At 33.0% G+C, this 144179-nt stretch overlaps 2 protein-coding genes and 2 long non-coding RNA genes across 4 annotated transcripts; 2 read left to right on the forward strand and 2 right to left on the reverse strand.

Moving 5' to 3' along the window:
* The first annotated feature begins 23805 nt into the window (after positions 1 to 23805).
* LOC140440605 (uncharacterized) lies at positions 23806 to 42507 on the forward strand. Its single transcript, XR_011950882.1, has 4 exons — positions 23806 to 23865; positions 27653 to 27756; positions 35470 to 35819; positions 42383 to 42507. It is a non-coding gene; the product is annotated as an uncharacterized lncRNA (long non-coding RNA).
* An 18612-nt stretch (positions 42508 to 61119) lies between these two features.
* LOC140440604 (uncharacterized) lies at positions 61120 to 67832 on the reverse strand. Its single transcript, XR_011950881.1, has 3 exons — positions 67731 to 67832; positions 61241 to 61436; positions 61120 to 61162 (listed from the first exon to the last, which is right to left on the reverse strand). It is a non-coding gene; the product is annotated as an uncharacterized lncRNA (long non-coding RNA).
* Positions 67833 to 67979: 147 nt separating this feature from the next.
* On the forward strand, positions 67980 to 104601 carry LOC140441275 (very long chain fatty acid elongase AAEL008004-like). Its single transcript, XM_072531891.1, has 5 exons — positions 67980 to 68122; positions 75178 to 75362; positions 87769 to 87888; positions 93908 to 94150; positions 104193 to 104601. Exons 1-5 carry the CDS (start codon positions 68065 to 68067, stop codon positions 104358 to 104360), a joined length of 774 nt encoding a protein of 257 aa, XP_072387992.1. The 5' UTR covers positions 67980 to 68064; the 3' UTR covers positions 104361 to 104601.
* Positions 104602 to 113467: 8866 nt separating this feature from the next.
* LOC140442163 (uncharacterized) lies at positions 113468 to 113878 on the reverse strand. Its single transcript, XM_072533242.1, has one exon. It carries the CDS (start codon positions 113876 to 113878, stop codon positions 113468 to 113470), a length of 411 nt encoding a protein of 136 aa, XP_072389343.1.
* Positions 113879 to 144179: the final 30301 nt, after the last annotated feature.

A 144179-nucleotide genomic window follows, 5' to 3' on the forward strand; every position in this document is an offset into this window, starting at 1 on the left:
ATCCCTGTTCGCTGTCTATATCAAAGCAGAGAACAACGGATCACAGTTCGGCTATTCTATGGTCAAACTGTCATGTCAAATGGGGCAATGGATGCGATATCAGAGAATAAAATATAACCTTAATTAAAAATATAATCGATATGGTGTTCTGTTTGTTTATAGACAAAATCTAGGAATTATTTCCATTCAAAATAACTTTCATCAATATAAATTGGTAAGTTTTTCTACTTTATTATATTAGAAAGACATTTATTTATAGAATCAATTTTGTATCTAACCCCAAATTATGATTTTTAGGGTACAAAATAATTTCCATATGTATCAGACAATAAATATGATGTCAAAATTGATTCAAAATAATGAAATCTACCATCTATTTAACAAATCAAGTCTATTGAATAAAATGGATATATCAATAAGCTGTTAGTGTTAAGTTTATAACCTAAATATATCACTACTTTTTGAAAAATTGTACATTTTTCTTGATTTATTTTTAGTCCAACTTTGTCTAATCTGTTTATTATAATTTTTAGGTGTTTCTCATGATCTTCAGCCGTTTTAGAAACAATTAATATATCACCAATGTAGTGAATTACAAAATGTTCATATTGATCCAAAATATCATGAAGACATCTACATAGAACACTGCAAGATGATTGAAGTCCAAATGGTACTAGTTTGAATTGATATACTACTCCATCTATCTGAAATCCTGTATACTGTCTACTTTTTCTTTCTAGAGGTATTAACCAAAAACTATGCTGTAAATCGATTTTAGTGAAAAATGACATTCCTGTAATTCTTCCTAATATTCCATCTATACTCATTGGTGCTTCAAATTGCTTTTCAGTAATCTTGTTAATATTCCTTGCATCCAAACATAACCTGATTTCACCTGATCTTTTTCGTACTACTACTATGGGGTTGATAAAACGTGTGTTTGCCTTCTCAATGATCCCATCTTCTAACATATTATTAATTGTTTTGTTTACTTCTTCTCTGTATTTATATGGTATTGGGTATGATTTTGTTTTAAAATCTTTTTCTTCTTTAACTTTTATACTATGGATATAATTTTGTGCAATTCTATTTTCTTTATTGACAAGTCCCTTGTGTTGCTGCAATATGGAAATGACTATTGATTTATATTCTTCAGGGCAATTTAAAACTTTCATCATATCTTCTTCTTTACAAATAACATTATACGCACTCCGCCTCGTAGGCATCCATCTGCTTAAAATTTCCATTCCTTAAATATTCACTACAATAATTATTCTTTACATTCTTTTGGGACATTTCCCTATCATCAAAATACATTTCTTCTTCATAAACATCATTATTTTCTTTTAATAATATCCTATCAACTCTTATTCCTTCTTCCACCTCATCTTTCTGCATAAATTTAATTATTTGCCCTTCCAAAGTTACCATTTTTTCTTCAAAATCTATCTTTACTTTCTTCTTTTCCAATTCATCATTTCCCATTAATATATCAACACATAAATCCTTGACAATAAATCCTTGCATATTAATTTCTTTATTAAGAATATTAATTTTAAAATTGGCTAGTTTATCAATTTCACCCAACTTCTTGTTATTTGCACCAACAATTTTAATTTTTGGAATCTTTATTATATCTGATAATTTTAATGTATTAAAAATAAAATTCTCCGAGACTAAAGTTCTTTCTGAACCAGTATCTATCATAATCTTAATCATTTTATTTTTGGCCAAAGCATTTATATAAATTAAATTAATAGATTCAATAATTTTCTCTTCATCTAAAGAAATAAATTCAGAAGGTTTTTCATAATAGCAATGGCCTAACTTGTAATTCAGAAAGTTTACTGCACAAAATTTTGATTATTAGAATTGTCAGATTGTATCTGACTACTTGAATCTGATGTCCTATGTCCTTCCCTACTATGACTTCTACTCACATTTTCCTGCCTTGTAGTACTTCGTTCCCTGTCTTCGCAGCTTCTATTCCTTCGAACACAATTTACCTGTCTGTTATAGTTAGGTCGCTCTGTATTTCTTCTATTGTTAAAATCTTGTCTATTATTATTAGTACTGTTATTAAAATGTTGTTTATTATAATTACTGTTATTATTATTAACATTTTGTAAATTATTACCATATCTATAATTATTATATGATTGTCTATATTGTTGATTATCATTTTTATTATATTGAAAGTTATTATTGTTTTTTCTGTTGTTATTATTACTTGTCATATTGCCTCTTTGTATTCTTTGAATAAAATTTATAAAACTATCTTTTGTTTGAATATTTTGTACAGTTACGGTTTGCACAACATCAGCATCAAAATGTCTAGATACATTTAAGACTGTTTCATCCTCTCTAAGTGGTGGTTCTAAATATTTTGCAACTGTTATCAGTTTTAATGCATAATCTACCATATTTGATATTAAATTGTGGTTATACTTTCCAAAATATAGAATTTCTCTAAACTTGGCTTGCTCTAGTTCACCCCAATAATAATTTAAAAATTTATTTTCAAATGTTTGAAAGTTATCTAAATCATTTTCAATACTAGCAAACCAAGTTGCTGCATTTTCATTTAATGTCATTCTAATATAATCTTTAATATCATTAATATTATTCACAAATCTTAATTTATGTTTTAAACTATTTATGTATATTCTAGGATGCAAATTTTTTATATTACCAGAGAATTTAATCCCAGTCTCATTTGTTAAATTTAAGTAAGGTCTCCCTATGTCTCTCATTTGTGAAATATCATCTATTCTCTGTTCCACATTTCTTATTTGATTACTATTTATTTGGATATTTTGTTGTATATCGTCTAATTTTTCTTCTGTGTTTCTCCTGTCTTCGTTAATTTTTACTTCTAAGTTACATTTCTGTAACTCTATTTTCTGTTCTATATCTATTTTATTATCTTGAATAATCCTCTTTACTTCTGTCCTCTCATTTTCTATCCTTTTCTTGTAGTCCTTCCGTATAATTTTTATTCCATTTGCTACTTTTTTCTCTGCAGCTTCAAGTTTTTTATCCATTTGTTTTTCCATTTGTTTTACAATTTTATTATTATTATCTTCTATTTTCTTTTCTAATTTTCTATAATTCTCTTCCAATTTCTGTTCCATTTTTTTCATGTCTTCTTTGACTTCTTTTGAATTCTCTTCCAATTTTTTTATGTCTTCTTTGATTTCTTTTGAATTCTCTTCTATTGTCTTGTTCATCTGCATCATTAATGACATCAAAGCTGCCATATTGACATTTTCCTCTCTTTCTGGATTCATTTCTGCAGTATCTTGTGGAACTTGAACTAAACTCTCCTCTTGTATAGGTTGTGTTTCTACTTCCACATCTTCTTCATTCTTTTTGCTTCTTGTACCTTTCTTTCCTTGAGACATTTTGAGACTTTATTTGTTCAAATATAATTAAAAATAAAATCTATAATTTTTTCTTTCTACTGATAATTAATTTAATTATATGAGAGCACTTATCTTCCCAAACTAATTCTTTTAAATAGAGATCCAACGCGTTGGGTGCCAAATTGTTATTATGTATTTTTTTGTTTGAATGATGAGCAATGAGTATTTTTAATAATATATAGGGTTTTTATCGCGGTTCTCAAAGAATTAGTTTGTAAGTACTTTTTTAAATTATCTTTATTATAACTATTATGAAACACACATATATATCTTACCTAGCCAATGTAAATTTAAAATAAACTATCTTTAAATTGATGTTCTTATAAAACTAATTAAATTCTATAGACAATGTTAAATTTAAACAAACTATCTTCAAAATTGAAATTGTTATAACACTAACTAAATTATATTAACAAAATTTTGTACCTTTCTTTCACTGAATGCCTAAATGAACTGTTTTCCACTATATAGATTCTAATCACCACTGAATGTCTTCGTACTTCGGTTATCCTTGTTTTTGTGAAATTACTTTTTCCAATTATCAGCTTCTACCAATTTAAGATATAGTTTTCTTCACCAGCATTTCTACACCACCAAGCAAACCAGCAAACACCATTTATATTTATTCTTCTTTTCAATATACCAATATCCAATTATTATAAGTTGATTTATACTAATCTCCAATCATAATATAATTTTAATTCCTTCCAATGTCCATCCAATATTCTTCTAATATACTTTTATAATCTTCAATAATTATTTGTGTATAATTATAAATGTGCATTAAATATATGCATAATTTTTAATCTTCATTTAACTCACTATATTAAACAATTGGACTATCTCCAACTAACTTTCATATTTCTTATTAAACTGCTTGACTGACTTACTAAAACTGTGAACAATTGACTTCACTAACTAATCTACTAACTTTCATAATAAACTGCTTGACTTCTGACTAAAAACTTCCATCTTGAATCCAAATCACGGGTATTTATATCTTTTTGGATATTGTAGAACCATCTGGTAAGAGATCATGTTCCAATTTCGTTCTATTTCTTCGATATGGATGTTCTCGAAAAATTATCTGTTCCATCCACCGACATAATCATTATTCCAGAATGTTCGACCGTAAACAATGGTCACACTCTGCACTCTGGAGAATTCGTTAATGTTCCATTGATAATTTTGTTGACATTTAGGCTTTTCAGATCAGAATAAACATTCAAATTAGTAACTAACACTCTAATTTAATAAAATACACATTTCAAACAATATATTATTATAACCCCACTTTATATTCGTAAATGTTCTTAAACGTCACTTCAGAGTATAAATATCTGTCTATCACTCACTGTATAGTTGGTTGCCTAGTCACATGGCTCACTTACATATATCTACCACATTATAATTACCAAAATACAACTTTTTACACTTCTTATATGCTAATTTATTAAAAATGCCCTCACATAAATATATTTTTATTAAATTCTCTAGTATATAACTTATTTAAAATAATCAAATACTTTTTTATATCTAATATTATGTAGTATATAACTTATAAATTATTTTCTATAAACCCCAATCGTCACAATATATATATATATATATATATATATATATATATATATATATATATATATATATATATATATATATATAAGAATTACTGGATATTAGTGACTGTCAATATTTAGTAACCGTTTTATAAACTTTCATTCTCAACATCCATCCAAGATGAAAACAAATTTGGTTTTGGCCCTGAAAACTAGGGTTATCAACTTGTCACACATCGAGTTCAGAGACAAGGGACTAAAAAAGCTGAGATCTATATTACAAGAGAACTCCTATCCTATAGGGCTGTTAAATAAACTCATTTTCGGTTCTCCTTTTCCTTCGAATTTTTCTGACAACCAAAATTTTCATAACAATGAGGTCCGACAATTGACATTGACACAGAACACATCAGTGATACCATCTAAAATAACTTATGGTCGTCTACCCTACATTCCAGGCACCATTTTGACACCGAAGCTAATGAACATCTTCAAAAATGTTAGTGATTTAAAAATTACAACCAAAAATGTGAAAACGGTATCGAAGTTATACACAAAAACAAAAGATCCTTTCACAATACAGTCATCGAATGTTGTTTATTCTATACCGTGTAATAATTGTAACAAAATATATATAAATGAATCATCTCGTAATTTTCACAGTAGGGTGATCTCACATCGTAGCGATAAAAAAACCAAAAAAATAAATGCATGTGCATTGACAGAACATGCATTAACGTGGAAACATGAATTTAATTTCGAGGATTCCTGTATTTTGGCAAAGGAAAAGAACCATTCAAAACGTGTTTTCTTGGAAATATGTTCCATAAAATCGAGTACATCTTGCATCAATAAAAAGTCAGACATAGATAAACTGAGCAACATTTATTGTTACTTACTGGAAAAACATCTAAAATAAAATTAATATCTACCTGCACCCGTACCCACACAAATTACAGTTATATGCATAACATGTTGCATACCATTAAGACAGGTTTAAAAATTAAAATCACCTAAGATGGGCCTCTAGTATTTCTTAAAAAGAAATATAATATTAAGTACACCTAATTACTTTTAAATCATAGGATTTTTTCTTTTTGTTCTCTACAAAGTTAAAACACACCAGTAAAAGATGACAACAAAATTTTTACCATTTTTACCTAAATTTTTAAGAATTTTAAAATGTATTTTGTCCACTATTTTATATTTTACGTGTGTGTTATTAATGTTAAGTGTCTATGCTTTTATAAATAATCTCAACGACTAGTAAGTTGCACTGAAGATTTGTGATATTTTATAAATATTTACACTTTTTCTTATTACAGTGTCTTGAAAAAGGAATAAAACCATTCCGAAAGCTAGACAAAAAGTCATAAGAGTGTTTCATTAACATCCCGGCCAATTTTCTGACTGCAACCCTAATAAACTGTGTTGTTTGTATATATATATATATATATATATATATATAAAAGCAAATATACAAATCCCTTAATGATATACTAAAATTTGATAACAACTGCAATAATACTATTGAAGCTCTGTATCTGTTTTAATAAGTATTTAGTAAACATTATGTAGTAACGATAAAAAAACTCAACGTGGACACAAAGGGGATTTAAGTGATAATAAGCCGATCGTACACAGGAACATTAAGACGGATTCGTTGCTCATTCGCCAATAACAGCAAATAAAGTACTTACATGAACTTTTGACAATTAGCTTTTCTCCCACTTACCTGAAACAAAATTAAAATTATATTATTAAATAAATACCAAAGAGAGAGATAATATAAAATCATAAATCAAATATATTATTTGTTGGACAAGTTATTGTATGTATTGAAGATTTGCTTTTCAATGTGATATCAAATTCTGATTTTGATCGAATTATTTTTAGCTTACATAGAGTATATAAAAATTTATATGAGAACAAAGAAATATACATTTAAATAAATTTAATATTCTTTTAGAACAAAACAGTATATATACTTTAGATAACCTCAATAGAAATAATGGCATATTAGCGACAGTTGTCAATCTATCAAATAGACATTTAAATGCAACCATCGAGTTAGAATCTATGGAGAGGGCATCACGTGACTAAAAACGACCTCACTTCGGTCATATTGTTAAGATTGTTTTGACACTTTGACAGATCGTATATGTTTGTTTACGTTTGTTGATTTTTGAATATTTTTAGTTTTATAATACTTTTATAGAAACTGTAATAATATATTGTGATAGTGCATAATAATGGTTTCTTGTTCTCAATGCAGCTATGTTAATAAAAAATCTTCAGGAATAACGTTCTACAGGTTAGTATATACAAATATGTAAACAAAGTAATGGCCCGTACTTCAGAGAATAAATTAATAGTATTTGACTGTATTAATTTATCTTTGTGTATAATATATCGTGTTTTTATTATTTAGCGCGGGATAAATAAATCATAGTTTATTAAAAATGTATTGCACTTTTTTAGATTATGATTAAATCTTTTGAATAACTAGTTATATTTGTATAGTAGTTTTAATATTATTGAGTCCGACCATGATCCCACCGCCATATTGGTATCATCGTTAGTCACGCCTACCTACGCCGTTCTTAATACACATGTTAATATGCTCATAGCTTCTCCTAACTCGATGAATGCAACGGAGAGTGTAATATTATCAAAGGTTCTAAACTTTGCTGTGACTCATCCGTCTATTGCAAAATTATACATAATTAGCTCAGTGGAGAAAATATCTCAACATTTACCAACCCACGAAAAAGAAGAATATAGAGTATTATGTGAAATTAAATTGAAAATGTCTATTAAAATTAGACCAAACATAAGCAAAAAGAAACTAAAGGATATAAGAGCTTTAAAAAATGAGAATTCCATAATTATCTCAACAAGAGACAAGGGGAATGCAATTGTGATAATGGATAAAATTCAATATAAAAACAATATAAAAGATCAAGTAACAAACGGATCTTATAAAAAATTAATAAAGGATCCAAAAGACCCCTCATTTTTATGGAGTACTGAAAGTTCATAAAACGAATATACCACTTAGACAAATTTGTAGTACCATAGATTCTCCTTGTAGTGACGTTTCAAAATTTTTATTAAATATTATACAACCATTTGCAACTTAAAATAACACATTTATAAAAAATACACAGCATTTTTTAAATAAATAATTATTAAATAAGGAAATTAATTCAAATATTATTTTAGTAAGTTTAGACAGTAATAGTTTATTTGCAAATAAATATAATCAACACAAAATTAGAGAATGATGATGGATTGGCAACTAGAACAAGACCAGATATACCAGATATCATGCAGTTATTGACATTACGTACTGATAATAATCTATTTTTAACTAGATAATGAATTCTATAAACAAAATTATGGTCTAGCATTGGGCATTAGTTTGTCTCCAATGTTACCCGATATATTTATGGAATATTTTGAAACAAATATTATTTCTAAACAAAATTGAAAACCCACAGTATGGTGGAGATATGTCAGTGAGGTACTCTCAATATGGCCTCATGGATCAGCGTTATTGGATACATTCTTAAATAATTTAAAAGGTAAAGATGAGACAATTACATTTCATGGAAAAGGAGTATAATAACACACCGCTTTTCCTGGATATTTAAGTCTCTAGGAACGATATTAGATACGAGACTCAGGTGTAAAGAAAACAAACACACACCAACAGATATCTTAATTACAAATCAAACCACAACATCAATATTAAAAAGGGAATCCTACCATAGAGCCAAAACTACCCGTTCTTACGAAAATTCGTCCTTAGAGGAGATTTGGTAACCTCTATTATATTAAAAAATGATTATCGTTTATCGCTTATCAATAAGGAATTTTTAACAATCGGCCAAATAGAACAAAACAATTTAGAACGAGCTGCTACAGCATACACAAAGAATAATACGAGGAAAATAATACCATACATAAACGGATTACCAGACAAAACTTAAAAATATTATAAATAAATTCAACATTTCAACAATATTCCAAACAACAAATACATCGAGATCTATTTTATCTAAAACTAAGCCTAACAATGAACAAAAAAGAACAAAGAATTGTATTTACAAAATACCTTGTGAATGCGATCAGTTTCATTTGGGTGAATTATCAAGACCATTAAATGTTAGAACTAGTGAACATCTTACATTAAAAATAGAGGATTAAGTAGATCTCAAATGTGTAAACAAGCATGAAAAAATGAACATAGGGTTCAATGAAATGATTCCAAATCTAATAAATAACATAAAAAACTCATTGTCTCCAAGTAAGAGATGTAGTGCTTTCAAATCCTTCCCCTTTTTTAAATTTAATGTCTATTTCGTCCCCCCCTTTTTAAGTGTCGTCTGTGTGTTTTCTGTGTGTCTTAAAGTGTCCTTAATTTTAATTTTTTAACTTTAAATATTGGACTTTACAACCATTTGCTATATATTATAACAGAACTTTATCAACGAAATTTGATAATTACAAGTTGATAGAATTGCACACTCACACAATTAGTACATCTAATCTCATTCATTGTCTCACAACTGTCACCTTCAAAAATAAAATCTCAATAAATAACACACATTTCATAAATATATCTCTAGAATAAATATAAATAGCTTTTAAATAATTCAATGGTATAGAACATTACTTTAATCAAACAAATAATTACATTACACCTATCTCTACTTCATTGGATAAAATCTGTATCCTCAAGAACTTCCCCGTTTACTGTCAAACAATTACAATAGCAAACTTAAGTTCTCCAATTAATAATACAGGATAGTTTGAACTATGTTCTTTCAACCATCAATTAATAGAGTACCGGCATCATTTATTTAACTTTGTATCGAGACCTGAAGATGCTTTGCATATTGTAGAAAGCGAAACCGGTCGTCTGGATAGTTAAATTAAATTGATTGTAAGTCTAATTTATTATTTCTTTTACCTTTTGATTCCAGTATAGTCCTAAAAAAAAGAAGGTAAAAAGGGAAGAATCAAACAAGTGGCTCTAATTATGCTAAATAAGACCAATTGTGTCGCAAATTCCTCGGCAGAATTCAACAGGATCTGGTTACCAATACTAAAAGAGGAAGTTAATAAAAAGAAAATTAGCATTCGTAAGTCAGTACATATTGAGGATACATCATAATTTATGATTTCTAAATAACAAACATATAAAATTAGAATTTGGTGTTTATTGAGAGTAAACTAAAAATGTAAGACCAAACTTACCATGTCAGGATAGTATTATGAAGTTTTTTTCCTGGTTTTTTCCTGATAATTTACTATGGAATAACTAACAGGAAAATTTTACTGTCATCATGGCATGTAGTTGCCTTTTTAAAGACGAGTTATATGCTTGATATTTTCTGACGGACATTATCATGTTAAAGTTTTCAAGTAACGTCGAGAAACGGTGGGGATTAATCACTTTCCACCTCCATCGTGAACTGGATATTAGGACGTATACCATTCAGATGGGTTTGAAAAGACACCAAAGCATCTCTACCATGGGGCTAAATGAGTAATTTATCGTCGATACATTTGATATGTCGACATATTGTAGCCAACATAATGGAAGATGAAATAAGTGTTGAACATATATTATTTAATTAGAGATAAGTTCTCTTGCTGGATACTGTATTAATTTTGAGAATTTTAGAATTTCATATCTATTTCATTTATAGGAACGTTTATAAAGAGTAAAACGATATCGAAACTTACTAGAATATATTACGGTGAGATGGAGTATTATTTAAGAGGTATGATGAAATAAAAAGAATTTTTGACGAAGTATGAAGCGAGAGGTTGTAGGATTTTGGCAAAGTACTTGACCAATGGTTGTGCAGGGCAGTTGTATGCACTGAAAATGGTACGTAGAGAAATATTAGGTTTGTGAATTTTGGGTTGGCCATATATTCCAGCTGTTCTGGAATACTTTTCTCGAGGAATTAGAGATTGTTTTATGTCAACAGGAAGTAGTTTTATTTATAATGGCTTTGGTTGTTTTTAAATGGTTTATTAATATAAGAAGAAGTATTTAGGATAACAGTGGCATTGCCTTTATCGGCGGGAAAAATGACTAGATTTGGATTTGACTGAAGTTCTTTCAGGGCTTTTTTCTTGGATTGACTAATGTTTAGATAAGGGGGCTTTGAATTTTTAAGAACTCCATCCATGTCTTGTCTAGTTATTTTAGTATCTTCGGAAGGTAAACTGAAGATGGCTTTTTTAGTTTGACAGAGACGGTCTCAATTGAAATGTGATTTGATAACTGAATAATTGAAACGTTTTGCTGAAGCTTGAGTATCAATGGTCGAAATAGCAGTATTAGAAAAGTTATAAACTGTAGTGGGTTTCAACGTTGTAGCTTTCGGAATTTTTTTGGAAGTCCGATGCGCTAATTTGCGCTTTTAAGTTTAAGTATTAGATTCGAAAGTGTTTAGGGCTGTCTGTGTGTTGATATGGTCGGAGCTGCTAATAGTATAGGATTTACATTGAAAGAATGAATAGCTGACCAGATATTAAAAATACTGTATATACGAGTACTATGTTAAAATACTAAATGAATCATTTTACGGAGGAGCGCAAAACAAGTCTTTCTAAGAATTTGGTAGATAAAAGAAGAAGTATGGTGTTTGAGTTTTAGAAATTTGGGAATGACTTTATGGTCTCGACAGGCTATATTGGTAATATTATCACATCAGTCTAGACTAGAATAAGAAATAGAACAAGAAAGGATCACACAGAAGGAAGATAATTGACAAATTTCTGGTGTCCAGGAAACGAACCAGGCCGTCCAACTTAATTAAATCATCACAGGAGAAAATAAGAAGCAACATAAAAATAGCAACAAAATCTCTTGGAGATTAAAAAAGAAGAAATAGCGCGCACCTCAGTTGTCTGATGAAAAAAAATTTAAAAAAAAAGAAAACTTACTTAAATGTCACAATTGCAGAAAGAGATGTGGAGATTCAAGAGCGACCAAAGGTATGTGCATGTATTTTCAACGGAACTCTTAAAATACCTGAAATAATTTTACAAAATAAGAGAAAGCTAAGTGAAAGTGTATGAAGGTAGGTATGAAGAATCAGTATTAGGATCACTATTTCAGAAATACGAGAAAAAAAAACAGCAATTATCGAGAACTAAACCTGTTTTCTGTGGGGTTGCTAGACCTTCATCAAGCGCCTCCCCAGATGACGGATAGGGGAACGCCTCTCGACATGGGTAGTAACAAGGAAATGAAATTCTTGGGGTGAACCAAAACTAGCACGCAGTGTCTAGTGGGCGGCTGCAAATAGCGTCTGTGTTTAGAGGATTGACTAAAATATAAACCAGAGATGGCACAGGAAAACACTGGTGAATATTTCCCAAGCAAACTACAATGAAAGCACAAACAGAAACGGCCCATATTCCACTGCCGATCTTAGTTGCTTAAGGCGTGCGAAGAATGCCGGGAGGAATAGTCTAAATATTTTAAATATAAACTTTAAGATTGCAGCGTGGAACGTTAGAAGTCTGTCCGAAACTAGAAAACTCGCAAATGCATGCCACCAGATAAATTTAGATCCTTTAGGATTACAGATACTAGGGTTAAGCAAAGTTAGATGGCCAGGTTCCGATAAAGTTAAAACCATGAACAACACTTTGTATTACTTTTATTTGGTAATAATGATCCGGTTCATCGTAATGGAATTCGATTAATTTTAGATGACAAATACAACAATGCTGTCACAAACTTTGTGCCATTTTCTGACCGATGTCTACTTATTTAACTACCCGAAAAGCCAGTAAATATTATTATTCTATTATCATTTAGACTTATGCTTCTACGAGCGATAAGCACATGGACAAGCTAAAAGTCTGAGGTAAAAAAACCTTGATGACCAAAAACGAGAACTAACTTTTACCTTAGGTGACTTTAAAGTTAGTTGGGTAGAGGAAAGGTTTCTGGATTAATTTGAAACTTTGTAGTCGGAGTAATGAACGACATGGGAAAGGAAATGACCGAATTTTGCCAATAACACAACATGGTAGAAACAAATACATGGTTTAAATTACATCATCGTAGGAGAGGGCACTTTAAGAAGAAAAAAAAACTGTTAAATGCCGTATTAAAACTTCTCATAAATAAAGTACTTACAAATAAGTTATCAAAAATACCTAACAAGGATTCAGAAGCGGAATATCTTGTAACAACGCATTCTTTATAATTAGCTAATGGTTGAGAAATTTATAAACATAACAATATAAATATAACATATAAATATAACATAACATATAAATATAACATATCCTTCGCCGAATTAGAAAACAAAATCGACAGCTTATGACTATCAGACATAATATATGTACTATATAAAACACAACTACCATTGGATATCACAAACACTTTTTGCACCAAGTAAATATAAAGTATGATCTGGTGTACTTCTAACCTGACTCTATTACGTTTTGCATTACATTTTAGTTTTTGATTGTATTGTAGCGAATTTCGGTAACCACATGATTTTAATTTATTTTATCTTAATTAATCTTAACAAACTTGAAAGCGACAACATTTTTGAATGGAGAATCAAAAGACCTTTCAAACGATATATCACAAGCCTATACTTCCTATTCTAAAAATTGGGGGTTGTACCTGTTATTCTAAGGGGGTTGAAGGTAGGGATTGCATTTTCACGTTAAAGAATATCAAGTTATAATTTAAATTTGACGAGTTTCGGGATTTTTTATAAATATGTTTTTTTTGGCTTTTACACACTGTAGATAGATACGGTGATAAAACAAAATTGAAATGGAGACATCAAATGGTAAAGATCAGACGATAAAGATTATTTGTTTTAGTAGTAAATATAATGAAAATAAAGTTACTTTCGCTTTCAAAACGAAAAATATGTCTCATATGGGGTTAACGGATGTCTCAGAGGGACATAGCTACAGTGGTAAGCGTAACACAAGGCGTCACAGAGTGTCAAAAATAAATGCTAGGTATCAGGAGTTAGGAACGCTTAGGAATAGACCCCGATAAAGTCGCCAAAAAGTAACAATGTAGCACAAATAACACTTTTTGAAAGGTCCAGGTGTAAGTGCTTTAGTTAAAACGATAAGAATAAGACTATACAGCAGTATAGTCCTTAATATATATATATATATATATATATATATATATATATATATATATATATATATATATATATATATATATACAGTATATATATATATATATATATATATACAGTATATATATATATATATATATATATATATATATACAGTATATATATATATATATATATATATATATATATATATATATATATATATATATATATATATATATATATATGTTCGGATAAGTTTCCGCAGTCAGATGAATGAAAATTACTGAGTTCTCGGGAAGAACCGCGTTGAGAATGTAAAACTCGACGTTTTGGCACCCATTTTGGAGCCATTATCAAGAGGGATACGGTTCGGTTCGAACCGTATCCCTCTTGATAATGGCTCCAAAATGGGTGCCAAAACGTCGAGTTTTACATTCTCAACGCGGTTCTTCCCGAGAACTCAGTAATTTTCATATATATATATATATATATATATATATATATATATATATATATATATATATATATATATATATATATATATATATATATATATATATATATATATATTGTGACAATTGGGGTTTATAGAAAATAATTTATAAGTTATATACTACATAATATTAGATATAAAAAAGTATTTGATTATTTTAAATAAGTTATATACTAGAGAAATTTATAAAAATATATTTATGTGAGGGCATTTTAAGAAATTAGCATATAATAATTGTAAAAAGTTGTATTTTAGTAGTTATGATTTTGTAGATATTTTTAAGTGAGCCATGTGACTAGGCAACCAACTATACAAACTCTGTCTCCAAGTTGACATTTTAGGAAATAATTGGGAATATAAAGTGGGGTTATAATAATATATTGTTTGAATTGTGTATTTTATTAAATTAGAGTGTTAGTTACTAATTTGAATGTTTATTCTGATCTGAAAAGCCTAAATGTCAACAAAATTATCAATGGAACATTAACGAATTCTCCAGAGTGCAGAGTGTGACCATTGTTTACGGTCGAACATTCTGGAATAATGATTATGTCGGTGGATAGAACAGATATTTTTTTCGAGAACATCGATATCGAAGAAATAGAACAAATTGGAACATGATCTCTTACCAGATGGTTCTAGAATATCCAAAAAGATATAAATACCCGTGATTTGGATTCAAGATGGCAGTTTTTAGTAAGTCAGTCAAGCAGTTTAATAAGAAATATGAAAGTTAGTTGGAGATAGTCCAATTGTTTAATATAGTGAGTTAAATGAAGATTAAAAATTATGCATATATTTAATGCACATTTATAATTATACACAAATAATTATTGAAGATTATAAAAGTATATTAGAAGAATATTGGATGGACATTGGAAGGAATTAAAATTATATTATGATTGGAGATTAGTATAAATCAACTTATAATAATTGGATATTGGTATATTGAAAAGAAGAATAAATATAAATGGTGTTTGCTGGTGGTGTATAAATGCTGGTGAAGAAAACTATATCTTAAATTGGTAGAAGCTGATAATTGGAAAAAGTAATTTCACAAAAACAAGGATAACCGAAGTACGAAGACATTCAGTGGTGATTAGAATATATATAGTGGAAAACAGTTCATTTAGGCATTCAGTGAAAGAAAGGTACAAAATTTTGTTAATATAATTTAGTTAGTGTTATAACAATTTCAATTTTGAAGATAGTTTGTTTAAATTTAACATTGTCTATAGAATTTAATTAGTTTTATAAGAACATCAATTTAAAGATAGTTTATTTTAAATTTACATTGGCTAGGTTAGATATATATGTGTGTTTCATAATAGTTATAATAAAGATAATTTAAAAAAGTACTAACAAGCTAATTCTTTGAGAACCGCGATAAAAACCCTATACATTATATTATTAAAAATACTCATTGCTCATCATTCAAACAAAAAACACATCATAACAATATATATATATATATATATATATATATATATATATATATATATATATATATATATATATATATATATATATATATATACAGTTACGGATTACCGAGCGTCTTCAATACCAAAAATGGAACATTGAAAATTGGCAAAATGTGCTATTTTCAGACAAAACCAGGATTTGTGTAAAAAATCATAATGACCGATGAATTCTTGTACTTGACGAGGATAAATTTCTTTAATTTCCATTCAACCAATTTTAATAGATCGAAGGTATGTTAATTTGGTTTTAGCATCTCTAGTTAGACTCTGAAATGGTGCAGTGGGAAAAAATTCATCCAAAAAATTTTCATGCATGATCATACACCTACACATACCAGCAGAGTCACTAAAGACTTCCTTGAAACAAAAGATATCTCTATTCTGTAGTAACCTGTTTGATCACCCGACCTTATTTCTATATAGCATTTGTGGGATATGTGAAAAAATAATTGGACCTTGCCAGGATAATCCACAAAACACCATATAGCTAGTATAAGTTGCTCTTGAAGAAAGGAAACAGGCTACCACAATAAAATGTTGACAATTTGGTTAGGAACATGCCCACGCAAATTGGAGCTTGCATAAGGCATAGTGTTAGTAACACTGACTACTAAAAAATTAATAAATAAAAAAAATTTTAACATTATTGCTTGTACATTGAAATTTTGTATGCTATTGACTTTAAAACAAATAATTTTAATTTTATTATTTAAGAATTTATGGGTTTCTTTATTTTTTTTGTATTGGTATTTAAATTGCTTTTGTTGGGGTAAAATCGCTTGTTTGGAGAAAACTCGCGTGCGTAAAGTTCTTGCGTAAATTAAATATTTATATTTAATTTTTCACAAAATCTCCTTGTTACAAAATTGCTTTGTGATCCATTGTCTAACAGAGCCTTACACTCATGTACATAGCCTTGGCTGTCCTTAATATTAACCAAGGCTGTTGACAGAGGCACTTGTGATGTCATAATTTTCTCGCTAAAACAAATATGACTACTTTCTACTTGTGTATTGATTTTCACATGTACTTTGTAATGTTCTATTGTCATTGTTAATAGTTCTGCAATTATGGCTAGATTGTTTTTGATTATTATTTTCCCTTGTATTATCGCTAGATGCCCTAGTATCCCTAGAACTATCGACATGCAGAAGACTGTTATGTCGATCTCTGCAAGCTTTACAACCTGAATGTCTACCACTCATAATGTCATGTCCGGGTTTTAAGCAATTCCTACATAGATTTAATTTACGACTCTCAGGTAACCGCATAGATGGGGATAAGTTTAAAATTTTTCACATCGAACAATAGTCTTTATTCCTTTACAAAAATAACAAGATAGCGCACCTGGTTCTGCTTGATAAGTACTTACAAATGCATTTCTTTTAATGTTATTGAATTTGTTATTAAAACCTTTAAATTGAACTTTTTCTTTTGTATTATCATGAACTACGTTTGAAACTTCAAGCTTCTCTAATAATTCACATCTTTGTAAATGATCTCAAACTTACATGACTTTTTTTTGTATAACAGGATATTCAAATAATTCGTTTATATGACTATGGATTAATAAACTCGTTTGATCGCACCTATCTTTTAACAAATCCCAGGCTATTATATAATTATTCTCGGAACCTGAAATTGATTCTATAAGCCCTAATGCTTCATCACTCAAACATGATCGAAAATAATAAAATTTTTGAATATTAGACAATATACTGTTATCGTCAATTAAGGCTTTAAATAAATCTCTGAACTTTAACCATTGCTCAAAACTGCCACTGAATTTGAGCATCGCATAAATTATAACCTGAAGAGCCTGCACTATTGCTACTATAAAACTTATCAAGTTTTGACTTCATACTACTTATTACTGCAAACTATAGTTTTTAAAGCATTCCCTCTCGTTCTCGTGCTCTTGCAATCCAGATTCCACCGTCTCATTTAATTCTACTGCTTCTTGCTTTATATTAAATTCTGCGTATAAACCTTCGACTTTGTCTAACCTTACTTCTAATTCTTTTGCGGTTCTATCGTCTAAATGCACAGAAATGCTTTTGAAAAACTTATTCTGCCTAGACAATTGACCTTTTAATAGTCCCCTTCCCCTTATTAATCTGTTGATTTCGGCACTTTTTTTAGTACTAGTTCAACCCAAATAAAAGTCAATTCGAAATATAGGAAATATATTAAACGGTATAGGTAACGGTAAATTAAATGAGAAAATATAAGGAAAAACTCAGCTTTTTCGAGATTAATTTACACGTGTCTCTAATCGCTTGCACCGGTTTTTCTCACTATTCGTCTCGTTGGACCAGAAATGTTGGGGTAAATTCGCTTATTTGGATAAAACTTGCTTGCGTAACATTGATACACTTGTTTCTACTTAATTTTTACTGAAACAAACTTACAAACAACTGATTACAAAAACTGTAATTCTACTCTCAAATAAAGTCTATAGTCATCTTTTTCTTCTTCTTTCTGTGGTGTGTCCAAGGGTGTGGACAACTACACCCACTCTAACCGCAACTGCACTCATGTTTAATCCTCCAGCAGCTTTAAAATAAATATTCTTTGACTAGTTTGGTTTTTTTAAATTTACCCAAAGTAATCAGATGATTCTTACAAAAAGATTCAGATAATTTTTACAAAAAATCAATTGCTTAAGTCATCTGATAATATTGATGAAAGGCGATTAATTGGCAAATCATTTCTTACAAGGATGTAAAGAAAAAAGGGTTAAAGCTATGATCTTAGCTTGCAAATATTTCCCTAAAATCATTCTACTTTTTTTTCAAAAAAAAAAGAAAGAATAATGTTGAAGTAATTTATAAAAAATCATCTGGTACATTGATTTATTACAAAAAATGGATAAATATCTTTAGACGAACACGCAACAAGGCGTGTATATATAATAAATAGCATTACATGTAACATTTTTATTCACACTTAAAACGTTCCTATCCTGACAGCCGAACCCAAATTTCTCGATTCTCGAAGATAATCTTTCAGCCAACGCCTACTTCGCAATTCACTTTTGCTACAGTTCAAATACGTATCGTAAAGAAAGTTTCTCTGTATTATACAATTTAAGATAAAGAAGCATTTAGTAAAGGTTAAATAATTATGGTATTAATTTATTAAAAATAACATAATTTTCCAATTGTTTTTTATTATAAACGGGATTTGTATGAGATTTACTGAATATTAAAAATAATTTCACAAATTCAACATATGAGTTAATCAACAATTTCTGTGCGGTGTTTGTATACTACTATCTGGTCACAAATTACCAATTATCAGTTATTTTCTGACCTAACTTAATAAACAGCAAATAATTAAATCTAAGGGCTTACCCTATGGCTTACTTTTATTGTATCTATCAACTAATATACTACAACTAACATGCAATAACTTCACAGCACTATACTCTGCTTTCTAGACTAAACTGTTACACATTAACACTAACTCAAATGGTTTTGTCCTTATGAGTCTTCTGTTTAGTTCAGTGTTGTCAAGAAGCTGGATTGCCTCGACATTTCCATGACTATGCAGCCATAGCTCGTAACTTGCTGCTGTTCTCTTGATTATTTCGATCACAGTTTCCATACTCAGGTCCTCGTGGAGTTTGCTGTTACGGATACACTAAGGAGCATCAACAATGTTTCTCAGTACTTTGTTTTGAAATCTCTGGATAATATGTAGATTACTAGCTTTTTTACAGCTCCAGAGTTGGCACCCATATACCCATACTGACCTCAGTACTTGCTTGTAGATGAATAATTTATTATGAATTGATAATGTTAATTTTTTTCCAATCAGCCAATATAATTTCTTATATCTAATATCAAGATCCCCCCTTTTCTTTTTGACATGGACTTTCCAGCGCAGCTTCGCGTCTAGGGTGATGCCCAAGCATCAGCTGATGTTGCATAATTTGGATATCATTTATTCTAACTTTGAAATTTTTTATTTTTTTATTTGTAAAGTTAATCTGTGCAGATTTAGTCTCATTTAATTTTATTCGCCATTTTCTGGTCCAGTTATGTATTTTATTTACTGATATTTGCAGCTTATCAGTCGCTTCTTCACTAGTGTCTCCTATCGCTAGTATGGCTGTATCATCCGCGAAGGTGGCAATAGTGTTTTGTTCCAGCTCTGGAATGTCACACGTATACAATATATACAGGACCGGACCTAAGACATGTTCTTCCGGTGCACTTCTTCTTGTTTTACTCTGAAATATCTATTCGCAATGTATGATTTTAAGATTTCTTAGTATTTTTTAGGCATGAACGTTCTTAGTTTATAGTTTTCACCCTCATGCCAGACTTTATACAACGCCTGTGTTACGTCCAAGAAGATTGTAGAGCTGACTATCTTTTCTTCTAATGTTTTTTTTATTATCTTCGTTATTCTGTGAACTTGATCTATAGTGGAATATTGATTTCTGAAACCAAATTGATGATTTTGTATAAGATTTTTTCTGTCTATTATTGGTTTTAATCTTTTCAATCGAAGTTTTTCAAATAGCTTTAACATCACCGGAAGGAGTGATATTGGTCGATAAGATGTGACTTCATTAGCAGATTTACCTGGTTTAGCGATCATAATGACTTCGGCTACTTGATGTCAACGTTATTCTTTCTTCAGTTTAAAGTGGTTCTTCCCATCTCAGTTCTTCACCATCATTGTCGTTGGGTTTAAACGTGCTTTCTAAATGATCTGCAAATCGTTCTGCTTTCTGTTCGTTACTTCTAGCAAAGCTGCAGTTTTACAACTAGATAGGAGGAGAATGAATAATTGGTCTCTTCATTCTTTTTGTTACCTTCCATAACGAATAACCTGTGTTCTGGTCAGCTGTTAAATTACTAAAAAAATAATTAATTGTTGATTATTTTATATTCTGTATCTCCATTTTTAGTTTTTGTGTAGCATTATTTAGACTAGTTTTGTCTCGTGGAGCTCTGTATTCTTACCATTTTTTTCTTAACTTCCTTTTTTCTACTATGAGTTCTCTAATTTCTTTTAGATAGTTGTTCCCTTTTGTTCTAGAAGTTCTTTTGTTCCCAAGCTACCTGTTGAATATTTTTTATAAAAACTTCTAATTCGTCATCAAGTTGCTTCGTGTTTCTCAATGGCACAGCAAGATTAATTTTGTGTTCAAGGTTTATTTTGAAACTCTCCCAGTGTTTTTATTAGTCGATATTGGATTGAACTCTTTTTTAATTACTGTATCACTCATAGTTAAAATTATCGGTGAGTGATCAGAGTTCATGTCCCAGGCGTCATTGATATCCAGATAGTTAGCTGAGATATTTTTGTAAATAAAGAAATCTATCAGGTCTGTAATTTTGTTTCTATCGGTAGACCAGTATGTTGGTCTACCATTACAGATTACTTCACCCTTTTGTTCCTTGACAGCTGACAATAGTTCTTTTCCTTTAGTTGTAATTAGCCTAGAGCCACAGTGGGTATTCTTTGCATTAAAGTCGTCACCGATGATGTATCTTTTTCCTAGTGTTCATAAACTCTTTATATTGTTCTCTTTTAATGGAGTGTCTAGGAGGACAATATATTGAACTTATATTTACGGTATGTGTTTTCATCTTCACACAGACCGTTGTAGCTTGTATGTGCTCAGTTGCATATTTTAATTCCTTAAAATGCAAAATGTTATCTTTAATTATGATAACGTTTTCTCCTTTAGCTCTCACTCATTATCTGAGTGTATAGTAGAATATACTCCATACACCCTAAATTTTACATATGACTGTTTAGTGAAGTATGTTTCAGAAACGAGATACAGATCAATTTTCTCAAAATCTAGTACTGCTTGCAACACGATCTGATGTTGTAACAATCCATTTGCGTTCCAGACTATTATTCGGAGGTCCTTAGCCATTTCTGATTTTCGGAATAGCTCTTTTAGCGCTATGCTGTAGTCTGGTAACTCTGATATCGATTTGAGTTATTTTGTCATCAATCTTGGTGAGCTTTTTCAATATCATTTTTAATGTAATATCAGTTTCTTTTTCTTGTTGCGATGATGCATGTCTCCTTGCATTCTTTGTTACATCGCTATAACTTCTATTTTCACTGACCTCTGCCGTTTTTAGTTTTTTGCTTTCAATAACTCTATGGGGTGCTATTATAACATTGTCCTCTCGTTTCTTGTTGTTTGTAATTTTTTAGCTACATAACATCTGCGGTAGCTTGCAGGATGGTTTTCTCCATAATGAACACATTTTGGTTTATCTTTCAGTGGTTTTTGGCAATCTTTAGTAAAGTGATTACCAATATATTTTACATATCTTGGCTCCTTTTTACAGTATTTCCACGTGTGTCCGTAATCCTGGCATCATTTACATTGTGGGACTAATCTGGAACTTCTTAATGGCTCGATTTCAACTCTCGTACTATGTCTGTTATGCCGTAAATTCTATTTATATCTTCATCCTGTCTAAATGTTAGGATGAACATATCTAGTTGTTTTTTGGTTTTCCATTTGAATTTCTTGTCAGCTTTAATGGCTTTTTATTTTCGTTTTTGTAGGTCTTTTACTATTTCCTCTGGTGGCCATGTGTGATGTAATTTCTTAATAACAACTCTAATTGGCCTCTCTTGCTTATTTTCATAATTGTGGTATGAAAGGTTACTCGTATTTAATTTGTCTATTAACGCTCTGTAATGATCGCTATTGGCTGTATTAATTTTTATAACTTCACTGTTTATGATTTTCATAATGAAGGTAATACCAGCCTCAGTCAGGAGCTTGTTCAGGTCAACAGCAGTTTGAAAACCTTCTACTACTACCGGAGGTGGTGGTTTTGGTTTTTTGATTGGTTTTTCAGTTTGTGTTTCTGCACTTGATTTTTGCGAGGAGCGAGGAGATAATGAGGTATCAATTTTACGTTTTTTTTGTTAGTTTTTCTGTTTTCGGTTCTTATCCAGCCCGTTTCATACGCTAAGTCTTCTTCATCGGTGCAGTATTCAAGTTTATCTGCTTTTAATTTTTTTGTGATTGTGACTGACACAATTCATTATAAAGCGACTTTTCATTTTGTGAACGTTGTAAATTTTTTTACTTCGACTGGAAGTGATTGGACGTATACAATAAATGACAGAGTTTACTTAGTAACGCCGCTAATAACCTGTTGGTGGATGCGACAATGTTTCTTTTTAATAAAAAAAAAAAATAAAAATAAATGACAGATGCCCATAGATAATAATTAATAAAAGGCAGAAACAAAATTTGTCTGACGTGTTGCAATGCGACCCGATGCGACGCGACGATGTATACAGAGTGTGCATATTTATATGGCGCATTGTGGCGCGATGGTATATTGTTAAATATTTGTCTGAGGCGATGCAACGCGACGCAATACGATCCGATGCAACGCAGTGCAGTGCACAGACAGAGTGTGCATATTTATCAAACGCGATAATATATTGTTAGAGAAAATGATCGCAGTTGTTTTCCATAGTTAGTTTACTGACAGTAACACAAGGAAACGTGTTGTAACGTGACAAGTTCAGATGAGTTTAACCCTCCGGTGTCCTCGCAGCGGAGCTTTTATTATTTTAATAATTTTTACCAATACTGTTTCGTATACGCCACTGTCTATTTAAATATATGCACGTGACTATATTTACATTATTACCTGCTGATGTCGCATTTCCTAAAGTATTGTATCAGTTTGATATTGACCATTGAAGTGGGAGTTGTTCAATAGCGGTATTCCGTACCGCAGCATAGCTTGCCATGTAAGTAAAATTTGTTCATACAGTTTTTTAGCACTTAAATTATTTTTTTTTTAATTTGCAAATTTACCATCTGCTATTAGAAGCTATTAGTAAATGTGAGTATTGCAAAATACATGAGAGGAGAAATTATCCACTGGTAACGCTCCTAATATTAACCCTAACGAATTAAATTAATGTAGGATTATAATTTAGTAGATCTAGTAGTAGTAGAGTAGATAGTGAAGAGTGGGAAAGGATGACTTAAGTTTATACAGGAGACCGTCATGCCAAGCATGGTCGAAAGCTTGTTCTATATCCAGGAAGGCAGCAGTGCAATTTTTTTTCTTTTCGAGGCATACATTAATGTTTTTAACAATCCTATAACATTGTTTTAGAGGTGAATGGGCTTCGCAGAAATCAAACTGGTGTGTTGGTATCACTGAATTAATTTCGGTGTCTTCTGAGATTCTTTGGAGCAGAATTCTTTCTAAGATTTTTGACCTTATTGGAATTAAGCTGTTTGGTCTATATGTAGTAGTAATATTTGGTAATTTATTTGGTTTACTAATCATAATTATTTGTGCGAACTTCCAATTAATCGGGTAGAAGGCTAATTTTATGATACTATTATATATTATTGTTAGTAGGACAATTGATTTTCTCGGTAATTTTTCTAATATTAGTATGGTGATCATGTCGAAGCCTGGTGCTTTGTAGTTATTTCATCTAAAAATTTGTTCTTTCACATTATAAGGAGTAAAAAATTTGATTGGTAGCATCATTGGGCATGGAGTGTCTAAGAAGTTTTTAACTTGTTCTTCGTTATCATTATTGTTATTAAGTTCAGGTGCACCAAAAACGTGTGAGAGATATGCAGCATAGATCTTGTTCAATTTTTCCACAGCTTCCATCGGCTTTCCTTAAAAGTGTTATGTGCTGTATAGGCCTCTTGAATGATTTTGTTGCTTTCGAGATGCTGTGAACTCCTGTTAATACTCTTTTAACAGGCTGTTGATGGACAGTTCAAATGTATTATTCCTCGCGTCTTGTAGAGCAGTTTTAAGTTGCCGTGTTAATCTATTGTATGAATTTTTATCTATAGGATTGCGACTTCTTTGCCATATACGCCTAGCTCTTGTTTTTTGTACAAGACGTTTTATATATACGGGTATGTTGGTGTCACTTGGTTCTTTGTCATTCTAAGGGGGTGTAGCTATTTCAGCGGCTGCATGTACCCATAGTTTGGATGAGAAAAAGCAAAGCATTATCAATATCGTCTAATTGATTTAGTCTTATATTTAAATTTAAATTTTCATTTATGTAAGACTCGAATACATTCCAATTGGTCTTTGATGTTGTCAACTTAGGGATATTCGGACGTTTTATAGTTTGCATAGATAGTGTGATAATTATGGAAGTATGGTCGGTGGACAGATCCGAGGATGCTTGTATGTCAAAATAATTTAAGGCCATGCTATGAAGGATAACGAAGTCGAGTAGATCGGAGATTTTGTTTGTATCTGATGGCCAGTAGATGAGTTGCCCTGTAGATAAGTAAGAGCTGTTTGTGTTAGCTGTGACTTGTCTGAGATTTTTTCCCTTTGTCGTATATAGTTTCAACCCCCAGTCTGTATGCTTGGCATTCCAGTCATCTCCAATTAAGAATTTGTTTGATAGATGTTTGAAGAAGTCGTCATATTCTACTGTGGTGATATTATACCTTGGAGGGCTGTACATGGCCGCAGTGTCAAAAGACCATGGTTGAGAACTGATACAGATTATGGCAGCTTGCATTTTTTCCGTCTGATACATTGTTTCCATATAGCGTGGTATGGTGTAACGTACAATAATAGCAGCGCCACTGTGTGCTGTTTCATCAGGATGGTTGGTGTTGTAAATAGTGAGGGATGAGGGATCTTGAACATCGTTCTGTCAGTAAAATGGGTTTTCGATATGAGTAGAACATTAATTTTGTTACGTTCAAGAAAGTTAGTAACTTCTGTGTTATGGTTACCTAGGTCGTTGGCATTCCATTGTGCAATTCGTAGTGACTTAAGTTCCATTACTGAATTTATTTACGACTGTGAAAAGCATGTTTAAGATCACGCTATTTTGATTTATTAGTTGTGAAAACATAGCTTTCAATTCGTTAAGGAAAATCGTTATCATCTCTCCAATGTTACTGTTTATATTACTTACATATGTTCCACTTATTATTTGAGCGTAAGTTTCATGATTTTGGTTGTATGAGTTCGTATTATTATGGACATTATTTACATTTGTTTCACATGTTGCTTGTGTGTAAGTCGCGTGATTTTGATTGCTTAAGTTCGGATTATTCTGTACTGTATTTCTGTTATATTGCAGTTGATTTTTCGCTGGAGTGTACGATGATACTCCTCTTGCTCTTTTTCTACTGCTTATTAACTCTTTATATACCATGCATCCTTTGTAATTTGCGTTGTGTGCTCTATTGCAAAGAGCGCATATGGCAGGTGTGTCCCTAGGTTTTTTACAATCGGCTGAAATATGATTGCCTCCACATTTGACACAGTCATAACGTCTATTACAGATGTCTTAGAGTGTCCAGAAAATTGGCATCTGGTACACTGGACAATATTATTCGTTTTATATGGTGGCTCAATAACTATTTTCACGTTGTTTATAAATTGAATTTCATATATTTTTTTATTATTTTGATTAGGTTCTATATCAACGTAGAACATCATTAGAGGGTCCTTGCTTACTCTGTGTTTTATATTTACAATATTGCGTACTCAATGTTTTTCTATTTTACTCTTTATTATTAATGGGCACTGTATGATGTAGATTACGAATTACAAGTCTGTATGCTCTACCCTCTTTCATTTGGTACGTATGATGCACAATTTTTTTGCTGTTTAAATCTCTTACCAGTTTTCGGTATGTTTCAAAGTCCCGAGAATTCATTTTTATTGTGTTGTTTTTTAATGCTGTACAATATAGTATGTCTCTGGTTTTGTTACTTCCGATAGGTTATTAACCTATCGGAATTTATTTTATTGTATTCGGTAACACCATATATAAAATTTGGTGGAAGTTTAGAGGTTGCTGGAGTTTCGTTGGTATTTTCTGTACTGTTATTGTTTTCGTTTTCGTTTTCATTTTGTATAATCTGAAGTTTATTGCTGGTTACTACCGTGTCTTCATTTTCTGTTGGTGCTGGAGGATTAATTTTACGTTTTTTGTTACTATGTTGTATAGTTTGCCATTCGTGGATGTCCGATGACTCAATGTCGCTGATTTTCACTGAAGATCCTTTACTTTGTAATGTATGTCTCATCTCAGCAGAATCAGAAGCTTTATTTTGAGGTTTTTATTTTAGGATTGTATTGACAGTTTGGTGAGAATTGCGATAGTACTTGGATAGGAACATATTATATTATTGTTGGTGGATTATTTAAAATGTGTGCTGAATTTGGTTGTAAATTTTGTGAAAAAAGGACATTTGGGCATTCTAGTTAAATTTGCTGATGTTGATATTGAATATTTATAGGTTGACCATTGACAGTAGCAGTATAAGGACCGATAGGGCACTCACCGATAAATCTGGTGGAGCACTCATTTAATTGTTAAAACTGTATATTTTAATTTTTAAATAGTTTATAAATAGTATATCCACTTGATACGCGATAGTGACAATAAGAACGAGGCCGAAGCCCGTTTTTAATCACCACTTTAAACTTTCACCTAATTCGTATCCATGTTTACAGGTCGAGAGTCAAATGAATATTACTTAAATTAATTGATGTACTTTTTGTCATTTTAGGGGTACAAAAAGGCCAGTTAAGTATTTGACAGAGATCGAGTTGCAAGAGATTGCGGAAAATCTGTCTGATTTTGACGAAGCTATTGCTGATTTTAGTGATTCAGGTATAAAACAAATTTTTTTTAAAATTTACCAATTTTATATGGGCAAGGATGAAGAAACAATTTGGAAAAGTACCCCAATAGCTTATGACAATAAAACCAGAGCAAAAAATATTATGAAGGAAGTTTCAGGACCAAAAGGTAATGCAAAAAACGTATTGAATCTATTAGATTCATTTCTTAAGGAAAGGATGTAAACGTTTAAGGACGAAAGGATGAAAGATTGATGATACGGGCCAGAGTTGCATTTGATTACAAAAGATTCCTCTTTCTCCTTCGTGCTCTTCGTTTCAATGATGTGAGGACACGAAAAGATCGTGAACAAAATGATAAATTAGCTGCAATTAGAAGTATATACACAGATTTTCTAAATAATTGTATGAGTAGTTACTGTTTGGGGAAATACGTCACTATAGACGAAATGCTTCATCCTTTTAGAGGACGATGTGATGTGGCTTTTTACAATACATGCCACAAAAACTAGCCAAATATGGCATAAAACACTATGCCTTTGCCTTAGCAAGTCTTACTATACTTAGAATTACGAGATATATTGTGGAATACAAAGAGACGAACCCTACAAATGTTCAAATAAACCATTCGATATAGTACAGCGTTTAGTTTTTCCCATAAAAAACTCCAAAACAAATACAACTGTGGATAATTATTATAATAGTTATCCTTTAGATGATTAACTTATGCAAAATAGCCTAAAAGTTATTGGCACCTTGAAGAAAAACAAAAAAGAACTTCCTCCCCAATTTCTTTCGAATAAACTACGAGCTATTGGTTCTTCAATATTTGGGTTCCAAGATAATATTTATGTCCCTAGTTTCATATGTTCCTAAAAGAAATAAAGCTGTATTATTGCTCTCTACCATGATCGATGGTAGAGAGAGAGAATACCATGGAGAATACCATGGACCCAACGAGTTATAAACGCAGAAGTGTTAAGAAGGCTACAAAAGGATTGCGAGGTCATAAAGGACATTAAAACAAGAAAACTGGAATATTTAGACCACATTACCAGAGATTCGAAATATGAGATATTAAGGCTCATAATGCAAGGTAAAGTCAAGGGTAAAAGATCCATAGGAAGACGAAGAATTTCCTGGCTGAGAAACCTAAGAGAGTGGTATAGTTGCAGCTCAGTAGATCTTTTTAGAGCAGCCGCCAATAAGGTACGGATAGCTGTGATGATAGCCAACCTCCGATAGAAGGAACTACAAGAAGAAAGATGATCGATACAGATGAAATGGACGAAGATACTGGAAAACCAGTAATGATTTTAGAATACAATCAAACAAAAAGTGGCGTCGATACAGTTGACCAAAAATGTGATTCCTACACAACACAAAGGATTACCAGAGGATGGCCATTAGCAATATTTTTTGGCATACTAGATTTACCTGGAATAAATTCCAAAGATATTTATAATTGCACTAAGCCAAATATGTCGCCACTAAGAAGAAGAAAATGCTTACTTGAATTAGGTTTCTTCCTAATGAGGGATCATTTAAAAGACCGAGCGAAGATACTAACAATTATAAAAGATGTAAGAGAATTTCTGCTGCCTTTTCAAACTACTAAAGAACCCACCAGCACGATAAACCAAAGCAGAAGTGCACGGCGCCATATATGCAGTTCGTATAAAAACAATACAACAACTGTTTCCTGTGACTCATGCCAATTTGTTTGCAAAAATCATAGTAACGAATATATAATAGTGTAATATGTGTATCCTTTAATGGAGGAAGACTAATTTAAGTATTTTGTATTTAGATTTTTTTTTTGGGACCTTGTGTGAGAATATTTTTTTTGTAAACGTTTTCTTTGTTGTTAAATTTTTGTAAGACTGACTATTAGTTTTTATATTTTGCGCCTGAGTCGTTACTTATGGTAAAGTCATACAATAAATTGCTAAAATTAACACTTTTTTTTGCGTGGTTTACGAATTTTTCTAACAAAGTTTTGATAATTTCTAACGTTTGATACCATTTTTTCTATGTGCGACATAAAGTACCGCAGTGTGTCCACTCATGTAACTTTAATAGACGTGGCTGCCGGAGGGTTAAAGAAGAATTGGATCAATTAGCTACAGCTATTACATGTGCACAAAACTGCAAAATTTAGAAAAATATAGCTACATGAAGTCAACTTTAAGAATGAGCGTGATGGCGAATTTCGTACCCTTATGAATATTTTGAAAAAACGACAGAATAAAAAACATTAATACGAGATTTCGACAATCAATTGGTACCAAAAACAGGCTAGCTATAGTTCGTCCCAAACCCTTCTTTCAGTACATCATAGTTGATCGAATTCTCTCTAACGCATTAAGCTAGAAGTGACAGAAAAAAAACGTGAGTCTGTGACTATTATACATAGAACTATGTATAGTTTACGGGTATTTGCATATTAAATCGAATTCTATTTACAGATGTATAATTGGTTGGAGTTTAGAATACGCTAAATAGATATCCAATCAATGATGCGCATAAATATAATTTGACGCAGATGTTCTCGATCGTGACAGTACTTTCACGATGTCAACTGATAAAATGATAATTGTCATTACAGATTAGTATTTTCAGACATTTTACAGTAAAAATTTAATTTTTTATTTATTGTCGTAAAAATATTTTAAATATGCCGAGATATACCGAGAAGGAACAGAGACTAATATTAAAATTATAAAATTATTTTCAATTAGAAAGAGAGGCTGGGACAACTTTATTCCCAGTTTCTGCCGTTCGTGAAGTAAGTTTTAAATTATTCGAAAAAATATTAATAGTAGTTTAAATACCTATACATTTTAGCCGAGGCGTTACGAGTTTCGTTACCAACAGTAAGACGATTGGCAAATGAAGGCATTCAAACAGATGCTAGCTGTTCTGTGGCAATGAGTACTTCAGTATGTGATAATCTAGGACTTTCATTAACCAATAAATATGAACATGTTATTAGAACTCACCTACTGAAATAACACTAGCGTCTTTACATGTTTTCTTGTTCATTTTAGGCACATGTTACCCTTCATACCCTTCAAGAAAAACAGAGGGATATAGATGGAATTACTGAGTAGGGTTTTAAAAGATATGAAATTCAGATGGTTAAACTGCAATATATCAAATCGAAAATATCTAATGAAACAAGCATATGTGGCATATAAAAGGTTACAGTTTTTAAAAGAATACAAAAAAAAATCAACATGATTTACACCCGTTACAAACAGTTTTCTTGGATGAGACCTGGATATATAGCAAGGGAGGATTACACAAGAGTTGGCAAGATGGCAGCATTAATGCTGTTAGAAACAGGGCCGGAGAAGATCTACGATATATTGCACTCCATGCGGATTGTAAAAATGGATTCATTCATAATTACAGTCCAATTTTCAAAAAAGGAAAAAAAACTGGAGATTATCATGATTTGATGAATGCAGAAAATTTTAAAAAATGGTTTGAATATTAACTTTTGCCAAATTTAGAAGAACCGAAGTCGTTAATAATTATGGACAATGCACCTTACCACTCCAGTATAGTGGAAAAAATACCAAATTCAAGTTGGACTAAACACTCTTTAGTAAAATGGTTAAAAGGGAGATATATACGTGTTTTACCAACCATGATGAAACTAGAATTATTGGAGATGGTAAAAAAACATTTACCAGATAAAGTTTTTTCACGTATTTATTAAGAGATATTTAATAATTGAATAGCGTAACAATTAAATTTTGTATAAATAGTTTATTGCTTTTAGATATTGGATAATCACTTTTTCACCGCACTTTAAGAATAGTTATTGCTTATACTTTTTCTTTTTTCGATAATAGCCTTACAGGCTGATGCGAGTTTGTAAATAAAAAAAAGATATTTAATATATGAGATTATATTTGTTTTATTCTACAGATTATATGTACTGGGACTTCAACATGGTCATAGAGTATTGAGATTGCCTCCATATTATTGCCATTTTAACCCAATTGAGAATGTTTGGTCAGATTCTAAAAGATAGTATGCAAAAATAAGTTCTGCGGGTACTGTAAATGAAAGTACTGTATTAAGTATTTGGAAAGAAGCATTAGAACAGATAATTCAAGCGTACTAAAATTCGTAGATAATAAGATAATAATTGGATAATAATTGTGGTTAAATTTAAGGTTACACCAGAAAAATGGAAGGAACATGTAAGACAAGCATAAGATATCATAAATGAATACTGGGAGACAGCCAAAAAAATGATGCCAGCCACATATCTCATATAATTATTGATTTTAACGAATCAGATACTGAATCAGATTGTGAATTCAGGAATGATATTGAGGAAATATCTTAAACTATTACCGTTATGGATATTTATATGTATTAAAATGGTTCTTTTTAGAACCACGACATTTTCTTGAAATGTGAGATATAATTGATGCAGGCCACGTATTCCCTGTAATTATTGATTTTATTGAATCAGTTTCTGACTTGGATTGTGGATTGTTTGAGATATAATATTCATTTTTGTTATTCTTAAAAAAAAGGGAGAAAGGAAGAAAACGGAAAAATTGGAGAAAACGGTTGAGTGAAGGAATACAGTGAAAACTGTGGAAATCCTTGTATATATATATATATATATATATATAAAGGGAAAATTACATTCGGTATCTTGTTTTTTACCTAAACTCCATTAACACTATTTCATCTGAATACCGGAACTGATAGATTAATTCAAAAATCAACTGCTTCACTATTTAAACTATTTCCACTATTTAATGATAAATCTTCACCAAATTAAACTATTGACTGCCACAGAAACTTATCGGAAAATTACTAATCCGAATATGACTGATTTCAATCGATGCTATTTTATCACAGGAATGTTTGACTCGATGCCTTGCAGTTGCCAGTAAATTTTTTTTATCACGCATTCAACTCTTAAAAGATTTTAGGAGGAAGCGTTATTTTAAATAAACAAACATTCCAATTCCGTAATGTTTGCAATAAATAATAATGAATCGATAAATAAATCTTAGCTAAGTTATCTTAGCTGTTAAAGTTTTTATTCCATTTTTCAAAAATAAATAACCTTTTCACATTTAACCGATTACGATCCTGCAACTGTCAGACTTAACTAAAATGTCATGCAATAATTCTTGACATTCTTAAAACCCATCGAGTTAGAATCTATGGAGAGGGCATCACGTGACTAAAAACAACCTCACTTCGGCCATATTGCTAAGATTGTTTTGACACTTTTGACAGATCATATATGTTTGTTTACGTTTGTTGTTTTTCGAATATTTTTAATTTTTATTATACTTTTGTAGAAACTGTAATAATATATTGTGATAGTGCATAATAATAGTTTCTTGTTCTCATCGTAGTTCCAGTAGCAGAAGCAATGTTAATAGAAAATCTTCAAGAATAACGTTCTACAGGTTAGTATACAAATATGTAAACAAAGTAATGGCCCGTACTTCAGAGAATAAATTAATAGTATTTGACTGTATTAATTTATCTTTATGTTAGGGATACCCAATAAGTTGGTTAAACTTATACGAATGACTCTGGAGGGTTCCAAAGCTATGGTGAGAATAGATGGAGATATGATGCAGGCCTTTGATATTGAAAATGGTGTTAGACAAGGGGATGCCTTATCAACAACACTTACAACACTTTTTAATCTAACTTTAGAAGCTATTGTTAGAAAACTGGATATAACGGCTGTATTAATACAAGATCCATGCAAATATGCGCATATGCGGATGATGTTGCCATAATAAGCCGCAACAAAAGTATATAAGGCGAAAAAGTTATAGAACTGAAACGGGAAGCTGCTACGTTTGGTCTATATATAAATGAAAGCAAAACAAAATATATGGAGTGCACAAAATCGAATGAACATGAGAATCTGAAGATAGACAACCATACCTACAAATATGTCTTCACTTTTCCCTACCTAGGCTCAATAATAAATGACAACAACAGCATCAGTCAAGAAATACAAGCACGGATTCTTAGCGGTAATAAGTGCTTTTATGCATACAAAGACTTAATGAAAAGTAAGTTACTGAATCGTGAGTCTAAGCTGAGAATCTACAAAACAGTAACTAGACCAGTGGTCACATATGGATGTGAAACGAGGACTCTTTCAACCACTGATGAAAATCAACTGAGAATATTTGAGCGCAAAATACTAAGGAATATATTTGGACCAACCCAATGCAGCGATGGTTCGTGGAGAATTAAAATGAATCACGAGCTGGATGAACTAATGCAGAGCGTAGATATTGTCAGATTTGTAAAGTCACAAAGACCAAACTGGCTTGGTCACCTAGAAAGAATGCCAGATAATCGAGCTGTAAAAGTAGTCCAGAGATAAAAGCCCCAAGGAAACAGAACAAGAGGAAGGCCCCGTAAAAGATGGATAGACGACGTAGAGAGGGATCTTAAAACCAGGAACATCAGGCAGTGGCGAAGGAAAGTATCCGACAAGGCAGAATGGAAGAATATTTTTAAGCAGGCCAAGACGCACAAAGGGTTGTAGCGCCATTAGAAGAAGAAGAAGAATAATTTATCTTTATGTATAATATATCGTGTTTTTAGTGTTTACCGCGGGATAAATAAATCATAGTTTATTAAAACTGTATTGCACTTTTTTAGATTATGATTAAATCTTCTGAATAACTAGTCATATTTTTATAGTAGTTTTAATATTATTGAGTCCGGCCATGATTCCACCGCCATATTCGTATCATCGTTAGCCACGCCTCCCTACGCTGTTTTTAATACACACGTTAATATGGTCATAGCTTCTCCATAGATTCTAACTCGATGTTAAAACCCTATATGACGTCAAAATTAATGACGCACTGAAAGAAGGGTTTGGGACAGACTGTATTTGTTTAAGGTAAGCAAATAAATATACTACGTCACTCGAGTATATTTATCTATCGAGTATTATTTAATTTATTAAAGTATATATATTAGATAAATTATAATTTATTATATTAATTGGTGAATGACAAACAGATGGACGTTGACAGATATGAAGAGAAATGTGTAGCAGATATTGACATTGCGGTACCTTGGCCAGGATGAGACATGGGACTTATGAAAGGAAAGGATATAAAAGAAGATACATAACGTAATGAAGAGGTAGTTGTGTATTTTCTAGAGTTTCCAGGTATTGTTCGAATTTCGGCCTCCGATACAAGTTGGCAAAGAGCGATATGTATTTTGGCTTGTTCTTACGGAAGCTTCTACCTCATCCAAATTAGTTAGTTACGTTATTGTCATATCGTTTTATACGTATTGCTGCATTTTGCTTTATGATTTGAAAAATTTCATATGCAGGGTTCTGACGTTTTCGACTTGTAGCGGAATGTAACAAGCCGAGATCTGTTCGGCCCTTTCATCTGAGTTAATTTTACAATGTTATCTAATAACTCTGTTGAATGTTATTCAAAATCTGGTTCTACTACTACATCTTTATCATTGGTTTTTGTTTCTAAATTGTTACAAGTTTTCCTTATTTCCAAAAGCGGTATCAAAAAAGACAATTATTTTTCGAATCCCCACTATGCAACTTTTTTTGTTGCTTGACCGCTTTTTGTCTTTCTTCTATTTTAACTGCAATAAATGCGTTTCTTATCTTTGTCCACATAATCTTGATTGCTTCCACTGTAACAAAAAATATGTGTTAACAACAATATTGTATTTACAGGTTTTTGGCAACCGGAAATTCGTTTCATTATTTGGGATTTACCTACAATATAAAATTTAGTAGAGTACGAAGTATTATGCAGGTGCCATAAGAGAAATTCACGGTCTATTGTAATGCCACCTCCATTGTCAATATTGCGTTCCTGGGACGACTTTATTGTAAACAGTTCATTCGATTACATGAAATGAACTAATTTGGAAATATTCGTCAGAAAAACTCATAGCATGTGATTTGTTTTTAAAAAGACAACCACATGCCATGATGACAGTCAAATTCTTCTGTTAATAATTCCACATTAAATCACGAGGAAAAGAAACAGGAAAAAAACCTTGTAATACTATCCTGACATGGTAAGTATTTGATCTTACATTTAGTTTACTCTTAATAAACACCAAACTCTTATTTTATATGTATATTATTTAAAAACATAATGATGTATCCTCGATATATTACTGACTTATTAATAGTGGTATTTTCTTTTTATTACCTTGACACTATTGGTCTCATTTAGCATAATTAGGGTGGGTGTATAGAAGAATTCTGAAAATATCGTGGACAGAACACGTCACAAACAAGAGAGGAAGGATAAAGAAATAGAAATTTTAAATATAATTAAAACAAGAAAATTTGCAATATCTGGGACATATTACACTTGGAGAGAAATACACCTTGCTCGAACTGATTATGCAGGGAAAGATCCAAGGAAAGAGAAGCATGGGGAGGCGTAGAATTTCATGTCCGAATAGCTATGATGATTGCCGACCTCCGCCGCGGAGATGGCACTTGAAGAAGAAGAAGCATAATTACAGACGCTTCTTTTATTTTTCCCTTTTTATCATCTGTTTATTTGAGGACTATACTTGAATTGTTCCATTTAACCCTATGCTTAGTTTTCCATGCATGTTTTCATATTTGAGATCTATCAAATTCTGTATTTTTAAGATTGATGTTCATATTTAAAGGTCTTGATGTTTCGCCTAAATAAAAATAATCGAATTTATAAGGTTTTTTATAAATACAGTTCTTTGTTCTTTCTTGTTCATTCTTAGGTTTAGTTTTAGATAAAATAGATCTCGATGTGTTTGTTGTTTGAATTTTTTTGACATGTAGAATGTATTTCCTATTTTTTAATTTTTTTTTATAAAAATATCATACATCCTTTTTAATAAAAGGATATTAATTATATTATATATATTATTATACAAATTAAATTATTAGAAAAAATTTTTCACCAAGTGAAAGAGTCCTGATTAACAATATGTCCAAGATATTTTACCTTATTGTTGCTGAAATCACATTTGGTATCGTTACCGTGAAGTTTAAATTTTAGACGTTTAAAAACTTCATCCAAAACCTTGAGATGGCATTCAACACTAGGAGACATCAGTATGAGATCATCCAAATAAGCAAGCATAGAGATATGGGGCAAGCCTGATTTGAAACGTTCAATGAACCGTTGAAATGAGCCTGGTGCTGTCCTATAGCATTATACCTTTTTATACCCAAAGGAGTAATAAAAGATGTTTTATCTTTGTCTTCCTTCTTCACTGATATCTGGTGACATCCAATATTAAATCTAATGTAGTAATAAAAATAGCCCTGGCAGTAGAATTAATTAAATCATCAATTCTAGTTAATGGGTATTAAATAGGTACAGTTATATTGTTCAAATGCCTATAGTCAACACAAAGTCTTATATTTCCACTAAGTTTTGGAACTAACAGTACCATGAATGCATAAAGGAACTTACATTCTTCAATGTTTCCATCTTCTAGAAGGTCATCTAGTAAAGATCACATAATTCCCTTATGAGCAGGTGTAAGACGATAAGGAGGTTGGACAATTGGATTTCCACGTGTTAACTGGATAAAATATTACCTGCAATTATATTTATAGCACCAGAAATGGTATTAACCCATGCCTTTCAATAATAATAACTTCAATCAAAGGTCTAAACATAAGGGTACTGCAGAAATATTTATGTAAAGCAAATCTAGAAGGACATTATGACCTCATATAACCAGGTGCTCCGCGTCCATAGCAGGTAACTCTAAATCCATTTGAATCTTAAGAAGAGCTGGAGTTTGTGCTGGATCTTTGTTCAGTTGCGGAGAATTTACGACAATTATCTTAAATATGTTCAAAATGATTACAAAACTGACATGTTAGTCTTAATGTGGTAGACTTGCTGTCATCATTTACAAAGGATTTATGCCCAACCAATGTAATAACTTTATTTTTAAGCTTTTTTTAGATTGCTTTTGCTTTTTCTACAAGATCAGCAAAATATTGAGTTTGATCTCTCTGAAATCTATTTGGCAAACCTTTAATTGCATTTTCATGTGAAATGATAATACACTCTTTAAAAATCATTATGGATGCTTCGATATCTTCATTTTTATTGCCAGGAAATCTGAAAGAACAATTTAAAAAGTTTCCACTTTAATAGGGTTTTGGGCTTGATTTTGGGCAACTTGTGTCATGCTAGCACTTAAACTTTAATATTGCTCATTGGTCGTCATTATATACATGGAATAGCAGCTTCTTCTTGTTGGATGGCTATAGATGATTCACAATAGTCAAATCAGTTTGTTGATTCTGACCTAAGTTCTGAAATTTTTGTTAAACTAAAAGCATTTCTGAGTTTATACTTGCTCATTAGGCAATATTCAAAGCACGGGATACTCCAGACTGATACTGATGCAGCACAATTAAACAAAAATGTTGGAAAATTAGCACAGCAAGGCAGTATAAAAGAATACTCAATTGGTCAATGTTACTTTTATGCACTAAATACTCAAAACAACAGTCTCACAAGTTGGAAAGATTTTTTTTTCTTTGCACAAAAGGTACCAAATCCTATGTTAAGAAGGTCCTATGTTGAGCAGTCAGTTGTAAGATGACAGAAAATAAACTTTATTGGGATATAAACTGTTATTTATTGTGATAGTTTAATTACCAAAATGAGTATTAACTCTTACATACATATTTTCAAAATAACAATTCATTCACATAACCATGTTATTCTCGTCTTCTTTTTAATTATGTTACCTTAAGTGTCGAACTGACACTTGGTAGTTTAAAGGTGTGTTCACATAAACTCTTCGTGCTACAAACCTTAATTTCCTAATTTATAATTATATTATAAAAAAAAATATCTTTTCAAAAACGATTTCAGACTAGAAATAGAAACGTCAAAAACAAATAATGTAACATGCAATTTTATTACAATCAATTATGCTTTAATTCCATGTAAATACAATATTTTAAACAAAAGTAGTCTCCTCTCATACTAATATTGTTAACAGTTCAACCGACTATAAATCTATTCAACAACTTTAATTCCACTCCAAAAACAACGCACATTTACCAAATTGATGTTTCGACATCGAACATACTTTCCAAACGTAATAACCAAAATTCCAGATTAACAATACAAAAATTGTGCTTTGTATTCAATTTGTGAAATATTTTTAGATATTAATTGTATAACAAGTAATATTGTATACCACATTTGAAGTATGTTTTACCATTGAATTTTACTCTTTAAAGTAGAATAATAGACAACTTATTTGATTTAAATTTGTATACTCAGGAGGCCTTTTAATGACGTACACCTGTTTCAATTACAGCTATAGGCCTACCTATTAAAGTTGGAAATACACAAATCGATTACGCATATATTTTGTCTAATACATAAGAAACTTCTAGCATGTATTAAAGTAATACTACTTTAATAAATAATTAAAAGTTATTTAAAGTTCGTTTGCTGGTTCTTCGCACATATATAAACACAGGTTTTACACACAGAACCTATAGTTACCTTCTTCTTCTTCTTCCTTTATTAGATAATATCTCAGGGGATAATTTGCCCAGCTGATTCAGGGGGATATTCTCAACTTGATCTAGACAATCGAATATCCCCATCTAAATTGATATATATATATATATATATATATATATATATATATATATATATATATATATTTAGGAATTCTACAGTATTCACTGCCTTCCCTCGCTCAACCGTTTCCATCTCTCTCTGTTGTTCCATTCTCCATCGTTCAGTCCTCTCTTACTCATGGCGTCGTCTACTTCGTTCCTCCAGGATTTTCGGGGTCGTCCTCTTTTCCTCCTTCCTATGGGGCTCAATTCGGTTATTCTCTTTATCCATCTGCTGTTGCTAGTTCTTCTTACATGTCCATACCACTTTAGTCTTTTTTGTTCTATATATTATGTTAGTATGTCTGTTTCTATTGATGTTCTTTGCTTTATTTCGTCATTACTTCTCCTATCCATTCTTGTTACTCTGCAGCATCTTCGCAGGCATTCCATCTCTGTTGCTATTATCTTACTGCTGTTTTTCTTGTTTATGATCCAATTTTCAGCCCCATATGTCATAATACTTCGCACTAATGTTTTATAAATCTGCGTTTTTGTCTTCATATTTAGGTGTCTATCCCACCATACTGAGTTAAGTTGTCGGATTGCTGTTCTTGTTTGTCCTAACCTTTGTGTAATTTCTTCCTCTGTTGTTGCCTTTTTCGTGATTATAAGCCCCAGGTATTTGAATTTATCCTTTCCTTTGATTGTTACGTTGTCATCAATCTGTAGATCTTCTATGTCTTCTTCACTTGTAGATAGGTACTCTGTTCTCGCGAGGTTAATATCTAGGCCAGCCTTGGTATATTCTTCTTGTAGTTTCTTCATCATGTAGCTGAGGTCGTCTTGTTCTTGTGCAATCACTACTTGATCGTCTGCAAAACTTAGCGTATATAGGTATTCGTTCCGTACCGGTACTCCCATGCCTTCGCATTTTCTTTTGCATGTAGTCAAGGCTTTCTCTAAGTATATTTTGAATAGAGTTGGAGATATGAAACAACCCTGCAGGAGCCCTTTTGTTGTGGTGAAGTTTCCTATGATTCTTGTTTCCATTTTAATGGACACTTTGTTTTCTTTATACAGAGCTTTTGTAGCTTCTATGAGTTCCGTCTGTATTTCTAATTTGTACATTGCCTCCCATAGTTCTGACCTTGGTACAGAGTCATACGCCTTTCTCAGGTCCACAAATGCCAAGTGTATATCTCTATTTTTTGCTTTTTTCTTTTCCAACAGTTGTTCCAGTGTGTACATGTGGTCTATGCATGATCTTCCTGCAGTGAAGCCTGCCTGATCCTCCCCGATTTTGCCTTTTATCGCTTGCTCTATCTTTTCTCGCAGTATCTTTCCATACAATCTTCCTATTGATGATATTACGCTTATTCCTCTGTAGTTTTCGCATCGTTTTCTATCTCCTTTCTTAAATATAGATGTCATATATGCCGCCGTCCATTCCTTTGGGAGCTGTTCTCCATTTATGGCTTTCTGAAATATCCATTGTATCATCCCGTGTAATTTTTTTTATCCGTATTTTATAAGCTCAGGTGAGATGCCTCCAAGTCCCGGTGCTTTCTTATTTTTTATTGCTTTTATGGCAGTTCTCATTTCCCTATCTGTTATTTCTATTTCTTGTTGTGGGAATCTGCTTCGTCTTCGCCTGTTTTTTTTTCCAATGAATTGTGGTCTTTGTTCTGTTAATAGTTCCTTGTAGTAGTCCTTCCATTCTATCTAAATTAAAATTATTTTATATTTAATGAACACTGTGTTGAAACTTTTTCTTCTTGAGCCAAACAGTTAGTATAGGAAAAACAATAAAACACAGGATAAAACTTTTCTCGCTTGGGAGTAGCAACCAAGCTGAACATATACCAGAAATGATACCAGCGGATGAGAGTCAAAGAACCAAGGTCCAAAAAAAAAAAATAGGAATTTGTCTTTAGTAGAATATAAGAATGGAATATATATTATAGGTTGATTTTGGCTAGATTAAGAAAAGTAATAAACAAATTTAGTCTTTGAGTATTAAGGTTGGATAGGAGAGAGCCAATAACTATAGGAGTTTGTAGTATTGTTTTAACCAATTCTTTGTAGAAGTCAAAATTTGGAGAAAAGTTTATTGGACACTCTAGGATAATATAATTAAGAGATCCAATTTGACCTCATTCACAATATAGGTTGTCCAGAGTACCTATGTGGAATAAATAAAATGGAGTGGAACAATGTCCTGTTCTCATCCTAATTACCATGGTGATATGCCTTCTGTCTTTATAAGGAAATTGACTGAACCATGGTGATTTGCTCCATTTATTGACTATTTTACTATAAAATAACCCTTTTGATCTGTTTCAATTCCATTCTTGAGTCCAAATGGGCTTTTTAATATGAAATAAGTAGTTTGAATAATGCAATTTAACTTTGATGCCAGAATTATAATGATGTTCTGTTGATTGGCTTATATATTGCCCCTTTTGGTCATGGTAGAGGTATGTTCAGTTTTCATTGAGTTAGATGTTCTCCCTATCTTTTGGATAGCACTCTTAGAATCAGACAAGATTAGGTTCTTCTTGATATACTTCTTCAAGATAAATTGAACCGCACGATTAATTGCAATAATCTCTGCAGTGCAAACTTAAGTCTATGTAAGTAGTTTACTACAGTATGAGTATTTAAAGTCAGGACAAAAAACACCAAATCCTGCTGAGCCCTTTTTATCAACTGACCCATCTGTAAAGATTATAGTGTAAAGTGTATTGTCAAGTGAGATTCTTTGAAATTAAATTAATGCATGCTTATCACTTTTATTAGATTGCACATTCCCAATAGGGATAGAAGTTAATTGATATCCTAATTCAAAATTATGGCACGGAAATGAGTCACTAGAAAATAAATTTAGGGTATGCTGGAATTTATTCATGATGGAAACTAAGAGAAGGATACTTTTTTTATTCCAGTAATTGTGATTTATTTGCATTGATATCTGTAATTGATTCAAGGCAGAAATTATTGGATTATTAATTAGCTTAAAATTTTTTAGGAGGAATTTAGAATTAAGGCATTCCTATATGTACTTGAGAGAAATTTGACCAGTTTCACCTAACAATGCATGAATAGGGATAGATCTCATAAACCTATTATGATACGAATACTCTTATATTGTAATTTATCTAACCTGTTAATTAGTGCCTTAGGACAATCTGATAATATTTGACATCTATAATCTAAATGACTCCCTATCAAATTATTATGAACTATCTGGAGAGTTTTAGGATCACTACCCTAATATTTTCCAGAGAGAGCTCTCATGACATTCAAGCTACGACTTACTTTTAATTCTAATAAATCCACATATGATTTTAACTTTAGTTTTTTTTTAATAACTACCCCTAAATATTTTACTGTATCCACCCATGTAATTGCATGAACTCTAATTCTTACGTTCAGAGGATTAACTTTACGATTCCCTTTTTGAAATATAATTGCTGAAGACTTATTGTAAGATAGATTAAAGTTATGTTCTAATAACCAGAAATCCATCCTTTTCATTAACAAGTTAAAAGAAATAATTAATTTAAGTAGATCAGCCCCACTAATCAAAATAACCAAATCATCTGCATACTGTATTAGATTACAACCGTTATAGGGAATACAGATTAAATAACATTCGACTTAGAGGGAAGCCCTGAAGTAAGCCCTGATTAGTTTTTCTTGGACCATAAATTTGACCAGTTTTATTCTTTACATAAATACTACGATCGTTTAATATAGAATAAATGACATTTGCTAGCTGAATAGGAATGTTATATTTAATTAGTTCAGAGTATAAAAGAGAGATGTTGACACTACGATAAGCTGCTGAAATATCAAGAAAAAGTCCTACGGTAAACTTATTCAATGTATAATGTAGATTGTAGACATTTAATGTACAAATCCTTGTAAAATTTTAGAATTTAGTAATTAAATTTATTTCATACTACCTTTACCCCTTCTAAAACCAAGTAACAATGCATTTAAAATATGATTATGTTCTAAGAAATATTTCATTCTGTTTTTAATTAATGTTTCCAGCATTTTACCAACGCACGATGAAAGAGTAATTTGCCTATAATTAAGAGGGTCAGTTTTATCCTTTCCATGTTTAACAATAGGTAATATGACCGCTTGTTTCCACGAGATAGAAACCTGTCCCTTCCGGATACATTCATTAAAGAATTGAATTAATAGTAATGATCCAGAGTGCGGTAAATTTTTTAACATAGAGTATGAAACTTGATCAGGACCCACAGCAGAATCAGTTTTAGAAAGAAGAAGTATTGTGATATTCATCACATGATATGGAATTCTCAGAATACTACAGAGGACTGAAAAGGAATTCAAAATCTCCAGAAATAGGTGAGAGAGGTTAAAATTTCTTGGGCTACCTCCTCATGCGGCAATTGAGATGAAAGAGACAATTTACTACCAGAAACCATGTTAATTTTATTCCAAATATCTTTAAGGGAGTATTTCTATTTAGTTTGCTACAAAAGGATCTAAATCTTATTTTTCGCTTTAATTTTAGAAATTTTCTAGTTTTCGCTATGAATTTTTTAGCCTCTATATAGTTTTCAACACTAGGAGAAATTTAAATGTATTAATAGATGAAAGTCTCTTTTTTATTGTATCAGCACATAAATCATCCCAACATAGAATGTGATATTTGTTGTTATGAGAGGAGGTCCAAGGAATTGATGTGTCTGCCATAGATGATATATATTTTATAAAATTTTCATAGTCCTCAATTGAAAACAATTAGAAAATAGACTCTAGTTCTTCATGGAGAGAAAATCAAGCAGCTTTTTTGAAATGTCTTCTTTTAGAAACCTGACTAGAGTCCTGTGTTGGGATGCCGACATAGCATAGAATGGGAAAATAATCACTAGATCCTGTATCTGGAATGGTAATCCATCCACTAATTTTAGGTGCCACATCTATCAAAGCAAATGATAAGTCAACTACTGATTTGCTACCACCAGGACAAACCAATCCTGTGGGAGAATCAATATTAAGAAAAATTAACTAAAGATCTTCTGCAGTTTGCAAAATATTTTTACCATTAACACTATCTCTTGAGCTTTCCCATGCTCTATGATTACAATTTAAATCACTCATGATAAGTAGAGGTTAATGGATAGAATTGTCCAGGAGAGACCAGCATGTTTTCGAAATGAGATTTTCCAAAGAGCAATACGTATTTAACATATTTAAATTATACTTAGGTAAAAAGGTAAGTTGAAATTGAACATCTCAATTAAAACCATTATGGTTAATATGAATATCCCAAAAATCTGTATTGTTTTTGATATGGGTAACTAAGCCCCCATATCCATCACCCCGATCCTTTCTGATAATGTGATACCCTCGGCATCTAATTATGTGTTGCTTAGATACCCAGGACTCACTAATGAGGACAATATCAGGGTTATAATCTTTAATAAGGACTTTTAAGTTATCAACATTGATGTTATAAGGTCTTATATTCCATTGCATAATAGTTAGTGGGGCGACGATTGAAAATATAAAATGTTAAGAACAGGTGTGTACCAGATCAAGCCAAGAGGGGAATCAGTATTCTGAGTCCTCAGACCCAGATACCTCCATCCCTCCTTGCTCCTGACTAGTACTTATAGCATTATGTGATAAACTTTTGTTTTTATGATTACCAATCTCTACATTTATTTCAACGTGATCCTCAGGAGAACTATAATTTTTATTAATCAATTTACCAATAAACGTCATAACCAAATCCCTGTCATTTTGATTGAGCATAAGCATAGCCTGATTTAAATCTCTTTGAGTCTGAGAGTTATTGATAAAGTGACTAGGAGATTCTTTGGGGGATCTTACATTCAATACTTTAGTATGCTAAGATCAAAGCCTACATTTAATGGTCTTTTCCTTTTTGATAAAGTGAAATTTGTAATCTGACTGTAGGAAACAGAATTTGAAGACAGAGATGTAGCAACTGATCTCCTCTCTTGAACTGAAATACTATTTGCAGAGGATAGATTATTTACAAGATTTGGAAAATCCTTAATGTTTAACTTTGGGCTAGATGTTTCCCTTATAATATTTTGGTTAGCTTCGTAATAGGATAAGTTAATGAACGACATAAGTTCCTTAATACTATTTTGTCTTTTTCTTTCTTTACATTTAGGATGTCTAGAATCATGATCTGGTGTTTTACAGAACATACAAAACCTACTGCACCCTACAAACGAGGGAGAATCATGATTTGCACCACATGTAGCACATCTGTTTTTTCCTTGCATTGAGAAAGAGAATGCTCATATAAAAGATAGTTATGACATTGGAGAACTGGACTAACAAAAGGGATCACTCTCATAGGTGGACCATAAATTTCAATTTCTTTGGGGATATTCCTTCCTGAAAAAGTTAAACAGATAGTACCTGTAGGGATGAAAATAATGGTTTCTGAATTATCTTGCATAACCTTTCTATTCATTCTTATAACAGAGAAAACTTTACAAAAGGGCAGATTAGTAGTAGTTGACATTTTAATTTCCTCTTCTAAAAAAAATTTAAAAACTCCCATGAAAATACCTTTACAAGAAATAAGATGAATGGAAATGAAAACCTGATATCCTAATTATTTCCAGTCCTTTCTAAGGATAAACGAATTGGGAGATTGTCTGTCCTTGAATACTACCCCAATTCTTTTTTTTTTTTTTTCGTTTGTATCAAACATCAATCTCGTTTAGTTTTAAATTTAAGATAGTCTTAGCAATACTTAGGAATATAATAGTTACCCACATTACTATTTTTACCCTGAACAAAGACCTCAAATGGTCCCAAATCTGATACAGAATATAATATTCTTTCTTTAATGTTTAGTTTTCTATTGCATTATTTTGAGACAGATTTTTACTTATATTAGGGTCCTGATCTGGTGGCGGGTCAGGAGAAATTTCGTCCTCCATAATGGCGAACTTTAACTAGATTTAAATCTACCAAAAGAACTAGATGTGGGTTTGACTGTATAAAAGATGAAATATGTAAAGGAATAGGATCACATAGAAAATGTTAGTAAGGCTAGTAATACTCTTTTGTCTTTTTCTTTCTTTACATTCAGGATGTCTAGAATCATGATCTGGTGTTTAACAAAACCTACTGCACCCTACAAACGGGGGAGAATCATGATTTGCACCACATGTAGTACATCTCTTTTTCCTTCACTTGTATTATGTAGGAGCAAATAAAAATTACCCACCCAGACGAACTCTATTATCGGTCCCAGTGGGAAATAGGAGTAGAGGCAGACCACGACTGAGATGGAGGGACGGTGTGGACGAGGACGCAAGGAAAATCGGCGCGGCAAATTGGCAACGGTTGGCGATGAACAGAAACGACTGGCGAAATAGACTGGGGAAGGTCAAGGCTCAACTAGAGCTGTAGCACCACTGATGATGATGATGATGATGTATTATGTAGGATAAATCCAGCAATTTCTTTGAACACGAAGCAACCATTCACCATCAAAATTCGAGAAAAAAAATCGTAAAGTTATAAAATTTAACTGCTTGTCTTTCCACAATAGAATAATTAAATAGAGATAGAAATATGGCGAAGAACGGTGGTTAATGACGGGAATTATCAGTTTTCAACGTGTTTTGACATTGTTTTGTTTACAACTAACTTTTACTGATTATTTAAATTTTTCATAAATTTTTAGCCTTAGAATATTGTTAAAAATTATTGTGACAACCAACCATTACCTTTCTGGCCAATATCCTGTCTCTATGTCATCCATTTGCATTGAAAAATGTCGCTAAAAGCATATTTACTGTTGTTTAAATTGCCAAATGATTTTGCTAGATGTCTCTAAAGGCAGCTTTACATCTAGGCTATGCAAGTCTCATGCTATGCAAGTCCGTCTTGCATGGCACATCTCTTGCCTAGCTTGACCTTTTTACATCAGAGATATTTCTGTGCAATTTTAGATCCCACTTTCATTGTTGCCAACAGAGAAAATATTTATCAATTTGAGGTTATTTTATTTTAAATAAATAAGTACTAAAATAAATAATATAATAAATAAATACAAATTGTATACACTATTTATGGTTATTAAAAGGGTGAAGGATGTCAACCAAAGAAAAGAAAACATTGTTATTGTTGAATATTGCTGTTGTAGCAACAATCATGAAAAATAATAAAAAAAGAAAACCTAGAAAATGCGGGGTCAAACCTTGCTTGAATGCAGGACTGGGAAATTTGAAGTTACCCCAAGAGTTCTTGGATGCTAGAGACCTTTTTAAAAACAAACTTTCTTCGAATGAACGAGTCCACTTTCCTTAAGCTCCTGGAAAAAATTAATCCCTTAATTCAGAAAAGAGATACCAATTTTCGCCAGTGCATTCCATCAAGGACAAAATTAATTATAACTTTAAGGTATCTGGCAACTGGTGAAACGTTTCGATCTCTAATGTACAATTTTAGAGTATCAGAATCAGCTATATCTCAATTTATTCCCATTGTGAGTAGGGCAATTTATGATATACGCTAAAGATAGAGATAAGGTTATGTTTTATTCTGTAATCTATTATAAATTGTTATGTTGGCAACATGAATTTTAACGATAAATTGCAAGAAAATAGCATGAAAAATAGAACATGTTCTAATTTTTCGTCTAGCACAGGAATTGCATGGAAATAGCCCGTGGGCTTGCGCAGTTCCATGATCTGTCTTGCATGGCTCTTGCCTAGCATGAAAATAGCATAATGTAAAACTGTCTTAAGCGGAAACCAATCGCCCGCAAGAGGGGATTGTCCCCTAATTAGATCTTGAGAGAATCAGGTGGCGGTCCACTAGTCAGGCGGTACCGGCTTGTACCATACCGGAACGGGCAATATTAGTGTCTTTAAAAGCATCTTTGGGGATCAAGTGTATTCTTTGCAGTAGTGTTAGTGATATTATGCAGTCTATGAAGTAGTACTAGGTAAATTAAAATATGTGGTGTCCCAGCAAGAATAAAAAAAACAATAAATAAAAATTAAGTTAGTTCAGAAGGGGTCAACTTTAATTGCAGTGATATAGCTAAACAAACCCACAATTCACTAAAAGTTTCAACTTTTTTTATAATCTGCCCCAGTAGATTCAATTATAGTGCTTAATATTTTCTAATGATAACCAAAAAAAGAAAGAAACTTGTAATTACTTTTAATTTCTTATACATGCATCTAGTGCAGTTCAGTCCAACAGTGGTTTTTAATGGTGTATGTCTTCATAATTTTTTTGCACGTTTAAATAGCAATTTTATTTCTTTTTTAAATACAACACTAAACTTGTTTGTTAGTAAATGCTGACGGTTAAAATCTGCTTTCGTTTGTAAAATGATAACCATACCTAGCTAAACTAAGATTTTATGATTTAGCTAGTAATAAATATAGCTAGTAGGTAACAACAATGTATTTTTTTGACTTCTGTAACAGTCTTTCTTAAGGTAAGTGTAAGTATTTCTTGTCTTTTAGCTATATATGTATAATGGTTTTCAAGAAAGGTTAAGCATATTTGTCATATTTTTTTATCTTTCTTGAAGCAATTTTTAACACGTAAAATTCTGAGTTTTCCTTATTACTCAAGGAAACGATAGGGTGGCAGTCCTTTTGTGGCAGTGGCTTTTTTTGTTGAATTTTTGACCATTTCTTCACGGTTAGTATGATTCTCTTTCTTACCCCCGTTTTATTAAGCGATCTGTTGACCCATATCCCAAAGCTTGCTGTTGTATCCTTCACAACACTTCAGTGCAGGTTTAAACTTTTACTAACCAAAATACACACTTAGTGGCCTCCCATACTTTAAAAATTGCACAATAACAATGACGATATCTTGTCAAGCGCCAATAACTTTAAAGAGTTGTACATGCTCTATTCTCAAACTCTCGAGTTCAAATTAATAACTAACACAGTGTTATGACTGGATATATATATATATATATATATATATATATATATATATATATATATATATATATATATATATATATATATATGTTTCGAAAGGTTTCCGCGGTTGGTTATTAATATTAAACTCGACAGTCTTCCGGATTGAACCGCGTGGATTATCATTGCGCCGAGCTTTCGAAATTCCCTTCGATGTCTTCTTCAGGGCTTCCGAGGTCTCAGTGTCCCGAGCCGAGACACTACTACACTGATGTGACTACTACCACTACATTGGGTGACAGCAGGAAAGAGAATGATTCTCTCTTATGCTGTGACCCAATATGTAGCTTCTTCAATTTTATAATATTTTTTAAACTGTTTCTCCTTTGTCTCGCGTTGTGTAAATATATTAGTTAATGTTTATGACATTCACTAAATTGTTGGATAGCCTAGTTTTAATATAATGCCCCTGAATATGCTCGAGGAGCTAAAGTACTTGGACAAGATTTAATAAAACTTGTACTCGATATCTGCCTTTTATTTGATTAAAATTCGTTTATCCTTTTGCTTGTCGTTCTCTTCAGAGGTTTGTACTCGATAGCTCCGTAAAGCTTGACTAGCTGTTTCGTATTTCAAGGCAATGGCGAGCGCTTCATCTAAAACTTTTTGTCTTGCTAGTCATAAAGTTTTCTATAGTTCACTGTCTCTCAACCCATTGATGAAGGTATCTATAGCAATGTCTTTCAATATATTGTGTGGTGTCTCCAGATAAGCCAACAGCGCTATACGAGCAACATCTGCTTCAAATTCTTGAAATATTCACTCGCTCGTTGAATTCTACTTCCTATTTGTACTTTGTAGACTTGTGTAGATGATAATCTCCGTAACGTTTATCTAGTCGACTGAACAAGGTCTGATAACATTTTACTGGATCCTTAGGAATCGATCTTAGGACATCCGCAGCATCACCTCGTAAAGCAGTAGTCAAGGAAACAGCCTTTTCTTGTCTTGTCCAATGATTGGCTGTCGCAATAGCTCTAAATTGTCTAAGGTATATGGACCAAAAAGACTTTCCATCAAATGGTGGAAATTTAAATTTCATACGATTTGACGTTTCATCACTAGATGATTATTCTTCTACTACACGATTTAAAAGTACTGCATTAACTGGCGCTACCACTTTTGTATTGGTTGTCATGGTCTCTAATTGTTTGATCTTCTCTTCTACGTCGTTTACATTTTTTCTATCTTATCGAATGTTCTAGAAACTTCTTCACATTTCTCATTGTTCTGAATACATAGTTCGTCGAATCTTCTGAAAACATTTTTGAATTTCTCGTCGTTTTGTCTAGCTGCTTCTTTAAGAATTTGAGACGTTTCATCGAATCTTTCATTATTCTTTTGAAAAGTTTCTTCAATCATTTGAGAAACATTTTCGAATTTTCCACCAATTATTTATATTAAAACTGCTTCTTCTACTGATTGAAACTGGAATATCTCTGGGCCATCTCCATTCTTGTTAAGAACATTTCTCAGTCACTCTTGAAAGATCTTCTTGGACCCGCTGCAGTTTTCATCGCGTACTTCTAGTTGCTCACACAATTGTTTTACTGAAAGTTCTACTAGCAGCATCTTTAGTTAGGCACACACGTACTTTCTTTTTAAATGTTCTTTGTTACCAAGATCACTACCGAACTACGCGAATGTTCTCGACGAACAATACTTCAAAAGTTCAAAAGAAAAGTTCAAAAGTCTTTTTCAAAAGTCACTGCTGAATTTATTTTTAAATTAGCGAGCGGTTATAATTTATGTAAATATATTAATTTATAAGTTAATAGCACGATTATATCTTATCAACTCCCTTTAACTCATAACAGCGCTGCTTATATATAAAAGTTATTATTATTATATACTAGAATAATTTGGGATAGTCCACCTTTATTTCGCTTGTATTGACGTCTCGATCTTTCACCCAGTCGATACATCCGGAACGTTCGAGAACACACTTCATTGTCTAGAGATGCAACCGTTATATGGACTACTTCAAATGCATGTTCGTTACAGTATTATATCGCATTAAGAATATAATTGGAAATTGTGCCCGCTCTGTATGCTGTTATTATTTAGATATTACTTCGTAAAGTAGACCACAGAAAAATGAGTCCATGTAAATCATCGTGTTATCATAATTTTAAAATATACGGCGATCGTATATAAAATTCATACAGTGTGTCCGTAAAGTATGGAATAAATTCGATATTTCCAAAATGAAAAGCCTTTTTAAAAAAATCTAAAACGGGTCGATTTTTAAATTTAATGCTTAATAAAATTTCATTATACAAAGTGATACACATTACAGTGATGACGTCATCGGATCTTTTTTTAAGTGTAACACCTTATATTTTAAGAGATTTTTAGATCGATAAAAATTAGCAGATTTCAAAAAAGTATAATACCTAATGGATATAATTTGAAAGATATGCGCTTAGGAAATAAATTATTTATTATCAATTGCAAAAAAGTAGCCTACTTCTAGTTTTTGGTAAACTGTAATTATGTTTAGTAACGTTTAATAACAATTAAGTAGTACATTAATTGCATTAATTCGTGAATGTTCTGTATTATTGCTTAGAATTAATTTTTAGTAGAAATTAATTTGAGTGTAAAGCAAATAATTGAAATACTCCTGATGATTGTGTAGGGAGACAAATCGCGAACTTAGATGGAAGTGTGTAATTTATTTAATGATAAAAATCTAGAAATACCCATCACGCAGTCAACAGTAAGTAAGATTGAAAAGAAATTTCGAGAAACTGGTACGGTTGAAAATGTACGAAAATCAGGTCGTCTACTTGCTTTTAAAGAATATGCGCACACTTCTATTCGTAAGGTTAATAGTGATCTCGATGTTTGCAAAACAACGGTACACAAAGTACGTAAAAGTAAGTAAAGTAAGTAAAATGCACAGTTGTACAGGAATTAAACGAGTATGATCCAGATAAAAAAATACAATTTTGCGAAATAATGTTGGATAACAGCCACCGAAACCCTCTCTTGGTTTAAAATATTATTTTTTCTGATGAGGCTACATTCAAATTAAATGGCAAGGTCAACCGCCAGAATTGTAGATACTGGACAAAAGAAAGCTCCAACTGGATGCTGGAACATCATACACAATACCCGCAAAAGGTAAACGTATGGGCTGGCATTGTAAGAAATAAAATCATTGAACCCTACTATTTCGAAGGTAATTTAAATGGGCCAGCATACCTTCATTTTTTAAGTGGGTATCTCGGACCTACTTTAGTTAATTTATTCCCCAGTACATTTAATATTGGAGACTTTGATAAAAGTTTATGGTTTCAACAGGATAGTGCGCTTCCGCATTATGCTTTAGATGTTCGAAGGTACCTAAACGAAATTTTTCCGAACAGGTAGATTGGAAGACGTGGATATATTGAATAGCCAGCGAGGTCGCCAGACCTCAATCCTTTGGATTATTTTATGTGGGGTCATTTAAAGAATATTGTGCATGAAACGAAACCTGCAAATATTGGAGACTTAAAAACAAGAATTCGCAAAGAAATAAACAATATTTTTCAAGAAAGCCTAAACAAGGTACTACAAGAATTTGTACAACGTTTGGGTTACTGTCAAATACAACAAGGGCCACAATTCGAACATTTAAGATTAAGTCATGTATTAATTACTGGATTTCTTTCAATTTATTTATTATAATTTATTTATAATTTATTATTATTATAAATCAATAAAAATTAATTTTCTAAGCGCATATCTTTCACATTATATTCGTTAGACCCCCAGTATTATACTTTTTTGGAATCAGCTCATTTTTATCGATCTAAAAATGTCCTAAAATACAGGGTGTTACATTAAAAAAAGAGCCCATGACGTCATCACTGTAATGTGTATAACCTTGTATATTGAAATTTTACTGTAAAATGTAGAACATTAAATGTAAAAATCGACGTGTTTTAGATTTTTTTAAAAAGGCTTTTCGTTTAGGAAATATCGTATTTATTCCGTACTTTACGGAGACAATGCATACCAATTGTTTTTCTTTTGATTAAGTTGAAAATTATAATTAAAGATACGACCGATAAGAAGTTGTGAATGGCGATGATCGTTACCTTTGTAAATCAACGCTGTGCCAAGTCTAACCTTTAATAATCAAGCCAAAGTAATTATTCCAAACCTACATATATTCCTATCAACGAAACTTCGTATATTCGTATAAATTGCAGCGTTCTAAATGTGCTGCTATAAATTACTAGAACTTTCTCATTAGTTCGATCAACAAAAACGAAATTTAATGACTAAGGAAAGGTAGAATTTTCATTTTATAAAATATCGCTGATAGACTACACGTAAAACGTAGGATTCTAATAAGAACTTTTTGATGGGGGTAGATATATATATTTGTTAACTTTATGAAGCGTAGGTCAATAAGAGCACCGGGAATTGGTTTTAAAAAAGATATGAAATTGTATATGGCTTAGTGCAGCTTAGGTAGGCTACTAATTATTCTTTAACCCGTCGCGTTACGGGTGAATTTGGTTTACACGAAAGAACAGGTGGTGTGTAAAAGACACATATTATGTATTTAAATCTTGGCATCATGGCATAAAACATCTTTTAATAACATAAACAAACAACCATTTTTTACTTGGAACTGATACAAGCAAACCCCAAAAAAAGACAACAATGGTAAATTTTGGGATAGGGTAACAAGTAGAGTGATTGGCCACTTAAGGAATTGCCAATTAAATTAAAATTGTAAATTGGTATTTTTTAAAGTGAAATATTTTTTAAGGGTTTTTTAAAAGCAATGAAACATCAAATTTTATAAAAACTCAGGTTATTTTAATCAGAAATAATAATGTATATCAAAAATTAACACAAATTTGAAACTTACAGAACTACAGAGTTATTGGTCATACAAACATAGTTATTGGCATATAGAATTACAGTCATTGACCATTCATAAAATTCCTAATTTTCTTTTTTTGTTTGTGCAGGTAAGGCACACAAAACTATTTAAGTTTTCAATTTCTTGTTTCCTTGCACAAGTACCAATATGGTAGCCTCTAACACAAAATAGACATTTTATACCAACTTTTGATTTAGATATAGGAACAAGAATAACACAATCCTGTATACAAAAGGTTATTTACAGGTGGGTTGATGTCGTCTGGTTGTTTCACCGTTATATGTGAGAGAATTTGTATTTTTTTCATGTTCTGGATATCCCTCGGTTTCAAAAAATAACTTTCTTTTAGCCGACTCACCAGCACGTTTTTCTTTGCTGATTTCCAAATTTGTACATATGCTTTAGGGTTTATTCTTCAAATTTGATTTATGACATTAAGAAATATGTTATCACTGTGGGTAGATTAACGTTTTCCTCTACAGAATCAGGAAATTGGTTCCGTGACAATTCTTGTTTTTCTTTGAGGTTCATCACTTCTGGTATGTGTATTCTAACTCCATTTTTCAAAGTAGTGCTTTTAATTGTATGATCAATAAGTGTATCTGCTTTAAAGATATTTGTGTCTGCAATATCACCTATATTTACTGTCACATCTACCACCTGTTACCTACAGGGTTAAGTGTAATATCTGAAGATATATGGGTTTCTGTGATGATAGAAGTATCTTGTATATCATTTATGATTCCACCTGTCTCTGTAGTCTGAATCGTGGGTAGATCTATGGTTTTGAAATAAATTATATACATTAAAGAAATCTTCATTTAGTTCTTCGCAATTATCCAAACTTTGAAATTCTAATATTTTTGCGGCTCCAACTGTGTGTACAAAATCTTTATCTGTTATTAATTTTGTTATAAAAATAGTGTGATAAATACCCTTATTCGGGTCAATAATCTTTCCTAAATATTTGGACTAACAACTAAAAAGAAAACCAATAATCCCCACCCGACACTAATAGACGCAGACGGTAACCTTATATCAGACGGCTTGAAGCTCATTGACACATGGAAAGATTACGTAGAACGACTTTTTAACGATAAACGCAGAGCGACAGTGGACCAAGATGACGACATGACTGGACCCGAAATACTAAGGTCTGAAATGGAAAAAGCCATTTCATCGCTAAAAAACGACAAAACACCAGGTCCCGATAACATACAGGGCGAGATCATCAAACTCCTATGCGAAACGGATGACCACTTCCTCGATTTTCTGACAGGCCTTTTTAACACCTTTTACGACAAAGGGGAGATTCCGGATGAACGGCTTCGATCGACCTTTGTAGCCATACCTAAAACACTAAGTACAAAACACTGTGATCAACACCGCTTAATAAGCTTGATAAATCACATTACCAAAGTTTTCACCAAAATCATACACAATAGAATATATAACAAATGCGAAGCAAATATATCGGAGTCACAGTTCGGATTCCGAAGCGCATTGGGCACAAGAGAGGCGATCTTCAGTCTGCAAGTTTTAATTCAAAGATGCAGAGACATGCACAAAAACGTCCACTTGTGCTTCATCGACTTCTCCAAGGCGTTTGACAAGGTCAAACATGATAAACTCATGGAAATGCTCAGGAAGATGCATATTGATGGCAAGGATCTGCGCATAATAACCAGTCTCTATTGGAACCAAAGTGCTGAGATAAAGATGGGCAACTTACGCAGTGGGAAGATAGATATTAAAAAGGGTGTCCGACAGGGATGCGTCCTCTGGCCGCTCCTGTTCAATATATACTCTAAACAAATCTTCAGAGAAGCACTGGGAGAAGTTTCGGAGGGTATCAAAGTAAACGGAGAGGTAATCAATAATATTAGATATGCTGACGACACAGTTATTATCGCAAATGACTGCAACGAGCTTCAAAGACTCATGCAAAGCATACACACAGCAAGTCAAGAATATGGTTTAGAACTCAATACAACCAAAACTAAATGCATGCTCATCAGCAGAACACAACAACCTCCGATGCAACTGACATTAAACAACCGAAAAATAGAACAAGTGGAGACATACACATACCTTGGAATCACAGTCAACACAAAATGGGACCAGTCAAAAGAAATAAGATTACGAATTGAAAAAAGCGCGAAACGCGTTCAACAATATGAAAAAGTGGTTCACAAGCAAAATCTAAATGGAACTAAAATTAAGACTAGTCAAGTGTTATGTCTTCCCGGTCTTGTTCTATGGAGCAGAGGCATGGACCACAACGGAAGCCACCCTGAAGAAACTAGAATCCTTTGAGCTGTGGATATATCGCCGTATTCTTCGGATATCCTGGACAGACCACATCACTAACGTGGAAGTAATGCAGAGAATAGGCAAAAGCAAAGAAATAATCTTCACCGTAAAGAAACGGAAGCTTGAGTACTTCGGACATGTCATGAGGCATACTAAGTACCGGCTGCTACAGTTAATAGTCCAAGGAAGAATCGACAGTAGGAGCGGACCGGGAAGAAGACGACACTCATGGATGCATAACCTGCGACAATGGTTCGGACTAACATCGACCGAACTGTTCAGAGGTGCCGTAAACAAAGTCAAAATAGCCTTGTTAATAGCCCACGTCTGAAACGGATAGGGTAAAGGAAGAAGAAGAAGAAGAAGAATATTTGGAATATTCTATTGCTTCAGGGTTCCATGGATACAATCCAGATGCTTGAAAGCTATTAATTATGGAATCTGATTTTAATTTACTAATGACTGTGTTTAGTACCAATGCAAAAGTCTCTTTTGTAACTACTGAGTTTGGGTTGCTTCTAAACTTTAATACTGCCCGGTTCCAATTTGCCTTTAATGATTTAAATGCAGCAATATCTGCAGATTGTATAATTCTGGTCGCATTGGGATATAATGCCACTAAAATGATTTGTAACTTTGAACATAATTCACTGGTTTGAATGGTTAGTAAGTTTTAAGGTACTTAAAGAATATAAAAAACCTTAAGGATATAAGACGTTTCCTATGTATTCATAGAAGTTTTCATTTTTCATTCATCCCGTATCGCTACATCCTATATCCCATTCTCTTGGAACGGAATTAAGAAGATTGCTAGGAATTCATTTATAGGGGTAAATAATCATTGATGCTCTTATTTCTCCAGATGCTGCAAAGGTAAATATAACCGTCAAATTAACTTTGGAGTGATGCTCTATTTAATATACATGTTTACTTCCCTTTATAGCCAAGACTTTTTAATTTTTGGGACACAAGAGGAAGCAGGTTTCATCGCCGTTTAAAACACGTGAAGGATCGTGAAGAATATCAATGTAACCTTTATGATGCATATATTCTTGAACCCGGTGAACCATTTTTTTATATATTTTTTAGACACAATTGAACTTGATGCCGTTACCGCTTCTGGAATTCTCTCACTTAAATCTGGGTGTCGATTTAAAAAGGATCTATACCAACCTCTTCCGGGCCAATTGTCAGTAAAGGGATTGGCACGTGGATTTGCGTCAAGAAAACCTTAAACCGAGTCTTGGATATCTTCTTCTCTTACCAGAAATCCTTTGTCTTAGCATGTTATGATCCAATGCTTTAAACGATTCTCTTCTTTCAAACAAAGAGTAGGATTGGGACCAAGGGTAGTATTTTTTATTAAATTTTTCGCTTGCTGTAAACTGCAATGTTGCTCTTGGCACAATAAATTGTTCAGCGGCTTTTTGCTGGCTCATGTCATTTTCTATGGCCTGAAAAGCAGACTGAAGATCTTGTTCTGTATATTGTTTTTGATACGTTTTATCTTTACGGATATTTGGCATTTTTGATTCTTAAAATAAAAATTATTTAATACTAATAATGTTAGCTACAATACGGGCGTTTCAAATTTGATTCATTCCTTATTAGCACTGATTTTATAACAACTAAATAATTGTAATTTTATAAATAGGAATCCGGACAAAAAATATATTCTTATTACACATTACCACTCCTACCTACCCTGCCTACCGTTTTAGGCCACCCTGTGGTTTAGTGATTGGCAGTCGGCTAACAACTGATTATTGTTTTAAAAAATAAGAAAAAATGCTTGAAATATCTTATTTTGGACCAAACTATGCCAAAAAAGCCTAAATTATAATAAATATTTTAATTTTAAGTAGGTACAGCAATTGGCCGATAGGGAAATCATTATAACATCGACATATTTAAGATACAGTGCTTGGCCACTCAAATTTACCACCAAAAATTCATAATCTTACTATTAAAACCACTGATTATGTAAGATATACCCCACTAAATCGCCATAAAACATTGATATACCTGGATACATAATATTATTAGCCAAGACAACTCACCTCGTGAATAGCCTCCCTTAACGAATTCTTTAAAAAACTGGATGCACATGTTAAGCTCCGAACAACACACGCCGTAACAACTAGATAATATTAACTGAGAGAGATGATGCTTGACCAAATATATAGCAATGTTGCCAAATTTGACTACAAGTAAATTTATTTTCTTATTGTTTCTGAGAATCTTAATATTTTGGATTTTTGTGAAAGTGGCCAATCACCAGAGACCGGCCAACAACTGTACCCGTTACCGTATGTCTCTCAATCTTTAAAATTTTGTGTAACACAATTTTGACACATAGTGTCAAAATACTGTCTACATTCGACAGTAGTAGCATCTTCCATGTTGTACACCGTCAGTTGATTGTCGTATGGCCACTTCTGAACTCGTTAGAGGCTGTGCACCAGTACGCGTTTATCGTTTTAAGTGCATGTTTTTCGCTCGAAAATTAATGCTTTCTTTAACTAAATTAAGACTAACATTTTTGAGATAAATGTTTTGTGCCAAATTTTCGTCAAAATTGTTTGCGTTGTAAACTACATGCCCATTGATGCCGGCACTATTGATTACAATATATAATATTATTATAGGCCATCTTTTGGTGTTCCTGCTCACATTATAGGCAGCTGATTTTTCATCAGCACAATCTACACCACCTTTTCTGATGTTGTAATTTATGTAATATAGGGAAAACTGATTTAAGACAACGTCCTCGTTGGCAAATTTCTTGGTAAGTGCAAAAATGAGAAGATAACTCCCTGAAAGAAAAGATATTATTTTGTAACGCAGATATTACATAAAAAAACCGAATACTATCATCATACACGAAGAAAAATTTTCTATGTATTTAATATTCTTTTAGAGCAAAACCGTATACATACTTTAGTAAATCTATAGAAAATAGAAATAATTGCATATTAGCAACAGTTGTCAATCTGTCAAATATTACATTACGTTACATTTAAATGTAACGGAGTGTTTAATATGTAATGTCAAAAGGTCGAAACTTTGCTAATACTTATCAATGTATTCCAAAATAAGGCAAAATTAGCTCATTGATGAAAATATTTCAATATTTACCAACCCACGAAAAAGAAGAATCTTCTACTAAATGTGCCTATTTCCTAGAGATGTTGGCGACCACATTGACCCATCTTATCCTATTCACAGCAACTCGAAATAGATTAGTTGACGTTAGACCAGTTCATTTCCTAAGATTGGCCAGCCAAGATATACGTGTACGTACAGGGCCTCTCTTACCCTCAATCTTGCCTTGTAGAATTAACTGTATGAGTCGGTATTTATCATTACGCATGATGTGGCCGAAGTAAGCCAATTTTCTGTTTTTTATGGTGTTAATAATTTCTTTGTCTTTTCTTAGCCTCTGGAAAATAGTTATGTTATTTGTGTGGTGTATATATGAGATTCTCAACATACGTCGGTAGCACCACATTTCAAATGCCTCCAATCGTTTTATGGCATCTTCTGTAAGGCTCCAGCTTTCTATTCCATAGAGGAGGACACTAAAAACGTAAGATCTAAGAATTCTTATGCGTATATTGATACTTAAAGATAACTTGCAGAGAATCTTCCTAAGGGTGTTAAAAGAGCTTCTGGCTTTTTCAATACGAGTTTTTATTTCGTAGCTGTGATCCCAAGTATTCTTAATATTGCAGTCCAAATAGCATATTTTTTCCACTCTTTCGAACGGTGTATCGTTAATTGTAATTTGGGCGTTTATGCCGGTGTTCTTACGAATGATCATTATTTTTGTCTTCTTGCAATTTAGTTTTAGGCCGTATTTGTTACATGCTTCTACAACGTTATCCATCATCCTTTTGAGCCCCTGTGCACTATCTGCCAGCAACACTGTATCGTCTGCGGATCTCATGTTGTTTATAAGTTGGCCATTTACAGCAATCTCATCTTCTGATTCGTCCAAGGCCTCTCTAAAGATGTTTTCAGAGTATATGTTAAATAATGCCGGTGACAATATGCAACTCTGTCGTAAAGATCTCGGACAGTTCATTTTCTAATCGTATTGTTGCTTTTTGTTAGAGATATAAGTTCGAGATCAGTCGAAGTACGAGTACTTTAAGTACACGACTCATCAAACTAATTAATCTATGTTAAATAATGAAAATTTGTTACAATGATGTAAGCCGAGACAAGATATTAATACAAACCGTAAATCGAGTTTAGCATATACCAATGATTATACATGCATCGGTAAATATTTTTTGTAAATAAAGGTTAAACAACAGTGAAGATACATAGTATGCAAATTCACTTATGGGTCTTCTTACTCTTGTATCATCTTCTCGTCTGTTCTTTTTATGGGCTAAGTTTTTAATAATTCACACAGCTCTCTTGTCTCATGTGATAATTATTTCTCTATATTTTTTGGTTATATATGTTAGTAGCCACCAACTATTTGATACTAATACGATTTTGTTCAATAAGCAAAACTGATCTTTATATTCAAGATATTAACCAATTATGGTAATACTACCTTATTATAGTAAGTATATTTTGGATGCTTGAAATCTTCTACCTAGAAAATATTAATCAAGAGTTTAATAGTTTAAGCTCCGAACACAATCTAAAAAAGGAATAAAGCAAGTGGAATAACCTGTTTCTGGCAAATATGGATACCTAGTTACAATAGTAGGAATTGTATCGCATCGGGAAATACCGTATCACCAGTTTTTATGTTCTCTCGAGCAAGGTTTCATGATACTTTTATGGTTGGTTGTTCATCTGGTAGTTTAGGCTTGGTAAATAATCCAACTAGTGGATGCATGAACACTTGGCTTCTTCTAAAAACGCTGAAACATTTGGAGATTAACACTAAATGTACTGAGATTGACCCTGATTTACTTCTTCTAGACAACCACGAAAGCCATTGCTTACTGGAATCCATTATTTATGCAAAAGTATTTTAATGGTAACCTTTCCTTCGCATTGCACACATAAGTTACAACCGTTGGATGTATCTGTTAGGGGTCCAATTAAGGCAAAATATAAGTTTGTTCAAAATGATTGGATGCTCTCTCGTCCCGTAAGACCATGACCATTTATAATGTTATTGAACTTGTAGACCAGGCTTCTGAGAACTCCTTTACAATCAAAAATATAGTAGCGGGCTTAACAAAACCTGAATATATCCATTTAATAGAAATGCGTTTTCAAATGAAGACTTTGATGAAGCAAACTTCACAGACAGGCCCATTGTGGAACAAACCATAGAAGCTACAAACACTTATTTAACTGCAACAATCCACTAGTTCTTATACTTTTAAAACTCCTTAACCTACTTGTTATTGAAGCTTCTGCCTTTCCATTATTTCCTGTTGAGGCTGTTTGACTATTTCCGAATAAATGAGCTAAAAGTGGGCAATCGAGCAATGAAAAGCGAGGAAGGTCTAAACTTCCTACTGAAACTCCAAAAAAAAAGCCTTAAAGCAAGAGAAAATAAATAAGAAAAGAAAATTAGGATTACAGAAAAGATTTTACAAACAATTGACACATCTAGCGAAAGTTATTCAAAATACACAGTTCATGATCTCTATTCCAAAAATTTATCTGAATAATGTTTTTGATGATGTGTGTTTCGAAGACCTGTCTGTAGATGACTACATTATTGTTAAATTTTATATAAAAAAACTGTTATTCACTACGTTGCACAAATTAACAATAAATCGCATAGTGAATTATACGTGTCATTTATGAGAAAGAAAGGATCAACATTCTATTCTCCTGATATCAAGGATATTTACACCATATAAACGGACGATGTAGTTCGGAAACTGCCATCTTTCTCCAATAGGAAGAGCACCGAAAGAACCCAATCTTTAATTTCATTAAGGTTTGACCAAAGTCAATATAATTTTCGATAAATTAATGTCATTATTTTTTTACTATTTTAATAACGTTTTTACTGTGTAGTAAAAAAGAACATCCAAATACTTTATAAAATATATACTAGTGGGCTATAGAAGAATAAAATATTGTTTATGTTTTCTTTAGGTGTGTGGAGAGCTCCTGTAAGAAAATATGTTTAAAGGTGTTCCCCTCTCCCACTTTTTCCAAACTTTGGGTATCGCTTCATTAGGCGGGGCATGACACGATTTCACAAATAGATCAGTTCGACTCGACAGTTGAGCACTGCGGACGGGTGGTTTGGTAGAAGCGAGCATAGCAAGGTTTAGTAGTTCTTGTCAGGACTAAGGGACGGAGACCCCGCGCAAACCTTGGTGACTTGCGAGTATCAAAGTGAAAAGCGGATGCGGGGTTAATTTTAATTAAATTGTCGAGGAGCTGCCTTTATAGGCTCCTCGCAGAGGTTATTTTCGACTAAGCATCGGTGAAGAATCAGGTTTATCACAGTGTGTCGACAGGGATGACACTGTAAGGCTTTGACATTTAACGAAGTCGGACAGAAACGGCCCCTGCACCTGTGGTAAGAAAAACAGCAAGATGAACCCTACCTGAGAAATCAGGGAGTGAACAACCGCGTAGGTCCCTGGAACGGTACTAAGAAACCGTTCTGGCAGCGGCCAGCTCGGTGGATAAAAAACACCATCAGTGTTGCGTAAAAGCAAATAAAATAATACAAAAGAAAAAGGAAATGGACAAAATAATAAAACAACGTCAAACAAAAAGGATAGACCAATTAACAGCAACACCATCAACCAAGGTGTTAGTTACGCGCAGGCCACCAAAAAACTTGCAATCACGCAGCCACAAACAAAGCCGCAGCATTAATCGCCAGTTTCAACTCGGACTTTAATGCAAAAATGACCCACCTCTCCACGATGCTAGAGAAAATGACACAGATGATAGCAGCAATCAGTAGCATTGGACAAATATGCTGGCACAGCAATCAAAGGATCTTCGTATTGGGTCTTGGAACTCAGGTGGGCTATACCAAAAAATCAATCTTCTGTATGAATTTTCCAACAGACTGGAACTCGATATCATAGCACTACAAGAAACGAAACTAGTGAAGAAGAAAAAAACCAAATTTCCAGGCTATGATATCCATAGAACAGACCAAAGAGTAAACTCAGGGGGTACGACTATCATGATCAGAAAAGGAATCAAACACCAAGCCCATCCCAACTCCTGATGGCTTGGTCACAATAGAAGCCACGATAGTCCAGCGTATCACAGAAAACGAGACACTTAAAATCGTCTAAGCGTACGGGCCTAATGACCCAATCTTCGACGAAGACCTGAGCCTCATCCTGGATTCAGAAGAACCCACAATTATTATAGGCGAACTAAATGCGAGATCACCGAATTGGTACCACAGAACCACCAATAGAAATGGAAGACTGCTCTGCGACTATCTCGAAACAAGAAATAATACATACGCAGTTGGCGCAACGAATCCAACGTGCTCTAACGGACTTGCTCCACTGACTCATCTTGATATTGCAATCCTACACAACGTGGGTCAACAATATGAAATAGATTTATTTAATTTAATCGTCCTGACCCTGGGTGCAATAGATATAAACTATTTGCAGCCCCACAAAAAGAAAAATCCAGCTGGCCAAACTTCAAAAGAATCGCGAGCGAAAACATCGGTGCAATACCCACAATAAACAACATTACAGAACTAGAAGACAGTGTGTAACAAACGCCATCGATGCCAGCTCAAAAGAAGAGAAAATAATAACAAAAAAAGGAAGATTCAGGGACATAAGTACGGAATTAAAAGACCTGATCAGAGAAAAAAATAGAAGAAGAAGCAGAAGAGCCTACCGCACAAGGACTCAAGAAGATAAAAAGATTGCAAACGAGCTAAATAGAGAAGTTAAAAAACAGCTACAAAACCACAACAACGAAAGCTAGGACACCTATATCAAGGAATTAAATCTAAATAAATCCGCGTTCTGGAAGATATCAAAAATATTAAGACAAGACAAAAAACCTATTCCACCACTACACGGGAAAAATGGAATTGTATACACCGAAGAAGACAAAGCGGAGGTATTAAAAGACGAAATAGAAAGAGCATGTAGAAACAACTACCATCCCGACGAAGACTTAGACTTCACGGAAGAAGTCGAAAACGCAACCAGAAGACTAAAAAGGAAAAAGTGAAGAATAGGATTAACACACACCTCCCCTGAAGAAATCAAAGGTTTAATAAAGATGGCAAATGCAAACAAAGCACCAGGACCGGATAATATCACAAACAGAATTCTAAAAAATCTGCCGGCGAAAGCAATAGTATACATTACAAACATCATAAGTAGCATGCTTAAATTAAGATATTTCTCGGGCAGATGAAAGGAAGCACACGTGATAATGAAAGCAAAACCAGGGAAAAACGGCACTTTCCCACAACACTAGAGACCTATTAGTTTACTATGATAAGTAAGCAAAATAGCAGAAAAAGTCATCCTAACTAGACTCAACAAAGAAACACAAGCTTTGGAATCTATTCCAGAGACTCAGTTCGGATTCAGGACCGAACACTTCTGCGAACTACAGGTATTAAGGCTGACAGAATTCATCACCAAAGGCTTTAACGAAAAGTTGTACACAGCAACGGCGTTCCTCGACGTGAGTAAAGCTTTTGATAGAGTATGGCATCAAGGTCTGCTCTATAAAATGAGCAACCTAGGCTATAGTGAGGCGATGACATGTCTTCTTGCGTCATACCTAGCGAATAGAAGGTTCAGAGTTCGGATTTGGCCAACCCTATCTGATCTCAGAGCACTAGAAGCTAGGGTGAATCAGGGAGCGATGCTATCGCCGTATCTATATACTATATTCACAGCTGATACTCCAACAGACCCCAGAACACTGGTTAGTCTGTACGCGGATGACACAGTCATATCAGTTTGCAACAGAGATCCTAACCTAACTGCCAGCCACCTACAAAGTGCTCTGAATAGGTTCCAAAGATGGTGTATTAGTTGAAAAAGTGCCCTGAACCCCGAAAAGACACAGGCCGTCATGTGCAGATACCGAAGAAGTAGACCAGACAGGGAGATCACCATTACCAACACCCCTGTAGAATGGATAAACGAGGCAAAATACCTCGGAGTGATACTATACAGAAAGCTTATATTCACAGAGCATGTAAAGCAAGCAGTCTTGCTTGAGCATGTAAAGCAAGCAGAGCATGTAAAGCAAAAGCCCTAAGAAGTCAACTGTCTTCGCTAATAGGTAGAAAGGGCAAACTTCGATTTAAAACAAAAATGAGAGCAGCTAACAGCATAATACTACCCTCACTAACATATGCATCTGCCGCATGTGGACACACATGCAAAAGTAATAGAAAGAAAGTCCAAATAGCACAAAATTCGATGATCAGAGAGGCATTAAATATACCAAAATACGTACAACTAAGATACGTATTTAAAGACTCAAGCCAGAAAAACATCCGAAGGACAATGGATGAAAGAGCCTACGACATCTTCAAAGGACTCAGAAACCACTCCAACAGGATTTTAAGAGAGTTGACAGACTACGACATCAACACAAGAATGGTGTACAGACAGCCGAAACCACAAACCAACTGGATATAGGGAAGAAGAATAAAAATGAAGAAATGAGATAGCCACAGAGGAACCAAATCAACGTATTTTAGACAGTGAGCACCAAAAAAAATGGGACAGAACTGCTGCAACCAATCAAGAGATGGTTGTTTGGATAAGTTTGGATGGCTGTATGAATTCGGTCACAGTCTGGCGAGACTAAAACGATAGTATTTAAAACCAATATACACCGGGGTGTGTGAGGGCAATATAACCTGGGCAAGCACACTCCAACACACGCACACGTAGTAATAATTTAGATGTAGTATAAAAAATAAAAACCCAAAAAACATATACACGAAGTGTGTGAGAGCAGTATACACTTGGGAATGCACACTCCATAGTTAAGTTTGATTAGTAGTAGTATTTAAGATAAAAAACAAAAAATCGCTCACTGTCTAAACAAAACCATGTCTTCTACAGAACACCGAACGTCATCTGCTGTTTCGTCCGAAATTTAAAAAACCCAATTAAAATGTATAAAAGGCCTGTCAGACAGATCGAATGCTGATCCTATCGTGAATTCCGAGTACCGAGGTCATGTGCGGCATACATGGGCTCGGTGGCCGGACCCTACTCGGATGCTAAGCCGGCGAGGAGGACAAAATTTATTTTGCCAAATCGGCGGATGAGTGTACGAGCACATATTTTTTTTCGGACAGAGAGTCATCAACCCAGGCTGGTGGCTCTCTGTTCGTAACACACATTTTTTCTTTTTAGGGACACTAGTCCCGATGTCAAGTTAGAGTAACTTCTATAGGGCCAGTAAAGTAAATAGGGACAAAAGCCGATATGTGTGCTACCCCTACAGTTAGGTGGCTTAACCACAGTCAATAAAAACAGAGGATGTCCCATTACCCAGGGCACCTAAAGTAACTTTCAGGTCAAAAGCCTCCTCACGTAAGTCACACGTTGAGGAGGGGTGGAGGAAAAGTCTGGGGGTCAGATAGGTACTACTTAAATAGCGAAGTGAGACCGGTTTGATCTTTGGACATCCCACTTTATAATGGTATACACATGTTCCTTAGGGGCAGGGATGATTACATGTGTGTGTGTGTATGTATATGTGATTTCGCAAATAGCTTAAAAATTATATAAAAACACAAAAATAAAATTGTCTGATGATAAATACAGGTCACTCAATGCGTCTGACGACTCGAACATGTCGGAAAAACTAATATGACGAAATTCATAGATAACCATCAAATTTTTTAGGATACTTTCATTAACTGCAGCAAAACCAATTTTTTATATTGTCTGACATAACTTGTTTTCTGATTTGCAAGTCTGACGGGTGAAAATTTTTGTAAAAATTTGAGGAACAACGTCCCAGAATCAAAAAGAGTCACAGAGGAAAATCGTGGTCAGACTCAGCCTAATGAAGCGATAGTCATAGATTTTTGAGAGTATCTATCATAAACTTTTTTGCCAACGTACAATCTGACTATTAGCAGAACTGCATACTAACGATGAAATTTTAATAGAAATGAAAAGAACATTAATTTATTTTCTATTAAACGCATCATAAGCAAATTAAATAAGTTTATTATATTTATTACTTACTTGATTGTGTTAAATGTATAATAAAAATATTTTTTAGCTAGTTTTCTTCTACTATAATATAAACTTTGTTAAGTTTGAATATGTATATAATGTAAAAACTGTAAGTCATACCAGTAACATTTTTGGTATTTATATTACGTCCATAGTATTCAAAAATTTGGAAATCTGTTTATAATGTTAAATATTTATAAATCGCTATAAATATGTAAGAATGTTAAAACTGGTATTCTTTTCTGACTATATAAATTAATACTGTATAAATTAGTAGCTCACATACTAAATTTTTAATTTTAGACAAGCTGTGTGGCTTGTGATACCAGTGTAAATATCAGCCATGGCTTTGTTATTCAGAACTGGGAAACAGCTTTGGCAATATTTTGAAGAACTGTCGGGTGAGTATTTGTGCGTATAATTTATATCGGTAAATAGTAACAAATTTGTAATAGTAAAAAAACTAAAATATACCAAAAAATTTAAAATTTAAGGAAATATAAGATCCTTCAAATATTTTTTAAACAAAAATTTTTAGTTACACCCTTAATAAAACTAGGTTTAATGCAAAGTATAACTTTCATATTGCTTTGTACAGCTTCGTATCAATCAATTGTAGCCAAATTAACATTGTCAGTGACAAAATTAGAAACTAATAATTAATTTTGCACACTTCACTGATGTGGCTAGGTTCAATGTCTCAGTTTAGACTAACAGTTATCACTGAAGTTCAAAAATTTTGATGCGTCTGAGCCTACGAACTAGGTCTTGATGATCTAGCAGTGTCAACATTTTATTGTTGGCAATGTTCTTTATTTCTTCTTTATGTTTTTTCCTGTCTAGCTTCAGATGTTTACCTTTGTTTCAGATATACGATGAAGCGTTATACCACTCTATCATCATTGGGTTTTATAAGCTTTAGTTTTTGTATCTGCTCCACATTTGGTTCTTCTACTTTTCGGACCAAGTCCGCCGCTGAATTACAACTTCCTAAAGTAATAAATGTTCGAGTTATTTGATTTTTGCACCACGTAGATGTTGCTGCGGTTAGATCCTCGCTATGTACAGGTATCGTTGTGCAATAGGATTGGAAAACCACAAAAGAAAGCCTTTTAATTAGGAAAAACTTTTAGCGAGTTTAAATTACATTGATGTTTTTAATAAATTGGTAGAATAGGCGTTGCTAGCAAATGTTTTGTAGAATGTCTCCAATCCTGTATTGTAGGGAGCAGGTGGACGTTAGTTGTGGGTTTGTTGTATTTGTTGTAGCAGCTGTTGTGTTGGGTTAAGGACAGGTTGGGTGTTGTATGTTATTGTTTTGTCTAATTGTAGGTATACTGATATGAATGTTTGGTGTAGTTGTTCTTGTAGGAGAATTGGTAATGTATGAAATAGTATGCATTTTGTTCTATTTAAGGTGTTTGAAAGATTCTGTGGTATAAAATGTCATTTGTGTGGTGTTGTTATACTGTTTGTGTTAATGAAGTCTATCGGTTTACGTCGGATGTGATTATGTCATCATTGATGGTGCATTATTGAAGGTCTTCTGTCCATTTAGGGATATTAAGAAGAGGGCTATAGGTATATAGAGTTGCCTGTTGCTCTGCAACCTGGACTTCTATTCGGTATGGTATATTTTTCATTAGGTTGTGGTTTTTTAAGATACGGGAGAATTTTATTTGGTTGGAGAAACTGATTGGGAGTTGTGTTAGGTAATAATTGTGTGTGTATTCTTGTTCTGTTGTGTTGGGTGAAGGGTCAGGTGAGCTGGTTTGATCATAGGTGGAGCAGGTGTTTTTTACCTTTTTTGTCTTTTTGGTTTGCCTTTGCTTTTTGTTTGCTTTATCTTTTTCTACAGTTTTCATTTCTGTTACTTTGTCGCAGTAGCTTTTCAGCCAGGGTAGTGATTTATTCTAGTTGAGTTCTTGGATTGATATGAGTTGTCCGTCATCTATGATAATGGATACTTGTGAGGATCTTGAGGAGAAGAAAAGGTTATCCTCGTCTATTTAAGGAGGATTTGCATGGGATTGGGATGGGTTTAATTTGCATTTGGATCTGGTATGAGACATTGTTATGTGTATGTATGTGTGTGTGTGTGTTTTGTGTTTTACCTGTTTGTTTTGTGTACAGTTGGTACCGTTTTTGGAATTAGGAGTCTTCCAGTTCTACACCACTGTTGGTGCTCTTTTCACCTATTTATTTTTTAATACAAATCGATTCCAGAATATAAGAACTGGCTGGTGCCGGTGCCAAGTGTCGAGATACAGACTGTTTTGAGTATATGTACCTCTTAATATCATTATCATTATTAACCTGTATGCGTCCACTGCTGCACATAGGTCTCATTCAGCTCTTTTCGTCTTGCATACAATTATTGCTAACACGCTTCAGGTCGTTAGTCCATCTAGTTGGTGGGCGTCCTCTGCTCCGTATTGCTTTTTGCCCTAGTCCCCACTCTTAAATACGTTTTCTCCATCGGTTGTCTGATAATCTGGTGACCTGTCCTGGCTAATCTCATTTTAGCGATTTTTTCGATAGTTGTTGTTTTTCGTTCTTGATGTTGTGTTTGTTCTACGACGTATTTCTTCGTTTGGGATTCGGTCTCTCAGAGAGACACCCAACATCTGGCGCTCCATAGCCATCTAAGTCACGCGAATCTTATTAACTACCTTTTTTGGGAGTGTTAATGTTTCCGCTCCATAAGTGAGTACAGGTAACATACATTGGTCAAAGATTTTCCTTTTGAGGCCTATGAGTATATCCGATTTAAATACGTAGTTTAATTTACCAAACGCTGCCCAGGCTAATCCTATGCGACGTGGGAGCTCACATGTTTGGTTATCTCTGCCCAACCGAATTTCATATCCTAGATACTTATACGATGTAGTCTGTACAATATCACCTCCATCAACAGCAATATTTCGATTTAGCACCAGATTAGTCATTATTTGCGTCTTGTTCATATAAATCTTTAGTCCGACCTCCAAGAAAGCGTGATATAATTTTTTAAACTTTATTATTGCATCATCCATACGATTGGCTATAAGGACGATGTCATCTGCAAATCTCAAATGACTGAGCTTCTTTCCATTTATGTTGATACCGTGCTCGTTTAGATGTGCCTTCTTACAAGTAGGTATGTTCTAAAAGCGTCGTGAATAGCTTTGTAGAGACTGTGTCTCCTTGCGTACACCTCGCTGTATACAGAATTTATTTATTTCTTGTTCAGATAGTCTTACGCTAGCTGTGGCATTTTGGTAGATATATTTGATTATGTTAGTGTAGCGATGGTCTATTAGGCATTCTGTCAATGCTTTTAACATTTTCTGATTGCTTATGATATCGATTGCTTTCTCATACTCGACAAATATCAGTGCCAAAGATTTGTTGTATTCTGCCGACTTCTCTATCAGGTTCTTTATCACTAGTAAGTAGTCATTAGTGCTGTATTCCGATCTAAATCCAACTTGTTCTCTAGGCTGATAGAAATCTAAGTTAGCCTCTTAATATACCCTTCCTTAAACAATTCTCCATCAATTGTTTGTTTTTTCGCCATTTACGACAAATTGTTCGTTTGGAACCTTATCTGGGACGTTACCCGAATGGAACGGTTGTCGGAACTGTTATCTGGTTGTTCTACGCGACCAGTTAGATGAATCACTACTGTTACGCAAGTGATTTTACTCTTCTGTGATGGTAAGCTGGAACTGGTACAGCTTCCTCTGCTTCTAATTCTATTATGAGTCTTTTGGGAGTTATTTTTCTTCTGGCTCCGTGTCGAATATGCTTTTAGGACTCTCTTATTGTCTTAAATCTGTTCTTGTCAACGTTTTGGAAGATATTTTGTTTTATATTTAACCAAAAAATCAAAGTCAGAAACTTATAACCTTATAGCCCAGGGAGTCATTTGATCCAACATGAATCAAATATAAATCAATACTACAATATGTAATACCAGCTTTAGAAACTATGCCGCCAATTCTTATCAGTACACAAAGCATGGGGTTCAAATTAAGGGTTGCGCCTTAGATTTCCTTGTTTCAGCCAAAATTTACGGCGTTGCAAACAAACTAACCTACGTATATACTGATCCGAAACTTTGTGCATGAATGCCGTACTCTGTCAAATTGTAGAAAATGGGGAAAAAGGTATTATGGACTGAACCTAGGGTTTCTAGGTATTAGAGACTAAACAATTATTAGGGATAAAACTCGTTTTATTGGTATTATACTCTAAATTGCTCATTTGCTTTAGTGCTTACTTTTAAAACTTTTGTATAAATAACTGTTATGGCAACAACACACTTTGCTATGGATTATTTTGTTATGCGCTATAGTCTCCGCATAAGACGCAGTGTGGAAGGTACATTTGTCAATTATATGCTTCATTCGCATTCATACGCAAATACCCGAATAGCAAATATACCTATCCGTCCATTTGTCGGTTTTTTGACACACTTTAGGCAAATGTACGCCGAATGTACAAACCTCTTTCCATATCAGTTGGCCCAACTTTAGATTGATAAGAAAATTAAGTTTTAGGGAACAAAGTAAATTTTAATGCATCGAACAACATTTTTGAATTTTAATTAAACAGAATAATAATAAATTTAAAAAAATGCATAGACTATGTTTTATTAACAAAAACAAATGTGGAAGTTTACCACTGAGTTATATCCCCTTTATTGAAGTTATACTTCTATAGGCGCGCTCCACGTTGGAAATTTGTATGGGAATGAATGTGTGAAATCATTACACATGCAAGATAATAAGTAAGAGAGAGACAGAAGATATATTTCCTCTCTCTTCCTCTCTCGAACATAAAAATGTTCCTTTTGTATATATATTTAATAATATATATATATATATATATATATATATATATATATATATATATATATATATTATATATAATAAATAAAATATTTATTAATAATATTTATGTGATATGTTTTGTATTATTTATTAAATGTTCATAATTATATTAGTCTTTTGTATTTCAAAATAATAATCTCAATAAATCACTGTATGACCCAGAACTGTCAATTTTGAAATCCGTCTGTGGCATGTCCTCGGTAGTATAGTAGTCAGTATCCTTGCCTGTCACGCGGGAGACCGGGGTTCGATTCCCAGTCGGGGAGGACTTTTTTATTAATATTATTACATGATAAATTAAACATATGCGTAAGTAGAAAAGTTATGTATATTATTGTCATTTTTAAATACTTATGAATATTGCATTTTAATTTGTTATGTATTATTATATTGAATTATGTTGCACTGTATTGTAGTGTATTTTTTTATGTATATTATTGTCATTTTTAAATACTTATGAATATTGCATTTTAATTTTTATTGTATTATTATATTGAATTATGTTGCAGTGTATTGTATTGTATTTTTATATTAATAACAAAATAAACAATGAATTTTACTGCAGAGTATGTGTAAAAAAATTTTTGCATTCAACTCCTTTCATACATATATTAAAATATAAATATACATTTTCATCAAAATATTAATTGAATCCTTCATTTACTATACTCCTATTACAGGTCAAATGTTGTTTATTAATTGTTAGTAAGTCGTTATTAATTCTGTTTCTCTTTCTGCTATGTGTTACCTATAGCATTGTATATGTAATGATTGTGCAGACTGACTCCCAAATAAATTTATAACTGCGAATGCGTGTATAGAAGTGTAACTTCTACCGGCAGTTTCACTGGACTGCCACACCCGTTTTTTTTTAATGACATCCTTCGAGGTATAGTTTTCACCAAGTTCTGACAAAATTCTAATGTAAACGAATCCTATATATCTTGCAGTTTTTCCTTTAATTCGTGGATGGACCTGGCAGGATGTTTTCTCAAAGCTTTTTTCATTTCGCGCCACAAAGTCTCTATCGGGTACAAGTCGGGACTGTTAGAAACCCATTCCAGAAGTGGTATGCCACGGTCTTCAATCCACTTTAAAAAATTTTTTGTGGTAAAAATAGGTGTTCTATAATCAGTAAAAAAAATTCTAAAATAATAAAATATTTGTTCGTGTTGACTCATCGATAAAATGCAACTTTCCCACATCTTTAGACGACATGCTGCCCCAGATCATGACAGATGCCGAAAATTTAACTTTTCTCTTCAGACAGTCGGGATGGAAAGCTTCATTTTTCCTGCGAATGACGACACTCTTACTGTCTCCACCACACACTTTAAATCTGGACTCATTACTCCATTGTATGGAATCCCATTGCGACTGAGTACAATCATAATGCTCTTCTGACCATTTTAGTCTATTTTTCTTTTGTTATAATGTTAAAAGTGGCTTTTTCTTAGCCCAAAATAAAATGAAATTTATTAAAAATAATTCGTACTAATTTTTTCAGCTATAAAACTTACTTTGTAAGTACCAAATCTTAATTTGTGGGTCTCTCGGTGACATGTTGATCTAGAAACGTGTCTTCCAATAACGTCACTGCATAAAACGCTTAACTCCATATAGTTTGTTCGTCGATTTTTTACTATAATGCGTCTTAATGCCCTTCGATCTGATTCGGTTATATACGACCGAACCTCTAGTTTTGTATCTTCTGGCTATATTTCTAACACTATAGAGTGACAATTGCAACATATTTATGATTTCCGAATTGGATTTTCCAGAATTAAAAAATCTAATATACAATCCAGAAACGGTAAAAAGTTTTACAGTACTACAAAATACATTTGACATTAACTGACAAAATTATTGTTGTCATTTTTCCATAGCTACCTCTGGATTTAACGTAATTATAAAAAAATCAACGTATGTTGTCATAAGTGAATGCCTAGCCAGGGTTTAGTGATTTTTTTTGTTGAAAATAAATAAAAAACGATAAGGGTAATGTTTTTAATAAATATTAATAAAAATGTCATATTAATTAATATGGGAACTTATAAAAACATGCAGAGTATAATTTGGTTTTGGTAATCGACTTAAACTGCAAATTCCATAGGTGGGCTAACTGATAAGGGAAGGGGCTCGTATATGTCGACTGCCCACATTCGCTGTTTATTTTAACCTAACTTTACTGTAATTCTTGTTATTCTTGAACCAATAATTCGACAAATCTGTATGTTTATATACAACTAACCTATTACGCTTTGATTTGTGATGTACCTGCTGTGAAATGAAGTAGACAAATAAAAAGTTAATGAGATTTCTGAATTTATACTTTTACATTTTGTTTTTGCCAAACACGCATGACGCAAATATTTGGCATGTTTGGCCGCCGCGCCGGCACAAGTGTGCGGTAGAGTATGTGTTATTCGGTGACGAATCACAAATATTTGTGTATATACAGCAAAGCCGCATGACAAATAATACATTGCAAAGTGTGGTGACGCCATTAAATAATAATGAATTTATAGCAATTATTGTTTTACTTAGTACCATTATATTTTAAAAAATGTCTATTTTAGATCCTGCTAATGTTTCATTCATCACTTCTCCAATATTTATTGCATCATTCCTTATTACATATGTATTATTGGTGACAAAAGTTGTTCCCAGTTTTATGGAAAATAGGAGGCCATACAATATTCGACGTATTATAATTGTATATGATATAATTCAAATATTAGTGAATTTATACCTATTCATTAAGGTAAGTGTTTATTTATTATGACAGTATTAATTTTTTATTTTAGTTTTAAATTATAATAATATCAAGTATTGTATTGTCTTTCCGTTTTCTAGGAAATCACTTTTAATTTACTCAGATGCAAAAAAACGCAACGGAGAAAATTTTGGTCAAATTCAAAGTATTTCATTTTTTTTAATTTCAGCCCTACTTTGATGATTTTTTTAGCACACTGTGTATAAATTTATAAATTTTAATTTGGTATAGTCAGTTTTTTGATAGAATTTTATATTTGACTTATTGTACGTTGTTAATTAAAACGTGGTTTTATTATCCGAACTTTGAAATATCCTGTGGAATAATTCCGTTTGCGAAGTTTTGTAAACATTATTTTTCAGTTGCAACGATGTCTCCTAAGCATTGTGTTTTTTGTTCCATGTCAAAATATGCCTTGGTTGATTTGTTAGAGCCAAATGAATTTGCCACCCACAATTTATGACTTTTTTAATTATGATTATTTTGGAGTTATTTGTTATTTTATTATTATACGAGGTGGCTTTGGTGACTGTTATCATTATGTCATATTATATTTTGTTTATCTATAATTGATCATGGTTCTTAGTGTGGAAGATTGTGCGAAAGCCGTTGCTCTGGTTAAAGATGAGCGAAATTATAAATATGTGGATTGGAGTACTACATACTCATCGCTCTATCACCCAAAGGGTAGCGAAACGTTTTATATGAACTGGAATAAACAAGCGTAAAGCGGGAAGTGGTAGGAAGCGCAAAACTACCGCTTTAGATGATCGTTTTATACGAGTCAACGCTTTTCGGAATGTTTATTTAACAGCGGTGAAAACAACAAATCAGCTTCAAGAGGTTCGAGGCAATAATGTTAGTGTATTTACAGTTCGTCGAAGATTACATAAATTTGGTTTGCAAAGTTGCAGACCAGCAACTGGACCCAAGTTACTTTCACGGCACAGAATGGGTAGACTACAATTTTCCAGAGAATATTTACATTGGAATTTAGAACATTGAAGTAATGTTCTTTTTACGGATAAGTCGAGATACTGTCTTCATTCATCAGATGAACAGGTATGGCGTACAACTGGAGAGAGATTTGCGGAGTACGCTTTCAGTTCCCGCGTTAGCCATGGAGGGGGTTCGGTGATGATATGGGCAGGAATATCCCGAGAGACGCACAATAAATTGGTATTCATTGAGGGTTCGTTGACAGCACGCCGGTATATTGAGGAAATTTTAGCGAATCACGTAGTACCCTTTTCTCGATACATAGGGGATGATTTTCTATTAATGCAACATAATGCGCGACCACACTCTGCAATGTGTGTCACGAAATATTTAGAGGAAGTTGGCATTAATAAAATAAACTGTCCAACGTGTTCGCCAGATCTGAACCCAATAAATCACGTTTGGGACATGGTTGGTAGAAATATTAGAGGTCGCGAAGTCGCAACATCCTCAATTAACGAACTTCGCTTGGCTCTAAAAGAGGAATGGCAAAACCGCAACCTTATAGACAGCATGAGCCGACGTATACTGGCAGTTATAGAAGCTACTTATTACAAAGTATTAAGTTATTTTTTAGTAGTTTTTCTTTGTTATTTGTATTCTTAGGTTAAGTTACATTTAAGTTGTTTTTTTATGTTTTATTATTGTTATCATTGTTCATTAAAACCAAGATCATGTCGTTGCTTTTATCATCATCATCATATAACGGGGGTACTACGGCGATTGCCGCTTCCCGCATTTCAGCCTCCATCTTTTCCTATCTCTCCAATCTCCCTCTTCTAAGCCTCTAGATTGCATTGTTTTTGTAATTTCTCTTCTCCAGGAATTTGGTGGTCTTTCCCTTTTCCTTCTTTCTGGCGGAACATACATTAAGGCTTTCTTTGGCCACCGCTCCTCCTCCATTCTCATCACGTGACCATACCATTGTAATTGTCTTTCTTGTATTCTATCTGAAAGAGTATCTCTAATTCCTGTACGGTTTCGTATTTCCTCATTCCTGATTCTTTCCATTCTCGATACTCGACATAACCTTCTAAGATAATCCATTTCCACAACGTCTACTTCATCTCGTTCATTCTTCGTCATCGTCCAACATTCGGCACCATATGTGGTAATTGGTTCTACAATTGCTCTGTATACGCGAAGTTTGGTATGCATCTTTATTTTATTAGACCACAGTAATGAATTCAGTATTCGGATGCATTTTTTCCCTACGGTTATTCGGTTTTGTACATCTATCTTAACTCTGCCATCTGCTGATATGATACTTCCTAGATATTTATACTGGTTGCAGCCTTTTATGACTGCGTTTTCAAGCCTCAGATCTGTGGTATTTCCTCCAATTTTTAAATATTCTGTTTTGCTTATGTTTACAGTATTGGCATATTCCTCAAATAATTTTCGATTCATATAATTTATATCTTCCTCATCGGTTGCAACCACCACCTGATCATCTGCAAACAACAATGTATACAGAGTTTCTTGTCCCACTTCGATGCCCATAAATCTACATTTATTTCTCCAATTCCTCAATGTTTCTTGGACGTATATTTTAAAGAGTGTCGGTGACAAACAGCATCCTTGCTTTAGGCCTTTAGTGACTTTAAATTCATTTGAGGTTCTGGTTCCAATTTTTACATAACTAACTGCATTTTCGTACAATTTATATATCGCTCGGATATACGTCGAATCCAATCCGGACCTTTTGAGGACCTCAAACATTTTCTTTAACGGGACACTATCGTATGCTTTCTCAAGGTCTATAAATACCAAATGGGTCTCTCTACTTCTTTCGACAAGCTTTTCAATTATTTGTCGTAGGATAAATATATTATCAAGACAGGATCTCCCGGTACGAAAGCCGCTTTGTTCTTCAATATCTTGTATCTGTCTTTCAACCCTCTTCTTTAATATTCTGCCGTACAACCGGCCCACAGAGCTCGTCACACTAATACCTCTATAATTGGAACAGTCTCTTTTATTCCCTCTCTTATATATGGAGCTTATATAAGATTTATTCCAATCTTTATGAATTTCCTAGTCTCCACGCATACATTTATTGAAAAGGTCTACTATTAATTCTAAAAGTGCAGTCGGCCCATATTTAACCAGCTCTATGGGAATGTCTCCAGGCCCTGCGGCTTTTCCGTTTTTAACCTCTTTTAAGGTTTTCGTCAATTCAGATAATGTTATTATAGGGATTTCCTGTCTTTCGTCTCTGTTGTCTATTAATTCCCTTATCTTTTCCCATCTGTACTCTACTCTATCCTCTTTCAGCAGTTTCGTATAATATTCTTCCCATTCATTTAACTTTATGAGAGAAATGTTGTCTTCATTTTTCTCATTTTTCCTTAACTGTTTTAATGTTTTCCAAGCTTGCGCCACTTTTGTTCCACCCATAAATCTGTCCAGTTCATCACACTTAGCCTCCCAGTTTATATTTTTCGCCTTATCCACGTCTTTTTTAACTTCTCTATTCCATTTAGCGTATATTTGCTAGTCGTTGCTTTTATTCATTATTTAAATACAGTACTTCTGGGATGTCATTATGACATTCCTTCGATATCAGTATATAATCCCCATCGTCGTATTACAAATTAATACAAAATATAATGTTAATAATATTAAAAGTCGTAAATTGTGGGTAGTAAAGTTATTTCGCTCCTAAAAATGAACCAATTTATATTTTCACATGAAACAAAAAACATAATACTTAATACACTAGACCACTTAAATGGCTAAAACGGAAAAACTAGGTTTTACGAAAATCTGCTAACGAAACTATTCCACGGGATGTTTTATATTTAGAATAACAAATCACCTTTCGATTAACCCCGTACAATAAACCAAATACAAAATTTTATTAAAAAACTTACTATACTAAATTAAAATTTATAAATTTTTACAGTGTGCTAAAAAAACCTTTAAAATAGGGCTAAAAATATAAAACTGAAATACTTTGAATTTGACCAAAATTTTCTCCGTTGCGTTTTTTTATATCTGAGTGTAGCTTGGATATTATAGCTTTTTCCGTTATTTCTCAGCTGCTCAAGTCTATCCAGATATCTATGTGGCATTACCCAGCCTTCCCATTTATGTTTCAACGTAGGTGTTGCTATTTTCTTATGAAGTTTCATCAATATTAAGTTTTTTGTTTTTTTCTTCAATGTTTTGTAAATTAGCAAGGTTCTGAAACTACTTTCTTGTTGTATGTCTAATGTAAACATTATGTTTATATAGGACTAAGCTACAATTATTGGTGGTAATAAGAATCACATTTTTAACTAACTAGTACGTTTGACGTTTCGACTTGTACTCCGGAAATCCCTCTCAACAAAGATTATTATCAAAAATTCTGGAAAAATGTATAACTAAAGTTATTTTTTATTATGTTATATATATATAATGGCTATACACCCCAGCGTGGGATTAAACCGCGAATACTATCTAGATCCTATTCCTTAGGTGGATCAGTCCCTTTTGTTTATGTTATCTTTTTGACGATATCTCTTCATTTTTTTCAGTTTTTCCTCTCCATTCTCTGACTCCTGCCCTTTTTAGGTCTTCTTCAACTTGCAGCCACTTTGATCTTGGTCTTCCCCTTCTCTTTCTTCCTCCTGGATTCCATTTTATCATTACGTATGTCACTACTTCATCTCCTGCTCGCCAAATGTGACCTAACCATCTAACTCTGCATTGCTTTATTTTAGTCACGATGTCTTCCCTAAGTTCTTCCTTGATCTCTGCATTTATTCTGCTTCTATATTCATTTTGCTCTGTTCTGATGGGTCCCAGTATGGTTCTCATAATCTTTCTCTCCGCTATTCTTAAATCTTTTTCATCTTTTTTGACCATCGTCATTGTTTCTCTTGTATATAATAATATTGGCCTAATTATGGTGCTATAAATGTTCATCTTAGTTTTCTTAGTAAGTGTTTTGCTTTTAAGTAATTCTTTTGTTTGTAAAATAAGATTTATTCGCTGCTAAATTTTTTTCTTTTATTTCGGACTTTTTTCTCCGGTTTTGCTTATTGTAACTCCTAGATATTTGAACTATTCTACTTCTACAAACTCAGAACTTCCTATTTTGGTTTTTTCTTTCATTGGCTTTTTCCCTAATCTTAATATTTTTGTCTGTTCTTGATTGAATCAAAGTCCAATTACCTCCCCTTTCTTTTTTATTTCTTCCAGCATATCTCTCATTATTTTCCTGTTCTTTGCAATAATAGCAATAATTGTCTGCATATGCGATTATTTGACCACCTCTTGTTCTTAGATTTCCTTTATTTATATTTCGTAGTACATATTCTAAGGCTAGACTAAATAGAGTTTTTGATAAGACATCTCCTTGTTTCATCCCTTTATTTATACTGAATTCCTCTGTCTCTCCTCTTTGTGTCTTTATGCCAATTTTTGTAATTTTCATTGTCATCTGAGTTTATGTGGAATTTTTATTCTTTTAAGTGCTATCATTAATCCTTTCCTTTTAATTGAATCAAATGCCTGTTTGAAGTATATGAATAACATTTTCAATTCTAATTTATATTCGTTTGCTTTTTCCATTATTTGTTTTATTGTGTGTATTGCATCTATTGTAAATCTTCCTTCTGTGAATCCACATTGGTACTGCCCTACTATTTTCTTTGTGATCTTTGATAACCTCCTTTTTATTATTGATGTCAATTTTTTATATGTTGTATTTAATAACGTTATTCTTCTATAATTTTCACAAATTTGTTGATCTCCCTTTTTACGTATTGTTATGATCTGCCCTACCTCCCAGTGCACTGGCATTTTCTCTTCTTTCCATATGTTTTTTAATAGTGCCAGTATTTTTCTCTCAGCTCCCTTTCTCCGTATTTTATTAGTTCCATATTAATTCCATCATTATTAGGTTCTTTTCCATTTTTGCTTCTCTGTATTTCTTTCTTCAATTCCTCTAATGTTGTTTTTTTTTAAATTTTGATGTCTACTTCATGTACTTTGTCTGATTCTGCTCATTATTCATTTCTTCTCCTGTTATTTCCTTCGTCAAGAGCTCTCTGTAGTAGTCCCTCCATACTTGCTTGTATTCTTGATCCTCTATTATTACTGTTCCCTCTTTATTTTTTAGTCCATTTGTTTTGTATTTATATTTTTTGTTTTGTTCTTTAATCTTTTTGCAAACTTTTTTTCGTATTTCTGTTTTGTTCTTTCCTGCATTTTTTCGTCTACCCATCTTCTTTTATTTTGCCATATCACTTTCTTAGCATTATTTATTAATTTATCATATTCTTGCCTCTTTTTCTCTTTATCTGTTCTTAGCCATTTAATTATGGCTTGCACTTTTTTCCTGTTATTGCTCTACATTTTTGGTTATACCATCTGTTTTTTGTTTTATCCTGACTTTTACATATCTGCATATTTGCACCTACTTCTATTGATTTTTTTTATCGTCTTCCATTCTGTTTATATCTTCTGCTTTATATTTCTCTTTAATTTGAACTGTTACTGCCTCTCCATATTTTTTTCTTATTTCTTCACTACCCATTTTATTGACATTTCACTTTTTATGTCGGTTTTTCTGTTTTGTTTCAATTTTAACTGTTTCTCTTATAGATCCTGTGACCATGTAGTGGTCTGAATCTGCACACGCATCTCTAAATGTTCTTACATCTTTTATTGATGATTGCTTTCGTTTATTAATTATTATGTAATCAATTTGACTGTATGTTTTGTGATCTGGTGACCTCCATGTTACCTTATGTATTTTAGGGTGTTTAAATTTTGTCGAGCTTATTAACAAATTTGTTCTTGTTGCTAGGTTACTTAATAGTTGCCCATTGTCATTCGTGTTTTCATGTATTGTATGCTTTCCTACAATTTGTTGTATTAAGTACTCTTTTCCAATGTGGGCATTGAGGTCTCCTAGTACAAATATGACATCTTTGGGTATTTTTTCTATCTCCTCTTCGACCATAATATGTTATGGCATTTCAAAATTGACATATTTGACCTCGGCTTGTAGGCAGCAACATGCAAATGGCTGAAAAAAATCTGATTGTGACATTTTAACCTTAAGAACATCAAATTATGACTGTTTTGTGTTTTTTTGTGTTATAAGTTTGTAAAAAATGTATGGTAATTGTGATTTTGTGCAAACTTAGATTTGTGTATTGTGTGTTGCATAAGCTTTGTGTATAAGATTGTAGGTGATGTCTTTCGAGTTCCTTTTACTCTGCTAATGTTAGTGTATTCCTGTTGTTAACTTTTTATTTTAGTATTGGCAACCAAGGCCTGTTAAATTCTGCTGATTGGTCTTCTTCTTCTTCCTATGCCGTCCCCATTAACGGAGGTTGGCGACCACATTTTTAAAAGCTTCTCTGTCTTTTGCAACGTGGAATAATTCGTCTGCAGTCATGTTTATCCAGTCTCGAATATTTCGCAGCCATGACTTCCTCTTTCTACCTGTTCCCTTTTTGCCATCGACTCTACCCTGCATGATGACCTGCAGAAGACTATATTTATTATTTCTCAGTATGTGTCCAAGGTATGCAGTCTTGCGTACTTTTATCGTTCTCAAAAATTTTTTTGTCTCGACCCATCCTTCTCAGCACTTCCTCATTAGTGACCCTGGCAGTCCATAGAATTCTCAACATTCTCCGGTATATCCAAAGTTCAAAGGCTTCAATCTTCTTAACTATTTGCGCTTTTAGTGTCCATGTTTCTACCCCGTACAATAGTTGCGACCAGACGTAACATTCAACAAACCTCAGTCTCAGCGCAGTATTCAGATTTTTGTCACAGAACAATTGCTTGAATTTTAAGAACGCTGCCCTTGCCATTTCTATTCGTACCCGGATCTCTTGGTCTGGATCTAATTCTGTGTTGATGTAAGCTCCCAGATATTTATATTTTGTCACTCTCTTTATTTGCTGTACACCAAGAGTTAGTTGTTCATTATTTATTGGACTCCTTGATACTATCATAAATTTGGTCTTATCTGTGTTGATGTCAAGTCCCATTTGAATGCATTCACTATTTATTGCATCTAGTAAAATTTGTAGTTCTTCTATACTCTCAGCCATAATTACCGTGTCATCTGCAAATCTCATGGTGTTTATGATTTCTCCACCAATTCTTATTCCCTCTTTTCTTTCCCATAAGGTTTTTCTGAATATGACCTGTGAGTACACGTTGAAAAGCGTCGGAGACAAGACGCATCCTTGCCTAACCCCTCTCGCAATCGGTATATTATTTGTTTCTATATCGTTCACCTTTACTACTGCTTTCTGGTTCCAGTATATAGCCTTAATAAACTCAATGTCTTTTTTGTCTAAATTGATCTTTTTTAATTCATCTATTAACTTCATATGCTGCACTCGTTCAAAGGCCTTCCTAAAGTCTATGAAGCATACATATGCACTCTTGGTATATTCCCGAGACATTTCTGCAAGAGTACCGTCAACGCAAATAATGCCTCTCTTGTACCCATGCCTCCTCTGAAGAAAAACTGAGTTTCATCTATCTGCTCCTCACATTTCTTATAAATTCGGTTTTGAACAATTTTCAAGAGAATCTTTAAAGGGTGGCACATTAGGCTTATCAATCTATAGTCATTACATGATTTGAGATTGTTGTTTTTTGGTAGAGGTAAAAATATCGATTTAAGCCATTCTTCCGGGATGTTGCCCTCTACATATATGTGGTTGAGAATTCGGATAAGTCTCTTTATATTACCGTCATCTAAGGCTTTTAACAGTTCAACTGGAATTTGACCAGGACCCGGTGCTTTTCCTTGTTTTGCATTCTGTAGGGCATTCTTTACTATATATATATATATATATATATATATATATATATATATATATAATTATATATATATATATATATATATATATATATATATAATTATATATATATATATATATATATATAAGCGGGGATCCTACAGCTTCTGCCGCTGCCCGCATTTCGATCGCCATCTTTTTCTATCTCTCCAGGTGTCTTCATTAATTGCTCTATCTTTCATGGTTTCCATAACACCTTGTATCCAAGACTTGGCTGGTCTTCCTCGTTTCCTTCTATTACTTGGATTGTATTCCATAGCTCTTTTTGGCCATCTGTTGTCGTCCATCCTCTGTACGTGTCCATACCATATTAACTGTCTAGTTTCTATTCTTTCAGAAGTTGTATGTACTCTATCTGTTTTTCTTCTAATTTCAGAATTAGGTATACGTTCTACTCTTGATATACGGCAAGCTCTTCTTAGGTAGTCCATTTCAACCGTGTCAACTTTTTTCTTTCCTTTTACTGTCATTTGCCAACATTCTGCTCCATATGTAAGAATGGGCTCTACAATTACTTTGTAGATAGTCATTTTAGTTCTCATAGTAGCTTTGTTGGACCAAAGTATCGAATTCAGAATTTGAACACTCTTCCTGCCTTGTTGCACTGTATAGTCTATATCTCGTTCTGTTGTTCCTTTACTGCAGATAATACTTCCCAAATATTTGTATTCGTAGCACCTTTTCATTTGTCTAATTTCCAAATCCGGGTCTTCGTCTTCATTGCCTATTCGCATATATTCTGTTTTAGACATATTCATACTCATCCCCCATTTTTCGTATTTATCTTTGAGCTTTCTAAGCATATAATCTGCATCTTCTTCACAGCTTGCAATTAGTACTTGATCATCTGCAAAGAACAGCGTTGTCAGATAATGGTTGTTAAGCTTCAACCCCATTCCCGCACATTTTTGTCTCCACTGGTGCAGTGCTTCTTGGATATATATTTTGAATAGGGTAGGGGAAAGACAACATCCTTGTCTCAAGCCTTTCGTTACTGTAAATACCCTTGAGAAAGTATTTCCTGTTTTTACAGTGCTTTGAGGACATTTATAGATGTTCAGTATTGCTTTTAGATATGTTTTACTAAGGTCCGTTTTCGTCAAGACACTAAATAATAGTTTTAAAGGAACTGTATCATAAGCCTTCTCCAGATCTATAAATACCAGATGCGTAGGGAGGTTTCGAGCTGTTCGTTTTTCAATTACTTGTTGAAGGGTAAATGTGTTGTCCACGCACGATCTTCCTGCTCTGAAGCCGCTTTGTTCTTCAATTTCTTTATACTCCTCTTCTATTCTTCTTTTCAATATACGACCATATAACTTTCCCAGCGAGCTAGTTACGCTAATGCCTCTATAATTTCCGCATTCTTTTCTGTCTCCCTTTTTATAAATGGGGCTAATGTGGGCCAAATTCCAATCGTCTGGAATCGTTTGGCCTTCAATTAAGCATTTATTAAAAATATTCACTATGCTTTCCAAAAGAGCATCCGGTCCATGTTTCACCAACTCGATGGGAATGTCTCCAGGCCCGGGTGCTTTTCCATTTTTCATTTGTTTCAATTCTTTTTTCAGTTCTTCTTTGTTTATCTTATGCACCTCTGAGTTTTCTGTCATTGAGATATGGTCAGGTCTTTCCATAAATTCGTACCTACTTTCTGTTAATAGCGTTTCGTAATATTTTTCCCACCTTTTATTCTTTACTTCTGAGAGTAAAATTTGTAGGTATTGTTTTTCTTCACCTATATCTTGTTCATTTTCTCTCTCGTCATGTAACAGATGGATTATATATTGTTCCCATACTTCCTTTATTTTGCTCCTTCAGTAAGTATTTCTCCATTATTATCCCTTGTTATGAGTGTTCTTCTTTGTCTGGTGTTGCCTGTAAGTTCTTTCATTTTTTTATGTAAGTTTGAGGTGTCATGTTTGTTGCTGAGTTCTTCCAATTCCTGACATTCTTTGTTCATCCATTCCTCCTTAGCCTTTCTGATTTCATATTTGATTTTATTCTTGATGGTTTTATATTTATTTTCATCTTTATTTTTGTATTTTCTTTTTTCAGTTATTAGCTCAACTATTTAATACAAGTCTAGTTAAATAGGTTTTTTTGGTTGATAAATGTTGTTTAAGTGTTTTAACTTTATTACCAAATACAAGTCTAGTTTTACTTGTTTGTTACCAAATACAAGTCTAGTTAGGTTTTTTTGATTGATAAAATTATGTTTAGGTGTTTAACTTTATTACCAAATTCGAGTCTGTTTTTACTTACCAAGTAAAATACAAGTATACCAAGTTATACTTACTGTATTACCAAGTTTCATAAATAAACAGTAGCGAAGACCAAAATGCGTTTTTATTACATTTACCAGAGCTGTTAGGATAGTATTACTAATAACCGGTTAATCTAATTATAAAGGCATTATTAATCACATTGACCCACTGCTAAGATTATTATTAATATTTAGCGGATATTATTAATACAGACCGGACTTATCACATTGACCGTAACATATACACTTAGTAGCCTTTTCTTATCACATTCCTTAGTCAAGTGTTTGCGCTAATATTTTACTGTCCATTATAAATAATGACATTAACCTCAATTTTTCGAAAACAGTAAGGTTTGCTTTATTTTGGTACCTTAATTACAAGTTCAATTTACTCCTTTACTTCAAACTTTTGGTGTCTTCTCTAAGACTCATTTTTTTCTAGAGTGATATGTTTATTATTTATTAATATAAATATTATTTTATAAATTCTTTCGGAATTTAATTTGCGTCAGCTACTTTTTTGCTTTTTACACAGTTTACTGCAAATTTTATTTCATCTTTTGTAATTTCTGCTTAGGCGATATTCATCCTCCCATCAATATCTCCCATTTTTATAAGTAACTGAGTTACTGTTAAAAATTTAATATTGTTATTCATGAGATGACATTTATACCTTTTAAATTTTGACCGTTCAGGAATCGTTACGAATAGACTTCTAGTATCGATTTTTTATTTTTCTGTTTGTTTTACATCTTTTATTGACAGATATTTTTTTACTTTTTTACTTTTCGTTTAATGCCTTTATTTAGTTAGTTATTTTTCCTTGCAGTTTTTAATTTAAACCTGCTTAAAATAAATATACGATGACTAGAAGCGAATTGATCGAAAGTAATATTTCGTGATTCTACCCGTGAAGCATTTTCGTGGCTCTAGTTCCGTGACGCTCGCCTCAGCATTTTAATATAGAGAAAAAAGTAATACAACGGCAGCATAGAACCTTCGCTTTAATTACTAGAAAACTTTTTCGTTTCGAATGATCTAATCTTTATTCGAGGCAAAAAAAAATAATTATTGAAATTTGTTTTTAAATCATATTTAAAGAAAGTCTCCTAAAATTTTGAACCGTTCCTTTAGATTTGTATAAAGGAGATATTTTCTAGTAGTAATTCGTTAGATTCGCAAATCAGACCAATTTTAATAATGGGAGCGGTCTTACAGTGTGGTGGAGTATGAAAAAGTAAAATGCCTGATTTTAAATTTTTTTTTTAATAAAAATGCAATTTATTAATAAAATTTTCAGGCTCTAATATTTTATGCACACTCACCATATCTAATATGTGTTGAAAGCACAATGGAACATTTACTTGCGTTAGGAAGATGGGAGATATTCTTTCTTAAAGCATTTGACTGCGTTGAAACTGTAAGTATTTTTATTTTTGTAGTACACTTTGTATATAGTAAGCATGTGTAATGATTTTAGTAATTTTTAAAATTTGTTAAAATATAATACCTAATAAAATTTTCAAGTAATTATATTAAATAATAATACTTATCCATGAACGACTAAAACATTTATAAAATATTCTCTTTTTTATTTTAATTATATTATTAATTTGATTTAATTATGTTTAATTCTATTAAATTTAATTTTATTTACTTAAAGTTAATTTTATTTCATTTTGAGTAATTATATTTAATTTTATTTAATTATATTTAGTTTTATTTAATTTCATTTTATTTTATTTAATTTTATATAATTTTAATTACTTTTTATAATTTTTAATAATCTTTTTTTTTAATTTTTTTATAATTGGTTATAATTTTTTATAATTTCACATAATTTCATAATTTAATTTAATTTTAATTTTATTTAATTTTTTATTTTTTACAATTTTTCCCAATTATTTAAAATTTTTAAATAGTAAGTTTATTAAATTTTATTTAAATCTATTTAATTTTATTTAGTTTTATTTAATTTCATTTAACTTTATTTAATTTTATTAATTTTATTTAATTTCATTTAATTTTATTTAATTTTATTTAATTTTATTTATTTTATTTAATTTTATTTAATTTTATTTAATTTTATTTAATTTTATTTAATTTTATTTAATTTTATTTAATTTTATTAAATTTTATTTAATTTTATTTAATTTTATTATTTTTATTTAATTTTATTTAATTTTATTTAATTTTATTAAATTTTATTTAATTTTATTAAATTTTATTTAATTTTATTAAATTTTATTTAATTTTATTAAATTTTATTTAATTTTATTTAATTTTATTTAATTTTATTCAATTTTATTTAATTTTATTTAATTTTATTTAATTTTATTTAATTTTGTTTAATTTTATTTAATTTTATTTAATTTTATTTAATTTTATTTAATTTTGTTTAATTTTATTTAATTTTATTTAATTTTATTTAATTTTATTTAATTTTATTTAATTTTATTTAATTTTATTTAATTTTATTTAATTTTATTTAATTTTATTTAATTTTATTTAATTTTATTTAATTTTATTTAATTTTATTTAATTTTATTTAATTTTATTTAATTTTATTTATTTTATTTAATTTTATTTAAATTTATTTTATTTTATTTAATTTTATATAACTTTATACATTTTATTTAATTTTATATAACTTTATAAATTTTATTTCATTTTATTTAACTTTATAAATTTTCTTTAATTTTATATAACTTTATAAATTTTATTTTGTTTAATTCTATTCATTTTATAAATTTTCATGTGATTTTATTTAATTTTTACAGTTTTTTAAAAATTTTTATAAATTTTTATCCTTTTAGTTTATAGAGTTTTATTTACTTTTATTTATTTTTATTTCGTTATATTAAAGTTTAGTTAATTTTCTGTAATTGTATTTAATTTATATTTTTATTTGGTATATACTGCAGATGTGTTGATCTGGCCAGTTTTTCCTCGATTTTAGTCATAAAATGGGCTGGTATTCGTGAAGTGGATGTTTCGAATCTAGACTTTCTTTCGTTCTCTAGCTACTTATCTTCGGATATTAGGTGGATTGATAGCTACGATATTATAGAGTCTATGTATGGATGTGCGTCTTAATATCCGCTGAATTTGGCAGACTAATTTATAGCTAAATCTACGTGTTAAGTATGTGTCGGTGTCACCCATACTGGCAAGGTATATTCGGCAGCAGAAGTGTAGCGTGCAAGCGTCTACGTTTTAACGGTGGAAGGATGTGCTTCTCATTTTTAGCTGACAAGTTTGCGAAGAATATTATTTTTCTGGTCCTCAGTTTGCCTTTTAATTTTAAACGAAGTTCTGTGAATGACAAAGTGCGATACAAACCATCTTTAAGGTATTCATAGCAAGTCCAGAATTTAAGGATTTCATCACACTATTGGACGTTGTCTATGTGATATCCCCACCTAAGGAAATATCACATAGATTTTGGAGAAATGCCCTCAAATTTAAGGTGTCTTAAGCGGTATTTAAATTGACAAATACCACTCCTCATACTTGATATCTTTCGTGCTCGTCTTCGCTGTGTTGGTTAGGATTTAGTATTTGTGACGTACATGATCTTCCCTGTCTATAGCTACTTTTGTCTTTTAATTTTTTCTTGTTTTTCTTGTATTATCGGTAAAATTATGTTAAGGATCATGTGCAGAAGTATTTTGTATAGCTAACAAAATAAATACATATATTGGCAGATAGCTTTTGTGGTCGTTGGAGTTTTGGCCAGGTTTAAGGAAGGCAACAACTTTGCCTTTGCTTTGCTTGTCTACAGACTTTGGATATCAGCCATTGTTGTATTTCTGGTCCATTTTTTATAATTAGCTTTGTGCTCAGATCCTCAGTCAGGAGCGGTAATATTGTTCATCATATACGTAGATAGTGGATCCAAGCTCAACATCCTTGAAAGGTTCCCTCAGCTGACTAGTTTTGACCTCTCTCATTTTATGTTTTTCTTTGCTTCTTTGCCGGCCGAGATAGCACTTTCACATTTATAATCTGATTTTCAGCGATCATTGCAATACTGGCTGTGGACTAATCCCACAAAAGTATCAGAAAATTTGCAATAAAAACTAAATAAAATGGGAAAAAACCATGGACGACCGACGGTATATTACAGATGATGGACAGAAGAAGAGAATCCAAGCAAAAAGACTAAGTTGCATATCAATTTTTAGACAAAGAGATAAAAAAGCTGTTAGAGAAGCTAAAAATAGAAATCTGGAAGAACAGTGCGAAAAAATCGAGATATTGGAACTTAAACACGATTCCTTCAACCTCCACAAAAATATCAAAGAAGCATCAGGCATCTATAAATCAAAAAGGCCGGGACACTTAACAGACGCTCAAGGAAAATCAAGAGTTGATATTGAAGAAACAAAAACAACATGGATGAACTATGTGACAACAACATTTGAAGACGATAGGAATGTCACCATCACACAAAATAAAAATAACGATACCGGACCACCTATTCTAAAACAATATATATAAAAAGTATGAAGAACACATGACAAACACACAATTCGGCTTCAGGGATGCATTGGGTACAAGTTCTCTTTCTAAGATGTAGAGACGTGAATTGTGACGTATATGTGTGTTTTTTTGATATTATATAATAAACAATATCTATTACGAACAAACTACAGCTGTTAGGGATCAGTTAACAGACAACATAAAGATACAAAGAGGTGTGCGACAGGGATGTATATTGTCCCCATTATTGTTCAATACATATTCAGAGCACTCGTCTATGTCTAACGGACATAGACGAGGGAATACTTATAAACGGAGAACTATTGAACAACATAAGATACGCTGATGATACTGTCATTTTTGCAGACAGTGATGAAGGTGTGCAGACACTTGTCTCCAGGGTGGCAGAAGTAAGTAGCAGATTTGGGCTTAATGTTTACATAAAAAAAAAACCAAATACATGGTTATAAGCAAAAATAGGATACCACCTGGTCAATTACTAGTTAACTAACAAACTATAACACAAATCACCAACTTTTGCTATCTGGGTGCAAACTTAAATGAACAGTGGGATCAATCGACGGAAATTAAGATAAGGATCCAGAAGGCAAGATCAGCTTTCGTCAAAATGAAAAAAATCTTTAACAGCCACGATTTGGAAATAAAAGTTTGTTTGCTAAAATGCTACGTATTCTCGATACTTTTATATGGCGTAGAATCATGGACCTTAACTGAAGCATCACTGAAGAGACTGGAAGCATTTGAGATGTGGTGATATAGACGTATGTTGAGGATTTCCTGGATAGACAGAGTTACCAACGAAGAAGTACCACATAGAATGGGTAAAGAGCGCGAATTAGTCATAACCATAAAACGTCGCAAACTAGAATACCTGTACCATATAATGCGCAATGAGCAACTATATGAGCTACTTCGGACCATACTTCAAGGTAAAGTGCATGGAAAAAGAGGTCCAGGACGAAGAAGAATATCCTGGCTGCATAACCTGAGAAAATGGTTTAACTTAACCACTACCGGACTTGTCAGGGCAACAGTCAACAAAGTCAGAATAGCCATGTTAGTGTCCAACATCCGTAACGGATAGGCACTATAAGAAGAAGAAGAAAATGGGAACTTGGCTAAAAAATGGTGAATTAGAGTAAATGAAACCAAGTCAGTACATGTAAGCTTTACAATGAAACCAGGTGAATGCCTCCCGGTTACACTCAATGGCAAGCAAATAAGTAAGGCAAACGACACGACACAAAATACTTAGGTATCCATATTGACTATCGACTAACCTGGCAAAAGCACGTCTTTACCAAAAGAAAACAACTGGGCATTAACTTTAGACATATATACTGGTTGATTGGTCGAAACTCTAAATAGACATTGGATAAGAAACTGCTTACATACAAGGCGATCCTCAAGTCCATATCGATATATGGTATTCAGCTATGGGACACCGCTAGCAATTCTAATCTTGCCTAATCCTCCAACGCTTCCAGAATAAAGTGTTAAGGTCTACAGTAAATGCTCCATGGTATATTACATCCACCTCTATAGAAAAAGATCTAGTCCCTTCGGTTGAAGAAGTTGTAACAAGTTGTAACAACAACTCTAAACATCAAGTTCCAGAAAACGCCAAAAAGTGCGGACAAAAGCACAAAACCTAAAAAAAATTAAAATCATTAAAAGATAGCTTTTTTTAATTTGCACGTTTATTTTTAGACTCTATTGATCAGCAATGGAAACGACGATGCTATCTAAAACTAATTTAGGATATTAATTAATCTGCTTTTAATAAAATCCCATAATATTTAAATAAATAATAATATTTTTGAAAGTATTATTCTTTTTTATTTATTTTGCTTTAACCACTTAGGGTTATTAGCATGAGAAAATACAAAAAGACATACATAGGCTTATAGAAAATACACATAATAAGGTATACTATAATAATATACATAATAAGGTATAATATATATTTTAATTATTGATGTGTTGTGTTAAACTTTAATAAAAAAATAGATTTTAAGAATTCTATCAAGTGATTTACGTATTTAGATTCTCCTAGAAGTTCTTTTAATGTTTTTGGAATGTGGTGATATAGTCTTTCAACTGAGTATATTGGACACTTGGACAGTCAGTCAAAATGTGCTTCACTTTACATTCACAACCAAAACATACAGGTTCCTCTTTTCTCTTCAACAAGTATTCATGTGTTGTAGAAGTGTGTCGTAATCTGAGACGTGTTATTAGGACTTGATGTTATCGCTTTGAACGTCAGAAGTTCCACAGAAGGACGGAAGATTTTACTTCTATCAGTTTAGTGGTGCTTCTATTCTATCGGTTTTACCTAACATTGTGCAATTTTGCTTTTAACTCAGGTTTTAAATCTTAATGCATCGTTAGATTTTCCACTGATGTGGCTGTACTGGTTACTGTGGACCTAGACTATCTGCCTTTTCGTTACCATCTATTTCAACGTGTGACAGTACCCCGAGGAACTCTACTGCCAAATTGTTTTGGTATATATGGTATAAAATTAACTTAATCTGCTGTAATATTGGATGAGAGGGATAAATCTGATATATTGATGTCAGAAAAATAAGTGAATCAGATATTATAAGAGATTTGGGAAGTTTTAGAATAAAGGATAGGGCTTTAATTACGGCAAATAGATCTGCAGTAAAAATAGTTGTCTCAGGAGACAATTTATAGATGGAATGTTCATATGATATCATAAAGCATACTCCTACTCCATTTATGGTCTTAGATGCGTCCTTGTATATAAGATGGTAATTTTTGTACTGTGGGAGAAAGTGAGTTTTAAAAAAATTTTGTATCACGTCATTTTTGTAATATGCTGTAAGTTTAAGCTTACAAAGCGGAAAGGGAACGAAAGTATTTTTTATTTTTATATTTAGTAAAGAGCTGTCAATTGTTTTTAGGTTTTCTTTGTACTGAAGAAAAATTATCGACAAGTAAGCTTTCTGCATGTATACCATCATAGTGGTATGGTATTCCTTACATGGGTTTCAGTAAAATTTGACTTGGGGCCACTAGTCATTTTTATACCAACGCTAAATTGCTTCGTTCATGCTGTTATGTTTACTTATTATTTATTAACCAGCATAGACCCCAAATGGAAGAAGAGAACAGATTTAAAAAAGAAATTAACGCAGTTACAACTGGTAAGTAAATTATGCATCATTTATACATTTTAACTTATCTCACCACATTTAATATTAACCCTGCTGTCCTGAAATAATCCGTGAATTTTAGTCGCCCTTAAAAAGGCACTAAAGTTTCGTCAATGCAGACGTTTTTCTTTGGAACGATGGCAGCCTTGAATTTATCCTTCAGTCTGCTAACCAAGGGAACGATCTTCTGCAAACGGTCATCTGTTGTTACTGAATAATCGTTGAAATGCAACGTTTTCCACAATAACTGGAAGCGATTACTTGACATTACTTTTTTGATATTATTCACATAAAGATCATTCTTTGACGAGTACGAATGAAAAGGTGAAAAATTACATAATCCCATCTATATAACTATACCCAGGAATCGTTTTATTTTGACGACATCAGTATTATGCTACGCGGTAACATGTGCGATTTTTTTCTGATTTCTTTCCTGACACTGCAGGGCATAACGATTTGTTTCTTCCACTTAAAAAATCACTTGAACAGTATAAATTAGATATTTACAATAATGAATAAACGACCATCGTCTACAAAATATTCGTAGAATTGAAAGAGAGATTAGTTGTAGAAGTTATTGTATAATTGTGTTAATTGTGTATGAAAACCTGCAGAATTATAGTCCTCAAATGTAAATATCTGCAAATTTTTGCTGCTGACTGGCCCCCAAGACAATAGCTTCATTTATTGCATTGGATACTTTCGGTTCTTCTAAAATTTCCTGTTCGGAGACTTCAGAATGTTGGAAAATGACAGGTTCTCCGAAATTCGTTTATTATTTTTCTTTACTGTTGGATGCCGATACATCTTGTCCCAATGGTTTGGTATTTCCAGCCACACGTTGTCTTTTTTTATTATGTTCCGGAGTACTTGATTCATTTTCACTGTCACTAGAATCAGTTGGTTGGTACTCGTCCGAAAGATACGTGTCGCCAAACTCATCTGACTCTTCATCTGATCGAATTTGTTGCCAATATTTTTCAAGTTTTTGTTGTTCTCTCTCGTACGACTGCTTTGTACCGCTCTAATCTGACAGGAAAAGGCAAGCCACAGCAACGACGCCTTCGCTTGTTAGATTTGCTGACACGTTATCAACGGGAATAGACAAGTTAAGACTTGATGCCACGTTGGATTCTCATAGGCATTTTGTGATAAAAATCTTGCTGGTGGCCGCGAAAATACAACGTGAACTCACATTTTGAAAAATGAAATTTGAAAAAATGAAATAAAGAAAGTAATAGACATATTTTAAAGAAAAAAGTGATCTGCTAATGAAGACATTAAAATTTTTGATATGGTGGCACTTAAACTAAGTTGAATTACAAATATCTACAAAATTTAATTTAGTTCACAACTAAGTAATAAAAATAATGAGTTTTACAAATATTATGTTTATGACATATAAAACATAAAATATTAGTCTTGTTATCGTTTTTAGAGCAAAATTTACAGCGTGCTCTTTTAGCAGGCGAAGTTGGATTGTCCATAGAGGGTTCACTAGAATTTCCATCTTGGTTACTCGTTTCTGTTAGCGGCTTTTTTACCAGTTCTTGTGAGTCTTTACATGTATATGTACCAACAAGCTGATCTAGAGTATCCAATACTCCGTTGCTGGAAATTTAATCTAAAATAATTTGGGGCTTTTTTCATTTCTTTCACTAATAGCCTTATAATGATGCAAAGTAGTCATAAGAGTAACATTTTTATTATTTTTAGGAATATAGTTAACCACAGTGATATCTTGCGTGAAGTTAAAAAGATAAACTTTTGCGATTTGTGCAGAAAGCTCCGGTTTATTATTTCTTATAGAAAAAGTTGTCCTAAATTGTCCGATTAAAAAACATATCACAAGTAATATTGTGGCCTTCTAAAACACTACTCAAGTCATGTGTTTCCTGATTTCGTTCTGGTGCGGCATCTGCTTCCTTTCTTGTATGGATCTGCAATTTTCGAGCATAAGAAGTTTTGTTGTCATATAAGGCCCAAATTTTTATGCCATATTTCGCTGGCATGCTTGGAATGTCCTGTTTGTAGGGATAGCGGCCTCTAAATGTAACTATTAGCTTATCGACGGTAACATTTTAATCAGGGTTTAATAATTTTGGTAGATTTTCTACCATTTTTCCCTAATTTCCCACTTGGAACAAGTTCCCCTACCTTGTCTGGTAGTCTTGTTATTAAAACGTATTACTTTCGAAATTGTTATAAATACTTCAAGGGACATTGTTTGCTCGAGATATAATCCAACTAGTTTCTTTACCCCACAATCTTTTAGTTGATTCCAATGTATGCTTAAAAACCAATGTTATCTATGTTTTTCCAGTTGGTTAAAAAAAAACGCTATCTCTTCATGTTGGTCATATTTATAATTTGGTTTGCAACTATGTCAGAAAAGAGAGCACGTTAAATGAACTTTTAATATCGAAAATTCGTGCGCACGCGTAACTTGTAACTCCTTGAGCATTATTTATAACATTTGGTGTAGAAAACCGACCGTGTTGTCAAGGAGGATAAAGCGACCGCTGCATATTACCTTCTTTCAAAGGAACTTTTACAGAAGCTTTAACAGGATATTGTACGTATAATGGAACAACAGAATCATCACTATTTTCTTCATCACTCTCACTATTCTCACTGGTTTTCTGTTTCCGATATGTCTTCATCATTCTCTGACATGTTCGCGAGCTCGCTAAGCTAATTTTCGGTTAGCGTTCTTGGATACGACATACTCAACATGTATAAATTGACTGAAATGTAAATGAATGCGTTTAACATATCAGTTCTACCTTTTATTTATCACTCCCACGTCCTTTACCTAGCATGGTGCCCTTCTACTTGACATCATCCAGCTACACTTAAAATTTTTTACAAGTTCTAGCTTGTAGAAACCTGTTTTTATTTATAGATGTCCTTTTTTAATTGCTCTATTGCCAGATTCCAGTAAGAGCCTAAGAAGATATCCATTGAATTCTGACAGGCAACGATGAAGAAAATATTTTAGATATCTAACGTCAATGAGCAAGACACCCTAGCATCTTTCGGCCGAGTAGGATATTAGGCCAGAAGACACCAGAGCAGTTCTGGACTAACCGTGTTTCTGCTAGAACCTGAACCACCGTTCCAAAGTAATAAATAAACAACTAAAATGAAAAATTAACAACTTACAAATAACACTACCTATCGAAAATTAATCAATGGGTGCAAACTTTAACGATAACTGGGATATAAATAAAGTAATAAAAATAAGCATTGAAAAAGCCAGAGCCGCCTTCTATAAAGTAAAAAAAATCTAATTAATAAAGATATTACGTTAAACCTTAAAGTCAGATTAAGACGCTGCTACATATTCTCCACATTGCTGCATGGTATGGAGAGCTGGACCCTTACAGAGACATTAATGAAAAAATTAGAGGCCTTTGAGATGTGGATTTATCGACGAGTATTGCGGATAAGTTGATCGAATAAGAAATTAAATAGTTATACATCGAATGAAAAAGAGCACAGAAATACCAAAAACGATAAAAATTCGAAAGCTACAATATTTCGGTCATGTAATGAGACATCCAGAGAGGTATAACCTTCTACACCTTATAATACAGGGTAATATTACTGGAAGGAGAGGCCCAGACCGAAGAAGAACATCCTGGCTCCGAAATCTCCGAGAATGCTATCAAGAGACCACCGCTAATTTATTTAGAGCCGCCGTAAACAAAGTTATTATTCCCATTAAGATCGCCAACTTTCGATAATCGGACAGGGTACTGAAAGAAGAAGAAGATCGAAAATCAGAAAATATTTTCGTGAGGACATAAACTAATAAATAATAATAACCATAAATTTCAGATCGCTGGTTTAATTTCCTTCTCTGTCCTCCTGTTTCCTCTTCCTCATCACCTAAAAAATCAGACAGTGTACTTCTCTCCATTCTTTTACACGTAGGCGTAGGTTACCAGCGACTGGAAAACTCCATTTAGCACCCTTCTTTTGGTACTACCTGGGCCTCCAATGTTTGGCATCAGCCGTATCAACGCTTCCAGATTTCGTCGTTTGGCTGGGTATTTCGAACCTCAGTCCTTCCGATAACCAGACTTCGAAATAATTAACCGATTTAACCGGTGAAACCTCCACACCTTCCACTATAAAGCGAAGAGAGGATTCGTCCCGGCTCCCTTTGAGAACTAACACCTCAGTTTTCTGAGGTGCTAGCTGTAGATCGTTCTCTCTGATGCACCTACTAATACGACGCAGGGCTGACCCTCGTGCCTGGTACCCAGACTACCGTAACCTTGCTACGTCTAGTTTATTTAGTGCACACACGCAATCCCATACTAGCTTAGAATTGACCTCTACATAATTGAGTCTCTTAAGCGCTGCCTGACTATCTGTGAAGATGGCAACTGAACAAAACGTTCTTTCTTGCCTTTCTATTTCTTCCACGCAGTGATGGATTGCAGTTATTTCCGCCTGGAAAACTGTCACATCCTTAGATAGACTTACCGGGAAATGTATCCCTTGATTTGTTCCTACTATGCCGGCTCCCACACCCTCCGATGGTTTTGAGCCATCCGTGTACCAGGTAGCAGCAGCTTGTATGGGTACACCTTTATTCCAGTCTTCCCTGCCTGGTATCTTAATTGTGAACTTATTGTCTAAGTTATATCTCGTAGCTGTTGCATCGATAGGTTTCCCCATCACAATATCGGTTTTTAGCTTCTCGATTAGCTTTCTGTTGTCAGTACCATGCATCTGGCTTATATATCGACGACTATGGATTAATCTGTATACCACTGATCTGGCATCGCCCTGTATAAATATATGAAGTGGTGGTAGATTGAACAGGACTTCCAACGATGCAGTAGGAGTTGTTTTTATGGCCCCATAATACCCAAGCATGCTAGCCTTTGTGTATTACCTAACAGCCTTATTGCTCCCACTTGCTGCGTCTTTGTCCACCACGTCACCGAGCCATAGGTTATCATGGATCTAATAACCCTTGTGTATAACCATAGAGTCATTTTGGGGTTAAGTCACCAATTCTTACCGCACATTCTTCTACATCTGCCCAGGGACATAGTAGCTTTCTGTGTAGTTTTCAGAATGTGAGTATTCCATGTAAGCCTATGATCAAAATATACCCCAAGGTATTTTGTTTCTTTGGAAAATGAAATCTCTGTTCTTCCCAGAACCGGTGGTTTTAGGCCTTGTAGTGCTGTTTTTTTGGTGAAGTTGACGATATGTGTTTTCTGAGCATTGACTATCAGTCTCTCTTTTTTACACTAGTCGTCAACTATATTTAGGGCTTCTTGCATTCTCTCAGACACTACCTGAGCAAACCTGCCCCTGACAACGATTGCTATATCGTCAGCATATCCTAGACAATAAAAGCCTTCTGTGGACAGATTTCTGAGGAGATCATCTACCAAGGTTGCCCAAAACAGAGGGGATGGAACTCCTCCTTGTGGACAGCCTCCACCTACTTTTGCTTTGATGGTTGCTTTACCCAGAGTGGACATTACTGTCCTAATTTCTAGGGATGAACTTCTTCATCTGTATATTACCGCAGGTGCGCCTCGTCTACTCACAGCCCTTATCAAAGAGCTGGTGGTAATATTATTAAATGCCCCTTTTATATCTAAAAAAAGTGGCCATTGCTATCCCTTGTCTTCCATTGACTTTGAGATAAGCCTATTTAGATCATCCAACGCAGAGTCCGTAGATTTACCAGGTTGGTATGCATATTGACGATTGCTTAGAGAATTATCTTTTAGTACTTCGTCTCTAATGTACATATCAAGAAGCCTTTCCAGCGTTTTTAATAGTAAAGAAGACAGGCTTATCGATATCTATGACTTTGGTGTTAGGTCTGATACTTTACCTACTTTAGGCAAGTATTTTAATTTCCTCCTCTGTCCTCATGTTTCTTCTTCCTCATCACCAAAAAAATCAGACAGTGTACTTCTCTCCATTCTTTCACACGTAGGCGTAGGTTACCAGCGACTGGAAAACTCCATTTAGCACCCTTGTTTTGATGCTACCGCGGCCTCCAATATTTGACATCAGCCGTATCAACGCTTCCAGATTTCAGTTCGCCTACTCTACCGTCGTTTGGATGTATTCTCCGAACCTTAGTCATTCCGACAACCAGACTCCGAAATACTTAACCGATTTAACGGGTGCAACCTCCACACCTTCCACTATAAAGCGAAGAGAGGATTCGTCCCGGCTCCCTTTGAGAACTATCACCTCAGCTTTCTAAGGTGCTAGCTGTATATCGTTCTCTTTGATGCACCTACTAATACGACGCACTGCTGTGTTAGTCACATTAGCCATGTCTGTTTTCTGACTTGCCTTCGCAACCAGTGCGAGATCATCGGCATAAGCTACAAAAGTGCATCCCTTTGACATGTGTACTCTTAACATCCAGTCGTACAGGACATCACAGGATGGGACCTAGTACTAAACCCCGCAGAATACCCTGCGACAAGCCAATGCTGATACCTTTTTCTCTTATGAATCTGTCAATTACGTTAACCAGGTACTCACTAACGCTCAATTCTCTTAGCCTGGACATGTTTTTTCCTATGATGCCGTGTTAAAGGCATTCTTGACTTATAGACGTCCTGACTGACAAACATTGTTAGAAAATATAGAATACTGCCAACTAAACACACTTACATAGGTAATTTTTACCGGTTTAAATACGCGGGTCATATTGGCCCAAACCTACCATAGGTAACAGTTTTATTTTTATCAAAAAAATCAGAAAGTTGATTGGAAGAGCTTATATTAGGTAATAGAGTCATGGAATACCAAAACGTTACGCCAGGTATTAGTTTGTAAAATAAGAAATAATTTTCAAATAGATCCGAAGAGGACAACAAGGCATAGTTAATAAAATAAAAATAAGAAAAAAACCAAAAAAGACGATAAAATGTATTTAATTCATTAGAAGTAATGTTTACTTTAATTTATTTGAAGTATTCTAATACTGACACTAAAATACGATTCATTTATAACTTTCATTTATTTAACCGTACAAATATATTTTTTGGACTGACTCCTTAAATTCTACTTGCCTGTATAATATAGTTTGCCTCTTTCTTCGAACTGTCAAGGGGTGTAGAAAGAAGAGATAATTCCTTCTGGAACCTTGTCGAGAATAAAACTGGATATTGGTGTCGGCCATTGGACCCTCCCTTACAACTTCCAGTTGTTTAAAAGTGACAAGGAACGCTTTTCTGCTACGCACTGGTAACCATGCGGTAGCAACAGACTACTAACTAGACTTCAGTGTCGTTATAGATTTTCTCCAATATATTTCGAACAACCCTCTTATCTAATTGGTGGCATTATGGTGGGTTTGGCATGGCTAATTTTTGCAAGTTTGACTTCAACATGTGCTCCACCAATTGAAGTACTGTTTCCCATAACTCTTGGTAGGTGGATTGATAATGGGTAGTGTCTTTTGTTATCAGATATAAATGGTAACGTAATGAATTTCGGAGTGACAAAACTTCTCTGGGAGCTGGTAGTTGGCATTGAAGTTCTGTAACTCTATCAAACTTTCTTCGAAAGATGGATGCCAATAATTAAGGGTCTTTAATAATGGCCAGAATGGTATGAGCTAGTGAGTAGTCATCTGTAAGTGCGGGTAGATCTTTCTTTTCTTTAGTGGTAATACCATGTGTAGCTTTACTGGTACCTCCATAGGCCCCACGAATTCCTCAAACGTGACATCAGGTACTTCTTGGTACTTCTTTACTTCCACTTTTTCATCTACGTCGTAGTCTTCTTCGAATTTCCCCAGCCAGCTATAGTATACTATTATCGGTTCTCCTCGCTTGCTTGCTTATTTGGTAGATAACATCGTTAATCTTCTCTCTAACAATGTACGTACCTTTCCAGAATTGGTACAATTTGGGACAACACTTTCGCTTCTTTGTATTATAAAGCCAGACTTTGTCATTCTTCTTAACATTCCTTTTTGGCTTAAGTATTTTTTGTTGGAGATCGAGATACCTCAGACCAATTTTTTAATTACGTGCGGAAGGCAAACCCATATTTTATTTAGACGAAACTTGCGTAAATGAAGGTTACATAGTGGGTAAAATTTGGCAGGACACAAACTTTCAATATTAAAGACATGGTTTTATTTATATTTAAACCTAAAGCTAATATTAATAATATTACAAGAATTAATATTAAACTTAACATGCTTCCGGGTTGAACCGCCTCGATCCTTAGGCGACCTTAATAAACGGAGAGTTTTTGTTTTAATTAGGCAGTGTTAAGCAGTGTTGTTTTCTGGATCATGTTGTGAGTCTCTTGTAGTGTTCAGAATTATTTCTTTAGCTCTGTTTACTACTTTTCGACTTCTTACTCCTCGGATGTATTCCATAAATTGTCCTTACCCCTACGCAATAATTCAATTTTTCTCAGCCGTCGTTTTTCCCAGGGTGTAACTTCCGATATTAGTACCCTGTCGTGTTCTGATCTTAATATCCATAACATTAGCAATTGCTGTTGCTCTACAGTAAATTAGCATATGCAAATATTCTTATATATGGGCTTTCACGATATAATTGGGTACGACTTTAGTGTTCACAATTTCTAAAAGCGCACCCAGTTTCTTACAAGAGTATATTTTTGGTGGAGGTGGTCTTCTAAGTGGGTTTGTCTCATTAAACTCGTGTACGGCATCTACCATTTCACTTACCAGGCTATTATGCAAATCGTTGTTGTCCTGCTGCGTATTAACGTGTTGAGTTTCTTGTATGAGAGGCTCAGGAGTCTCTCTTCTCTCTTCATTAGGGATTTCATTAAGGACTTGATTAAAACTGGCTCGTGGTTATCCCAATCGACTTGGTTTCTGATAGTATCGCGTCTAGTCTCTGGGATAAGATTATTTCTTATAGTTACCCGGTATTGACATGCTATTCGCTGTTTAGATACTTGAATCTCTGGGTACTCCCTGCAAAATTCGACATACAGATGTCGATGGCCGATCGTTTCTCGACCGGGGTTCGTCACCGGGTAATAGGTGCAATGCAAAATGTTTTCGTTTATAGACAGAGTCCATTTCAATATTATTATCCAGATTAAGCCACATGGCTCACACTCCCTCTGAGGGGAAAATTCACAAATTTTTGCACGTATCTGGATCTTTTTGTTATACTTAACAGGCAGATTATTGTAATTAGATATCGCTACATCAATCAGTGTTGTTTGTCTCGTTAGTTTAGTTCCTAGCACGAGATCTGGTCTATTATGTGCTACAGTTTGGTCTGTTAACACAGTGCGATCCCAGTATAGCTTGTAGTTGTCATTCTCAAGCATACTCTCAGGAACGTATTGACAATATGGAAGATGGTTTGTTTGTAGAAGTCCCAGTTTAAAAGCTATATCTTGATGAAGGATCTTTCCTACTGAGTCACGCCGTTCTTTATATTCAGTTGTAGCAAATTCCTGGCAGCCTGGATGGTTTCTTGGGCTTGACATTCATATCGGCATTTGTCGTTTTGGATCTGGGTGTCTTTGACGATATATTTCAGGAAATTTTTGGTTAGCATAACCTGATCTCGAATGACAAGTAATGAACCTTGTAAAGTAGCTAAACTTGGAAAATGCGTAGGGGTTTAATGCTTTAACAAATTTTTACTATTAAGATGTGAACGAAGAAGCTATTTTACCCTTCGTATAAACTCTGAATTTTCATTTATTCATGGTCAATTTTCTGCGCTTGATTTACTCCTAGACATTTATACGTATCATTTTCGACCTAGCCTCGATGTTTTGGCCATTTTGCATATCGAATCCTCTGGACTAAACCTTTCCCTAGACTATATTTAGTACACGACACATGTCTAGCCCAAAGTGATGATAGTAGTGATGAAGTACTGTTTTTAGCATTTGATGTAAGTGATTTCGAGTGGAAGCCATTAGTTTCATATTATCCATATACATAAAACAGATGATTAAGCTTCGCCACTTATTATTAATGTAATACAATAATAAACATTTTTAATTTCAGGTTCAATTCTTTTTGTTTGTATGCCATGCTTTGTCAACCATGGTAGTGCCTGGCTGCTATAATCCCAGTCCGTTCGGAACCATGATATGGGTAACTCAAAATGTCTTTATGACTCTTTTATTCGGAGACTTTTATATTAAGACCTACTGGAGAAAAAAAAGCGCATAAAAATATCCTATTAATAAATGGAACATGTTTTAAGAGTCCATTTTAAGTTGATTCTCAAGTATTTTTATATTTTTTATATATATAGACATACAATTGTACAAAATATTGTTAGTGTAGACAGTGTAACTTTCATGCGATATAATTATATTTATTACTAAATAAATAAATTATAATATTATTTTTATAATTTATTTTTATTTGTTTAGTTAAATATTCTGAATAAAGTATGCTGCATTCTTTACTCCTTATTTCGACTTGAACTAGATGGTGCGCCAGCATGCCAGGTCTTTAGCGTACACTAATAAAATAATGCCAGACGTAAATTTCGACAGCAAAGAAATTACATTTAATAAATCAGTTTAGAGTTTAGCATAAGCTGATGACGGGACATTATTACAAGAACATGCTGAAAAACTAAAAAATTCTAACAGAGGTAACACTGGCAGTTAAAACAATGGGATTTCATATACACCAGAATAAAATTATGTTTGGGTCAACTAACATACACAAGAGCTAAAAATATGGATTTAGATCTTATTATTAATAATAAAAATAATAATGTTTATTTAGAAAGCTAACAGATTACAAGAAACAAAAAGCAGAGTCTTATCAAAACAGCCAACGAGTAAGCACGTTAAATTCTAATTATTCGTTTATCTGTTTTTGCAAAGGTTAAAAACGCGTTTTGTGAATATGTTTTATTTCAATGATAACATTGGTAAGGTACCTTTATTTCAACTACTGCTATCGACAACTATATAAATAGGCCAGTATTTTCTGGCCCCAATTAATTAATATTTTGGCATACAAAATATTAATATCCACATCATGGCATCCTCATCTACGTAAACTCAACCTAGTTCTGTACCAGACCAACAACCTCTACAACCTAAAAGTTACTCTTCTGTAACCAGACAACCAACTACTAGTGTTTTTCCGAAGAAATCAAGCAATCGTATTTGATGCAATAGACAACACTAAAATTGAAGATTACCTTCACAGTTTAAGCCTAATAATTCGACCAATCAATATTATTTTCTGTTCAAGGCTATGCAATAACATAATATGCATTTACTTAGCAAATGAAAAATTGGTCGAATTTTATTACCAACCAAGGAAAAATCAACATTAATCAACAATTTTTATAAGCACGTCGACTAATCACCCCCAGCCAACAACTAGTACTTTCTAACGTATGTCCGTCCATTCCACACTTAATCTTAGAATCTAAGCTGCAAGCACTTGGTGTCAAACTTATATCACCCCTATCGTTTTTAACACCTCTATCACCCATCAAGTTCCGAATTCCAGCATATATTAAGCTTCAGGTGGCAAACCTATATATTCCCTTTAACAAACCATACCTTACCCGATTCTTTTGTTATTACTCATGAGGAGACATCATATAGAATATACTTATCTTTAGATAACCCAACTTGCCAAATATGCAAAAATACCGAGTATTTAGCAAAAGACTGTCCATCAAAGGTATCTGTATCAGACGACACAACTTTTATACCTCAGAATATAGAAGCAGGGCAGAACCCTATTGAAAATAGTAACAATCAGGTGACTAAAGAAGTAACTAGTGCCATCCAACAAAAGCAAACCCAACTGAACGAACAAACTGTGCAACATGAAACACCAAGTATAAAACTACTAAATAATCCAATAGAAACCGATTCAGTACCACAAAAAAGCACAGTTTTTGAGCGTTCTACACCGTCCCCAACTCCTTCATCAGAACACGTCTTTGAATTACCAAAAAACAAAGAGATTAAGACTAAATTAAACCAAGAAAAGAAACCAAAAAAGACGCTAAAAGAAATGCTAAAACCAACAAAAGAATTATTTAGCGACCAAAATTCCAATTATCCCTTAAACTATGAACACCTAATAAATTTCGTCGAAAACTGCACAGGATCTTCGGACCCACTAAGTATTGCAAGAATATATACCAATGAAGACTGAAGTCACAGATCTACTGACAAAAATATACTCTAAACTAAATGACAGAAAAATTAAAAGTAGATGCACCCGAATAAGAAATAAAATTCTTTAACAAATTGGTCCAAACTTCCATATCTAGGCAGATAGCGATACCTCTAGGGACACCTACTTACATATTAATAACATTCAGCCGTTCAATTCAATTAAATCTAAATGGGTATTACACCCATTTAGAAATAATGCAAAAACTAATCTCAAAATACAGAACAATGATTCTATGTCTACAAGAAAGTAATTTTAAAAGCAACACTGTACATAAACTTAAAACTTTAATTGTTTCTTTAAAAATCGACAACATGCTAAAATATCCAGCGGGAGAGTAGCGATATACATAAAGAACGACAATAATGGTATAGAAAGGCCATTAGAAACAAACCTCGAGGCAATTGCAGTCAGAATCAAAGATGTAACTACCTTTTCCTTATGCAACATATACATTCCCCCAACTAAGAACTTAACCATAACGAAATATCGGACTTCTAAGATCAAATACCTACTACACGACTAATTGTCGGAGACTTTAACGCACATAACCCTTTATGGGATTCAAAAAAAATAACGAGTCTCGGTAGAAAAATAGAATCCCTTCTGGAAAAATTCAACCTAAATCTACTTAATGATGGACAAGACACCCGTTTCGACATAAGAACGGGTGAAGGTTCTGCTATTGACTTATCTATATACGAACCATCAATAACGCATATGCTTTCATGGGATGTATTACTAGATCCATACGATAGTGATCACTATCCTATAATAATTCATTAAGAAGAATCATTTACAGCTATACCAGAAGTAAAATAGAACTTAATTACCCAGTATAGGGATTTAATTTTATTTGTTTTTACCAATGAACCTTAACGACATAAAGATTCATAAGAACTACTGAATTTGTCAGCGCTTGCGTTCTGGTTAAAACAGAACCTCACTTTTAAACTTTCTAATAATCAAAAATTTAGTTATTGCCGACAAGTCAAATAATTACCTCCTTTTAAATGTAGTTACATTGGGTTTTTCGATTAACCTTGGGTAAACCTTTGCTTGTTAAGTTCAAAGCTACCATACATTTCAAACCTTAAAACTTTTTTTGCACATAGTAACAAAAAACACCACTATGTTACTAGCAAATTTTTTTAATATTCTAACTCTACAATTCTAAGTTACGTTAAGATCAATAATGTTTTAATAGATAATATATGGTGGCTAATTATAATTTATTCTCTTTCAGCCCTGAAGAAGCCAAATTAATTCTCTTTGGCGAAAACGTTCGGCGAAACAATTGATACTCATTAGAGTCTTTCTTGCAGATTTCCCCAATATTTAATTATATATATATATATATATATATATATATATATATATATATATATATATATATATATATATATATATATATATATATATATATATATATATATATATATATATATATATAAAATAAAGTTTTATTTTGAGGTTGCAGTCATTAATAGGGCAGGAAAGTAAAACTCTTTGTTCTTTAATCAAGCTTTCGCAAAATTTATTTGCTTCTTCAGGATATGCTAAAATATGGTATCAGTAAATACAACGAAATTAGAACTAAATAGCATTGTATAAAACTACTAAAAAAAACTTACAACATGAGGTTAATCCATTAAATTTTCAAATTTGCAAAACATTAAAACTTAACTTATTTTAAAAATTATACAGTTATGTAAGTACAATATTCCAATTTAATTTAATTTTGTAAAAATTCATTTTGACATTGATTATGTTGATGTTTGATTTATGTCAGAAAGACACTTGTTTCTGTTTATTATATTTTTTGTTGTTGATAACTAGCTCTTGATTGTTATTATGGTTACGTACAAAGTGGCGCCAAATATGAATATTTAAATTTTTTGAAATTCTAATATTTATAGTCAGAAAATTTAATATTGGAAAATTATAGTATTAATTTTCGTAAGACAGAATGTAATTATAGATATTGCTTAGTTTATCAATATCAGTTTTTTTATTAACGCATTGATATTTATTTATGCATACCATTTCTAAGAATTCTCTTTTATTTAATTGGTTTTCGCGTCTTAATATATTAGTTTCATTGAAATTAAATGAATGATTTTTATTAATTGCATGATCTATTAATGCACACGTATTTTTATTATTTCTAAGGTCACTTTTATGTGATGTTAGTCTGCCTATTAGATTTCTTAATAAGAAATCTAATAGGCAGACTAACATCACATAAAAGTGACCTTAGAAATAATAAAAATACGTGTGCATTAATAGATCATGCAATTAATAAAAATCATTCATTTAATTTCAATGAAACTAATATATTAAGACGCGAAAACCAATTAAATAAAAGAGAATTCTTAGAAATGGTATGCATAAATAAATATCAATGCGTTAATAAAAAAACTGATATTGATAAACTAAGCAATATCTATAATTACATTCTGTCTTACGAAAATTAATACTATAATTTTCCAATATTAAATTTTCTGACTATAAATATTAGAATTTCAAAAAATTTAAATATTCATATTTGGCGCCACTTTGTACTTAACCATAATAACAATCAAGAGCTAGTTATCAACAACAAAAAATATAATAAACAGAAACAAGTGTCTTTCTGACATAAATCAAACATCAACATAATCAATGTCAAAATGAATTTTTACAAAATTAAATTAAATTGGAATATTGTACTTACATAACTGTATAATTTTTAAAATAAGTTAAGTTTTAATGTTTTGCAAATTTGAAAATTTAATGGATTAACCTCATGTTGTAAGTTTTTTTTACTAGTTTTATACAATGCTATTTAGTTCTAATTTCGTTGTATTTACTGATACCATATTTTAGCATATCCTGAAGAAGCAAATAAATTTTGCGAAAGCTTGATTAAAGAACAAAGAGTTTTAGTTTCCTGCCCTATTAATGACTGCAACCTCAAAATAAAACTTTATTTTACATAACGTGTCAGTCAATAATACCTAACTACTTTATATATATATATATATATATATATATATATATATATATATATATATATATACATATATATATATATATATATATACATATTATATATATATATATATATATATATATATATATATATATATATATATATATATATATATATATAGTGTGACCCATTTAGATTGGAAACACCTCTATAAAATTTGAAGTTGTAAACTGATTTTAACCAAAATTTTTTTTAATGTCATGTAATAAAATGTCTATTGCGGGACAAAATATGAAATATTTAGTTAAATTTTCAGGGCATTCTACGATACTTTTTCTTCGTCGAAAATGGAGAATTTGTATTAGCGATTTTTTTATTAAAAAAATTTCTACGCCACTGGATTTAGAGTGGCTTCAAATAGCTATGACAAAAATTTCATTAAGATATATTTATTAATAACAAACTTATGACAACTTAAAATTTTAAAACTCACTAAGAAAAAAACACTCTGTATTAACAGAAACATGGAAACATAATTTTAGTTTAAATCCTAGTTGCCTCTACCAATCCACCATCTAATTGGATACATTTGTCGTAGTGTTTATGAATATTTCTAATTACATTTCTTAGTGCACATACCTGTCGAATTCTTGCACGAAGTTCGTTTACGTCTCTTGCACGGGTTTGGTAAACTTTTTGTTTGATAACTCCCCAGAGAAAGAAGTCTAAAATTGTGAGATCTGGAGATCTGGGTGGCCTATCCAACGGTTCGGATAATTTTTATTTAGCCATTGCTTCACGGTTCTGGCATAATGAACGGAACACCCATTTAACTGAATATACAAATTTAATCGTTCATTAATTGGGAGCTCATGAATAGCATCCCACAAGTCGGTGTTTAAAAATTCTAAAAAGTTCTGTGAGTTCAAGTTTTCTTCAAAAAAGAAATGACCAATAACTCGCTCGTTCAGTATACCACACCAGACATTGATTTTTTGAGAATACTGGCTTTTACAGTTTATTACCCAATGGGGATTATCTGCTGTCCAATAGCGACAATTCTGTGATGATATTACTCCATTTGTAGTGAAAGTGGCTTCGTCGGTAAACAACACGTTTTTTAGAAAATTTATATTGTTTAAATATTCCCCTTGGGCCCATAAACAATATTCTAAACGTTTTGCTTCGGGGCCTTCTTGTAATTTATGTAAGAATTTTGGTTTGAAAGGTTTAATATTATTTACCTTAAGACATTGCCGAATACTCTCTCGAGGCACATTCAAATATAAACTGGCATTCCTTAAACTGCCATTAGGGTTCTTTCTGAAATGATCTAAAATTATTTGATCATTTCCTCTTCTTCTTTGTAACGGGTTATTTTTTAAAATTAGTTTTGATACTGCACCATATTCTTTAAATATTCTATTTATTTTGTTTACCGTACCGCAGCTAATATTAGGACGATCCACATGTTTGTCATTAAATAGTGTACAAACTTCCCTGGCACTTCTATCGTTATCTCCCAAAAGACGTATAATTTCAATTTTTTCTCTCAAACTTAATCTTGCAGCCATGACACAAAATATTATTAAAAGAATTTGAAGTAAATATTGTTGCAGATATTATGCATAAATTTATGCTAGCACTGAAATTTGTATGACACAAATAATCTCAAACAGTAATATCGTTGTCATGGCAACTGAGATTTAAGTTGTAGCATATAAGGTTAATAATAATGTAGCGTTACTTGCATTAAATTTTTATGCTATTTTAAACATTTTTTGGCTAGTAGTGGTTTATTATTAAAATTATTTGAAAAATAATTAGTTTTATGGTTATCTGTTGATACAGGGTGTTCTTTTTTGACTCGTAGCTTAGTGAGTTTTAAAATTTTAAGTTGTCATAACTTCGTTATTAATAAATATATTTTAATAAAATTTTTGTCATAGCTATTTAAAGCCACTCTAAATCCAGTGGCGTAGAAATTTTTTTAATAAAAAAAACGCTAATACAAATTCTCCATTTTCGACGAAGAAAAAGTATCGTAGAATGCCCTGAAAATATAACTAAATATTTCATATTTTGTCCCGCAATAGACCTTTTATTACATGACATTAAAAAAAAATTTGATTAAAATCGGTTAACACCTTCAAATTTTACAGAGATGTTTCCAATCTAAATGGGTCACACTGTATATATCAACCAGGTATTAATTAAAATAAAAAACAATATCTTAAAATAAAAACAAACAAACTTGTTTACTTGTTACTAAATAATAATAATCTCCACAAAAACTCTTCAGATCTAGTTTAACACTAAAAAACATACTGTATATCCATTAATTCTAATTAATTTTATTATAACCAAGCGAGAAATTACTGAACATCTGACAATGTAAGGCTCCATCCTATTTGCTACAGTGTCACGTGTACATCGCCATTATATTAAATAAGCTATTAGCTCCTCTGTCTATGACTACAATTAGTTCAGAAATATTCGATTATTAATGTTGTGTTCCTACCATGCATAATACCAGTTACAAGGTACATTGTGATGTCTTGTTTGCATGAATTTAGGATAATAATGGAGGCATATTAGACATATTGTTACATTAAAGATAAAACAGTAACCAGAGATAATAAATAAACTTAAAATTAATAAAATAGAAAAAAATAATAAAACTTTGCTGATAGTGTAAATTTAAATTAAAATTTTTAATTATTAATGCGCAGAAATGTTTGTGTAGTGATACTTACCAAGTTAGGTAAGTAAGGTATAATTATAATTTTGTTTATATAATAATTTTGCAACCGTTCAAAAATAAACCTGGCTTTTTTTCATTACATCTGTGGTGTCTGTTAACTCAACTTGTGAAGAAAGCATTTGTGTAGATTTTGGATAGCACTAATAAAGACAAAATTTATTCATTTGGAATACCTATAGAGTTAAAAATATATGTGAGGACGGCCCTTGAAACTGGGTTAAGGGCAAAAAGGAAAGTTTTTAAATTGGGATACCTTTTTGTACGGCGAGACCAAAGGAAGTATTGTGAAGACTGTTACTTCTGCTTAATGTCAAAGGTTTCAACTCAAAATCAAAACATTCCATTTATAATCAAATCTCCTTTCGACTACTTGTCTCCCTGCTAGGTTAAAAGCTAAACTTTAACTTCTTGTCAGAGTACTGCACAGAGTAATTATAAACTTTATTGAAGCAGAACATATCACTGTCCAATTGTGATATATGCTTAACCTTCCATCGGTCGCAACTTACTCTTGTATAAAAGCTGTCGTAATGTATCAAAATGATACATCTAACTTTGACTTAAAATTACAGTAACAGCAATAGTTATTGGATCAAGCGTAGTTGTAGATTACATCCAATAATTCCTTATGTTCCTCCTTTTTTGTTTGTGTAAACACATTGTGATAACAAAAAAACTATTTGTGTATGTAAATCCGAAGACGTGACCAGTAAAAAGCTATTGTTAGTAACGGTCGCAATGTATCTGTTTGATACGTGATTATAAAATTTTTGTAACACGGAGTCAGATATATGTGGTGTTTTAGTTGTGTTTTTTTATTATTTTTATAATTTATTCGTTTAGTAGGATTTAAAACATTTATATATTATAAAAAAACGGTAATTTGCATAGAAATTTAACCTAAGTATTCGTATAAAATAATTTGATTTCTTACATTATAAATTGGTAAAAATAAAATGTTGCCTTCCTATATGACGCAAACATAAAATATATTATTTTTTTATAAACATTTAAAAAAAAATCTTTATTTCAGTTCCGTGTGGTGACGATCTGTCACTTATGTGTCACTTGACACATAAGTGACAGACACAGTGACATCTGCTTGTTCTTATAACCTTGAGTGACATGATGTGATTACACTGGGGTTGTATGCTCGCCACAAATATATCGTTTCCAATTCTTGCAAAAGGTTTTGGTCAACCTGATCCTTCGTGATGTGTAACAGCAACGACGCTTTATTTGAGCTAAATCTACAGCCACTAGTCCAGCTTCTTCATCGGGCTCTTCCATTGGTGTAAATCTGCTGAGCGTTTCAGAAAGAGAACGTGGTATACTTTGTGTCATATGACTTCTTTTTGTAATTGTGGTAAGGCTAACTCATGGCCTAGTTTCCGAAGAAAAATGGCGACGCCTTGGGCCTTGGGTGTATTTCTCCCTTCTGCAAATTACTTGGGCATTAATGCCTGCAACGTTCAGCATGGAAACAAAGACGACCATGGGACAACTACGTGTGTTTCTAGCAACGTTGTAGGAAGCGCAAAGCTTATCGACAACGTCGACACCTGACTTGGTTTTATTATAATATGTGATCATGTCTGGTTTCGTAGCTTGTCCTGATGTCTGATCTATGGAATTATCGTAAGAATGAGAAGATATAATCGATAGAGAAAGAATATTTCGATTCTTTTTTGGTACGTAGGAAGCAATAGTGGAGTGTTCTCCAAAACCAAATATAGTTGACTGTGGTGTTCGAGCTTTTAGACTTAGCAGATCGACTGGCAGTTCCATTTTATTTTTTTTATTGTGCCAACATACGACAGTCTATTACTTTTTCATTCGGTAACATTGTTGCACATCTGTAAACCAATGATCTGCCGTTATATTGCGCCCCGTTACATAAATAGGTTGTGCCAATCTTCTAACGACATCAGATGGTTTATTACCATTTTCGTAGAGTCCCTGGGGTATATCTTATCAGGTATCTTATTTTAAGATACCTGCTAGATGTCATCTGTCAATGTCAGATATCAATTTTTTAATCCATGTTAAACTTTTTAAAGAAGTATAAACATGAAATTTAATTGTAAAATGTAATGTTTAAGTAAAACAAAATAAAGTGCTTATTGAAAATGGAAAATTTGCAAATGTATATATATATATATATATATATATATATATATATATAGTATGTATATGCAAATGTATATATATATATATATAGTATATGTATATATATATATATATATATATATATATATATATAGTATGTATATGCAAATGTATATATATATATATATATATATATATAGTATATGTATATATATATATATATATATATATATATATATATATATGTATATATATATAGGGTGAGTCATGAGGAACTTTACATACTTCTACCATATGTAGAGTCCCTCAGGGAGCATATCATGTGGCCACTAAAAAATGTCAACTCCTCTTCTTTATTAATTAACAAGGTGATTTGTGTAATTGACCATTTATTTCATTTTACTGTAGTGTTTATACGGCTTATTTGATTTTTTTAATTTTTGCATGATACAGTACACTACTATCAAGCATTCGACTGGTATTAGCTAAACTAAAAAATTCCAGGACTGGCTTTGGAAAAATTAATTTAGGGATTAGCATTAAATATTACACCCTGTATATATTTTTTTAAAATGAAATAAGTGATTTTCAAACTACATAAATAGCCAATGAAAACGACATATGCGACAATGTTGTCGCACTTTTATTAAATTTTTAGTGAACGATCAAATCTTACCAAAAATAGAACAACCATAATGAAGTATCAAATTATAAGGTAATTAATTTAATCAAATGTTATAAAACAGTAAAAACAGTAACTACTAACAATAACGAAGAAAAATTAAAAAAAAAACTAAAAATATGTACATAGTTATGATAAACCCATAAATTAGAACTGGAAAAGATACAATAATGGTAACAAAATAAAAATAATTCAAAATAGATTTTCGAAATGGAACCCTGCAGCCTGTACACATTTTTGTTGCCGAATTGTTAATTGACGTATTGAATTACGGATACTCTCGTCCCGGATTACAGTCCCGTTATTTAATAGCCACACCTCGTATATGTATATATATATATATATATATATATATATATATATATATATATATATATATATATATATATATCTATATATATATACATCCGGATTTGCACGTGTATACTATTCACTTTTATTATGAACTATACGATCTTTGAGCCAAAATAAAGTATTTACTCATATTTACATAACTTTTTACCGTAAAGATATGTGCTTTATTTTGGAGGAATTTTCCACCCAGCTGTCATCTCTAAACTCTAGTGATTAGACTCGTAGCCCAGAACGTATTTAAATTTACTGTAAGCTTTTCTTTCATTAAATACAGCGAGCATGGTGTACATTCACAAAGCTTTGGAAAAGTCTTTAAAGTTGTTCTCTACGCCATCTCAAAGAAATGTTATCAAATTGTGAGAAATATACGTTTTCGGTTCCGGCTGTGTTCCCTAATTGAAAATTATCTGATGGAAGTTAAAGTTTAACAAGAAATTATATTTAAGTTGAAAGTGAGTTTTCTTAATACCTTACAGAGTACAAGAAATTAATACGTACAACGGAATTATTATTTGGGAGAAAATTTCCCGCAATTTACTTTAGATCATAATTTGGGGTAATGAATCTTCATACCGCTTATTATTAGAATATTGTTGAAAAAAGTAAATTTGCTGTTAATATTATAAACTGTAAAGTTCAGAAAAATTTTTATCTTTCAAGCCATTATGTTGGTTGATCTGGTTAATTTTTATAACAAAAAACAACCTAAAATTATCTTCTATGCAGACAACGCAATACTACTCTCTCAAAGTGAAGATGATTTACAACGTATGCTGCACCAATTTAATATAACCACCAGAAAATTTAACAGCACATGGTTATAACAGCAAATTTACTAAGATGTAAATTGAAGCGGAAAGGTCAGATAATAGAACAAGTGATGAAGTTTAAATACCTACGAGTAGGCATCACATTATCTAGCTACGAAAAGCTCGAAACAAAAATGAAAGATCAAGTAAATAGAGCAAACAGAGCCACAGGATGCCTGAATAAATTAAGATGGAGAATTTACAAAACAGTCATTAGACCGATAATGATATACGCGGCAGAAACACGACCTGACAGAGAAAGGACAAAAAAGATGTTAGAAACAGCAGAGATTTAGAAAAAATTTGGAAAAATTGATGGGAAGACACTATGGGAAAGAGCTAGAAGTACAGATAAACGACGTAGATGCAAGGTGGAGAACATCAAGAACTGGGTAAGAAATAGAAGAGTAGAATTGAACGATCATATAAGCCGAATGACAATAAACAGAGTAGTAAAGACGGCAAGAGACGGTTTTCCAATAGTAAGACGATCAGTAGAAAGACCACGTAAACTATGAAAGTCACTTCTATGTAAAAAGAAGATGCAGAGGAAGATTTTGATGATATGACTCTTATGCATTTATTTATTCATTTATCGTATGGCAATTACAACACATTTGGAACAAATACACAAACACTAGTAATATAGGTATTTGACAAACTTTAAATAGTTACAAACAAACATCAAGTGTATTAATATAATCAATTGACTCTGAAGTTGCAAACAGGAAGTCTTTAGGGCTACATTGTAGGATCTTGAGGGATACTCTTGAATAATGTGGTCGATGGTTTGGTTCTCCCAACAGTCACATTGAGGAGACGGGTTCTTTCCCCATTTATGTAGCATGTATGCACATCTGGTCTGGTTCGGATCCTATTTAGAGTGGACCATATTTTGCGTGGAAGATCAAAACCTGGTGGCTTATGGGTAATGCAGGGCATGTTATTTTGCCATTCGTTCCATTCTTGGGACCATGCATTCGTGATAATGAACTCCTCATGTATCATTATTGCCGTTTTCATTGGTGGTTTTCTAGAACGGAGACGGGTATTTCGTGCATCCTCGGTATCTTGGTGGATCGGCAGGTTTATATTGTTCATGATCTTTTTGTATTCACGTGTAAGTGCGTCGACTCGTCGTAAATGTGGAGGTCGGATGTGACTTAATACTGGAAGCCATTGTGTGAGAGTTGATTTAATTGTACCAGCTATCATCCTCATAGTGCTGTGCAGCTGATTGTCGACCTTTTTTACGTGTGGACTGTGTAGCCAGACTGGAGCACAATATTCAGCGGTCGAGAAAACAAGGGCTAAGGCAGTAGAGCGGAGAGTGGAAACCGATGCTCCCCAGGTGGTACCGCAGAGCTTCTGTATAATGATATTTCTTGTACTCAACTTTTGGGCAGTTTTTGTTAAATGCTCTTTAAATGATAGCGTTCTGTCTAGTGTTACGCCCAGGTACTTCGGTGTTTTGTTGTGGGTAAGTGTGGTATTTTCAAACCGTATGTTGAGTTCCTTTCCAGGAAGTTTATTGTTCAGGTGAAAGCAACTAACTTCTGTTTTGGATGCATTTGGTTGAAGTCGCCACTTGCGAAAATATTTGCCCAATGTATATAAGCCTGCCGTCAGAACTTCTTCAGACGTTTCTAGTATTCTGCATCGTGTAGCGAGGGCCCAGTCATTGGCGTATCCGAACTTTCTTGACGGTGTTTTCGGCATATCTGCTAGGTATAAGCTAAATAGTAGTGGAGAGAGCACTGACCCCTGTGGTAGGCCATTATTAAGTTTATTTGGTAGGCTGATATCTGTGCCCATCACTACTTAAAACATTCGGTCGTTGAGCATGCTATCTATTAGGCGTGCTATTGGTTTACAGGGGATTGCACGGAGAATTTTGTATATAAGGCCCTCTCTCCATACTGTATCGTAAGCTGTCGAGAGATCAATAAATGCCGCTAAAGTTTTAAGTCTTCTTTGGAAACCCGCTTCGATGTAGGTGGTGAGTGACATTACCTGGTCTGCACAGCTTCGTTCTGGTCGAAAACCCGCTTGTTCGACTGGGATCGCCTGGTACAGTTCTGTACTGATTCTATTATATATAAGCCTCTCTAATAGTTTGTAGATGGCAGAGAGAAGCGCAATTGGTCTGTAGTTTTTTAGGTTTTCGGCGGGTTTGCCTGTCTTTAGTATGGCTATTATCTTAGAGCGCTTTAGTTATTGTGGAATATTTCCAGTTACCATGATGTCTGTGAAAAATCGAGCCAGCCAAACTTTTGTATACTTGCCACAATTTATTAGGAATTCAGGGTGAATATTATCAAATCCTGGTACCTTTGCTGGCTTAACGTCTTTAAGAGCCTTTGATATGTATTCGCTGGTAAGGGGGAGGGAATGCTCCGTTTCTGTGGCTACGTGTTTTAAAGTTTTAAGTTCTCTCTTTACGAAAATGGTGTGTGCTTTATCCTTTGGTGCCCTGGATATTTTTACTATATGTGATGCTACGGCATCTGGCTTTACGGCTGCCTCTCGGCGTTTCGTACGGACACTACTCCCTAATTTTCTCAGTAATGACCATGCCTGTCTGCTTGATTTCTGGAAGTTTAGGTCTTTCCACTGTTTCGGTCCACTTTTGGCTTCTAGCGGCGTCTAGGCTGTACAGTAGTTCATCCGGTATTTCTTGGTCGCCAGTTTCAAGAAAGCTCTGATATAATTCCTCGCTATTTTCCGACCAGCCAGGGATATATTCTTTGCGATAGCCTCTTGGTATGTGTTTTTTGGCTACACTTAGGACGGCACCAACAAATCTGTGGTATTTTTTGATATTAGGTGTAATCCACCCTAGGCATTTATCCAGATCCGCAGAGAAGTCAGTTCAGTTGGCCTTTTTAAAATTCCATCTTGGACGTGGGATAGAACTAATTAAAGGGATTTGCGTCCCTACTTCTATTATTACTGGTCGATGTTGGCTGTGTGGGAAATAAGTTAGAACTCTTCGTGAAGCCCCTAGAGGTATGTCTTTATTGTCGGTCGAGACGAAGCATAGGTCGAGGTTGCATTCCCGCCTCCATGCCGCGGATCTGAAGGTTGATCGATCTTTGGCATCAAACAAAAGGTACAGGCGTTCGTCTTCTGCCCATTTTATTAAAGCATTCCCATTCGCATCGTTATTTTATCTCTTATGTAAAACTTTGTCGAATGCCAGAGAGGCATCTAAAAATACAGTGGTACAAAAATTTTTGCATTAGGAATTTGACTCATCTTTTCAATTTAATAGAAGTGGGGAAACCACTAACCTATTTCTAATATATTCCGGGTTTCTACAAGAAAACATACTAGTACCCACTTTTTACTTAACATTTACATCAGATATTAAGATTTACTCTCCCAGTAGAAGTAATAAAAATACGAAAAATATTTTTACTGCGGCACGTGAAGAGTATAACCTATGTTATTGTGTTGAATTGCTTGGTAAGTATTTGCTATTAATTAACCCTTAACTGGTGACGTGCCGTCAAAATGACGTATCGCAACTGCGCGTTAATTGGGGATCCCCACTTATTCTAAAATTGTACGGTCGACAAGTCGACACTCTCAGTACCTTTTATTTTAGTCATCAAAAGTACATAGCAGAAATTTGTTGCGTTTTCGAGCGATATATTTTGAATTACCACGTGTAGAAAATCACAATACGTCAAATTGACGGCACATCACAATTCACGTAACTATTTCAATAAATTGTGCAATATAAAAATGACCAGTTCACGCAAGAAAATAAAAGTGAGTGATGCAGATTTTAGTAATATTACATTACAATGGTATAACGAATGTGACAGTGACCTGGATAATTCTAACGAATAGCATATTGGATAAAACTTTCATACCTAGTGAGCACGAAACAAATAGTGAACAAGAAGGCGATAACGACAGCAGTGAACTTTTGTTACCTTCTGAAGAAACAAGCATTTGAGCTGTGGGTGTACAGAAAAATTCTGAAAATATCATGGACAGAACACGTCACAAACAAAGATGTTCTGGGAAGGATGAACAAAGAAATGGAAATTTTAAATTCAATAAAAATAAGAAAGTTAGAATATCTCGGACACATTACACGTGGAGAGAAATACACCTTGCTCCAACTGATTATGCAGGGAAAGATCCAAGGAAAGAGAAGCATAGGGAGGCGTAAAATGTCATGGCTGCGCAACCTGAGAGAGTGGTACGGATGTACATCAAATGAACTTTTCAGAGCAGCCGTTTCAAAAGTCCGAATAGCTGTGATGATTGCCGACCTGCGCCGCGGAGATGGCACTTGAAGAAGAAGAAGAAACAAGTACTACACCTGAAAGCGAGGATGATGGTAATAACGATAAAAAATATTTTTATGGTAAAAATAGATTTAAGTGGTCAAGCGTTCCTCCAGCAAAAAATGTACGAACTGCTGTACATAACATAATCAAGATTCCCACTGCAATTAGTTTACCCGAAAATAATCGTAAGTACATATTTGAAAGATTATTATCTGAAAATATAGTTACTATAATACTAAAGTGGACCAATCAGAAATTATCTACTCTAAGGAGCAAGTATGCAAATCAGAATTAGCTGATACAGACACAGATGAGTTTAGAGCTTTCTTAGGATTGCTGTTATATTCACGAATCACGAAGATGTAGACTCATTCTTTGCTACAGACGAAACTGGTCGAGATATCTTCCGTTCCATAATGTCGAAGAGAAGATTCTTGACCGTTTTAAGCGCTCTGAGATTTGACAATCCTTTTACACGCGACAAAATAAAGAAGACTAATCCATGTGCTGCCATTTCTAATGTTTTTTACATGTTTATACAGAACTGGCAGGAGCTATACTCTATTGGTACCACTGGATGCATCGATGAAATGCTTATTTGATTTAGAGGGAGATGTAAATTCAAGATCTACATGTCACAAAAGCCTGCAAAATATGGAATTAAAGTAATGTGTCTAAGTGATGGCCGAACCAGTTATTGTTTTAATGCCTATATATATGGAGGAAAAAATACCGATGGAGTAGGCCTGGATAATCAAGAAAAAAAAACTAAATGTTCCAACTCAATCTGTTCTTCCATTATTCAAGACTATTTATAAGACAAACAGAAAAATTACCGCCGATAACTGGTTTTCCTCTATAGAACTAGTGGATACCCTAAAGATGAAACGTTTGACATACCTAGGTACGTTGAAAAAAAAAATAAAAGGAAAATTCCTCCGGCATTCCTTTCAATGGTTTTCAGAAAAGTTGACGAATCTCTTTATGGGTTTACTAAAGAGCTAAAGAGTATATATGTATATGGCAAAAAGCTCGGGTTCGTTCGAAAAAATATTCTCATAAGATTTTTTTGCATAATCACTTTCATGAGAAACCCCATATAATAAGGTTTAAGAGGTCATCCAGTCAAAACGTAGATTTTATGTAAACTTGGTTCTTTTCCAATTATAAATATTTTCAAAATGACCTTAATTCAAGTTCAGACTTTGTTCTATCATATACCGATCATTGGGGCCTATTTCATTTTAAAATATTATTTTTTAGTCGTAAGTAAAGTGTTTATGACAGGACGGGAGCTCGGATTGCGACGTATTTAAGAGAGAGAAACAAGATATAGGGCACACTTTTTTTTTATACTCTCATAGTACAAATAAGCGCCCGCCTTTTCATATGCCTTTCATTATCAATTAAAAAACAATGGTTTATTGGTTATTTATGTACCCGGGGAAGCCCGTCCTGTCATAAGCGCTTCATTAACGATTAAAAACAATGTTTTAAAATAAAATAGGCCCAAAATACTTATCAGGAAATCATAAAATGAGATTTGAATTTATTTTTACTTGTGTTTTTGAGCCTTGAAAATCGTAATTTTGCGTTTTTCAGTTTAAAGTTATTTATAACTCGAAAACCATCAAATTTACAGAAAAACTACAAGAGACGTATTTTGTTTATAATAATCCAAAAAATAAAAAAAAAAATTGTTCGAGCTGAAAAAATTTATTGTTACCATTTGCAAAAAAATTGGTTCACTACTGAACTACTAAGTGAACTAGAAGTGACTAGTGAGTAAAAGATATCAGCATAGTTTGCAATAAAGAAAGAAAAATATAATAATATATATATATATATATATATATATATTCACTTTTTACTGTTTATATAATTTATTGTAGATACAGATTGCATTAGTTGTGGATCTCTTGATCCAAATCCCTATTGCTCCTCCAGTATGTCCCTTTGTTCTGATTAAATAAATTTTTTGTCAAATGTTCGTAAATATTTTAAATATACATTTTTAATTTAAACTTTCACAATTTTAAAAATCGACTTATCCCAAAGAATAATTTATACTTAAAAACATGATTCTCGCATAATAACGAATTTTAATTTCATGTTGTCCGATGAAAATAAGTAGTTACTTTAGTGCCCATCTCGATGCCCTGCTGCCGTTTTTACATCACTGAAATATAATGCAAAGTGAATGTATAAAGAAGGATGGAAGCAAGAAAAGTGTAGTAAGCAGGGCAAACAATGTACACGAGGCTAGCTGACTCAGATTCTCTTTTTAAATTCATACACCACTCCAGTGCTAGTCGGCTATGAAACACTTCACTGCAGCTACAAAAAAACGAAGATAAAAAGAGTATAATGTTTACACAAACTTGTCAGCTCGTCAGTTGTTTGTAGTTGCAGTCTTTCTCCCGATTGTTACATTTAGAGATGAGCTGATGTTGGATGTTTTTAGTGAGACCGGAAACATTTTCCGCTTTCGCGTTGTTTTTATAACAAAAAATATTGACCAGAACAAATATATCGTAGTTGTAATAATTGGTATATTTAGATTAAGTATAATTATGTAATCAAATGAACTATCTTTCAGTAAAGTCGTCGCAGGAATGCAACTCAGCAATATTGTTAATATCATTTTAAAGCCTCTACTTTAAAATTTATATAATATTACATATTATAATATAATATTAAATTGCAAAAAGAAGTTTTTGTATTAGTAAGTACAAAACAAAATAATTAATTAAATTTATACTTTAGCGACAATTTCGGAAGCGGAAATAGAACCTTAGTTAATGTGCACCAAAAAGTAGAAAACAATAGAAAGCCACAATAAAATAATTTCAAAAACATAATTTTGCTGACAAAAGTTAAGTAACGTAAACGTTAAGTTAAGTAAACAAGACGTTTGTCTCGGCTCTTGATATTTTTGTGTTAAACTGTGAATATTAAACGTTATAATTTACAGTTAAAGTTTACCAACATTATTTAAAACTATAAGTTTAAATATTTCTTATTAGTTAAACTTAAAAACGCATTCTAAACTGGATTTATTAGTTTTTTTGGGAGGTTCATCGATCGCCAATAATTATAATTTTATCAATAATAAACAACAACCAGTATTGCTTTTTGCTAAAAGATGGAGGGATAGTTGGCAATCTACCTCCCAGGAAATTAACCAGAGGCAGCTTCAAAATTAAACAGATCGAAAGATCTCCAACAAGTAGAAGAAGAAGAAGAAGAAGTATTGCCTTTTACATATGGAAGTGATTACTTTCCCATAGTTATTACGAACCTCAACCATGTGCAGAAACATCTAGAATTTAGTCCAAAGTGGAAAACTAACAACGCAGATTGAGATTCATTTTCTCAATATATTGATAGTCACATATCTAGGGCCCAAATAATCAATGATATTGACGAAACCATTAAATCACTCAATGACATAATTTTAGAAGGTGCTGTAACGATGCTCTGATCGTTTAACAGTTCGAACCGTGGGAGTGTCAATATTTGCGCATCCACTTCTACAACGTGACGGCGAAGTGGGAATTAGAACGGCTATTTAAGGCGTGTGAATAGCGGAATTAGAGAGTCTTGTAGCTAGCGCTCTAGGCTCCCTGACTCGCCGGTGTAGTGAACCTGCGAGCCATTCTGGACAGAGAGAGTTCCGTATTGAGGATCATACTCTGTCCCTAACCAAGCGGAACCCATCGGTATTGCGTATTGAGCATTACCGTGGATCTGCACAGAACCAACCGGGACAGAGAGATTTCCGTATTGAGGATCATACTCTGTCCTTAGCCAAGCGGAACCCGTCGGTATTGTGTATTGAACATTGCCATGGGTCTGCACAGCTAAATATTTTGTTTGCGAGCGTATTCGGAGCTTTCGCTGAATTGAAGCGAAAGCGAGTATAAATCTGCGCGCGATCGATTTCCCCCATTTCGTTTCTTATTATTATAGTACTAATTAATTTCTTTTCTTTTATAGACGTTCGCCGAGGACTTCGTTCATCGCGGGATCCAGACGGGGACGTAGAATTCGTTTTAGTTTTATTCATTGTATAAGTATACAACGTAGAATTGCTTTTTATTTTTATTTATTGTAGATATACTAACTTAATAGATTTATTTTTATTTCAAACCTGTGTTTTACTGAGTCTGTCGCCCCGAAAGAGCTACCCATCACAGTGCTATATTGTATATTGGTAAAAACAAAACAAACACAGGGACGTACACTAGTACCGTGGTGGTCTAAAGAATGCGAAGAGGTCATAAAAAATAGCAAATCTGCTTTTAATATATATAATAAGCACAAGACACCGCAAAACAGAGTTAATTTAAAAAAATTAAAGGCAAAAGCGCAGCTTACTATAACGCAAGCTAAAAAAAAATCATGGCAGAAGTTTGTATCGGATATAAATAACACAACTAGCTTCAAGGAAGTCTGGCAAAAAATTAGAAAAATTTGTGGTACTCCGCAGAAAACTTTAATTAAACACTTGAAAGTACAAAATAAAATAGTATCCAAAGATGAAGATATTGCAAACGATTTAGCGGATTTTTATGAAAACCTCTCAAACGACAAAAATCCACGTGCAGATTCTTCAAATTCATCATCTGATACCTATACTCTTCCTAATAATAAAAATCCAAATGCAGCAATTAATAGTCGCATTAATAGTTCTAAAAACGTTGTATGAGTGGAATATCCGGGGACACTGTTTATCGTTCATCAACAATTTTTTAAGCAATCGGACTTTTCGGGTAAGAGTTTCCAACTCGTGATCGAAAACCCACTGCTTAACAAATGGAGTACCACAAGGGTCTGTTCTTAGCCCATTACTCTTCCTAATAGCGAATAATGATATTTTAAAAAACATAAAAAAAAACCTTTAAAAGCACGGATTGATGCTGACGATTTAGTAGTATTTACAAAAGGAAAAAATATAGATAGTATGACAAAATGTTTTCAAAGCTTTATCAATAAACTGGAAACACGGTCTCTAAATACTGGCTTTGAATTTTCTACTACAAAAACAAGAGTCATGGTTTTTGCAAAAATAGCAAGTACTGCGTCAAATCTTACGTTATACGGGAAACCAATAACAGTAGATCCTCAATTTTTAGGAATACATTTAGACAACAAACTGACATGGCGAGAACATATAAAGCAATTACAATTTACTTGCCATAAAAGAATAAATATTTTAAAAACTTTATCAAACAGGAAATGAAGTTGCGACCAAAATACAATATTATCATTATACAAATCGTTAATCAGGTTTAAACTTGATTATAGATGCATCGCTGATTGTTCCGCCAGAAAGTCTATTCTAAAATCTCTAGATACAATTTATATTAATAGTCTAAGAATCGCACTACGAGCATTTAGAAGTACACCTATTGAGAGCTGAACTTGGTAAGCCATCCCTTTACCACAGGCTAATGCAACTGACATTAACACATTCATCCTCGGTATACTGTAATCCAGAAAACCTATTAATAGTAACACCTTTACAGATAAATATAACGAACTTTTTAATTATAATAATAAAATAAGATAACTATACTATGAAAAAATTAGAACATATTGCAAAAAATTAAACTTTGATTTTCCTGACATATTCGATTCAAACATCACCGATCCTCATATCCCTTGGTCAATCAATATTTCAAAGTGTAATGTATATTTGAGCAAATATAATAAGTCGGAAATACTTCCCTCAGAAATAAAAACTATTTTGTCAAATACAATCCAAACTTATGAAAATTTCTTCAAAATATTTATAGATGCTTCAAAATCTAGCAATGGAATTGGTGTCGCTTTTGTGATCAATTCAAGTAGGTAAATATCTATTTCAACTCGCCACTGTAGCATATACACGGCCAAATTATTCGCTCTTTATTAAGCAATTAAGTTTATTATTGATACCAATATCGTCACAGCGGTAATTCTTTCTGATTCTCTGTGTTCGATTACTTCAATTCAACGAGTATATCCTAAACACCCAATTGAAAACATGATCAAATCAGAACTTCACACATGTCAAGAAAAAAGAAGAACAGTTGACTTTATATGGATTCTATTGTCTTCACGCTCTCTAGAGCACACAAAAAGAGAAAACACTTCCACTTTCTCTCAACATCTTAAAGAACATAACCACACCCTCAATATCCCAGAAGACGTTTCACTTATTCATAATATCCCTCAGAAAAACTTTCTCAAACTAGACTTATATGAATACCTAGAGATTAAAAACAGACCTAGAGAAAAACAGAGAAGTCCAAATTGTGTTAATCGCCATGTCTCATTCAATCAAGACTTCCTTCCGCTCCATCGTCAACTGTTCTCATAAATCACATTCTTATCTTCCTTCTTCATTAGTATTTAGATTTTTCGTTCTTCTTCTATCACCTATTAATCCTCCTTAGTCCTCTCAAACTTTTTTCAATGTATCCAACTGCCCTTCTTTCGTCACTTCTTTCTAGGAATCTAAGCGTTAAGTCTGACTCCATACCTAATATTGTCCATGCTCGTTTTCTACAAACTAAATTCACATCAGATTATTCCACTTCCCCTTCAAAAATTATTCATTACCATACATCTTTACCTACTTAACCACATATCATCACATTTTCATACTGTTTTCACTACAATTTATTTTACTTATCCACTTTCCCTCAGGGTTTGGTTCCGGATCTTTGGAGACTTCAGCCTCTTGTTGGGTCTTTTCTCCTTTCACAATAATATTAAAACATCACATATCTTTAGTAAATTTAACAGAGCCACCTAAAACCCAACTACTCTTGCAGTTTTTACATATCGTTACAATACACACCAAAAGCCTAATAACTTCATCTACCTACCTTAAACTCAAACTTATAACTCATCCTTTTTATATTTCTTAGGTACCAAATATTTCTTTTAACATGTAGGGCCTTTTACTTTATCTTAAGTTATAACTTGAGCAATGTTTGAACAATACAATACCAAACCACCTTTCAGTCATCAATTTTCTGTTTGTCTTGCATATTGGTCAACACACAAAACCGACTTAACATCTTTATTCTTCACACCAAACCAGTAATTTATGTTCATGAACTTATAACTTAAAAAATCTATTATATTTACCAGGTATTAAATGTTGTTTTTTGACATAGAGGGCCTTCCATGCTTAAGTTTTAAGTTAAGCACTACATGAACATTACATTATAAAAACATTTTTTTCATATTCAAATTTCATCTCAACAGCACATTCAAACATATCATTTACTATATCACTCTTCACCAATACATTTTATAGAACCATCTTCCTCCATATGTCTTTTTTACTATTTCCTAGGTACCAAATGTTTCATAACATACAGGACCTGTTGTTAAAATCTTTATTTAAGAAGAAATAAATTTAGACACATGTATAGTTGGTTGCCTATCGATACCTACAAAATTTCACGTACTCCAGTTTACCTACATTAATTTATAAAACAAATTTTTTCAATGTTTTTCAACATAAATATAGGACAAATTCACATTACAGACTACAACATTGATGGTTGATACTGTTATATTATTATAATTTTAACTTATTCAATTTTAAATAATGCTGCCTTCTGTCACTTTTAGACAACTACCGTAAGTTGCCTTGACTGCTTTGTTCCGACATCCGTCCTAACATGTCAATATTGTCATTTTTATCAGTTGTTATCAACAGGTCCTCGAAGACACTTTGTCTCAGGACCATGTAACCTATGTAGAGCCATACGTTGCCATGTTACCAATTCCAACGATAACTTGAACATCCCCAATTTACAATAATAGATAATGTAACATATATTATCTATAAATTAATAACATTTAACGGATTTTCACCCATATATTTTAGTAGCTCATAGCATGTATACTTCGTAAGTATTAACCACATTTTGCATAACCTTAGTCAACATTTTAAATTTTACGTTCTTTTTAAATAAAGTGGTTATATATTTTCAGGTTACACTGATGATGGAATTTGCATTCCGAAAACGTTCTGTAATGTATTTGTGATATAGCCCATTTGGGTATTTTATTATATATCTTTTATAAAGGATTTGAAATAAAATAATTTGTGATACATGGTATACAGCCAGCTACAGGAACTTAGTTTCCTGGTGGATTTTAATTAAATTTACTGTTGAGAAGATACATCCTTACAATACTTACAGAATCGCCTAATAAAAATGAACTTGTTGCATTAAGGCTACCAAAGAAAGCATAAAAATGAAAAGAAAAGTCACCAAAACTATCGACTAAGCGATGATATACCAAACAAAAAGAGGAACAAAATAGCCAGAAAACCAAACAAAATAAAGAATCTCGATGGGAAAGAAACTGAATGCATTTACTGTGGTTACTTATGGTCACACTCTACAGAGAGTTGAATACGATGCATAAAGTATAAGCGTTGGGCACACTGCTCTTGTACAGGACAAGATGAATGACGGGGATGATGAATCCACACATGTATGTGCCATATGCATTGTTGACCAATTCTTTTAAAGCTTTAGATCCCATTTAATTATATGTTTTTCTGAGTTTAAGTGTTTAGTTTTGTTTAAAAAAATATTTTAATCTATTTTAAGTATGTTGGTTTATGCTGACTATATTCGTAAATGTTTAATTTTGTTTTAAGACAGTTATAACAATTAAAAGTTTCTGTTTTAATTACAAAAAGGTGTTGACCTCAGTTCTATAAAGATACTCCACAATGCCCCACCTGGTACCCTAGTTTACCCCGCTGTACAGCACAAATTAGGGTAAACACTAGTTATACTGTAACTACTTAAATAACAAATAGTTTGTCACTAAATTAAAGATATGTTGTATAATGAAAAAAAAACCTTCATAGCAACCCTAATATCATGATTTTTTGAAATATCAGGCAAAGCATTTTAAGTACCCCACTATGTCCCCTTTCCCGCTAAGTAAAATCCATGTAGATTTTGAAATGCATATTACTTTATTACTATAAAAAACAAATCATCTCTATTAAAAAATTATACTATAAAAAACTATAAAAAATTTGAAAAATTTAAAAATTTTAAACAAAATTAAGCCGTAAAAATAAGATCGAGAATAGAACAGGCCAGAAAATCTTTCGAAAAAATAAAAAAAACTGCTTTGTGATTCTCGAATAAAACTCGAAATTCGACTACGTTTATCAAAATGCTACGTCTGGTCGACTCTTCTATATGCAGTTGAAACGTGGACCCTAAAAACATTAACCGTAAATAAATTGGAGGCCTTTGAAATGTGGATCTACCGGAGAATGCTCAAAATTTCATGGACATCGCATACCTCAAACGAAGAAGTGCTGCATAGAATAGGCAAGGAAAGAGAACTTTTTAACACAGTAAAAGTTAGAAAAACATCATACCTAGGCCACATACTGAGAAATAATAAGTACCAATATGCCCAACTTATAGTGAAAGGAAAAATCGAGGGAAAGAGAGGCCTAGGAAGGAAAAGACTATCGTGGCTCAGAAACATCCGACAATGGACAGGGCTAAATTTTGAACAGCTAATAAGAACAGCTGAAGATAGAGAAGATTTTAAAATTGTAGTAGCCAACCTCCATTGAGGAGAGGGCACTTTAAGAAGAAGAAGAAGCCGTAAACGTTGGCAACCAAGCAGCCAAACTCCCTGAAAACTTCTATAATATTTATTTTAGTAAGTTACAGGGGTGAAAAAGAAGAGAAAATTTAGTGTGATTTTTAATTTAAAATATCTCTTTCAAAAAAACTTTTTGTTCATTCTAACAGACTTTGGGCCCTCGGTAATAATGTATTCTTTTATTCTACGTTTAAATTTTTCAAAAATATTGTTAGTTTTCTCTGGATTCTCATTTAAAAAGCATTGATCCGAAATTTTGCGCCTAGGTTCTTAATAGAAGTTATAAAACAATTCAAAAGGAACATTTTAAGCTTTGGTAAATGTTTCTATATCATTTTTTTGCAGAGATTTCGAAAATTGATTTACTTTCACCCACATTCGCTTGGTCAAAAATTAACATTTACTAAAGCTTAAAATTGTTCATTTTGAGTTGTTCTGTAACTTTCATTAGCCAAATTTTCATAGTTTATAGCTTAATTTTGTTTAAATCTCTTATAAGCATATTAATTTGCAATTTTTTAGTGAAATTATTATTGTTATTAATGAAAATAAGTAATTTTGTAAAGTTTTTTCAAGGTGAAACAATTATCTTTAAAATTTGGAATTTTAAAAGTTGATCGTAAGTATGAAAATTGAGTTATACTTGAAAAAGCTCAGTCGAATGCATATTTTGCAATTGTTTTTTACGAAATTTGTTATAACTCTGGTTCTAACAATCGAATCAAAGTTTACTAAACGATATTTTGTTCATTTCTTCAAAAGGAACAATTTTCATTTTGGTGAAATTAAATATCTCTAATTGTTTAGGATATACAATCAATTAAACAATTAAATTGTTAATAACAAATTATCCGACGGGCTTTTAGCCTGTTGCCCTCAAAAAATCGAATCTACGCATCAAAAAACGCAAAAAAAACGTCAATGTACCGAGGGGACATAAAAGTGCATACTAAATATCCTCTGGAGTCTAGACTATAAGCAGTTTCATAAAACTATTAATATATTTATTTATCACAGTAATCTAGGTTTTATCTAGAAACTGGAAATATTTATATTTTTATTGCGTGTTTACTCAAAGAGAATTTGAAATAAATGCACGATGACGGTATATTGTTGCTTGTTAAAATATATCTTGGAATAATCTATTATATAAATTTTATGTATGTTATTTTATTTATGTTATTATTTAAAGTATGTATTATTATTTAAAGATACTTAATATAGAGGAAGAAGAAAACCCGGAAGACGAAAGCTGCGAGGTAAGCGGAGCAGACGAGAGGGAGGAGGATCCACCAACGATCCTGGAAGTTAAAGACGCTGTAAACAAACTAGCCAGAAACAAATCACCTGAAATAGATAATCTCCCAGCGGAATTATATAAAGAAGGTGGCCACGATATCATAATAGCGCTACAGCAGCTTATAAAAGAAATATGGATACAGAAGTCCCTTCCCAATGATTGGAATATTGGAATACTTTGCACCATACACAAAAAGGGTGATATCTTTGAATGCTCTAACTATCGAGGAATTCCGCTCCTAAATGCAGCGTATAAAATATTCTCCAATATACTATGCCATCGTATGGCACCATATGCAGAGCGAATAATAGGACAATACCAGGCTGGTTTCAGAGGTGGTAAATCAACAATTCATCAGATTTCAACCCTAAGACAAATTCTAGAGAAAACACTGGAATACGGTGTAGACACGCACCACATATTTATAGACTACAAGGCAGCCTACGACTCTGTAAATAGAAGAGAATTGTTTAGAGCAATGATAGACCTAGGAGTACCAAACCAGTTGGTAAGTTTAACCAAACTAACCCTTGAAAAAGTTGAATGCAAAGTACGAATCCAGGGGGAACTCTCTGAACCTTTTAAAACAAATAACGGGCTACGTCAGGGAGACCCACTCTCCTGTATACTATTCAATCTAGCTCTGGAAAAAGTAATACGTACGTCACAAATCACAACTACCGGTTCAATATCTTACAAATCTGTGCAAATCTTAGCATATGCTGATGATATCAATATTGTTGGGAGAACGGAAAACGCAGCACGAGGAGCGTACGTAGCATTAAAGGAAGCGGCTACAAAAATGGGTTTAATAATAAACACCAGTAAAACAAAATACATGAAAATAGGTACGCAACCACAAACACTACGGCCACTTTTTATAGAAAATGACGTCATCGAAGCAGTTAACGAATTTGTATACCTGGGAACGCTCGTCAATACTGAAAATGACACTACCGCAGAGATAAACCGCAGAATTTGCACGGCTAATAGATGCTATTTTGGGCTTAATCTCCTTTTTAAATCTACAGTTATATCAAGAAATACAAAAGTAAAACTCTACAAAACAATAATACGCCCAGTCCTAACATATGGTTCAGAAACCTGGACTTTAACAAAAAGCAATGAAAACATGTTAGGATGTTTCGAAAGAAAAATACTAAGGCGCATCTATGGAGCGGTAAATGAAAATGGTGTCTGGAGAAGACAATGCAACTTCGAACTCTGTAGGATATACCAGGAACCAGATATCGTAAAACACATAAAGATAGGACGTCTGAGGTGGGTAGGCCATGTAATGCGGATGGAGCAAACCGACCCAGCTAGAAAAACGCTCCTTGATAGACCTATTGGTCAAAGAAGAAGAGGAAGACCCAGAACAAGATTCCTAGATAACATCGATGAAGACATGAGAAATATGGAAATACGTGCTTGGCGGAGGAAGGCGATGGATAGGGACGACTGGAGAAAAATTCTTGCGGAGGCTAGATGATGATTATTATTTAAAACACTGGAAATATCGAAAATAAAGTAACAGGAACTAAAAAAAAGTATAATCGTAATTATTTATTAACACCACTATATTTGATCTTACGGCAAAATATTAATAAAGACGATCATATGTACCTTCGAGGTGGATAAAGAATTTAAATATCTAGGAGCGACAATCAATAATAACAACAAAGTAGAACGAGAAGTTGAAACGTAAATACTGACAGAAATCAGATTTTAGTTAAATTTATTTTACGAAAGACATGTTTCTTTTAGTAATACCTTTAGCTGTAAGTTCTTACAACGCTCATTGGTAGTACTATTAGCCCGAATTTAGCTCTGATTCTTTTAGTTCGTTTAATAAAAAAATTATCAATTATTTTCCCTTTAATCAACGTTCCTATACAAATATATTGATCCTTTATTTGCGCTTTTCTAGAAGATCATGAAAGTGACTGTATCGAGAAACTTTCTATACTTTGCTCCAAATCTTCCTAAAAGTCTGAAATTTATTGGTATTATTTCTATGAAAAACAGAATACCACAATATCATGATCTTAACAACAAAATAAGAATGCTATAAGAAAGGTATGCCAATTGTTTCTAAATAACGGTTATACTAATAGTCCTGGATCCCGCGTAACAAAAAAGAGTTTATTAATAGCAAGTTTAAAATGTGTTCATAGTTTAATAGTGTCGAGTCGGACAAACCTAGATATATGGGAACACTGGAACAGGAGAAGATTTAATTGTGGAACATGATAAACGTGTCATCTTGGCAAGTTTATGATTGTGAAAACTAGCAGATTGTTTTAAGTTTATTCAATAGTGAACGTTATTATAATATACGAAAAAATGTTTGTCCGATAAAAATGTTGGGCATTTTAACAAGTCCAACACGTAGAACATGATAAATGACACGAATTTTGTTGATGATAACTAGCAGTCTAATTTTTGCATGAGAGTTTAATGAAAGTGTGAAAAAATATCAATTGGAAGTTCTGTCTGACAAAATTCATGGGACATTTTCTTAGTCCGACCTTCGAGACCTGCAAGATATAGACAAAAATGCTTTTGGTAAATAGCTTTTTGACAAAACGTCATTTACAGTAGTGGTGTTAAAAAGTCTTGCATCACCTAAGCGCCTTATAGTTTTTAAGGTTTAACACAAGTTTTTTGTATATTTTCGCTAATTCCTTTTAAGTTTGTGCTTGTATTTAGCATTATCGGTATACTTACTAATGTTTTTTTAATTACTAGCTCAAAATTCTACAGAAAAGATTAAAATATTCTGATTCAAGGGATTTCCCATAATCCGAGAAAATTTTGAGGTGATTATTAATTCATTAAAGTACTATTAAATTGAATCTTAATGACAAATTTGCCACATATTTTGACTATATAAACACTGTAGTTACCCTAACACATTTATTTGCTCTTTGATTTTTGATAAAAAGGTCAAAATGTCGTCCCAGACCAAACAAACTAAATTATCGGACGAAAAGCATTTTGAAATTATTTTTCACCATATAAACCACAAATCTAGCTGCGAAATAGCATCCGCAGTAAACTGTAATCAATTTACAGTAATTAGCATCATTAAAAAGTATGCTGAACAAGGAAAAATCGACGACAGACCGCGTAGTGGCCGACCAAAGAAAACTTATGTTCGGGATGACGTTGCATTAAGAAGAACAAGTCTGGCTATCAGAAGCCTTAATTCCACCAAACTGACGAAGCTGTGGCCTGAATCTATAGGTGTAAGCGTATGCACTTTCACTGTGAGGAAAAGTCTATTTAGTTTTGGACTTAGAGGATGTAAGGCACGGAAGAAACCACTGCTTTCACAAAAGCAAAGATTGCACCGTTTGACATGGGCCAAGGACCATCGAATCTGGACAACAGAGCAGTGGCAGAGTGTATTGTTTGGTGATGAATTCACTTTCAATATTAATAATCACGCTGGAAATGCCTACGTCAGAAGATTTCCTGGTGAAGAATTTTCTCCAAAATGTGTTCTTCTCACAATTAATCATCCAACCTCCGTTATAATATGCGGTTGCATGTCCGTTTGAGTAGTTGGTCGCCTACACGTTGTCTCTGGGATGATGAATGCTACCAAATACATCAAGATACTACAGAATAAGATGCTACGTAGTGGAAAAGACCTGTTTTGCGAAGAAAAATTTATTTTTTAGGATGATAATGTTCCTAGTCATAGAGCAAAATTGGATAAAGCTTAGATGGAAAGTAATGAAATTGATAGGATGGACTGGTCAGCGCAATCCCCGTACCTCAATTCTATCGAGAATTTATGGCAAAGGATATCAAACATCATTTCCAAAAACAAACCAACAAATAAAACGAAATTAATCGAATTTCTAATCCACGCTTGACATCATTGTATTTCCATAAAGAAACTGCAAAAATTAATAAATGCCATGCCCAGAAGATGTGAACTAGTTATTAAAAACAAGGGCTGGTCAATTAAATATAAAAATTAGTTTAAATTACTTTAATGTGATGTACAATATCATCTTGATGTAAATAGCCTAATTTTTGTAATAATGAATAAAAGATTTATAGTAAAATAGATAGTAAATGGTTAAAAAATATCTAAGGTAAATGTCTTAAACTTCTATTTTCATATATTTGATAAGGTGATGCAATACTTTTTAACACCACTGTATTTACGTAAACTATTCTTTTCAAAGAATAACTCTTATTCAAAAAAAATATTGGATAAATTTGGTAGACTAACAATTTAAAAAAAAAAATTATTTTTGAAATTTCTATAACAGGTCATTTCATGTCAGAAGTACAATCGATTACAATCGATGCCTTTCGATTTAGCTCGATTTTTTTACTTATTCTACGATACAACAAAGAAGTTAGCCCAACTTTCAGCCCTTAATATTTTAAATTACGTGTCTCACGAATTTTAGAATTGTTAACAATTTTGTCACTTTTTTCAACCTGTTGCTTATTTTTGACATATTAAGCTCCCGTGGCTTAAAAAATATATCCTATATACCCGATGTAAAACTTTCCGCTGAACACGATGGTGGTAGCAGAATTGATCTACGACTTTAATAAAAGCCGGAAAATCGGAAAAATTTTAAAAACACAATTTTTTTATTGCTTAAATTTTCAGGAAACACTGGTTATTGTTTGTATTTTAAAATGAAAAACATCTAGAAAGCAATTGAGGCGTTACAAAAAAGTTGTTTTAGAAATTTTAATAATACTTAAAATCTGCTAAAATATTCTAATAACGCTAATAAAATATATTATTGAAATTTCATGCTGTCATCTAAAAATGTAGTATAAAGTCTTAATACAAGTAAAAATAAATATATGAAATTAAATACGTTAACATTGATCTATACACATTAGGCTGGTTGATTTTCCACAAAATTTGTAATTTAAAAGTTCTCACAGTAAATTTTAATAAATATTTTATTAATAAATTTCAATAACTCTTATTTTATTATCATCAGTGGTGCTACAGCCCTAGTTGAGCCTTAATCTTCCCCAGCCTATTTCGCCAGTCGGTTCTGTTTATCGCCAACCGTTACCAGTTTGCTGCACCGATCTTCCTCGCGTCCTCGTCCACACCATCTCTCCATCTCTCTTGGTCTACTTCTACTCCTATTTTCTACTGGTGCTGCTAATAGGGTTCGTCTGGGTGACTAATTTTCATTTAATCTTGACACTTGTCCAACCCATCTAAGTCTATCTATTTTTATGAAAGATATTACATCTCTAACATTAACTATTTCTCTATACTTCTCGTACAATTCGAAATTATATCGCCTTCTCCAAATACTATTCTTACAGATTGCACCCATTATGCTGCGTAGCATTTTCCTTTTAAAAACGAGCAGACGATTTGCGTCTGCTTTGGAGATGATCCATGTTTCTGACCCATATGGTAGCACTGGTACGATGAGTGTTCTGTATATTGATAATTTGGTACTTTGGCTAAAATTTCTGTTTTTAGCTGCTTGTTTAGTCCATAATTACATTTGTTTGCTATCAGTATTCTTCGTTTTTCTTCTTCAGATGTGTCATTTTAATTGTTTTGAGGGAACACAAATAGGTAAACTCATTTACTATCTCAAAATTATAGTGGTCTGTGCTATGGTCTTGTTCGGCGTTTATAGCTTTATCTCTATTATTTGGCATCGACGCCAACATTTTGGCTTTTTCCCCGTTTATTTTAAGTCCCATATTTTGTGCGGGGGTCAAGTAGTTGGAAACCATCTCTTTAAGTCCTGGTGTGATCCAAATCGTCAGCGTAAGCCATCATCTGCAATGAATTATTGAAGATTGTTCCTTTGTTGTGTAACTCGGCATCCCTTATTGTCTTTTTTAATACTATATTTAAGAGAAGACATGCAAACGTATCTCTTTTGCGTAACCACGGATATGTTTAAAAGGCTTGTGACAGAACGCCTTGTATTTGCACTCTGCAGATCACATATACACACTCAAAAATGTTTTGCATAATGTAATATTTTCAAAATTATCCACCAAATCTGGTGAAATCTATTTTTTTTTTAACAAAATACTTTATTATATATACAAAATTGTATGTTTTGAAAAAAACAATAAAAAAAATTTAAAGGAATACCAATTTATTATTATTATTTAAAATATGTATTATAAATATATTTTTTTTAAATTTGTACAGATATAGAAACTAATACTTAATATGCCGTATTTCCACCTCTTGCATCAATGCAAGACTGAATGCGATGTCCCATGCTTCTTATAAGTGTATTAATGTAGTTCTGGTCCATGGTGCCCCATTCTTCAATCGCTATTTTAAGAGCTTGTAGGGTGTCCTTGGGGGTGGCTGCCAAGATTAAATTTTTCTTTTGAGCATATCCCATCTGTGCTTAATGGGATTGAGGTCAGGTGAGCAAGGTGGCCATTGTAATCTGACGATATCTTCTGTCTCTAAAAAATGTGCCCCATGTCTCGTACGATGGTGGTGGTACATTGTCGTCCATAACAATAAATTCTAGACTAACAGCTCCTCGCCACAAGCGTACAACAGGCCTAAGAATGGTATCAATATAAATTTGTCCATTCATGTTACCTACAAAAGGAATTAATAGAGTTTTATTATTTAGCATGATGCCGCCCAAAACATTATGGAGCCACCTTATTATGGGACTCTTTGGACAGCTTGGTTAAGTCTATCCTGTCGATTTGGGTTCCTCCAAATCCTAATTCGACGATTATCCGACAAAAGGCTAATTTTGGTTTCATCAGAAAATAACACGTGTCCCCATCTGTTTTCATGCTATTGTAAATGTTCATTGGTCCATTCCATTCGAGTACTTTTCTGCTCTAACGTAAGCTTTGGTACAAACAATGGTCTTCTTGTAAATAAATCTGCCGAATTTGACCTGTTTCTAATAGTCTGATCGCAAATTACAATATTATGAGCTTGCTGGAGCTCTTTTCTAATAGCTGGGGCAATCATTTGGGGACAGTGGGATTTTTCCGGGAAGTTAACGTTAAAAAGCGTTCTTGAACATTGGTAGTAATTCTGGGTCTTCCGCTTTTTGGACGATCGCTAACAGAATTCATCTCTCGATATTTTTTCACAATCCGAGACACATCACTCTGATTAACTTCAACCCAGACAGCAACGTCGACTTGTGTGTGGCCTTCCTCAATCAAAGTAACGATCCTAGCTCTGTTGAACTCAGATATCACTTGTCTATTCATATTGTTCACTACAAAGTGAATAAAACGCAAACCAATTTTTACAAATATCGGTTTTCGAAAACTGATGAACGCAATATGAATACTGAGAATCTTTGCGACGATTATGAAACAAAAAACAAGCAATAAAATACATTATTTTAGTAGACAAAAAAAATCAGTGCAAAAAATTTCAAATGAGAAACGTTCAGTGGCGTTACAGATAATATGCAAAACATTTTTGAGTATGTGTATATCACACTTATAGTTCTCCTAGTTAATTTATATACTAATAATATGAAATAATATAATATATTAATAAAATAAATTAATTCATTAATAAGTTCATTCATGGCTCCATATAAGTATTTTGTATCATACAATTTTGTTAGGAAGTGTTTAATCTTTTTTGCATAATAATTTTGCAATTTAGTATCTGCAAAAAAATTGCAAATTTGCAAAATTATGCTGGGCCCAAAATAAGAACTTTAAATAGTTATTTTTTTAATTCCAAGAAAGGATCACAATTTTAAACGCATGTTAAAACATTGAAATCGGTCAACTAAGATAGCCTAAATGGAACTAATTGAAATTAAAATGTTAACCATCTAATTATAATTAGTCATTATTTAAAGATTTTAAAATTTAATACTTAATGTATACTTACAATCACTTATGTAATATTCATACACTGCATAAATCAAAGAATCCTTACCTAAAAATAAGAAAAGTAATCGTTAAAAATGCGGCATTAAATAAAACAATAGATAAGTTAAAACAAAATAATAAAAACAGATCAATAAAGGTAATACGAGCCCTAACAACTTAATGTTCGGACAAACGAAAAGACTATAGCGGGATAAGTTGGTCAAAAATTCCTCCGCACCGATCAGCACCAGGACTTGTGCTTTCAATAAAGCGTACATGACTTGATACAAATTTTTAGCTTCCCAGAGATGTATCTTTCGAATACAAAATAGCCTGATTTTTTTCAAATTTTTATATTGATAATTGCGCTCAGGAAAATCTTTGAAATTTTCAATAATTTCTTGGGTTATGTTGATAATTTTTGGCTAACTTTTAAAAAATAGTAATTTTGTGTGTATTTTTTTTTTGTACTTTTAAATGGCCAAGGCAGAGTTTTCAATTGCTGAGCGGAAAGCATCGAAAAATCAGAAAAACTGTTTTTTTACTTCAAAACATGCAAAAGCAAGGAAAACATGCAAAGAAATTGAGACTCTGCAGTCAAAGTACGATAGTCACAATGTACATAGGAAAGTTAAAGAACTCACAGGGGGACTAAGATGAAGGCAGAAAGGAAATATAACTGATTCTAACGGAAACATCCTCTTGGATAAACAGAGTAAAATAAAAACGTGGAACAAATATCTAAAAAAACTATTTAAAGACCAAAGAGATAACACCTTTGAGCTAGAAGAAGAGGTAAATGATGGACCAATAATATTACAGCAGGAAGTTTATTCTGCAATAACACAGTTAAAGGATGGCAAAGCGGCAGACCCTGATAATATATAAGCAGAACTACTTAATGTAATGGACAACGAATCAATAGCACTAATCTCAAAGATATTTAACAACATATATAACTCTGGAGACATACTAATAGAATGGCTGAAATCCGAGTTTATTGCACTTCCAAAAAACACAGGAGCCAAAAAATGTGAAGATTACCGTACTATAAGCCTCATGAGTCATCTCCTAAAATTGTTCCTAAAGATAATTCATAGGAGAATCTAAAAGCTGTGTGAAAGTCAAATTTCACCCAACCAGTTCGGGTTGACAAATGCTGTTGGTACTAGAGAGATTTTGTTCTCATTACAAGTCTTATTCCAGAGATGCAGAGACGTCAACTGCGACGTATGCGCATGTCTGGTTGATTATGAGAAAGCGTTTGATCGAGTACAGCACGCCAAGATGAGGCAAATACTAAAAGAACCAGGGAATTAACAACCAAGATGTGAAAATAATTAGAAATCATTACTGGAATCAGACAGCTAATCTCAAAGTTGAAGGTGAATACCCTGACTATGTGAAAATCATGCGTGGAGTGAGGCAAGGCTGTATTTTGTCTCCTCTAATCTTCAATCCGTACTCTGAAAGAATATTTATCTAAGCTTTGCACGAAACTAAAAAAAGTATTCTAATAAATGGTTACCCGCTAAACAACATCAGATATGCAGATAACACCATAGTATTTGCGGACAACTTAGAAGACTTACAAGTTCTTATAAACAAAATCACGTATTATAGTCAACAATATGGACTCAATATAAACGTTAAGAAGACAAAGCTTACGATAATTAGCAACAAAAGGATATTAGAAGGTCAACTCTACGTCAACCAATCCCCTGTAGAAAGAATGACGCACTAAAATTACCTCGGCACCATAATAAATGAAGAATGGACCAACAACCAGGAGATTAAAGCACGCATCGGAAAAGCTAGATCCACCTTCAATCGTATGGGGCCTTCTTCAAGAGTGACAACCTCTCTCTTAATACAAAAGTGAGAATGCTGCGATGCTACGTCTTCTCTGTTTTTTTATGGTATTAAATCGTGGACCTTGAACGAAGATACGTGCAGAAAACTTTAAGCATTTGAGATGTGGCTATATCGGAGAATGCGGAGGTCCTCAGAAAATGAATAAGAACCGAGAGGTACTGACCACCATCAAATCTTGAAAGTTATAGTTCTTCGGACATATTATCCGAAATGAATCCAGATATGCTCTCCTTCAAGCCATCCTGCAAGGAAAAATATTTGGAAAACGAGGTCCAGGAAGAAGAAGAACATCTTGGTTAAAGAACCTCAGAATCTGGTTCAATACAACATATGTGCAGCTTTTGCGCGCTGCTGCAGATAAGATAAAGATTGCCATGATGATCGCCAACATTCGTAACGGATAGGCACATCAAAAAGAAGAAATCTCTAAATAATGTTTCATAATATACTGTGGCAATGACATAATTTGAAGACCTTTTATTTTACACTTGTTAAACCAGGGCTCTTGTTTCAAAGCTACCTCGAACCCTCTCATAGCAAATATAAATTTTAAAGAAGCTACTTTACTATGCTGCAGGTTCACCTGCAAGACTCTGATTGGAGCCATCGAAGCCTCTAATGGTTTTGAGGTATACCTTTTTAAGTCTTTAATATACCTTGAAATGAGCAGCTCTTAATGTTTTGTAAGACACTTCGTCAATCGTATTTGACAGTCGACGAGGATTTGCACGTTCTTGACCGTGACCGTGTGCCACCGCATTCCGAATACTTTTGTAGCATTGCCATATATGACTTAGTTCGCTCATTAGAGTTACTTTTTTTTGTAGCAGTTCTTTTTTGCAGTGGTAATCTTCCGAGGTCTCTATTTAATCTCAGATTTTGTGCTAGTAACCTCGGCGTTGGTTTTGTGTGGATTTCATGTGGTCCATCTCCTAGTAGCTATTTTTTCTCTCTCGTCATCTTCCTTTTTTGAGCACCGGAGGGGTGTTTTTTGATACTTGGTGTTACTAGAGTCTGTTCCTTATGAAATAACTTCTGGCTGCGTCTTTAAAACATATACAGAATCCGCGACTGGATTCGCCTTCACAAGTTTCTCCTAAGTCTTTCCTATTCATTACTGAGTCCTCTTCTGAGCTGTGATCTCTATTATGTTTTTTTTTTCGTTGTCCGTTCACGGTCAAGGAAACACTTTTTTCCTATGTCGTGCATTTCCTGTGCAGAATGGCGTAACAGCTTAGTAGAAGGAAGGGCAATAGTTGCAGAACGAATCTGACCGTATAATAAGCCAGTTGTGATGCAGCTGTTTGTGATTTGCTCATTGACCGTAATGAGCATTAGTGCTTCTCTTTGCATGTGTCTGCTTTATATTAAATTGACAAATTTACAGTAATAGTATATCTTTGTGTATGTGATATAGCTGCAGCCTCTATGCCATGTTCTTAGTTGATGCTCAGGTGTTTATTTCGTTATACCTTATTGAAACTTGTCCCACTTCTACATTCTGGACGTTTGTATTAGCCACTGAGATACGTCATATTGGGGTTAAGATCATCCCTATGTACTGACACCTAGTTCCTCATGACACCCTACACATACATCAGTAATTCAATTTATATATATATATATATATATATATATATATATATATATATATATATATATATATATATATATATATATATATATATCGGAACGGACGTCATCGGAATAAGCGAAGTAAGACGAAAGGACGAAGAGTTAATAGAACTTGAATCGGGCAACATCCTCTATCACAAAGGAACAGAAAATGGACGAACAAGTGGAGTGGGGTTCCTAATTAATAAGAAATGGAAGGATAGGATAGTCGACATAGCAAGCACCTCAGACAGAGTAGCTAGTCTAAGTCTAAGACTATCCAGAAGATACACCATACAAATTGTGTAAGTATATGCACCAACCATATCCCACTCCGATGAGGAAATAGAGGAATTCTACAATGAAATAACTGAGGTGCTTAACAAGAATAAAAGCCAATTTAAGTATCTAGTCGGGGACTTTAATGCCAAAGTGGGTAAACAATCAAATCAAAAACAATGTGTCGGCAACTTTGGCATTGGAGAAAGAAATGAAAGGGGAGAGAGACTGGTTCAATACGCACATTACCAGAACCTCTCAATCGCCAATACCTATTTTAAGAAGAACCTCAATAGGAAATGGACATGGTTAGCTCCCAATGCAACTACCAAGAACGAAATAGATTTCATCCTAACTAATAAGCTGAAAACCATAAAGGATGTAAGTGTGCTCAACAAATTCCGAACAGGTAGCGATCACAGACTAATTAGATCTCGGGTCGTTCTAAACGCTAAACTAGAAAGAATGAAATTACTCCAGAAACCAACTGCAGGGGTAAATATCACTAACCTAAGCAACAACTCGGAACGCTATCAAAATTTAATTCAAGAAAAATTACAAGACCCAACGAATAGCACACACTTAATGGAAACAATCTTAAATTGCGCCAAAGAAGTTGGAGGATCACAAGCACATAACAGCAATAGAAAACTTTCAGATGAAACAACAGCTCTCCTGAAACAACGAAGAGAAATGAAAATTAACTCCAATATTAATAGAATTGAATATACCGAACTGTGCAAAGTAATACGGAAAAAGATCGCAGAAGATATAAAAACCTACAATGAACGACTTGTACAAAATACAATCGAGAACCGTAAAAGCTATAGGAAAACCAAGAGTAAGTTGGCAATCGGTAGAAAGCAAATAATAGCATTGGGAAACAACAACGGAAGGATCACAAATAGGGATGAAATAATAGAACATGTAACCGAATTCTACGAGGGTCTATATAAAGCTCCGGAAGCACAAGAAATAGGCGAAGAAGAAATTGCGGTTCAAGAAGATGTACCAGATGTTCTCGTGGATGAGGTAGAGGCAGCTCTTAAGAGCATGAAGAACGGCAAGGCAGCCGGTAATGACGGTGTTACAGCCGAACTTCTAAAGATTGCTGGGAAAACAACTTGGAAAATCCTAGCAAAAATATACACAGACTGCCTAAAATTGAGACATATTCCAAAAAAGTGGAATTCAGCCAACATAATCCTCATTCACAAGAAAGGTAGCAAGGAAGACATTA

The sequence above is a fragment of the Diabrotica undecimpunctata genome, chromosome 5 (genome assembly GCF_040954645.1).
Source record: "Diabrotica undecimpunctata isolate CICGRU chromosome 5, icDiaUnde3, whole genome shotgun sequence".
Lineage (NCBI taxonomy): Eukaryota > Metazoa > Arthropoda > Insecta > Coleoptera > Chrysomelidae > Diabrotica > Diabrotica undecimpunctata.

Bases quoted from the DNA above. Each gene is read 5' to 3' on its own strand.
- LOC140442163 (XM_072533242.1), bottom strand. From the start codon at position 113,878: ATGGAACTGCCAGTCGATCTGCTAAGTCTAAAAGCTCGAACACCACAG.
- LOC140441275 (XM_072531891.1), top strand. From the start codon at position 68,065: ATGGCTTTGTTATTCAGAACTGGGAAACAGCTTTGGCAATATTTTGAA. The intron at 68,123-75,177 runs GTGAGTATTTGT...TGTCTATTTTAG, and splicing joins ATATTTTGAAGAACTGTCGG to ATCCTGCTAATGTTTCATTC. The intron at 75,363-87,768 runs GTAAGTGTTTAT...TAAAATTTTCAG, and splicing joins ATTTATACCTATTCATTAAG to GCTCTAATATTTTATGCACA.